At 45.1% G+C, this 115852-nt stretch overlaps 1 protein-coding gene across 1 annotated transcript; it reads right to left on the minus strand.

Annotated features, from left to right (window-relative positions):
• Positions 1–47439: 47439 nt before the first annotated feature.
• Positions 47440–110859, minus strand: Lpar3 (lysophosphatidic acid receptor 3). The gene is made up of 3 exons (XM_075981139.1): positions 110688–110859; positions 91012–91768; positions 47440–49134 (listed from the first exon to the last, which is right to left on the minus strand). The coding sequence occupies exons 2-3, from the start codon at positions 91745–91747 to the stop codon at positions 48827–48829; spliced, it is 1044 nt and encodes a 347-aa protein (XP_075837254.1). The 5' UTR covers positions 91748–91768; positions 110688–110859; the 3' UTR covers positions 47440–48826.
• Positions 110860–115852: the final 4993 nt, after the last annotated feature.

The following is a 115852-nucleotide window of genomic DNA, read 5'->3' on the forward strand; positions in this document are numbered from 1 at the left end:
ACTGGGGGTGGCTGCCAGCATCGTTTGGCAGTTGGTGTCACACAAGTGGAAGGAATAACACTAGGAGATGTTCTAACCAAATGCCCATCTCTCCTGGACACCACAGAGGTGGCCCTAGACTGCTCTCATTGAAGGGCAAAGCCGTCTGTTGAGAGTCTCATGCCCAGCTGAGTCCTCCTCTGAATTTCCAACACCAAACGGCAGCTCGGTCATGGGTGGGATGGGACCTCCATGCAGTGCTGGTGAAGCTTTGGGAGAAGCTGGGAGACCTTGCCCTGTGATGATGGTTCTCATCAGGTGTTGGCTGGGCGCCTCTTCTGATCACCCTCGGGATCAGGTGAACATGGTTATAAACACACATTCCCCAAGAGGAAGAGGAGGGGCCTCTTGTCTTTACAGTTTTCTCCTCTCCCCTATGGGCTTCGGGTGGAAGAGCTCATTCCCAGGAAAGAGAACTAAATAGACTATGGGAGTCACAAGGATCATTACAACTAAGCCAGTCCATTCCACTGCCTCTACTCCCTAAGGGAGACTTAAACCCTCGCCTGGAGAATTATGATGCATACATCATTTCCTACAGCCATGACAAACAGCTGCTAGAAGATCGTCATCATTTAGGATGTGAGGTTGAATTCCAGAGTATATTTCTAAGCTATTTCTTCATGACCTAGGCAAAGAAGCTAAGACGCAAGGACTTTATGTGGTGTCACTAGATCAACAGTCTTAAATAACTTCTTAGGAAATAAGACAAAAAGACAAGCTATCACACAGAGCAAATTAGTGACTTAATGACATACTTCCCACCAAACAACCTTGTCACTCAAGACAAAGAAGACAAAGTGGCCAGCTACCCTGCTCATGGTGCTTTGGTTTAAAGTTGGATAAACTCCCTTTCCCCCTGTAGTTGTTATTCTAACTCTCAGGCTGTTCCATTATAGGCCAGTGGGGACAGGTTTGAAATTGGCTCCCATTCTTCCCAGCAAACCCTACAGTCTTTGGTGTTTTCCTTGTCATCTAGAATGAGGAGATGTTCCCTACCTATCCAGTCCAAGGCTTCAGTCAGTTTTATCATTTCTTTGGTTAGTTTTTAAGAATGAGAACTCCAGGTAATTTCGAATCTGACAAGATTGCTATTTCCCTGAACTCGTACATACAAAACAAGATTTCACATTACTGCCCAGGTTAGCCTGGTCTACAAATACAAAGTGAGTTCCAGGACAGCCAGAGCTGTAACACAGAGAAACCCTGTCTTGAAACACACACACACACACATACATATCTTGGAAAATTTGCATTATTATCCTCACTTTACAACCCAAAAGCCTGCGGTGCAGAGATATTATTTGCTTCAGACTCGCTTGCTAGCAGTTGGCTATCAGGAGGAAAATTTGAACACCTATCTATACCCACATTTGTGTCTACATAGCGGAATGATTCCAATAGCTCTGAAAAATCCCTATTACAGGCCTGGAATACAGCTCTGTGGAACAGCACTTACATAGTATGTGAGAAGCCCTGGGTCCCAGGCCCCACATGACAAAATCCAACCAAACGAAAGCATAAAGAAACCTACAGAAGACCAGCATACAGGAAGTCACGTGATGACTAGACTTTAATAACTCTCTAGGTGATTCTACTTTGTAGCCATCACTACGAACCAGGCAACTGGCTGAAACAAGAAATAATTGGGTCCCTTATGGAATAAACCTCTGTAGTGTGGCTCAGTTAAGAGCACTTGTCTTGTGTGCAAGGCCCTTTGTTCCAGCTCCAGCGCCAGGAGAGATAGAGTGGGAGAGAGACAGAGAGACAGAGACAGAGAGAGGGTGGGGGTGGAGAGAGATAGAGACAGAGAGAGGGTGGGAGTGGAGAGAGATAGAGACAGAGAGAGGGTGGGGAGAGAGAGAGAGAGAGAGAGAGAGAGAGAGAGAGAGAGAGAGAGAGAAAGAGAGAGAGAGAAAGAGAACCAGCTAATTGGGAATGGTATTGGCCGGAGAGCTGTTCCTGCCTCTTACCAACTGCAGCTGGAGAGAGCCTTGCACCTTGCCTGGGCAACACAGTAGAGTTGGCCCTGATGGAGGGGACGAAAATAAGAGAACTGGCCATGCCCCTTGCTCCTTCCTGCTTAGGGTGAGCACAGGGGCAGTGCTGGAGAACTTACCTGGGTATTGAGGATGGGGAGGGCTGGTGGGCTGACCAAGCCTTCAACCTTGAGGCCCAGAACCAGGGTTATGAGTTGGTCCACCCCAATGTCCATCCCATCTATGAACTGCTGGAGCACATGAAGGGGCAGGTCCTACAGATCTAAAGCTGCAGGATCTCCATGACACAGGACAACAGGATATCCAAGAGAAGACCCAGTGAGGGCCCAGTATAGGTAGCGTAGTGGAAACCAGAGATCTCGAACCAGACCAATGACTCTGCAATGAGCACTTACAAGCAAAGATGTATGGTTAAAAGGGCTTACTTCATGACTCACTGTGCCACACTGCAGCTTCCACAGGGAGATTTTTCTTTTCTTCTTTTTATTTTATTATAAATAAATTTTGTATTATTTTATGTTGAAGGGTGGGTTGCCAGGGCAGAGGACAGACATGAAGGGTTGGGGAGATGAATGTGATTGTGATGGGAAAGTCACAAAGTTAAAAAAAGAGTGATAAATATTTGTAAGTTGATTACAAGTTGTGGCCAAAGCTACTGCCACGTAGGCCATCTCCTCTTAGTCATATTGGTTTTATTCTTAGAATATTTATACGGGAAACCTAGTCATTAAAGGAGAAACAGACATGCCCCACACATGAGAAGAAGATCCAGACAGTCTCATTCCCAACATTCCCAGACAGCAAACTGTTGGCTGGGTTCAAAATGGTGGTGTGTTCACCTTTTGACATGGTAACTGTTCATTCTTAAGAATCATAGAACTGAGAAAAAAAACAGCAAAAAAAAATAACAAAAAAATTAACAGCATTCACCCAATACTTGTAATGTTTTAAGTTGCCTTCTGACTCTGTGTTGGACTGTATTCACAGCTCTTCAGGGCTTCGTGTGACTCCATGGGTTGGAAACATCCTATGGGAAAAAGCCAGGTTGCTGCATGGGCTGAGACTAACTCTGACACCCACAGGTCTGGACTGACGCAGACAGAGGCAGGCGGGGACAGCACAGCGTGGGTCACCTCAAGGGCAGCTGCTTTCCGGCAGTCTGGGATGGTGAGCTATGAACTGCAGGACCTCTATATCTTATGACCGCACTCAGAGACATAAGATCCAGCATCTGAACCAAACCATTCTTTGGGCCCTCTTACAGAAAGAGTTAAGAACCTCAGAAAAGCTGCATCGTAGGCTAGTGGTGGACGGCAGGATTTAAGATGGGCCAGCTTGGTCTCTGTGGTGATCAGTATTAACTACTAGCTTGACAAAAGTCTATAGCCTCTGAGAAATGGGTGTCTGGGCATGTGCTGATTCCTTAAGCGATGTGGGAAGACCCATTTTAGTTGTGAGTGGCACTGGGTTGTGTAAGTGGAGAGAGTAAGCAGAACTCATGAGTGAGTTCATTACTCTCCTGTGACTGGATGGGCTGTGACCAGGTTCCTTAGTCTCCTGAAGCTGGAACTTGCCTGTCATGATGGAGCGTAACCTGGACAGGTGACCTAACAAATCCTCCCCACGTTAGGTTGCCTTTGTCAGGGTGTTTTTATCATAACAAGGAAGTCACTGGTATTTAGTGACTTCTCTAGACTGCAGCCCTGGCTGTGTCCCATAGGGAAGCCCTGCTCCTTCTGTGGGTCACAGCACCCACGTCCCCAGAGCTCACAGCTTTTGAAAATCTGTGCTTCCTTCTGTTGTTGGAGGCTGTGGCCAACCAGCATGCTCTAACCAGGGAGAACTGCCTCTGGGTTTGTCTGAGTGCTGCTGTAGGCTTAGAGCCCCAAACAGCAGGAGCGAGGTAGGCGGGGCTTGCTGGTTGGGCTGCCCAGACCAGCCCATGCGACTGTTAAGTATTTGGAATAATCTCACTTACTTAGCCAAGGTGGATCCACCAGTCTGGACCATCCTTACTTAGGAGGCAGATGTTTTTTATGTCTCCTGGGGATAATCACTCCAACCCCCTACAGGCACACCATAAACCCACATCAAGCAAATCAGGACTTCTGTAGATCTGAGTTGAATCTGGGAGTGACAGAAGCCCACAATTTAGAGACTCCTAATGGTGTGGACTAGCCTGGAAGTACTTCAAAGGGCCCTGCAGCTCTGAAGGGCTCTGGGTGCTTCCTGACCCAAATGCTTGGTGGCCCTTTCTTTGCCTTGTATTTCTTGTCTCGTGGACGCGCTCTGCAGAGCTACCCTAGAGCCCCTTTGGCCAGGGAAGGGAAGACCTGTGCACACTTGCCCTGGAGGAAGAAGTGGCACTATTTTAATGCTAACCAAGCAAAATATCTATTTGAGAAGTAAGTTTCTGCTTAGAACTGGAATGTACTTCATCAGCTGTGTCACTGATTTACACATTCTTGCGCTTGAGAGAAAATCTAAATTTAACAGAGATCTCAATTCTATGAAAGTTCAGAATTGCCATGGAAGTGCCTATTAAGGAACCGTGTCCTCGGAGCCAGAGAAGGGTCACCTAGCAGGGCTGCCACTCTCGCCACCTGCACATAAGATACACACACACACACACACACACACACACACACACACACACACACACACATCTTTAGTATACAATGCACTCAACAGCTTCCACTCTGTTCTCCTGCTTTAGAAACGCTGCTTGTGTCCACTGTATGGACTTCTGACCCACTAATGGACTGTAGAAGGAGAAATACTCTGGCAAGAGTGGCTGTAAACTGAAGACTGACTGGAAGCCCTGAAGGCTGCTGGGAAGGTTTGAGGATGCGGTCAGAGACATACCCAGGATATACTGATCCACGGAGGCCTGCAGTCCTGGTATGAGAAGCTGGGCTGTCCGAATGAAGAGGGTGGTGATGCCCTGGACATCTAAAAAAGGCTTGGCTGTGTTTCTTCTCTTTTGGTAACACCATCCTGCACCCAGTGGAAGCATCTCTGTGTCCTGGAGGGAATCTCCCATTCTGGAGGTGAAACTCCAATGTCATCTTTGTGAGACCCTTTCATCTCTCAATCTTGATGATACTCAATCCACGTCTCCATTTACATACAAAATGCTTCCTAAAATTCGGGTCTGTCGCCTTTGGGGTTTATTTATTTTACCGACGGTAAACATTGTTACACTATAAGGTTTTATTCACCTTTGCATTCCTGTGTCTGTGGCAGGGACTTGGACACAGTAGGTACTTCACTGGTATTTGACGCGCACAAGGAAGGAGGCTGCAAAACTGCTTAGCCTTATCTCTAAATGTTGAGAACAGGTCACCAAAATTCTTCCACGCCTTGTTCTTTCTACCTGTCAGTCCATTCAGCGAACCCTCCTTCTCTCCGGCCCTGCCCCCGTCCTGCACTCTCTGTACTGCTGCACCAGTAGGTGTTATTACTAAGATGGGCGAGGCATCCTCTGCCTCTCGAGCTGAGAGACCGCTCTTGGTAGCAGTCATGGAAAGAAGGACCCACAACAGAAACGGAAACGCTACGGAGAAGGCTGCTCCCCAAGTCTCCCCTCTAACACCACAGTCTATATTCTGCTCACCCAAAAGCTTCCCTTCCCTCAAACTTCTAAACTTCTGTGCCACCCACGATGGCTGTGCTAGACCTGATGGCCTATATCTGTGTTGTAACAACAGCCATATTAAAGTATTAAATTGTTATAATATTGAAGAGGTTTTTCAATATTACACACATCAAAAGTAGCAAACAGTTAGCACAGGAAGGGGACCTGCTCTACAGTGTGAAGTGCAAACTGTGCAAATTGAATAGATCACTCCAGTGCTTAGACTGTCCCACGCTACTGTCTGGCTAATTTAAAGCACTCTGGCCTCGGAGCTCAAGGTTCCTCTCCCCTGCACCCAGTCACGTGGCCCTGTACTGCCCCTCCGCTTGGTGCTCAGCCTTAAGGGAAGGGGAAGGAGCGCACTGCTCAGTCGTGGGTCTCCGCCTAATAATTAATAATCAAGATCTTCCCGCAGCCACCTCGGTCTCCATCACCGGGGCTGCCCTTTTCATCCACACTAACCCCAATGCTTAAGGATACCGTTTGCTTACTTAACTCTCTCCCTAGACTGTGAACGTCACCGGCTGCTGTGCGCCACTCTATCCCAAGAGGGTCACAAAGTCTCAGGCACAGAGTAGACATAAAAAAGGTTTAAAGACTCAGGGCGGCTCAAAGGAGGAGCAGGGGAGAGCAAGATCGAGGCGGAGGCAGCGGTGGAACAACAGCGCTCCCACGTGGTCAATTGTCATTTCCCAGACCGCTCTCCTCTCCAGACTTCACAGGCCTTGGAGGATCCTTGTTGGCATTCTAGCATGGCTCTTAACACACTACGCTTGATTCTTTATTCTTTTCCTTAATTAAAAAAAAAATCAAATTCTGCCCTCGAACATCTCCCCACAGAGAAAGACATTTGGAAACGTGGTGGCTCAGACTGGCGTTGTTATGATAACCCACCCCCCACCCCCCAGTCCCCTCTAGCTAACCGTTTGGAAATCTTACATTTTCAGATTTATGTGCTTTAAAAAGTTCTGTTTAGGTCTACTTCCCTTTTCATAAGCTTTAATTCCTTCGCTTTATTGTATTATATTTGTTTCATCTTTTAAATTGTTAAATGACATGTTATTCAAATTCCTCGTTTTGATGAGCCTGATACCCGAATTCCCATTCTTAGGGACCCCAGGGTAGAAGAGGGCTGCCTTCAGTAGTTGCCTGGTCCCTACACCAGGTCTCTACACTCATGCAAATGAGTAAGGATAATAAAAAAAAATTAAAATCCCCCAGGTAACCAGCGGGAGAACACTCAGGAAGAATCTATGCCTCACACCTAAACGTTGACAAGAATTTGGAAGCCACGTCACTATCGGCCAGGGGTCCTTCTGGTCTGGAAAATGGATCAATTATTCTTGATGTTGTGTGATGTAGGACAATATGGCAAGTGAAAGTATCTCTATGGAAATAATGAAGAGAGAAAGGCCGCAGAAATATTCTGAGGTTTACAGACCTATGAGACCCAACCCAGGAGGCAGGCTACGGTGAAATATCTACCCGGTAAACAGGCTATATTGTCCCTTCTAGCAGTTTCTTCCACCAAGGCCCAAAGCCCTGATTTCTCTTTTGCTAGTGGTATATGTTTATTACTCCACCCGCTTCAGATTTTATTTTTTAAAATAATAAATAAGTGATAGTTGTTTCTTTGGAATGCATGTCTGTTATAAAAGAAAATTCATGCACGGGACTTACGTGATGAAAGTCGTTCTCTCGTCTCAGACCCACCTTCCCAGAGACTGCCTCGGGGCAGTTTGGTGGATAATTGCATATACGTGTGCACAAATATCCGTACATAGTGTTCAGCTGTTCACTTATGTACAATCAGGTATATACGTCAACCTAATGATAGTTTCAGAGTGTGGTTTGTGATGTTACTTTGAATTTGAGTTTGGGTCTGAGGCCCAGTTTCCGGATTCTGACTCGCGTCTGCCCTCTACTGGCGCCTGGCCTCCTTACACTCCACCCCGTTCCGGCCACTTCGGATACCTGCATCACCAATGCACAGTCTGGACTCAGTCTGTGACTCCCTCTTGCTCTCCCACTCCCCTCCTTTTTAAGGGTGGGTAATGGACAGAAGTCATGGAGGCGGATTCTTAGTTCCAATTCTGTCATGGAATTTTCACTTTTGGTGTCGAACAAGCACATAAAAGTACCCCCTACTAGACACTGTGAGGGATATGAAAAGGGCATGGGGCCAACTCTTTTAAGAAGGTGTTAATTGGATTTTTCCCATATAAAACCCCCTATAGCATTTTATTTCCTGGCTCCGCTTCTCACAGTCAACTTCATTTGCCCACTTAATGCAATTTGCTTCTCATGATAAGATTCTATTAAGTGATTATTAAGACATTCTGAGTTACTTCAGCCAAGCCCGCCTACAATCATTCCCTGCCTCCTGGGGGTGATGTGAGGTATAATTAGTTAAAGCTCACAGCCCCTCCCAGCATCCAGCGCTCTGAACAGAGACATCCCACACAGAAAACCCCAGCCCCTGAACTCAGTCAAGCACAGCCGGGTGCAGCCTGGGCACATTTGCATAAGTCCCATAGATCCATGCTGGATGAGAGTCAAGGCTGAGTGGATTATGTGAAATAGCATCCTGGAAATTGCCTGTCTTTATTTATATCAAATTGTATCCCTAAGGGTTGATTTCTTTTAGTTTCTTAACCATATTATTTAATAGTCCTAATCTTAGTGTTAATTAAAGAAACACACATGAAACTTCCACTGGTGATTGAAATATGCTGAACCAAGCCGTCCTAGCATTGCCCTCAAGCTCTTCATTCTTACGCTCTCCCAAGTTCCTAGTGTTTGTGAAACCCCGAGCCGGGACCCAAAGCTATGTAATGTAGGGAAACAGAGTCACGGGCCTTGGCAGGGAGCAAAAACCAGTGAACTACAAAATGGTAAGGGGTGACTTCTCCCATTCACTCCAAAACCTACCTAGGAACTAAGATACAGAAATAATGAGAGGTGGAGATGGAGACACAGAGACTGGCCTAGAGAGAGAGAGAGAGAGAGAGAGAGAGAGAGAGAGAGAGACAGAGAGAGAGAGGCACAGAGAGACAGAGAGAAACATACAGAGACAGACAGAGAGAGAGAGGGAGACAGAGAGAGAGACAGACAAGACAGACAGGCACAGAAAGACAGAGAGAAACAGATATACACAGAGACAGAGACAGAGAGATTCTCCGAGTGGCTTAAATGCTCTGCTAATGAAACTGTTCAAGTCAAACACCCCGCGCTCCAGGCCCCTGGTGTGTGCGCTCTCATGGTGAGCTGGTTTAAAATCAGGGGGAAGATGAGAGACATTTAATTAGGAAAGGGAAGTGAACTGTTTCGGTAGACACACAGACAACAGTGAGAAAGGACATGGATGACATCCTGATAATAAGGGATCAGGCCGAGAAACTGAGAAAAGAAGTGAGAATTCATGGAGCATTGCAGTGTGGGAACATTTAGGAAGCAGGCAAATGGCTCTACAAACCCCAGTGGCTCTCGAGGGCTTCTCTGCATTACAGCAGGATACAATGATTTGTTTTCATAATGGCTCTTCCACGTCAAGAAATGTTTACAACATGACCGTGAGCAGGGGATAGGTCAGAGAGGACCGTGCCCATCAAAAATCATTTCTAGAAATTTAAGCAACCCTGAAAGTAATTCCTTGGTGATAAAATGAAATAGGCAAACTCCAGACCAACACAAAAATGGTTTCTAGCAATTCAAGGTGTGCTTAGATGGAGTTGGTGACTTTGGAAGATGGTGGGTTTCCCATCACTTGGAGGTATGTACGCAAAGTGCTAATGGCAGTCCGGGTGAACGCAGTGAGGAGACTGTGGATGTCTGCCTGCGGGCTCAAACGCAGCCGCGCATTTCAGACTGCCGGAGAGCTGGAAACCGCTTTTCCCTTCTAAATGCAAATTGTCAAATGAGAAAAAAAATAAAGCTTTTCATCGGCTCAGTTTTGCCTCAGCCCACAAAGCCTAAGATGGCCGGGCCCTTGGCAGATGAACGTTGCCGTCTGTGCCTCTGCTTTGCTTGTCCCCAACTCTGAGGTACTTGGAGTACACCTCATTTTCCCAAGAGGCCCTTATTGAGATGAGTACAAGAGGAACCTGCCTCACAGTGGCCAGGGTCTATGGTGCCCCGGGAGTCTGCTCACTTCCGGAAATGAACCCCACTGCAGATCCGGCTGCACATTTTGGAGACACTTCATATCAGATTCCCTCGTTTTCTTTCCCCTTCATGACTGTGTTTTAAACAATCAGATTTCATTCACTGCCTGGGAGGAGGACGACTCTATGATCTTTACCAGATAAACCGTAGGAACAGGAAATGAATATTCGAGTCACATCCTCGTCGCTAGGCCCTTCCCAAGGCTGTATTGGTTACTTCTCTACTTGCTGTGTGACAAGCTACTGACACAGTCTGACGAAGGAAATTATGATTAACCTTTCCAGTTTGATGGGTCGTAGATTCGCCTCGGAAACTGTTCTGTAGTGAGTCCGTGAGTCACTGTCTAGGTTTGGTGAGCTGACCTGGGATGAAAAGTCCCTTCTGGCAGTCATTTATGTTAGGTACCCTTTCTCAGCAATGAGACAAGGCCCTAACACAGAAGGCCTATGTGGCTCACAGTTTGAGGGGCCAGTCCATCACAGCAGCTGTGTGATTCAGCTTGTCGCACTGCATCTACATTCAGAGAGCAGAGACCAAGGGATGCTGTTACTCAATCTGGGATCCCATCCCATGGAACGGGATTTGTGGTGAGTCTCCCCGTCCTAACTACCGTACCCTAATCCAGAAGCTCTCTCTCAGACATACTCAGAGTCTAGCGTCCTGTCAATTTGGCAATCATCCTGAGACAAGAGGTGAGTGACGGACACAAGCGTTACTCTTAGCATGGGGGACACTGTCCGCTGCTTGGAACTCAGGAGTTCAATGATCTTCAGAAGGCTCATGACCTCTAAAGACAAGTACATGTTTCAAGTGTCTTCTTGTACATGCCACATGCTTTTAGGAGCTCCAGTACCATCCAGGACTACTAGCTCTAAAGCTCAGACACTTGTAATACACTCCTTAAATTATGCTATGATTAAGCCATGAGCAAAAGGACGAAATTTATATAATAAAGTCAGCAAAAGGTTGTGAAAGACAGCTTGCAGTGCTTACTACTGAGGCTGTAAATTAACATACTTCACAATGTGATCCTGAATACACATTCAATCCAAATAATTCATGTTAGAATTTAAACAATATAGCTTGAACTTGAAGTCAACAACAGTAAACAACCTTATAATAAGATTTTTTTAAAAAATATGTCTATGTGAGTGATTTATATTTTCTGGTATAGTGGACCATTGACTTAGTGTCAACAGCATGCTGCATGTGACCTTAAACTTCACATATTTTAAGTATTTAAATTGCTTCAAGGAGTTGCACATGTGTGCACCCCCCCCCCCCACACACACACAGGAACACACACATGAGTGCAGTCTCCAGCTCAGCAATGTGGGATGCTCATCAGCGCCCCCTACCTTGCCATGCTTCAGACTACACAGGCACAAGGCAAAGCTCAATGCACAAAAAGGGCCACACCAATGCCACAATGGCCGAGTCGATCCTACACATCTTTCATTTCAGGACATCCAAGCAAAAGAGGGTGGAATTTCTGTCACAGTTTGCTAAGCATTCATTTTGCAAAGCAAATTACTCCCGAAAACACACTTTCCACATGACCCCATGGGTGCCCTCACCACCACAATTTCCATAAGCGTGTGAGGCGGTGGGGGCAGCTGTAAGTGATGAGCTATGATCAGGAAGCTACATGCGGGACTTCATTTTCCTCCCGGCCTCCCCGCCTCTCTCTTTCCCTTTCCTTCCCCCTCTGCCTTCACCCCCAGCTCTCCCCACAGTCTCACAGTTCTCCCAGAGAATAGACTTGAACTCAACATGTATGAGATGACCGTCAGGAAAGCCACATTTTCTCCCTCACAAAGCCACGCTTTGTCTCTCCGCTCTCCTCTCTCTCCCTCCACAGCCTGTTCCACAATTAGGATGCAGCTCAGAGAGGAATAACGGACACTCAGCAGATGGCTGCAGGCGGTCCCCTCATGCAACCTGGACACCCACTCCAGTCCTCAGCTGAGGGAGCGGGGAGTGACAGCCGTATGTTGGGATGCCACTGCAGCCAGCAGAAGATGGGCTTTGTTCTTTGAAAGGGGAACATAAATAATACACAGGCTACTCCTTCTCCTGCAGCGTTCGCAAAGCTTTGCTGGCAGAGCCTGTGGTGACTCCCAGAGCCTGGCTGTTCCCTCAACGTGCTGGGTGTGAGGACTGGACTCAGTCATCAGATAGACTAAGTGCAATTAAATAATAATAAATAATAAATCACCTTTACCTATTTAATCAGTAGAGAACATTTCAGTGGAACATTCGTGTTTCTCTGTAAAAATTAAAAGCTCTGTTTCACACATTCAAAAGGCTTCTTGCCAAGACGGCAAGGATGGGTGAGCCTCCCCATTGGCCGCTGTGTCTATCGGCATGGAGGGGAGAGGATGACAGAGATATGGTCAGATGGGGTAGGACCAGGGTCAGAATGTACTCACAGCCCTGGAGGAAAGAGTGTTCCACGAAGGAGCCTTCCGCTCTGCCCCACCATCAGAAGCTGACCCTGCTTCCTACAGCAATTCTACGTCCTCCAGAAAGGCGTCCATTTCCCAAGACTCCCAGGAAGAGCGTAGCTGTGCTGACCTCTGCTCGCTCCTAGTGGTGCTCGGGTGTTTTAGCATCTGAAGTTCTCTGCGACTTATGCTGGAGAGTGAGTGGCTCAGAGGAAAACTGTTCCTTGGGCTACATAAGTTCTTGGTAGTATAATGACATACTGTAAGAGTTTTGTACAGTGTTTTAAGGGTGTGTGTGTGTGTGTGTGTGTGTGTGTGTAAAGGATCAAAACTAACCTAGCCACAGAACTTACAGCACGGGAGTAAACCCTGGAGGCTGGAGAATGGTTCAGTCAGTAAAGGTCAGACCCTCCGTGTCTCTCTAAATTCTGGGCAGCTGGCTATGTTGGGATGGATGCACCTGTAAGCAGTGCGGGGGCTGAGCCAGGCAGACTCCAGGGACTCGCAGGCCAGCATAGCCGATTCAATGAGCTCCAGGTTCAGTGAGAGACCCTGTCTCAAAAATACGGCACACCATGATTGAGGAAGGCGTCTGTGCCAACCTCTGGACTCCGTGTGGACACACATGTGTACACATCTATCCATAGAAACGTTTGCATATACCACATACAGAGACATTCACACGCATACATACATACATACACACAGACAGACCCACACACGTGTATACACACACACACACACACACACACACACACACTTCCAGAAGCCAGATGTGGTGGTTTATAATCCAGCTGTCAGGATTTCAACCCTGCCTCCCAATACACACACACTCCAGGAAGATTGCCTTAAGTTGGAGGACAGCCTGGGCTACCGAATGAGACCCTGCCTGTAAAAGCCAAGCAAAATGAGTGAGCCAGAATGCAAACCATGGAAACTGGGTGCTAACAATGTCTCTGAACAGCTTCAGTGACTGTAACACATGCTCCACTCTGGGAGCGTGCACATCCAGGGGACGGGAGCCTTATGGAAGCTCTCCAGCCTTACCATTTAATCCTGTCAGGCGCTTAAACATCTTCCATGAGTAAAGAAGTAGGGGCTATCATTTTAGCAAAGGAAACCAAATGTGCAAACAGTGCTTATTTTTTCTATAGTCTCTCTGTGTGTGTCTCTATTTCTCTCTGTCTCCTTCTCTCTCTGCCTCAGCCCCATGGGTTGCTCTTAATATTAGGGAAAAGCTTTATTTAAGAAGAGAAGCAAAGCACAGCACTTGCCCAGGGATCTGCCGGCTAGAGTGCTGGCAGGAAGGAGCTCTAAGCAATGCACTACAAATCTCTGGCGTAGCGAGTGTAGTTGAACAGAAACCATGGGAACCACGTGGCAGGCACTGTTTGTAGCATTTTACATGCATTGGCTTACACAGTCATGACCGCTAGGCTAACGAGCAGCTATTACTAAATCTTTATGCAGAAAAGAAATTCATTAGTGAAATGCTTTAAGTTCTTAGTGAGCCTAATGCAAAGATATATAAATGGACACAAACACAATATTGCTATACTCTGGATATTAGTAACTGCCAAAGGCATGTATTTATGTAAAAGGACTGGTCATCAGGGCGGTGCTGACCAAAGTGCAACCCCTTCAGGAGAATGAACCTAATAGAAGATATTTAGGCGGCCCTCAAGGGACACTGTGATCCATCCACCCCTTCTTTTTCCTCTTCATTTCCTGCCTGTGGTTTGAGAGACTTTGTTCCGCCATACACTCCCGCCACAATGACCTCAGGCACTAAACAATGGGGCCCATGGGTCATGTACTGAACTCTGTAGAGTGCGGGCCAAACTAACCCTTTCGTGTAAGTTAATCATCTCAAGCATGTTGCTCTAGCTGACTGACAAAAACATGCAGTAACTATTCCAAAGCCATCTGCGGAACCTGCCTCTGGGCTCTAACACAGCAAGGTCCTTCTGAGCACAACACACACTTGAAGGAGCGTGAGTAGGGTAAGTGAGATGTGGAGGTCTGGGCAGTGTCCCTGCCTGGGGACAGAGTGAGTGACCGCTGTCCCTCTATACAGCTTATTCTGGGCTGACCAAGGGGTAAATGCATTTCAGGTCTCCCCCACAACCTGTGGAAATGAAGTAACAACAACAAAAGGACCAGTGTTGAGGCCCGAGTGTGGGCTGGCCCTGTGGCAGTTCATCTGCGGTTGCCTGCTCAGTTAGTGTTTCTCTCTCGCTTTGCTGGCCAGGTGGGAAGCCGGTTTGCGCCTCTGCCGAATCAGTGATACTGACTGGAACTTATGCCAACGCCAAGTCACTGCCCTCCCTAATCTTGTTCTCTCCTTTGAGTGCGGCTCTAGATATTGACATTTTCTTGAGGGGAGGAGAGGAAGGTTCTCATATAGCCCAGGTTAATACTCACTATGTAGCTGAGGGTGACCTTGAACTTCCTGATTCTCCTGCCTTTATCTCTCTGGGCTTACAAATATGCATCATCATACCTCATTTATTTGGGGGAGACCAAGCCCAGAGCACCATGTATGTTGGGTAAGCTCTCTACCAACTGATCCACATCCTCAACCTTCTTGACGATTTTTCAGTTTTCCACTGGACTCTATTTCTTCCTATCCATAGTGAACTAACTCAAATATTATCTTTCCTGCAGAGACTTTTTCCTTATCTCATAAATTCATTTATTTTAGCTCAATAAACTTTTTCCTCCCACGGTATTCCCTTGTTCCTGTCACCTGTCTGGCTCTCATCCCAGGCATGACAGCGAGCTAAATCCTTCCACTATGAAACAATTTAGGATGAGAGGCCTAAGAGGACGGTGTTAATTCGAGGCCCAGAGTTTTATCAAGCATGATAAACCCTGTAGGCACCATGCAGAACAGGGTGGTGATTCATGCGTGATGTCTGCTGAGGGCACAGAAAGCGAGGAACAGCAGCACGCATGCCATTTTTGACCATTTTTTCACAGCGTACTTCCAAAGAGCACACAACTTCATCATTGCTGGTACATGATCTTGGTTGTTTACAATATTTTGTGAAGGTAACGTGATCTCCACTAGCACGAGTCAGTTTCTGGGCTGCCTGTTGATTTTCTAATTGACATCATCCATCGCTGGCTCACCGGTTCTGGGAGGCTCCCACCGATTGAAAGTTCCCACCATCCACAGCTCTGACTCAATAACAGGGAAATCTTTTTAAACCCTAAGACGTAACCCCAGGATAGAGAGTATTTGCCGAGCATGCCCGAAGCCCTGTTTAGAGTCCTAGCATGAACAGGGCATGGTGGTGACTCCCAGCCCTTGGAGGTCAAGGAAGGAAGAGCCGAAGTTCAAGGTCCCCTTCAGTTATGTAGCAAGTTTGAGGCCTGTCTGAAATGCAAGTGTCCCTGTGTAAAACAAAACAGCATAACAACAAAAAGAGTTATATCTAATGCTTTCCGTATTTAGAATTATTAAGGTATTATCATATTTGGAACTTTCGTTTTCAATATTCTGAGCCTGAGATTGTATGTACTGAATCCTGCCTAACACCGTTTCTACATTCAGTTAATAATTTGTCCTTCAACCATGAAGCAGAATCTGATTCTTCAACCAGCTACTTGGAGACCAAATATATGTTCTGCCATCCTTGAATTTATTTATTTTTATTTCGATTGTGCCCATAGCAGGGTGTAGTTTGTGCCCAGAGCTCTAGCCAGGTCCCCGGTCTCTGTACACCAATGAGGTCTCAGATGGAAGTTGGGTGGCCCCCACCATGCTCTGTGATCAAAATCAGCTCAAGTAAAACAAGGAAGCCTCCGGAGCTGAGGATGAAAGCGTGTTTGGTTCACCCTGGGTATTCTTCAAATTCTCTTCACAATCAGAGAACAACCCCCATGGAGAAATGCCGTCTTGTAAAGCCCTAGGGCACACAGGCTTCCTTAACCAGAAACAAGCCCCCACAGTAGGAAGGCCAACTGGGAAGTCTCCGCTGCCAAGGGAGGCATGGGGACCCAGCACAGCAAGGGGGAATGTCAACGCTTGGCTGGAGGGCAGGCGGCTGCCATTTGAACTAATGCTTTTGAAAATCTCCCGCTGGGGAGAAACGGAGGAAGCCCTAATGGAAGTAATGAACCAAGCCTCCCAGGAAAGCCACAGAGAATTTCATCAGCCAGTCACTTAAAACTAGAGCAAGGAAAATAGTCAAGGGGACAGAGGAGAGCACCAGCCAGGCCTGAGGAGTGGCCAGGAGCCTGTATCTGAGACTCTGGACTTCAGCACCTTGGCCCCATGGGCCCCTAGCACAGGGCAGCAGAGCCGTGCGTGTGTGCGTGCGTGTGTGTGTGTGTGTGTGTGTGTGTGTGTGTGTGTGTGTGTTGGAGGGAGGTACTTTCAAGCAGGAGGCTTTTGTGTTACTGGAAGCTTCTGAGGGACTGTCTATAACATAAAGTACAGACCTGGCTCACAGGGCAACTGGGCTGTGTTCTCATAGGGAGCCCTATCCCCATGCGTCTAGCTGGCCACCTCACCCTTGCCCATGTGGATCTACTTTTACTTTAGCACCCAGAACTCACTTCCTAATTAGTGCCACAAGTCACCACGCACCCCTGGGTGGTCAAACGTCAGAAGTTCAGTAGAGCCTGGCAGAGCTAACTGGTTGCTTGCCTCACCCTCTCCCACCAGAGAAGCAACCCTTAAGGTCATCTGAGTCCTGGTGTATCTTACTGCAGCTTCCAATGGGAGTAGGAAGTCCATCATCCGCCAGCTCCGCCTGAAAGACAGCTTTCCAGCTCCTGTGCCCAATTTGCCATTTCCTTGCATGCAGGCTCTACCCCCTGATGTTATTCTCTGTTTAAATGGCTGCTTTTTACTATTTCCCTGGAGCATCACTGCCCTCACTATGCTATAGAAACACTGTGTATGCCCCTTCGCCTAATGGGAACTCAGAAAGATTTACAACATGGGGAAGGGCAAGAAAGTACAGCTGAGGGGGAGAGAGAGAGAGAGAGAGAGAGAGAGAGAGAGAGAGAGAGAGAGACTTATAGAGAAGGTGAAATGAGTATCTATCTGGTGGGGATTAACTCAGGACTCAGAACACCACTTTCTTGAGTTTATGTCTTAGTCTGCCATTTTACCTATGAGACACAGGTCAGGGTAAATATCCTGTCCCAGGACCCCACTTCCCATCCTACAAAGAGAGATAGGAATGGTGTGTCGAGCATTTTCCTTGTTGCTCTGTCCAAATACCTGACAGAAGTAATGTAAGGTAGCAAGGGTTTATTCTGGCTCCCAGTTCAAGAGAAGACAGTCCATCATGGGGTCATGGTGGCAGAAGCCTGAGGAAGCTGATCACCTCGAATCCACGGCCAGGATGCAGAGAGCAGACAGCAAGTAGGGCAGGGCTGTCAACCTTGAGGCTGATCACCCTCCCATAGCTGACTTGCTTTCTGCTGTGAGGCTCAGCCTCCTAAAGGGGTCACAGCAGTGTCACCAGCTGGGAGCAAGCATTCAAATCCATTAGCTGAAGGAGACGCTTGACATTCAAACTACAACAGATGGGACCCAGTGGGAACCAAATGATGGCCTGCCCAGTGCTCAGTTCCATTCTACACGTGCTCCTTTCTGTTCTTCCTGACACTAGGGGATGGTCATGCTATTTGGCTCCAGCTAGCAGGTCAGAGAGGGAAATCTGAGGAAATGCTTCCTGGATAAAAGGAGTAGAAGGCCCTCCTCTTTACCCACCTCCCTGTCTTCCTGCTTTGTGTGATTTCACGTGCAAATGTAAGAGCTGGGTCTATCATAACCATGTCACCATGAAGATATATCACCAACATAGAGATGTTCCAGTGTCTAATTTCTGCCACCGTAACGGAGTGCCACAAGTTGGCCAACCCAAGGAAGGTTTTAACTTTAAGATAGTAAAATTGCACATACAAAACAGTTATCAAAAAACATGCAACCCACGAAGAACATTCAAATCTTTTCTTACAAACTGGAGCCTGAAAATCCAAGATCAAGGGCCACCCCCCGTGAGGACCTTCTTGCCATGCTGTATGTGGTTGGGAGGTATCACATGACCAGAGAGAAGCCATGGCACAGAGAGGACCAGAGAGGTTGAGCTGTCTACTCCTGCAAGAACGACACTAATCCCTCTGTGAAGGCTGTGACTTTGAGTGAGTAATCTCTCGAAGGTCACCTCTGGCAACGCTGCAGCAGTAACAAGTTAATTTCAGCCATGAGTTTCAGAGGTGACATTCAAACATAGAAGATGCTAATCTATCCCGAGCTGCCCGCTTCTCTGCTGTGAGAAGATTCAGTGACTGAGTAGTCACACCCTGGCTTCTTGTGACTTAAAGTATTTAATGAATACTAATGGGGGCGTTGCAAAGGTTAACATATCAATACCCGGGGAAAATAAATATTTACTATGGTTTGCTTTTTATCTTCCGACTTTTCCATAGTGTTAGTTCATCTGTTTGGTCCCTCTCTCCCCCTTGGGGTGGGAAACTAGGTGAAATCTGTATTTAATGAGGAGAATATCTTCATGTAAGTCTTTTTGCAGCTAAAGTTTGTCTGGACCTGACACATAGAACTCCTTCAGTCCATGCTGCTGATGGACGGCTGGGTAGATAGATAGATGTGAATTAACCCCACAAATTATCCACCATCATATCTGGTACTCCTGTTCTCTGCATTTAAAAATGAGAAGCAGATGAATATTGTCTCCATTTGGGTTTTTTATTGCTTTGAAGAGACTCCAAGAACATTTCAACTCTTATAAAGAAAGCATTTAATTAGGGGTGGCTCACCTTGCTTACAGTTTCAGAGATGTAGTCTGTTATTATCCTGATGGGAGCATGGTGGCATGCAGGCAGATGTGGTGCTAGAGCTGAGAGTCCTACATCTTACAGGCAACAGGAAGTCAACTGTGACACTGGGTGATATCTTGAGCATAGCAAACCTCAAAGCCCACCCCCACAATGACACGCTTCCTTCAACAAGGCCATATCCACTCAAACAAAGTCACATCTCCTATTGGTGCCACTCCCTCTAAGATTATGGGGGCCATTACTTTCAAACTACAATAACTATTTTTACAGGGATTTTGTACTTCCAACCTTATAATTTTAACCAGTGGCAACCTATAGCCTGCTTAGAGAGGTTTCTGCTGAGCTAAAAATATCAACCGAGTGTTTCCCCAGCCCAGAATGATCTGGCTGTTTATTGCTTTGACAGAATGTCTGAATATGTTGTAGACTTTTGTACAATGTGGCTCTTCCCCACAAATGACTTGCACATAAGAGATTTTAAGAAAGCTGTTTACTGCAGAGAAAAGGAATGATGTTTTCATTTTTCTACCAGGGAAAGATGTTTCCAATAAGCCACTTCTCTTACAGCTTCACTCAAGAAGACAACTGATTTCTGCAAGGGACTGGTTGTCTTTCATTGGAAGGGAGGATCTGATAGTATAAAAGGGAACTTCCCAGACATGAATAATGGCACAGAAGCTATATTAATTACAACATTGTTTGGCCAATGGCTTAGGTGTATTTCTAGCTAGATCTTACATCTTAAATTAACCCATTTCTATTAATCTGTGTATCACCACAAGGCTGTGGCTTACCAGTAAGGTTCTGGCATCTTTCTCCTTCAGTAGCTACATGGCATCTTTCTGATGCCTTCTTTCTCCCTGTATTCAGCTCAGATTCCCACCTAGTAGTGTGGGAAGTTCTTCTGTTTATGTGTTGCTTTTATTGGTTAATGAATAAATCTGTCTCAGCCAGTGGCTTAGCAGAATAGAGCAAGGCAGGAATTCCAAGTAGATAGAGGAGGAAAGAAGGCAGAGTCAGGGAGAAGCCATGTAGCCGCCTGCAGGAGACAAATGCACCAGAACCTTGCTAGCAAGCCACAGCCACATGCTGATGCACAGATTAATAGAAATGGGTTAATTTAAGATATAAGAGTTAGCCAGAAATATGTTAAGATACTGATTAAACAGTATTGCAATTAATACAAATTTTTGTGTGATTATTTCAGGAGTCTGAGCAGCCGGAAAATGAACAAGCAGCCTCTGCCAACAATCTAGCTATATTCTGTACTGCCATAGGCCAAAGCGGCTTCTTTATTAGCCAATGGTAATAAAACATATTCACAGCATACAGAAGGGAATCCCACATCATTCCCCATTTTCAGTCAAATTAAAAGGAAGGTTTTAACTTTAAGATAGTAAAATTACATATACAAAACAGTTATCAAGCAAGAATCATAGTTACAATATTTAGTCCATTTACATTTGGCAAATTAAGGAAAATGCTTTATCGTCTATCCTAACTTTGTGAGTCTGAAGTTTTATATGTAATTTATCTTTATCACAGCTAAGGAAAACTTATAATTATCTGTCTTCAACTCCATCAAAGACCCCAGTAGGATATAATATTACATAAGGAAAAGGAAGTGCATTGTAAGCAACTTCCAAAGTTCTAGAACATCTCACTGCCTGGACAATCATCCTAAGTTCTTTTGCAATATTGGGGTATCCATCTTCAACCTATAGGCCCATAATGTCTGGCATACTTTTCAGTCAAGCAGGAAATTTGAAGATCTGTTCTGCCTATATTGGCAGTTTGTCAGTCACTTTCTTCTTGTCTGGTAGTTTCTTTCTTTCTTTTTTTTCAAGACAGGGTTTCTCTGTAGTTTTTGGTGCCTGTCCTGGAACTAGCTCTTGTAGACCAGGCTGGCCTTGAACTCACAGAGATCCGCCTGCCTCTGCCTCCCGAGTGCTGGGATTAAAGGCGTGTGCCACCACCGCCCCGGCTTGTCTGGTAGTTTCTTTGGTGGAGCAGAAACCCTGGAGTACTACTGTCTTATCTTCCTTTGGCAAGTTCAGCAGTCATTTTTCTGTAGGTCCTGAATGTCCAGTTTATACAGCATACCGTCAAGCAGTCCAGGCAAGATCAGTATCTCGCCCAAATGGCTAGCCTTGTCACATTGAAGGCAAATTCCATAATGAGTTACTTCAATGACATCGAGCTCTCTGAAGTAATTGGTACTGCCAGAAGCAGACACGTTTCACTGTCAAGAAAGTCTAAATTTTTAAAAATATTTTATTTATTATGTATACAATATTCTGTCTATGTATGCCTGCAGGCCAGAAGAGGGCACCAGACCCCATTACAGATGGCTGTGAGCCACCATTTGGTTGCTGGGAATTGAACTCAGGACCTTTGGAAGAGCAGGCAGTGCTCTTAACCTCTGAGCCATCTCTCCAGCCCAGTCTAAAATTTTTTAAATGTTCTAAATGCCATATTTTGTAGGTGTTTGAAAGTTTTGGAGAATACCTATCCATCTGAAATATATCTGTACAGAAAACCTATCTAACATGACTATAAGTTTGACTCTTATAGATAACTATTAATCCATAATTTTAATTATATATTACATTTTAAAATGAGCTATATAAACATAATACCTTAAATAAGAGTAGAAGTATGCATATAACAAAACTGACCTTAAATTTGTATCAATAAACTAAAGTCCATACCAATGTAAAGTATTCATTTCTATATCATATCTCCCTTTAAATGAAACCAAATATTTATAAATAATAGTTCTGGGAATTTGGGCAATGTTTTCTCCAAACTGCTTCCTGCTGTTTGTTGGGTGAAGTATTTTTAGGGCTCACAGAAACCTTTTAGGTAGTCTTATTCCATCAAACCACATTAGCCTGGAAGGAATCCATAGGTTCTCATCTTCTGTGGAAACAAAATCAGAACCTCTTTTCCAAAGTAACATGTCCAACAAACTTAAAATTTGATGTCAAGATACCTTTAAAATATAATTTTTTGGTTTAGCTTAGTAGCATGTACAATGAAATGTCTCTTTATAATCAGCTCATTTACAGTCAAATAATTTAAAGAAAACAATAATATACATAATCCAGACTCTTTGCATATTTCCCATCTTTATGTGACTTTTTTTTTTAAAAAAACCTCTATATTTTCTTTTTGTCTTTATAATTTTTGGTGTCTTGAGACAGTGTTTCTCTATGTAGCCCTGGCTGTTCTAGATTCTACCTTGTAGAACAGGCTGGCCTTGAACTCACAGAGATCCACCTGCCTCCCATGTGCTGGGATTAAAGGCCTGTGCCAGCACATGTAACTACTCTATTTCTTTCTCTATTCTTCTTTTCTTTCCCAAGCCTATGTATGATTTTAAACACACTGCACCATTTAGAGGTTTGGTCGTCTGAATCTGTCTATACTGTATATCTCTCTTTTTCCGATCATGTGAGTCTTTAATTTGCTAAGTGCTAGGATTAAAGCTGCAGCTTTGGAGGCTGGGTCGGCCCCATTCCTTGATTTCCTGAGAGTCTAGCTTCATGGTGGAGGTACTAGTGGGAGCCACATTTTTTTACCACAACTCTGGAGTTTCTAGATCCATGCCACCACCAAGATTGCTTAAGTGTTTGATGGCAGGACCTCTGAAAAGAGCTGCACAGCTTTTGCTGCTAAGGTTGAGTCAGGAAGCCTCTGTTAAAAGAGCTGCACCTCTGCTTGCCTCTAGCAGACAGAACTCACTTGAGACAATGCTGCTACCAAGAAGTTGTGCTTGACTCTGTTCTTTTGTCTGTCTAGAATCAAAACAACAACAACAACAACAAAACCCTTTCTCGGGCTTTAGGTGGAAATTCTTGGTCCCGTGCACGTTGGTGTCATTTGTAAAAGGGAACTGTGCATTGATTTCCCAGTCACCTAAATACGAATAATGACACAGAAGTTATATTAATTACAACGCTGTTTGCTCAGTGGTTTACCTGTATTCCTAGCTAGCGCTTATATCTTAAATTAACCCCTATCTATTAATCTGTGTATCACCACAAGGCTGTGGCTTACCAGTAAGGTTCTGGCATCATTTTTTTGGCAGCTACATGGCATCTGCCTGACTCTGCCTTCTTTCTCCCTGCATTCAGCTTAGTTTTCCCACCTAGCTATATTCTGCACTGCCATAGGCCAAAGAAGCTTCTTTATTAACCAATGGTAATAAGACATATTCACAGCACACAGAGGGGAATCCCATATCATGGCAGACTTGGAAACAGACTGCACTTGGAGGTCCCTTGACAGTTGGCTCAGGTAACATCACATGTTATTCTGTGTGGCCCAATATCCCTCAGCTATGTAATTGAAACTCAGTGTGTGTGTGTATGTATGTGTGTGTGTGTACATATGTGTGCAAGTGTGTTTGTGTGTGTGAGTGTGTGTGTTTCAGTCCATTCCTGCCTCCACAACTTCTTTCTTATGCACAAATATTATATAGCTCAAGACAGAGATTTGTGTTTCTCACCATTTATTCCAGCTCACAGATTTCCGAATTCCTGTAGTGTCTGTTCAGCATTTCTATTGGCTGCTGATTACTGACCTGGAGCAATTAGAAATGCCAAGTCCACCCCCCTATAGATTTTGGCAGAGAATCCAAGACAAACATACCTAAAGAGGGGAAAACTTAGTGGTTTGTTGAATAAGATTGTTCTAGAAGTTGGAGCCCTGGTTTGTAGTCTTGGCAAGGATGCTAGAAGTTGCTCACATCAGGCAAGATCCTTCATTCCTCAGAAATTTCCTTTTCTCACATAGCGTGATAGGTTTGGAGTGGCATCTCAGGCCTTGTTCTGTTCTGAAATCACGGGATACCTCAAACTCCTGTGTAGGATTTGTGAGAGTGCCTTGGGCCAGTAGCGATTTCTTCAGTAGAGCTCTTTCTCCACCTAGTGGCCAAATTCGAAGCCTTCCCCTTACCATGCCTTCTGCCTCCAGGTTCCTCCTTGATCATAAGAACAAAACCATTTCTGCCTTTCCTCCGCAAGAACACCGCACACGGCCAGAGCTGGGAGGAACCCATGTTTAATTCAAATCCTTGGAATCTCTGCTGGGTGAACAAACACAGTGCCACTTCCTATGGCAGAGGCCTTGGTGCAGCGGGCATGTGGTTACAAAGCCGCTTCCGAGAGGGAGAGCACCCAGCAGGGGCCCTGATAAACGTAACCCCAAGGAGATGTGTTTGTGTTTCTCCCGGCGAGCTAATCTGTTACACGCTGGTCCTTAATACTTCCAGCTGCTCCCAGTTAATACTCATTAAGCGTTTTTGCCGTGTTTGCCCTCCTCCAGACATCTGAAGTAGGGAGGAGTGGCAAGGGCCCCTTAGGCTCTGCTACTGGTCTGGGTCAATCTCTTTTCATCCTGCAGTGGCCCCCAAAGCGTTGTGCCTTTCTCTGGCATTTCCATTAGAATAGGAAACACTCATAGAGCTGGCTCATTCGAGCCTCAAATTTTCATCCATCTGAGCGGTGGGGTATGTGTTTCATGCATCCCGGTGTTCGTCTAACGTTACTATGGTTCTGGGAATGGCAACTCACTTCTACTTATCAGGTAGATCTTGGTGATAGCTGTCCCCTGGGATGGTAAGATCCACGCTCATTGCTTCTGGCTGTTCTTCTATCCAGAAAGGCCAGTGCGGACAGTTGCTCTATCCAGGGAGGTCAGCACACACAGTCTTATCGACGTCCATTGTACAGGCAAAGAAACCAAGGTTTAAAACTAGTCTAGGAGCCGGGCGGTGGTGGCGCACGCCTTTAATCTCAGCACTCGGGAGGCAGAGGCAGGCGGATCTCTGTGAGTTCGAGGCCAGCCTGGTCTACAAGAGCTAGTTCCAGGACAAGCTCCAAAGCTACAGAGAAACCCTGTCTCGAAAAACCAAACAACAACAACAACAAAAAAAAAAAACTAGGCTAGGAGACTCCTCAAGGGTCCCGGTGGGGAGTGGTGGAGTTATTATAAACAAAGATGATCCCGACTCCTTGTTCCTCACCCAGTGTCTGCGGGAAGGGATTTGCTTTCATAGTCTCAATGAGGGGTCATTGCTTCATTAAGTTTTACCACAAGCATTATTGAAAACCATTAATTGCCTGCGATTTAAATAGTAATGTGAGATTTCCTTTTTCTTCCTTGCCAAGCAGAATAGTGGAGTCAGCAAGTGGAGGAAGCAGTGGCCTGGGACTCAGAAGGCCTGACCTCTCGTTTGACAAAACCTACACGAAGCTACTGTGCCAGGGAATCCTACAGCTGCATAGACACTCCCCTAGAGGGGATTCCCATCCTCTTAGAGAGTGAACGTGTACCACGTGTGTGGGGGTGTCTCAGGCACCAGATCTCTGGAGCTGGAGTTGCAAGCTGCCCACACGGTCGCTGGGAATTGAACTCTGGTTCTCTGGACGAGCTGTGTGTGCTCTTAACTGCTTAGCCATCTTCTCGGCCCCGTTGGGGTTGTTTCGGTGTCTCTCACCTTGAGTCTATCCAGACAGAAATCATGAAGTGAGGATACTTTTGCTTAATAAGTAGGTGTCATTAACAGTCTTGCCAGATGGGATTATTGTATGAATGTTTTAATTTAAATAATATTTATTCTTTGACAACTTCACACACATATATATAATGTATTTTGAACATATTCTCCTGCCCCCATTCCACTCTCTTCTTTCCTCTTAGTCCCTCTGGGACTCATTTCTCAACATATCTTCCCCTACTTCATGTCCTTAAATAAAACCCACCGACATAAATCAGGGTTGCTTGCATGTACATGAGTGTGGGGTTATTTACCGGATCATGGGCAACTCACTAGCAATTATTCCTCTGAAGAAACACGTCCCCGCCCACAGCATCTATGAACTGCCTTTAGCTCCCAGGATAAGGGTGGGGCCTCGCAGGCTCTTTCCCCATCCATGCTGGAATGTTGGGGAAAGAATGTTCAGCCTGTGCAGTAACCACAGCGACTGTGAGGTCATGAACACAATGGCCCTACCATGTCCCAAAGACAGCGGCTCACAGTCTCCTCCCATCCTCCAGCTCTTCCGTTCTTCCTGCCTCCCTCTTTGGCAGTGCTTCCTGAGCTGTGACAGGGTTAATACAGATGTCCTATTTAGGGATGAGCACTTAGCAGGCATTTATTCTCAGCGTGAACTACTGTTTGCTGCAATGGGAAGCTTCTTTTGACTAAGGTAGCCAGCAGAGTTTATGTGTGGGTAGACATGTAAGGATTTAGCGAGAAGTTTGGCACCATGTTCATGTAGTGAAGCAATAGCTGTAGGTTCTCCGCTTTGGCCTATGAACTCCCCAGTTTTTGGACCATGGCACCAAGCACAAATTCCCTCCTGCGAAGCAGGTCTCAAATCCAATCAGAAAGTGGTTTGTTATTTCCACAGCACTTGTGACGTCATTGCACTGGTGGGCACATCTTACCTGGAAGGTCAGCATTGCAGCCTGCAAGGCCCCTACTGGGTAAGACCACTGATGGCTCCTCTCCCCTGTGGCGAGCATAGTACCTTCTAGAACAATGAAATCTTGTTAGCTGGGAGGAAGTTCTACCTTGATTTCTCAAGTTCTGCAACCAACGAGTATCATATCTTCAGTCATACGGTCTCACCATTTACTTATGGTGGGCAACCAAGAGCAATAGCGACAGCCTGTATTATTTCGGGGTTCTCTGGGTCCTCCCTGACCAACAATTCATATGGAGACATTCCGTGCATGCCACTGGGGTTTTCATTGAATAATCCATGGCTGCTGGAAGCAGCATTATCCCTCCATGCAAAATGTCTCCACTCAAATTCCACCTTAAAAACCATATTTTAAATTAGCTTGCACAGTAAAGGATTTCCATAAGGCCTTCATACACCCTTAGATTTGGAGTATGTCCTCCCAGCCCCGCCTTTCCCCTTCTCCCCACTTTATTCCTGCTTAACACGTCCTGCCCCTATATTTCTCCCTCATTTTCACATCGCATGCGTTCTGCTGTCCCTTTCTCCTGAAGGTCTCTCCCCTCCCACTGCTCAGGCCCATTCTAGCTTCCTGACATCTGGAGACACTCCAAATCAAACACACAAGCCTATAGAATTGAAGCTGAATACGCACGTGAAAGAGAACATGTATTATTTGTCTTTCTGGGCTTGGGTTATTAATAATTTTTTCTTAAGACACAGTCTTACTATGTAGCCTAGGTTAGCCTCAGGCTCACAGCAATCCTCCTGCCTTAGCTTTCCAAGTACTGCTATTGTAAGCATGTGCTATCATATTTGGAAGCTTTTTAAAATAAAGAGGTCTATCTTATTTTATGTGTGTGAATGTTTTGATGCATGCATATGCAATACACACATGTAGGGCGTGTGCAGGTCAGAAGAGGACAGAGGATCTCCTTGGAATTGGATTTATAGGTGGCTGTGGGGTGCTATGTGGGTGCTGGGAATCAAATCTGGGTCCTTCATAAAAAACAGCAAGTGCTCCTACCCTCTGAGTACTCTCTCTAGCCCCACCTGGCTAACTTAAAAATGCCTGTCTGTCTGTCTGTCTGTCTATCTATCTATCTATCTATCTATCTATCTATCTATCTATCTAGTTTTTGAGGGGGCTGGCCTATTCTGAATTTCATTCCATTCTCAGGTGATGTACTGCTTTAGGGTAGTGAGGAAAATCAGTGTCACCTTGAGTCACCTTCAAATCATTGACCAGTCATCATTGGGAGCTCTGTACTAAGGCTGATGAGGCCATGTCTAAGGTTATACAGGACAGCAATTGATTAGTCATGCCTGCCACGAACAGGGGCTGGGAAGCACACAGAGCAAGAACCACATATTTGTTCGCAGTAAACAATGAGATTGAGCAGAGGGTACTGCTACAACTGCAAAGGCTTAGAGCTACTCAAAGTGGCAGCAGGGACCAGAATCTAGCCCTACTCTTTACAGGTTTAGCTGTCTCCTACCCAAGCCTACTAAGTGACTTTTATCCACTGTGACCATGTCATTTGTTTCTGAGAAAGGTATGACTGAATGTCTGCCACAGCTGACGGGTGGGAGCAGGAAGGGAGGCGGATGCTGGTACAGGTGGGAGGATGGAGGGAAGAAGGCAGCAGAACAATAAGGTCAGCCTTCCCAGGCTCGTGGGAATACATGAATGAACAATGATGGCTTAAGGCCTTTGAAATGGCAGAGACGCATTGGCAGAGAGGCCGGCTGTCAGACTCCCTGTATGGATGGATGTACTGTATTGTGAAGAAGCTGCCTCACTCCCTGACTGGTACCAGCACCCAGCCCACCAGCCTCCCTTGACTGCACAGCAAGAGCCCTGACGGCTTCTTCACGGGGCTCCCTGGGGCTTCTGCCCTGAGCGGTTGCTGGACTGATGTTCCCACAGAGTCTCCTTTCTAAGGGAGAGGTGCCCATCCTTATTTCCCTCTGGAAGGCTGCTCTGCCCAGAGTGCACACATGGCGCTTTCTCATCTGTCAGCCAGCAGACCGTGGAGGCTGCTGCATAACAGCCAAGTCTGCATCCTGAATGCTCCTTTTATTTGCAAGGAAGAAAGTGTCCCCTTAAATAAAAGCAAATATGCATGTGTGTATGCTGTGGAGCAAGTGTGCAGGTCAGAGGACAACCTACTGGAGCTGTGCATAGGGATCAAACTCGATCGCTAGACTTGCACGCAGGTGTATTTAATCCCTAAGTTATCTTGCTGGCCTAAAACCAACTTCTACCAAAAACCATCCATAGTGTTTAGTTCCCTAGAAGATGGGGGCACAATTGCTGTGCTGTGGGGCAGGAATTCCTCAAACTTCAGACACTGTGCAGTGAAGGCTCGCATCTGTCTGGCAGGTGTTGATGGATTCCTTCCCAGGAAGGCAGCTGGGAGAAGGGATGAGGAGTGACCAGACCCATTTCAGGGTAGCTACAGAAAGCTTCTGGCTTTTGAGTGTGTTTTCCTGGAGCAATTCCAGAGCGAGTTGGGGGCTATCCACAGACCACACCCCATCGGAGGGGACTATCTGGAGGTTTGTTGAAAAAAACTAGGCAATTAATTAAGATTAAGGTGGCTTGTAACCTCAGCATTTGGGAGCCGGAGTAGCAGGATTTCCATGAGTTCAAGGCCAGGCAGGGCTATAGAGTGAGACCCTGTCTCAAAACAACTGACCAGCCAATCAACAGAATTGAGTCATCTACCCACAATCCCAGAACTTCACCCATCAGTCTGAACACCCGTAAGATTAAACCTCTCCCCAGTTAGCTCCTGAAAAGATAAACTTGGGAGAATAGCTATCCGTTTTCTCAGTCAGATGACTTTTCAAATAATGATAGATTCATTTTAATAACATATTATTGTCTCCTATATATTATATATATTTATAACTGTATTGTATATATGAGGTAAAGCTTATATATACATAATATATATAATACAGTGTCCGTGGTTGCAATCGTTCCTAATAAACCAAGCAACATGAAAAGGCTGACTATTCGCATAAAGGAAAGGCCAATAAATGCATATATTTCATATGTATTAGTAAGAAGAAAGAAATATATGAGACACCCTAGAATCTTGAAGTGAAAACTGCATACTTTAGACTAAAAACAAACACTACAGGCCATGGGAAGGCTCAGTCTCTTAATTATTCAGGGCTGACTCTTCCTCTAGGAAAAGAAATCCAAAGCATACCCTGGAAAAACTGTCACCTTGGCTGAGGACGCACAGGGCGGCTCTTGGCTGGGTGCTGATCAAAGCACAGCTCCAGGGCTCCAAGTCCACAGAGAGCAGCAGGGACGGCAAGAGCAGGCGACATTGCCGTTAATTAATTTCTCAAGGCTGTAGCAATCGGGAGGCTCGGTAGTGTGCGTAAGCCTGCCTTTCATTTAGAGACTTTGCTGTAAGTGTGTGCGCAGTGCACTTAGGGATCCAAAACTCCTTCAGTGCTTTAGCAGGGAGAGAGAATGCATGGCCTGTCTCTGAGGATGAGGAAAAACCCACACGGGTTCATCAATCACAACGAAGAATCCAGCAGCAGCGTGGGCTCCCCGCCAAGTCTCAAAATATTATCATTTGAACCTGGCCTCTCCCCCTGTACAATATTTAAAGATGCCACACTCCATCCATATTTATAATGCTCTCAGCAGGGAGCCTAATTCTGAAGGACAAATTGAAGCGCCTTCCAGAAGGAGCCTGCCCTGAGGTCCTGAGACATACGCAGAAGAGAGCAGGAGGAACTGGTGTATCCCTTACTGGAGACCCAGTACGGTGGTGAGACGGGAGCGGAGGACCAGCTAGATGTGTTTGAGATTCTTCAACACCAATCTTAGGATTACATGTGTCGTCTTTCGTTCTAGTCTTGACCTGGCTGGAGTTTCAGGCCCTGACTTAATTCCTTTTTCTGTGTAGTCAGCATGTTTCAGACTCCAAGATGTTGGAGATGCCAGAGGCACGAGACGACTACCAAGAGCTGCACATAGGGACTGGAACCAGCCTAAGAGAGAGATGTATGCTGCAAGCACTTAGGTTGGAGGGATGGAGTCATCTAAGTCCTTTGGTATTAAAGTCTTAGACACCAGACATTGAACTTACAGGATCTGGAGACTGCCCTGCTGGATTTCAGTCTTGCTTTGCTTCAATAGTTCCCCACTGTGCCTCAGTTCCTCCTTTTTGTAATGATAGTGGATATTCTGTGCCATTGTATATTGGCAGTATGTAATTTGTTTTTTATTTCATGAGGGTAATGTTATAAGATTGCCCAGAATTGCTCAGAAGAGACTCTGGGTTTTGAACATTTCAACAGGGTTGAGACTAAGAAAGACTGTGGGGACTTTGCATTCTGCATCTTGAAGCGGCCACAAGCTTATGGGTGGCAGGATGTGGGGTTCGGAATGGGGTTCTGAATGAGAAATGGCCTCTGTAGGTGAATGTGTGCACACGTATTCTTCAGTTGCTCTTTCTGTCTGGGAGATTGTGTAACTTCAGGATGTGGGTCCTTCCTGGAAGAAGCAGGCTTTGAAAGGTCGTAGCCTCCCTTGAAGTTCACTCTGCTTTCTGCCCATACATAACGTGATCTCCCAGCTTCTCGCTCCTGCCACCTGTTGCCAGGCCTCCTGCACTATTATGAACCCCCTGTTTGGAACTGTAAACCAAAGCAAACTCTTCCTTCCATAAGTTGCTTTTGGTCATGATGTTTTGTCACAGCAGCAAAAGCAATTAATTTGGGTCTGATCCCAGCACCTTTAAAAGCTGGTTGTAATGATACACGCCTCTAGTCCTAGCATTCTGGGTATGACCTTTGACTTCCAGACTCAGGGGCCTAGATGCAGCATCTGTTCTGAAGGTTATTTTTGGTAACAAAGTCCAAAGGACTCTCTTGAAAGTCAGGAGAAGAATTAGAAAAGAGACCCTTCTTAGATAACACCTCCAACGAGTCAGGGCAGATGAAGTTGGCTCTCTCTTCCTTCTGAAATAATGAACCATGAATGAAGAGGAATGAGTCAGCAAGCCCGGGGCCCTTGCAGTGGGACAGACAGCTGCCAGCTGGACTGCTTGTTTTAAATAAAAAATTACCATGAGTGTGGCGAGTTGATTTGAGCAAACCCAGGTGCCTCTCACTGGACTGGTATGCGTTCCTGCATGGAAGATGAAGTTGGTCTACCTTCAATGGCATCGGTCCATCCATCCCAAAGAATAAACTTGACTTCTCTCAAAACCTGGCATTATTTCGACTTTATTGATTTAAAAACAAACATGTAAGACCGTGAAGTCTCCTACAGGAATTGGATCCACTTGGAATGAAAGGCATATTGCCATATTTTTTCTAAGCACATCAGCAAGTTGGTCTTATGAACAAGACAAAATCCTTCTACCAGGTTAAGACAATCAATTTTAATTATCCGTTGCATTGGATGCAGCAGGTAATGAGGACTAGGGATGCTAAAGCCAGGACCCTGACTCGCCCAGCGCTTATGTTTCTCTTTTTTGTTCCAGCTATGGTAGTGAGAAAAACAGCATAAATTCAGCTTTGGCACGACAGGGGCTTTCTCTTCCAAGTGGAATGAATCACAATTCATCCTTCACTGTGAAGAGGGACCATATTCAGAAGATGACATGAAGGAGAGATGGCCACAATGTTCCATCCAGTACTCCCCGGGTTAGAAAGAGGCGTTGGTGGAAAATGGAGGACTGTGAGGTTGGATGTCAGTGAATGGAGCAATCACATAAAGATGCTTGTAGTTCATGAAAATGCTTGTAGTTCCAATGCGCAAGTCTATGGATCTAGAGGATTTTATTCAGTATCTTCTTTGCCCATTGTGTGTGTGTGTGTGTGTGTGTGTGTGAATGCATAAAAAGACCACGTGGATGCCTTCCTCTATCCCTTTCGTAATATTATTATTTTTTAATTATGTGTATATACGTGTCTGTGTGTTGCCATGTATAATTGAGTGCTGGGGTCTACAGAGACCAGAGGAGGCTGTTGGTTTCCCTGGAGCTAGTTACAAGCAGCTGTGGACCATGGGACCTGGATACTGGAAACCAGAGTCAAGTCCTTCCCAAGAGCAGCACCCACTCTTAACTATGGAGCCATCTCGTCAAATACATTTTACTTTGAGACAAGGTTTGTTACTAGAACCGGAGCTTGGCATTTCTGCTCAACCGGCTGGCTGGTCAGTGAGTGCCTGCGATCCCCCTGGCCTCCTTCCTGCTCTCTGGGCTGGGGTCAAAGGTTCCAGGAAGTGTGTGATAGCACATCTGTTAGCTCCCCCTTTTGATTTTACACCCACATGTTTCTGAAATGGTGGAAAAGAAAAAAGGGTGGCACAAGAGAGAAAAGCCAGCCCCCCTTGTTCTGGAAAGACATCTATTAAACCGGGCTAATGTGGCAGAAGAGACGGAGAAGCTGAGAGTCTTTCCACACCTCGGCGTGTCCAAGGCCTCTGCTTTGATTAGTGTCTCTCTGTGTTATCTGAAAAGTCTTTCACAAACGCAGAAACTGGCAGTGCTTCAAGGAGCAATTGATGAATCTGTGACCAGAGTGTGTGATTTATCATCTTTCATAGTAATTGATAGATCAAACAGCTAAAAAGCCCCAGTGATGTTATAAAGACTTTGATAAATATGATTTAAAAGCCTGATATGAAACTCTTACATGGAACACTGCACTCAACCATCAGAGAACATATGTTCTTTTCAAATTTCCATGCCACATTTATGAGTGCTTCCAGCAATTCAGGACATAAAGCAAGTATAAAATTAAGTTCCAAAGAATCGCTATTATAAGATCACACAGCAATTAAGCTGGAAACCAGTTAGAAACATAAATTAAGGTTTTGGGGTGATGGCACAGTAGGTAAAAGTGCTTGTGCAAGTGGGAGACCCGGGAACCCATGTCAATCTGGAAGTGATAACGTGTGTCTGTAATCTCAAGGAGTCTGCGATAAAATGGGGGTTAAGAATCCCGGAAGCTTGAGTGCTACCTAGCCTAGTGCACACAGTGGTGACAATAGAAGACCCTGGTTCCCGTGAGATGGAAGGCAAGGATCAACACCACAGGCACACCTCCACAAGTGTACTGCCATGTGCATGTGCCCACATTATCACACATAAGCACACACATACATCATACACACACACAGATCCTACATATGCACAACTAAAGGCCCTCATATATTAAGATAATTTGAAATGTATCAATCACTTCCGAATCTGTAGAGACAGAAAGCGACTTGGTGTTGCTTTGGGGGCTCAGGGAGAGGAGCGATCCTTTGAGATGTGTAGGCACTAGAGGGAGGAGATGGCTGAGCATCACTGGGGAGGTACTAAATGCCACAGGATTATACACAGTAATATGGTTTGATTTATATGGATTGTATTTCTACTGAATTAAAAAAATACTCAAACCCCCGTGCTTCCTAATGTGTGGACACATTATGAGACATACTGTTCTATGTTATGTGTGTTTATATTTCTATATTATGTTAGGAAAGAAGTCTGAAGGACAGGTATGATGATGCATACCTGTAATTCTAGCATTTGGGAGGTAGAAGTAGGAAAACCAGGAGTTCAAGACCAGTCTACATAGCAAGTTCAAGGTTAGCTTGATCTATCTGAAAGCCTGTCTCAAAACACTATGAAAGAGAAAGACAACATAAAATTCCAAAAAGATGGGAACCTATGGAAACCTTTACATTAATACGTTTATAAATGGACACAAAAGTGAACTGTTTTGAAAATATAGCTTACAAACCCCCACCAAAACATTAAAACAGCAAAACATTATTGAGTAATAAACAACAAAAGGGTTAAAACAAGTCCTGAGTCAAGAGAGTGGTATTTGTGAGTTTTACGGGATATTTCAATAATGGCCTCAGTTTAGAACCAGTCTGATAAGCAAGCAAGAGTGTGGGGTGTAATCAATAAAGCTATTCCAGTGTTATATCTGATATTTAATCGCCCCTTTAAGTCTTTCATGCACTGGATGAAAACAGAGTCAAGATTCTTGACTTGATGATATTTATTACAGTTTTGGGGTTATTATTTGGTGTGGGAAGTCCTTCAGTATATGTGTTGCTTTTATGGGTTAATGAATAAAGAAGCTTGCTTGGCCTTTGATAGGGCAGACTTGGTAACAAATGGAGATTTTTGGTCCAGATGCTAAATGTAAGGAAATCAGTGAGCAGGAACTAAAGTTCTAAAAAGAGACACAATGATCCCTTCAAGAATGTGTCCAGTGGTTTCCTCTGTGGGGACAGGGTTTGTTTATAAAACCAAGCAAAAGAAGTAGACACTCAGGTGCTTTCCTGAGTGTGGCATTCGCCCCTGAGTTAGGGAGGAGAGACGAAGATGACAGGATGAAAGTCAAGTTTGATGAAACGCCTATTATCTACCTGATCACTGAGGGCCATTGGACTTGAAGCTTCCCCGTGGCAAAGGACACATTGCCTCAGAACAAAGGCTCTCAACAGTCTTCCGCTACAGCGTGGAGGACCTCCGTGATCCACGTCTGCTGACTGCTTCCCCTCGCCTTGTCTCAGTGTGTTTTCTGTATCTTTCAAGGTCATTTGGGGTCAATTGGGTTTTTCAGGATATTTCAAGATCATTAACATCATTACACCATAAAGATCTTCCCCCGTCCCAAATAAAGTAAAATTCAGTTTTCAGGGACTTAGATATTGACAATCTTCTTGGGGGCCACCATTCAGATCCTATCCTCATGAAAAGTTGCCCCTCCAATGAGTCATGGAGAGTCCAGATCTGCTATGGGGACACTGACTGCTGTCCTGGGAGCCACATTTCTGAGACACGCTTGATTCTGTTTGAAGCGGCAACATCAGTGATGTTCAGATGCAGCTGTATTGCGGCTCATGACCCTGAGCTATGTTCTGTAGACAGGTGGTGGTCCTAGATCACGTCACTGGTGTCTCATCAGCAAGGTAGGAAGCCATTTTTAGGCTTGGATCTTAAAAGGGTCACTCTGGCTGTAAGAAAGAAAGGGTAAAGCTGAGGGCCTAACCAGAGGACGTGTAAGAATCCAGGGAAATTCAAAGATGAGGGAAGCTCAGAGCAGGAAGCAGCCTGGGAAGTGGTAAAAATTGTCGTTTTTTCCACAGCAAAAATAAGGAAATAGATTTGTAGATATTTTGGACACAGGACATAAGAAAAAGAAAACTTAAGGCATACACTACAATGTTTGATGTGAGTACCGTGGAGGCTTGTGTGGTCCCCAACTGAAGCAGGCAGAGCAGGTTTTGGGTGAGAGGAAATGTTCTCTAGACATTAGAGTGCAATATTCCCTATGGGTTAGAGTGAAAGAGAGAGGATTTGGCTCTAAATATATATTTAGGAGCTGTCAATATGTAGACGATACTTCAAGTCTGGTTGAGATGACTTCAGAGTGTGAGTAGACAGAAGAACGGACCAGTGGAAAAAATCCCACCAGCATCCAGAAGTCAGGGAGAGGAGAAAAGCCAGTAAAAAAGACTTGGAAACAGAAGCGAGAGAGCACAGTGCCCTGGGACCTACGGTCAGTGTCCTTGTGGCTCTAGGGTCTGTATCTAGCACTGTGGAATGCCCTCTCGTAGTGACCGAACACTCCTTAACAGCACTGGTAACAGCTGCCATTGTCCTCCTAGCAAGGCCAGTTCATCCAACATAGCTAATATCTTTATGCTTTCTATAGAAGTATCAAGTGAATTTAAATAACTAACAAACAATAGATTAAAAAGATCAAGGAGTATGCCTTGGGATAGCAATAATTTTTGAAGTATAATGCAACTTATTTACATAATCTACATATCACCACATCACACGCAAATACCCTTGGAGCTATTGATTCTTCGCCACTTCAATAACAGTAATAAATTTACTGCCAGGCGTTGCAGCCCATGCAGAGGCAATTCTCACGGCACTTTTTGATTGATAGTCACAAATACGATGAGAGACTTGGTCCTGTGGTTTGGGCAGTATGGTCAAGCAGTCATCTTTCCTGGGAACACCTACTGGTACAATGCCTACTGGTACAATTGTAGGTTTTTTCTTGAGTCTGAGTTTTTCTTTCCTTTTCTTCAGACCTGAACAGCACCTGGCCCATGGTCAGTGTTCTAGAAGGTTTGCTTAATGATAACTGGACAAGGTATGGTGCACCTGTGAGGTACTTCAGCTGCTTTCTCGGATGGACACTGAAGCTCAGACAAACACAACAACTATACTGAGAAGTTTCCATTTATATACCTGTCTTGGGGTTTCTATTGCTGTGAAGAGACACCATGCCCACAGTAACTCTTTTAAAGGAAAGCATTCAACTGGGGCTAGGTTATAGCTTCAGAGGTTCAGTCCATTGTCATCATCATGGCAAGCATGGCAGGAAGTGAACTGGCTTGAGCTTCTGAAACCTCAAAGCCCACTGTGCAGTGAATACTTCCTGCAACAAAGCCACACCTACTCTAAAAAAGCCACACCTCCTAATTGTGCCAACCCCTCTGGACCAAGAATTCAAACACACCAGTCTGGGGAGGCCATTCCTATTCAAACCATCACAATAGTTAATTGGTTGCATACTCTAAAAAGATTTAATTTATTTTTATTTCTGTGGCTGTGTGTACAGAAGTACATACGTATGACTTCCCTCAGAGGACAGAAGAGGGGATGGAGCCCTGAGAGCTGCATTTGCAGGCACTGATGAGGATACCTGTCAGCTCTCAGCCTCGCTCGGAGCCATATCTCCTTTAACGCTTTCTGACATTTTATTTATTTTTATTTTATGTATGTAGCTGCCTGCCTGAGTATCTGTGCACTGTGTGTGCAGTGCCTGAAGAGGCCAGAAGAGGGCATTGGATACCCAGGGACTGAAGCTACCAAAGGTCGTTAACCATCACCAGCTGGGAATTGATCCCTGGTTCTTAGGTGGTGTAGCCAGTGCTCTTAACTGATGAGCCATAGCTCTAGAGCCCTAAATAAAATCATCTGTACATTTGTGTAACATAAAAAGTCAAAAGTGTTGGGCTGGAGAGATGGCTCAGTGGTTAAGAGCATTGCCTGCTCTTCCAAAGGTCATGAGTTCAATTCCCAACAACCACATGGTGGCTCACAACCATCTGTAATGTGGTCTGGTGCCCTCTTCTGGCCAGCAGGCATACACACAGACAGAATATTGTATACATAATAAATAAATAAACAAATAAATAAATAAATAAATAAGTCAAAAGTGAGCCGAATGGTGGTGGTGCATGCTTTTAGTCCCAGCACTTGGGAGACAGAGTCAGGTAGGATCTCTGTGAGTTCAAGGCCAGCCTGGTCTACAAGAGCTAGTTCCAGGACAGGCTCCAAAAGCTACAGAGAAACCGTCTTGAAAAACCAACAACAACAATACAAAAAGCACTCAAAAGTGAACAATTTCCACCCAATGATATATTTTTTCCTTTTCTTTAGTCCACAAATATTTCAGAAGAAAATACTAGGTAGAGAGGAAGGGAGGGGAGGGAAGGAGAGGACAGGAACAGAAGGGAGAAAAGGGGAGGGAGGAGAGAGGAGGAGAAGAGAGAAAAGGGGAGGGGAACAGAGGGGAGGGGAGAAGAGGAGAAAAGAGGAGGGGAGGAGAGGAGAGGAGCGGAGAGGGGAGGGGAGGGGAGGAGAGGAGAGGAGAGGGGAGGGGAGGGGAGGAGAGTTCTACTGAACAGTACCGCAGGAGAAAGGCTAGTTTGCTCTCTATCACCCTCTTTTGCTACTTTTTCAGGACACACCAAAGTAGAAGACCAACTCTGAGTCTCTGCGAGGAGGCAAACGAGGTAATTTGAGTGGGGATGTCCCCAAAGACGCAGGTATTCGAACTCTTGGTGCTCAGTTGGTGGTGGTGTTTGGGGAATTTTAAGTGGTTCAGCCTTGCCGGAGAAAGTACATCATCAGGGCCTGGCTATGAGATTAAAAAACGAACTTCACCTCCACTTTTCTCTCTCTGTTTCAGGTTTGTGGTTCAGACTGCGGGGCATCATTGTTCTGTCCCTGTCACCAACCCAATGGGTTGCTGCCAGGCTTCCCTGCCACGCTGGACTTTTACTCCTCTGAACCATAAGCCCAAATAAACTTGTCCTTCTGCTAGTTGCTCTGGTCATGGTGTCTTACCATAGGGACAGAGGCGTAACTAACACAGGAGGTAAACAAGCCACCGGGTACATCACAGGGGCGCGTGTAAGAGGCCGAGCCATCTGCCAAGAAAGCAGAGCGACTGCAAGCTGAGCAAAGGACGTATGCATGGGACCGCACCACGCGCATGCTCCGTGCTCTATTGTGGGCCTCTTTTCTCTGAGGAAGTGGGAGGAATAAAGATTTATTTTGTCAGCCTGTTCCAGTTTTTCATAAGACTCTCAGCTGTCTTTAGAAGTTTTTTCTCCCAGGCTCTCAGACAGACAGCTGTAAAATTGATTGGCTTGAAAGCCAAATAATGCGAAAGACAGTAGGCCACTCTATCATTTAATACGAGCTATTTATTACGAGCAGTGCCGTGTTGGGATATCGACCCTGGGATTAAGGCTGGAGAAATATAGATCTGGAGATTCCACGGACACATAAAGCTCCCCAGCCGTGGTGGCAGACGATAATGAACTTATGCTTAGAGGCCATCTTTTATTTCTATGGAGCCCAACAGCTGTCATTTTTTAAAAATAATGAATTGTACAAACAATGAAGGGAATATTCGCTTAGCAGTTTTGCAACACAGCTTCCTTGTGCCAAAGTACATTGTCAGCTGCTGAATAGTCAGAGGACTGAGAATACCCTGTCTGGATTCATTCCTTGTTGGCTGGTGTTTGGGCACTGTTTCTTCATTTACTTTAGCCCCTCTGGCTATGGCAAGCTTTCTCCTTACCAGTTCCTTACACCCATTGTTTCTCTCTCTCTCTCTCTCTCTCTCTCTCTCTCTCTCTCTCTCTCTCTCTCTCTCTCTCTCTCTCTCTCTGTAGATCGGAGGACAATATTTTTATTTTAATTTTTTTAAAATTTCATTTTACACCCCAACCACAATTCTCTCACCTCTTCCCCCCTCCCAGCCCACCCCCTCCACTCCTTTCCATGGGGTAAGGAGTCAACAAAGCCTGGAAATCTTGAGATATCCTTCCACCTGCTGTTTAAGAGAAAACCTTGCCAGTGAACTATGGGGATTTGCGTATTTTTGATTTCCATCTGGCCACTGCTTGGATCATAAACACTTCCCACTATGCTGGGCTTATTATGTGGCTTATGGATGAACAAACTCCAGTCCTTATGCTTGCAAGGCAAGCACTTTATTGACCAAGCCATTTCTTCAGCATTTATAATGTCTCTTACTAAGTCTGTGTTTTTTATCTCCATCTGAGAAGCCTTTTTATGTGTTCAGAATCAAAAACCTGTTCTTGTAACACACAGTTCAATGGACAAATCTACAGAATACTGAACAAAATGTTAGGATTACATGGCTCTGGATCCAAATTCTGACGTTAGTGCTCACAAGTTGGGGCGCTGTTAGCCTCTTCCAGTGCCTTTCTGAGTCTCAGCTTCTTCACACCAAAGGTTGCTATCCTTAATCAAGAATATTTCAAGTCTAAGCATGCAAAATGCCGGGCACACTTCCCTACTCACAGTGGGTACTAAACAGGTCTTAGCTCCCTGCCGCCACTCGGCTCCTGCCCACTGGATTATAATAGTACATCTATTGCCACACTTATGTAATTCAATGTACGCTGAATTTTTCAGCTGGATCTCCTGGGTCTCAGGCTTCTCAGTGCCCATTGTATGACTTTTCCTAGGACTATGTAAGAAAGCATCTAGTCACCCCAGGTCAGGTGCCAGCAGACCAAAGGAGTGATTTCAACGCGAGTCCAGCTTGCCAAACTAACCAGTGGGCTTACTTACAGGAGTTAGATGAGGACTGTTTGGAGGAACTTGGGTAATTTAACTGTATTAAAACTCAAAATATGTCTTTCAAGGACCTCTTGGTTTTTGAAGTTTCGATTGACAAGTCAGCTGCTGTTCTGATGGGCCTGACTTTGTATGTGACCTGGTGTTTCTCTCTTATCACTTTCAGTATACTGCCTTTGTTCAGTATACTTATTATTTTAATTATAATATGACCAGGGGAGGATCTTTCCAGGTCTTATATGTTTGCTGTCCTAAACATCTCTTGAATATATAGATTGTTATCCTTTCCCAACTCCAGGAAATTTTGAGTTATGAATTTTTTGAAAATGTTTTTATGCTTTTAGAATGAGATTCCTCCCTTCTATGTTAACTGTCTATAGATATAACATGAATATCTTGAAATCACCACCAGTGACTTCTCATTACTCATCTTTGTTCTTATTGACTTCTCTATTAGCTCCTTCACCACGTCTACAAGCTCAGATATTCTGTTCTCCTTGGTTCATAGTATTGCTAAGACTTTCCAAAGATGTCTGTCTGTCTGTTTGTTTGTTTATTTATACTTTCCAGCATTTTAGATTTGGTTTTATTCAGTAGCTTTATCCCTGTTGAATTTCTCTTTCTCATACTCTATTATATTTTCTTATTTTATTCTACTGGTTGTCTGGTTGTGTCTTTGAACATGCTTACAATGTTATTTTGACCTCTTCGTTGGGGATGTATTCTAACTTATTCTCATTTAATAGCATTACTGGGGGGTTATTAATTTTGGAGAAATTATGTTGTTTTAGGTATGTGTTTCTTAGGTTACTATGCTAAGATTTACACGTGGATTTCTTTCTGTGTGAGATTTACTTATTTTATCAGCTATTCCCTTCAAGTCAGAGTACTTGAAATGCTTTGTGGGATATGGCTATGGTAGAGTTGAATAAATAATTCAGAAAAGCAATTCCTTAGTTCAGAATCTCAGGTGCCTTGTATAAGCTTTATATTATTCCACAAGAGCAGTATTAACTGGGAGCAACAACAGCAGTTTGATATTACTATTATGTAAATATCATAGTAGCCAGTTAATAGTGGTCGTCCCTTTGACTTCTGCAACTGTTGGAGGATAAACACCCAAAGATGAGATGGAGCATACTCAGACTGTAGTAGATAAAGGAGCTGGGAAGGGAGAATTAGGATACCATTAGCATCCGTAACTGTAGATACTGTTAAAGCTGTGGAAGATTATTATTAAGAAGTAAAAAGAGAAGGGATAAAGATGAGGGAAAGAGAAATAAGAGGGAAAGTTTGAGGTGTGGCTGAGGAGTGTCTTACAGCAAGCTGGGCGGAGAAACATGAACAATATTCCCAAGACTCTGCCGAACAACACACAAAAGCAAAAGCATCATGAGAGCTGTGTGCCAGAGTGGAACTTTAGTAATGGAAAATCGGAACTTAAAAGGTACTTAGTGAATTTCTGGCTTAACTGCCCTGAGATGAAGCCCGATGTTCCCAGACCCCTCAGGCTCTAGAAGGTTCCAGCTGGTGCTGGGTTTTGGCGAGTGTGAGTTGGTGCTCTCTGCAGCCTTGGTGTTCCTGGGGTTCTGTGTGTGGAGGAGGGAGAGTATAATGCCTTTCATGATAGTTCCCCTCAGACCTTACACTTCACCCATGGTGGCCTTTCCTGGCCCTGTAGGTGGAACGTGGTGAGGGGCAGGGCTTCCTCGCAGTTTCTACTGCTCTTTCCTGCGCAGCCTTCTTTGGCAGGCTGGCATGGTGCCCACTGGAGCTGTGCTTCCAGCCAGGCTCGGATTCTTGGCTTCCCTACCTGCTTCCTTGTAGAGACCTCTCTGGCTTCGTGAGTTTATTATAGAGGCCATTTCTTAAAGGATTAGAGCGTGCTGTGTTGTGTCTTCACTGTTTCCACCCATGGAGCCTGGACTACGACTTCTTTACCCTTTTCTCCACCTCTGCCTCATCCTGACTTAGTGTTATTCTCTGCTCACAGCCTGACATTTACCTATAATGCAGGAGGAAACAAATCCACCCCTTCCTCGCTGTGCCTCCCTGCTTGTTGCAGGCACACCTCATCTTCCCTCCTCCTGCTGTGAGTGGGGTGTCCCTGTGTGACCAGACCCATCATTGTCACTGCTGTCCTTAGTTGTCTCCCATTCCCTCCAGCATCTGATCCCTTACTGACCTCACATGGCCCTCCAGCCGCTACTCTGTTCCCGTAGTCCCATTTCAGGAAAAAAACAAAACAAAACAAGAACTGCCTCAAAAATAGCCCGTCCTCCTGGCTTCCAAACCTCTCTTCCCATTTTCCTTTGAACCTATTTCAAGCTGGCTCTTACCCCACCGCTCCGCTGAAACTACTTTGTCGGTGCCCTCATAGCTTCGAAGGCCAAATTAACAGTGAGACCTCAAGCCTGGACTTGGAAGCTCGACATAGCTGTTCACTCCATGGTCGCCATGGAGTTCTGGATCCTTTCCTTCGCCAAGGCATTGCCTTCTGTCTTGACTGATTTCTTGTATCTCTTGTCTTTCAGACACTGAGAGTCAATCAGAAGCAGAGTCTCCAACCTGTTATTATGTCTGTTTCCACTCACTAGCTGAGTGAATTCTGAGCTCAGGGTTTTAATGTCACTCATACCCGAGTGTCTCTGAGTTTGAAATCTCCGATCTAGATTTATTTCCCTGGCTGCCTTGTTGGCATCCCCATCTGGTTCTGTCTCAACAACATCAATGCCACACCTAATCACCCCACATAAGGTGTTTCTGGTGTCCTGCTTCTGCAAAATTAATTCTGCTTTCGTAGTAGCTCTGACTCAAGCTCTTAAAGTCGTTCTTAAGACATATTTCTTTATACGATATTCAGTCCATCAGAAACGTCTATAATACACATGTTTTGGTTATTAGATTATTCATGCCTGCAATTTTAAATTGCTAAGTAGCATTCCATCAATAACTATGCATGCTTAGTGCCCAGCACTATTCTAAGTGTTTTATCTATGATCCCCTTAAGTTCCCATAAAACCCTATAAGATATAATTATCATCTTTCTTTAAAGATGGATAAATTAAGGCACAGAGTAACTTCCCAGTGCCCCTGGCTGATATATGAAAGTGCCACAAGGATAGCCTGGACTGTAGTGTGTTACATTATACTTTTGTGTTATTTACATAGTTTCTAAGTTCCAAGCTGTCGTAAATCACACTGTGTTAACCACCTTGGTGTACAAAGCCCTTTCCCAGTTTGGAATCATTTCTCTAGCATATATTCTCAAAAACAAAAGCACTTTAATAATAAAGGCCTTCTTCATTAGGGTAGTATTATTATTAAATATAGGCCCTTCAGAATCTGAAGTTATACAAAGTTATTAAGAAAAAACTGTCTAGGTGGCTAGTGTGTAATTTCTGCACAGGACTCTCTTTAGTAAACACAGCACTGTATACGTCAGGAATCTTGCTCCAATAAAGGAAGGTAAAGATTTTTTCTTTGGAAAAAAAAAAGAAACAAACACTTTGAATAGCGATCTCAGGGGGAACGTAAAGTCCACTCTTGATGTAGTCACATTTTACTGTGAACACCCATCCAAATTTGTGCTTTTTAGTTTCCACATGTGCTATATCAAGAGAGTCTCATGACAATTTCCTCACAGGTGCATTAATCATGACCCTCTTCCTATCAAATGAAGAACCTTTAGTGCTCCCCTCCCTCATCAAAACCCATTCTTCTCCTCAGATCAAATATTGCTCCTTCCTATAACTAGTTTGACCCGTTCCCTCTTTTATGATCACAGAGATAATAAGTCTTACTTTTAATGACTTTGCATGCCTGAATTTTATGGCTACCTTTCTTATTCATTATTGTGTCAAGATCCTAGAGACATGAGGGATAGATAATGTCAAGATATATTGTCCATAGTTGTATATCAACTATGACCACAAGGAATATCATTTAAATTTTGATGGAGCATTATATCAACTCTGTAGACTCTTTTTTGCTAATATAGCCATGTTCACATATCAAATCGGCCAATCCAGGAGCATGGAAGGTCTTTTTATTTAGTATCTTCGTAATTTATTATTTTAGTCTCTTGACATTTTCATTATAGAGGTCTTTCATTTCCTTGATTAAGCTTATTCATAGGTACCTTTTTGTGCTATTGCGAGTAGGATATTTTTCCTAATTTCTTTCTAAGCAAATCCATTATTAATGTATGTGGAAGACACTTGTTTTGTATGTTGATTTCATAACCTGAAATGCTGCTGAACAATAATATCCGTGTTAGGGAGAGACCCTGTCTCAAAAACCAAGGTGGGCAGTGTCCTGATGAGTGACACCTGTTATTGTCCTCTGGTCTTCTCATGCGTGTATATACAGATGCATGCACACCTGCAACCATGAACATGTCACACATGAGCAAATGTGCACACACATAAAAAATGTTGAGGTGACTTCAGGAAGTAGCAGACCTTTCTTTTCTTAACGTACGCAAAGACTCAGCATGGGCTATGGTACACAACCCTCCCCTTTTTATTCAGTGTATCTTATTGTATAATGCACAAGCTCTCATCTAAGCAGCAAATAAAGCGCAGGTGAATTTTATGGAAGTTGGATTGTACAAATTTGAAGTTGCTGATACAGAAAAACATGATGTGTGGCTGCATAAAATTGAAACTTTGTAAAAACAGCCATGCCCTGCAAGATCGAAAACTGGTTGGAGCAGCGATCTGCGAGCCTTGACCACTGTGCTACATAGGGTACATAGTATGGTGGGACCCACACTGTTATTTATGTGCTCTGAAACTTCTACACACAAGCCAATGTTCCATGTGTTACTGTTTGCACAACAAACCTTATCCCAGATGTTAGAGATGATAGAACACTTCAAACTGTAGCAACTGTAATCTATAATCTGCCATCTGATAATTTAAGAAAGAGCACACCCTAAGATACAATGTCAAACTATAGCAGCAGAGCTAAAACCAAAACCCAAACCCAGCAACAGCGTGCCTACATACTCACATTTTTGTGCAAACTGGTATTAAATTATGAGCAAATTGTGCGACATGTCTGGGAGAGCATCCATCACACAACGCACTTTCTCTGACTTTAAAAATTCTCATCTTTAGGCCTCTAGCCTCTAGGCCTGAAAAAAGATATAAAGCTGGCAGGAGCTGTGGGGATTTCCAATTTAACAGCATGTTTAGTGATCCACAAAAGGAATGAGATTCTATGGTAAGCTTCCCAGGAGCCAGATCTGCCGTGTGTATTATTAATTCTCTTTAGGACACAGTGAGAGGCGTCGTGTTGTAGGGTGATGTTGAAGCTGTTTTTATTCCAGGTTCTCATGGGTTTTGAACTGTCATTGAGTCACCTTCATGGTGCCTTCACAGGGCTCCACCAATGAGAAAAGAGGACCAGATCTTCTTACCACCCTTACCATGACTGGAGGACTAAGGAGCTAAACTATAGGCTCATCTACAAACACAGGACTTAGAAGACCCTGTGGCTTGCATAAGGCTATAGCTGCAGGTGAACAGAGTAATATATGCTGCCCACATTGATGTGGGATTCCCCTCTGTATGCGTGAATATCATTGGCTAATAAAGGAACTGCTTTGGGCCTATAGCAAGTTATAGAGGAACAGAGCTAGGTGGGGAAAACTAAACAGAATACTGGGAGAGAGAAGAACCGAGTCAGGAGAAGCCATGTAGCCCTGCTGGAGACAGATGCTGGAAACTTTACCCAGTAAACTACAGCCACGTGGTGATACACAGATTAATAGAAATAGGTTAAATTAATATGTAAAAATTAGCCAATAAGAATCTAGTGCTAATGGGCCAAGCTGTGTTTTAATTAATATGGTTTCTGTGTGATTATTTCGGGTCTAAGCAGCCAGGAACAAACAAACAGCTTCCTACAACAACATATGCTGGGACCTTGGTCCCGGGTTGTCTTAATATAAGCTGGGCATGTGCTCAGAGTGTCAAGGAAACCAGGGAACCATCTTTGACTTTTAGCATTTGTAAAAAGCATCAAAGGAATTCTCAAAGCTGGAAGTATACGTGGATGTGGGGAGCTAGCAGTGGCCTTATTTGGAAGTGCACAGATGCAATCAGGATAGTTTGGGCACTGTATTCAAACTCAGGGCTTCTAAATGGCACAAATGGCCCCCACAGTTACTACTCATGCAACAAAATTGTATTTCACCAAGAAATTTCAAAAGATTGTTTTCAAAAAAAATATTTCTTTTCAAGCCAACAGTCTCCATACCGGACTTCTCTCAACAACACAGGTTGATCAGAACACCGCAGACAAGGCTACAAAATGGAAGCCTGTAGAGATGAGATCTTGTTTGAGCCAGTCTGGATAAGATATTCAGTATGGCCACTGCAATGAATGCGGATAAGAAGTGCAGACTCAGGGTCTTAGAATTGCCAGGGGAAGCGTTCTTTCTTTCTTTGCATTTATTCCCTCACACACCAAAGGCTGGATTTTCTCAGTGGTCTCAGTGAACTCTGTAACCTCTCCAATCACCATTTCCAAATATACATGAATTCCCTATTCCTGTGCCATTCTCGAGATGTGTGTGAGCATAAACACAGAAGCTATCTATTTCCGCACCGTGCTTCCACAGCTTGGATCCCCTCCAGACACCATTCTGAATATGATGATCGGATGCAGGGCACTAAAAATGGTTCCTGCCGCCGCACAGAACCTTTAAAGATCCCTTAGTAGCTATCTGGAGACTGGAATTCAATTTCAGTTCTCCACCCTCTGGCCAGCTGTGGATTCCGAATGCTTACAGAAAACACCGACAGCACGTACTTCACGGCAAATTCCATTTTTCTTCTGCAGTAGAAATGCAAGGCACAGTCACCACAGCCGTATTTTTGCTTAGCGAATACAAAAGGCAATAATGGGCCTCGTCAAGGGGGAGCAGGTCCTTTTAAATTTTTATTTTATAGGTAGCTTTAACATAAGCTTTGGGTACATTCACCTACTGCAGCAAGCATAGAAACCTCTAAGCCTTCTAATTAAAATGCTTTATATTTTAGGCCATTATATGTCAAAGCATGACTTCTTAAATTCTTTTATTACAAGTAGTTTGTGCACATGAATGTCATATCACAATAGCAAAAAAAAAAGAAAGAGAAAGAAGGCATGTAAACTTGTACAAACTACATAAATACTATAGTACCTGCCTTGAAGCTATTCTTTCTTTAAGTCGGCATAGTCTCTAAACATCTTACACAGAAGATGTTGGTAGGTACCCTATGTGTGTGGAACACTATTTCTGTTTTTGACTGATCTGTCTTTCGTTGGTCTTTGAAGGAGAGAAATAAAACATCAAAATTCAGTTCATAAGGAAGATAAAGTATACTGGCAGATTTGGGCAGACTACTAGCTATGCAATTACCTTGCACACTGAGTCCAGCAAGCCTACCGGTGGTGTCCAGATAGCACAAATGGAGGCTCTAGTCATGCTCATACTCAATGTTATTTGGAAGAGGTCCAGCCTGCTTGTCAATACTATCATTCTCTCTGCAATACGGTTGCCCGTTTAGAAGTGAACACTTTTTCTCTTCTTGTTTAGAACACAAAGTTCTTTCTAAGGCCACTAGCTCGGACTGGAAAGTCTAGGAGGCTGTGAATTCAGCTCACCATCACTGACTTGACTCTTTACAAAGCAGCTGAATTGCACACCCACACACAGCACATGTACCTAGAGGACAAAAGACTCTTTACGCCCCAGAAGAACGTCAATATTTCCATATTTTCAGTGTTCTTTTTAATAAATGTTTTTCCTCAGAAAGTCTGTCTGGTTGTAAATCAAGTTTACTCCAGAGCCTATACTGGCTTTTCCCAGATTCCTACAGTACATCGAGCTTCTGGCCAAGGATTCTTTGGGGAAAACGAAGTCCACTGCTAAAGCATTTTCAGACATCTTAAATGCAAGCAGAAACAGCTACCTAGTGTCTAGCAGCTCCACAGGAGGCTCAAGTATGACCATTTATTATTTCTTTTGACCTAGACCCTTCATCGTCTTTGAAAACATGAAGGTAATGGTGGCAAGATGGCGGCAGAGCCCGGAGCTGGAGGATGACTTGAGATGTTCACAGACAGCAAGCAGGAGTCCACTGTTTCTGTCTCCCTTTCCTGTGAACTTTCACTAAACGCAGTATCTTATCTTCCTTGAAAACAAAAACTTTGTAACCCCAGCATGGAGACCTCAGACAACACTGTCTGCGCATGGGCTTTGTTAGACAGCCAAGTATCCTTAGCAGCTCTTTCCCCAAAGGAAGCGGGCAGAGACGTCCTTGGCTTAGGAGCCGTGGCCGACGCTGTCCTCCAGGTACTGGCTGCCGGTGTCGCTCCTGCTGTGGATGGTGGAGGGGATGCGGGAGGGGCGCCTCTCGGCGTTGCTGTCCTGCGGGGCGCAGCAGATCATCTTCCTCATGGTGCTGTACATGTCCTCGTCCTTGTACGAGTAGATGATGGGGTTCATGACCGAGTTGAGCAGCGCCAGCAGCAGGAACCAGCGCTTCACGTGCTGCACGTTGCATTGCTTGCAGTTCAGGCCGTCCAGCAGCAGCAGCACCAGCCCTGGGGTCCAGCACACCACGAAGGCACCTGCCGAGAGAAGTCAGGAAGAAGTGAGGGCTGCTCAGACCTGGGGATGCTGTTTCAGGGTTTCTGTCCCAGCCCTCGGTGTTTCCTCACCCGCTGGGAGAAATTACAGCCTTCAGAAGAGGGTTAGCATTGGATGGCTGGGACCCCCTCTGACCATCCCTTGGGTTCCACCTCACTGTCATCTGCTCACCCAGATTTATTTTTATATCTTTATTAACAAAAGCTAATCTTCAGAAAGTAATTATAAGGTGCTCTACGAATGTGAGCCCCAGAGGTTTTTCCAGAGCCCATCAGAAGGCTGCTGCAGCTGCTCATATTTGACAGAAGGGAAACTGAGGCTCCGCTCTTAGCGTCTGTGTGCAGGGATCCAGCACTCCTATTCCTACCCTTTCTGTTGTTTCGGACTTCAGATTTCCTAATCACTTTCTTGAAAACGGTAGGAATGACTAACACACCCCACACAGCTCCCCCACCCTCCCCACCCACACCAAGTCACACTGTACAATGGGCTTTGTGAGGGGCAGCCACGGCTCCTAGGGCATTATCTTTCAACTTTGATCAAGTCAAACGCTCCATCCATCACTCACACACACTGGAGCTTCCTAAGCCGTCTGTTCTCGGTGACATATTCGTAGGCTGTTTACTGAATCGTTTGCCGTGATCTCCACCGCCTTTTTAAGAAACCATTCTCTCGTGGTGCGATGGCTAAAAATGTGTTTCGTAGACCATGCTGGAACATGAGCACCATCTGTTAGTGCCTGGATCACCCTGACCTTCCCGCTCAGCTCAGTGATGTTGAAAGAAGTACAGTAGTTTACTGTTTAGTTAGCATAACCTCAGGCAACAGACAGCAGCTAATGTCTTATGCTTGTTATGAGCCAAACCTGGTGGGAGAAATGTTTTTCTTGATGAACTCATAGGGTCATGCTATGAGACTGGCTGCAGAGAGGTTATGTGTCTTGCCCATAATAAATTGCTCTTAGGAGACACCTGATTTCGAATGCATCCTCTCCTTCCACGGACGGCATCTTCACTGTGGTGTGACCCATCTCCTTATCATGGTATAGTTCTTTTCTCTGGGTACCCTTATAATGCATTGCCTACAAGTCAATAAATACTCACGTCAAGCTTACCATATGCTTGGGGCTGCACCAGACAGTGCTAGGGAGCAGAAAGTTAATGTGGAAAACAGAACAGGCAAGTCAACCAACTACTAGTGACTCCGATGGGTTAGAACACTCTCCGGGCAGATTTATCCCCGTTGTTCACGTAAGTCTGGCCACACGTGAGTGTCAGAGCTGATGAGAAATGGTCCCCAGTACTCCGTTAGAGCCTCTGAGCTGTGGCTTTGATGGAACCCAAATTGGATGTGTAAGAAATAACAGAAGAGGTCAGCTCTCTGTTTTATAACGATACATTACCAAACCAATTGTTTCCCCATCACACAAAGTGTTTTTTTTCTTATCTGACTAATGTGTGCAAAGAACTGGATGGGAGGTCAGAAAGAATAGCTAGGTCCTCGGGCACTTATTGTACAACTCCTGGAGATCCACATCATGGCAGAGAGGCTGGGCTTCCTTGGCTGTAAACCAGGGACTTTAGGGCACATCTGGATCTCCAAAATCTTTTGGTGGGTGTGCAATCAGTTTAGTGGATTTTGACCAATTTTAAAAAATAGGAGTAAAATAGAATGGAATAACTCGCAGTTACACAAACCAAGGGAATTATGGTTTTACTGAAATTTTATATGTTACACGTGGGTGCAATGCTGATGGAGCAGTGTAGCTATGCTTTTAAAAGAGATATACTTTTTATTACTTTTAGTGAGGTGCATTTACGTAGGTATGTGCACTTGAGTGCAGGGGCCCAAAGGCCAGAGGCATCAGATCTTCTGGAGCTGGAGTCAGGTGATTGAGAACTGCCTGACGTGGGTGCCGGGAACTGAACTCGTGTCCTCTCAAGAGCAGCATGGACTCTTCATACTGAGCCATCTCTCTACATCCCAGGGTGCTACTTCTCATTGCTGAGGTTGGTGGAATTTTTGAAAAGCACCAGTGTGAACCAGCTTTGAGGCCCTCTTTGGCTCCAGTGGTCTGGAGTTTCCACAGCAGCAAACCTCTCTTCCTGCTGGTGTTTCTGCAGCGGGCTGCAGGGTTGCCAAGGCACCAGAGCTGAACCAAGCCGGGCACCAAATGCAGAGACTCCTGGCTCTGATACGAAGAGTCTTTTCTGTATGAGATCGCCTAATTGCAAAGAAACCCCAGTGGAAATGTTCCAAGGTTCTCAGGAAGAAAGGAAAAGCAGTGTCTGATTTAGACTTCGTTAAGCACACAGCAAAATTTGTAAACATGTAGCTTCCAGACCAATGAGAGGGAGTGATGGAACTGAAGGAGGGGAAAAGCTCTCAGTATGAAAACAGGGAGTTTTCAGTGTGTATGTGTGTATGCGTGTGTGTTTAAATCTTAAAAGCTTTATTCCCCACTCAGCACATTGATTTATATTGGTCAACAGGTGACTAAACACTACAAATAAACCTTTAAGTTGGTGTCTCTAACGTGGTAGTTCTCTCTCTCTCTCTCTCTCTCTCTCTCTCTCTCTCTCTCTCTCTCTGTCTCTTTTTCAAATAGTGTATTCAATAATAATGTGACACTTTTTTTGTACCCCAATTAGATGTCAGAAGCTGCTTTAATAACTGTAGATGAGTTAACTACTTAAGTTTCAGTTAATTTCTTAGAAATAAGCACTAACATACTTTTCATCTTAGCCCTGAGGCCCATTGCCAGCTGATATGCTCAGAGGCGTCCAGGTGGTAATGGCAAGGCCGGGATTTCAAGCCAGGAAACCTGTGCTAGGCTGGATGCCTGACCCTTCTAAAGGAAAGGAAGTGGAAGGGTCGCTCCTGAACTTCTAAGGTTCCCACGTTCAGTCTGTCACATCTGACTGGGGAACAGCTTCCAAGTCCATTTCTGAGGTGCATCAGGAAGGAAAGGGAGAAAAGAGACCAGAAGGCGAAGAGAGACGAGGCAGACAGGAGGAGAAGAGAAGCTGGCCACTCTGATCTTCTGTTGATGTGGTTTCTGGCGAGAAACCAGGCACATCTTCTTTGAAGGAACAGCCTAACCTTGGAGGCTGAGAGCCTAAGGAACAGGTGTTTCATGCTGAGGCCCACGTCCTAGGCAGGAACTGGGATAATGTAAGACTCCGCCCCCTGGAGGCCAGGTTCTCACAGGAATGTGTAACAGAATGCAGGTATAGCTGATCTAACAGCCCATTTCCTAGAGGTTTCTACCATATGCCAGCTGTCAGGTATGAAACCACTCTCTCGAAATATTTTAAATAATTTGTCAAGAATTGCTTGAGCCCTGGGGACCCATAATGTAGAAACCTCTTGAAGGATAAGGGAAATAGTGGATAGGTACAGGTAACTGTGTTAACCCTTAAAAATGGAAGGAAAGGGTTGAGATCCAGCCGGTAGAGTGCTTGTCTAGCATATATGACGCCCCAGGTTCTATCCACTGCCACCGAATACATCAAATGGCAGTGCACTCGGAGGGGTAGAAGATTAGAAGCTTAAGTTTATCCCTAGTTGCATAGCGACTTAAGGACAAAATGGGACACACAAGACTCTGAGTCAAGTGAGGTGGGGTGGAGCGTGGGGAGAGGAAAGATATCCTGGGAGGTTCAGACCAGTTACTCCCTCCCAGTCGTCTGTAAACTCTAGAAGAAAAGAAAACCTTAAAGGAATGTGCTTTGTGTTTCTTTGACTCGATGCACCGACAATTATTGCTAGGAACTAACTACCAGGGTTGAAATAAGCTCTGATAAGATCAAGTTTGCACCTAACAAAGGAATCACCATTAACCAACAGGCGTGGGTCCATTGCAGCCTCACTGGGGACAGGGGACGGGTGGAGGGGAATTAGGAGTGCTTTTCTTTTTTTTTTTTTGTTTTCTTTTTTTTTAATTTATTTATTTATTAAAGATTTCTGTCTCTTCCCCGCCACCGCCTCCCATTTCCCCCCCCCCCAATTAAGTCCCCCCCCCCCGCTTCCTCAGCCCGAAAAGCAATCAGGGTTCCCTGTCCTGTGGGAAGTCCAAGGAACCCCCACCAAGGGGTGCACCCACACACTGAGACAATGGGGATGTTCTACTGGGAACTCACCAAGGCCAGCTGGTCTGGGTCTGGAAAAGCCTGGGATAAAACCGGACTCTCTGAACATAGCGGACAATGAGGACTACTGAGAACTCAAGAACAATGGCAATGGGTTTCTGATCCTACTGCACGCACTGGCTTTGTGGGAGCCTAGGCAGGTTGGATGCTCAACTTACTAGACCTGGATGGAGGAGTGCTTTTCTTAGAGAAGAGCAGACAAGGGAAGACATGGGTCAGTTGTCTTCTCCAGCCTGCGTGTTGGTTATACAAGAGACAGGCGCGGGCTTGTCCCAAGCTGCTCCAGAAGGGCACGTAAAACAAATGGAGGCGTCCAAAGAGCTAAGATGTGGATGTGAGACCTGGAGTAGACCGAGGGATTTAAGAGAAGCCTGCTCTTCTGCAGGCCAAGTCCTGCTGGGACAAGGGTTTCCTTTGCATCCTTCTAAGACACATACAGAGGAGAGATTTTTAGGTTAAAATGAAAGGTATGCTGAGTTTCTGCTGAGCTTTATTTCGTGTAGGAAATTGCCAAATTCCATGTAATTATTAGATTCAACTCATTGTAAAATTCAGACAAATTTGACTTTCAGGACATATGCAAAGCCTTGGTTAAAAACTGATCAAGGTGATTTCTCTAAACTGGTGGTTCCCCAAGTTAGCTAGCCAGCTGAGTTACAAGGAAGTGCATGTGTGTATGTGTTCCTGTGTGCATGTATGTGTGTATGTGCAGGTACACGTGTGTGAGTGCACATTCACATCTGTGCAGAGGTTAGAAGACAAACTTGGAGTCTATGTCTTACATGCTTTCCACTTTATTTTTGAGATAGCCACCCATCAAATGATTCAGTCCTGCTGGCCAGAAAGTGGCAGAGAGGCGCCTGTCTCCATCCACCCTTCACGGAGATTACAATCATATATGGCTGCATTCAGGTTCTTTTTGACATAGGTTCTGATGCTCAAACTCAGGTTGTCATGCTAGCACAGAAGATACCTCACCCACTAAGCAATCTCTCCAGCCCAACAAGAGAATATTCTAATACTCTACCTTCTGATCCCCGTGGACCTAATATCAGCATCTCTGGGAGGATGTGGAAGTGTGAAGGATTCACTAATTGATTCCCTGGGTGAGTGTAAGATACAGCCCATTTTGTAAACTATCTCTAACTGACCCAAAATGATCCAAACAATCTGACCCTCATAACAAAATTAGACTTCATAAATATATTAAAAAATACGGAAAAGGGAAAAGACAGACATCCTTAAAATGAGAAAAAAACGTATCTCTAGTGTTTAATATATTCCCCCAAAATTTGAAAAAAAAATGTTCATGAACACGTGTATAAATCAATGTATAAACCCTAGCCTCAAAACTAGTCTGCAGGCAAGACACACACGTTCCTCCCTGAGCACCGTCAGCCTTCGGGTCTGTGTTGCCAGAAATGCCTCTCACAACCTAACCTGAGGTCTACTCTTCTTTCCAAACTTGGTTCACAAGCTTCTTGCTCCACTGGACTGCTCCCATCTCTCACCAAAGGGATCCGTCCTTCCTTTTGGCCCTTCCAGCACCTTCTACTGCAATACTGGCATGTCTCTAGGCCCCCGCCTGCTTCATCCCATGTTATCATACCCCCAGAGCCCTTGGCCAGGCAGAACATTCAGAGATTTAGATGTACTTGCCACTGAAACCACACCCATATAAGATTGCTACCTTAGTCTCTCAGGTGAAACTTTGACGTTTAGAACAGCTGAGACTGAAGCCAGGGTTTAAGGCCCCCTTTCCCTATGCTGGCTCCTTAGCATTGTGTATTATTCTCAGTGATTTTTAATGCTAAGGTCTTGTCTCCCAGGCCTTTCATAAGTCCTGTAAGCAAACAAGCTTTATCTTTATCTTAGACATGTTTCTAGTCCTTAGTATGAAGCCCCACATTCATCAACAAGGGAGATTAACTCAGATGACCCAGACTGGAGGCTACCAAGAGCTGTGTGGGCCAGGCACTGTGCTAGCTAGCTGAGCCATCCAACTGTCATTGTGGGCCGTGTACTACCCTACTTCTCAGAGCTTGGCAGGAGTGGAAACCAGGCCCAATGACCCCAGCAGCTTGCAGAGAAGAGCTCAGAGGAAGTAACATCCTGTTGAGCTGGGTACTGAGGGCCAAGAACGACTTTCAGAAGGGTCAGAAACAGCTCGAGGCACCTGGGGAATCCCAAACAGCCCAGGGTGGTTTTAAAGCAGGTGAGTGATTAAGGAAGTCAGATGGAACCTGAGAACTGAAATCTAGGCAAGCTCGCGCACACTGCTCAGGAGTTTGGGTTGGCGTAGCTCAGACTCAAGATGCCTTCTCCAATGACTCCAGAGAAGTAAGCTCGGATGCTCGTGGACGTCCACTCTAGGTGGTGAAATAACTTGTCTTCCAAGCATCCGACATGGTATGAGTTATGAAACTTTTTGAGAGAATTAAGAAAACATTTCTTTGTATGGCCCATAAAGGAACTCCAATAAGGAAGACTAGGTCAAAGGTTTCTCAGATTTTAGCTGTTCAATGGATCATAAAATCAATTTACTATTTCACAACTGGCATGGAGAAGAAAAAAAAACACACTGAACAAAAAGCATCATCATATATAAAGTGGAGTAAATGTGTATTTGTTTCATAAAGCGTGTGTCAGTCACATGCACGAGCATGTGTATGCTGGGCTGGGGTTTGGAAGCTATGCTGTCTCTTACTGCAGATCCCAACTGAAAATTAAACATAAACTCCACTTCTATGCATCAATGGTTTTCAAATCACTTTTTAAAAGTGGATGAAGATTTCTCTCAAAGGAACTTTCTCATCAGAAATTTTAGGCAGGTTTTTCTGACTAAAGAAAGCAGGGGAGAGAGGAGTGTTGGTTAAGCCCCATACAGCAAATCCACTTATATTTTTCCCCATGAGTCTTTCTTCCCCATCATATACTGCTGTGGTTTGAATTCACCCCCCTCCATAGCTTCATGTTTTTGAACACTTTTCCCCCCTACTGATGGAAGTGTCCTGCCAGGCTGGGGAAGCTCTGGGGATGAGGCCTCATTTGGAGGAAGTGGGTCACTTGGGAGATGGATGCTTGGAGTATGATACACCTGCCTCCTTCCTCTCCCACCCCTGCTTCTTATCGGCCCCATGCTCTCAACAACGCGGGCTAAGCAACTTCTGCTGTCCTACCCTCCCTACTGTGATGGACTTGAGCCTTCTCTATGGACCCCTTCATGTTGCTTCTGCCTGGTAGTTGGTCATACACACGTCAAGTCCTTGGCAGTCTCACTGGCTACATTCTGGAAACTACCACTATACAAGGTAGCTTGCTGATACTGTTGAATCTTACATCTATAAGTCTTAGATTTCAGAGCCAAGCTTTATCCAGACTCTCAGACGGACAGGAATAGGTGGAAAGGGAAGTCTGCTCCCATCTGCATCAGGATTGCCTTAGGGGAGGAGCTCACTTACTGTTCCAGTTACCAACTGAGAATGAGGTGTGCGCTAGATGTCTCCCTGTTTAACCCGTTCCCTTGGAAGTGCTCTTGCTTGGTTAACAATGAGAACCTGGCTTGGCCAAGGCCTCTGAAGACTGGCAGAAATCCACATGAAACACTGACCAGGATCTGAAAAGGCCGTGGTGTAAATGGGCAGAAGTAGATTGAGGGTGAGAAAGGAGGGCAGAACTTGAAGGCATCACATATTTGGATCATATTGGCAGTGAGGACAGAGAAAGAGCGGAGAATAGCTCGAAGCATGTGTCTGTGCTTACCAAGCAGAGGAGACAGAGGGGCCCTGTCTGGGAGGAGGAGGCAGTTGTATAGGACTGGACATAGACTACCTGCGGCTTTTCTACGGTAGAGAGCAGCTGGCAACAAGGCTATGAGTCTGAGAGCGATGGGTAGAGGTGCTGATTTGGGAGCCATCAGCTGTAGGCTGCAACTAAAGCCATATGCCCTTCGGTTAGTAAATATTTACTGAGTAAGTGCCTAGCATGCCAGATATTGTCTTCGTGATGATGTCATCTGAAAGAGAAGTCTAGTTCCCTTCATTTCCAAGTGACAGGTCAGTTGTAATAGTCACACACGTTGTTTCTTTTTTTTTAATTAAAAAAATTATTTATTTGTTTGTTTATTTATTTATTATGTATACAGTGTTCTGCCTGTATATATACCTGCATGCCAGAAGAGGGCACCAAATCTCATTATAGAAGGTTGTGAGGCACCATGTGGTTGCTGGGAATTGGACTCAGGACCTCTGGAAGAACAGCTAGTGCTGTTAACCTCTGAGCCATCTCTCCAGCCCCACTATTATTTCTTCTTTCTTTCTTTCTTTCTTTCTTTCTTTCTTTCTTTCTTTCTTCCTTCCTTCCTTCCTTCCTTCCTTCCTTCCTTCCTTCCTTTCTTTTCTTTCTTTATTATTTCTTTCTTTCTTTTTCTCTCTACTACTTCTTCTTCTTCTTCTTCTTCTTCTCCTCCTCCTCCTCCTCCTCCTCTTCCTCCTCCTCCTCCTCCTCCTCCTCCTTCTCCTCCTCCTTCTTCTTTAGGTTTTTAGGTTTTTTGAGACAGGGTTTCTCTGTGTGGAACTAGCTCTGTAGACCATAATAGCCTTGAACTCACAGAGATCCGCCTGCCTCTGTCTCCCAAGTGTTGGGATTAAAGGCGTGCACCACCACCACCTCTTAATGGTGTTTTCTGTTCTTTTGGTAACGGTTTTAGAAACTCACTAACAGTATAATTAGACTATAAATGAACTTTCTTCTCATAATCAAATAAACTAGTTTGAGTGCCATACTTGGAATAAAAAACATGAGCTGTCAGTTAGTTTTTGAAGTCTAGTGGATTGGGTATTAGAATATTCGAGTCTAGCACCGAGCTGACAATGTGGCGACAGCAGTTTAAGGTTATTGGAAGCATTCAATTAAAATATCTCACATGCACATTAAAGGTCATGACAGGGATGGTGATGCTCCAGAGGGCCAATATACTCTCAACCATGTGTTTAAGATGGTTTAGCACTTCTTTTTTTTAATTTATTTATTTATTAAAGATTTCTGCCTCTTCCCCGCCACCGCCTCCCATTTCCCTCTCCCTCGTCAGCCCAAAGAGCAATCAGGGTTCCCTGCCCTGTGGGAAGTCCAAGGAACCCCCACCTCCATCCAGGTCTAGTAAGGTGAGCATCCAAACTGCCTAAGCTCCCACAAAGCCAGTACGTGCAGTAGGATCAGAAACCCATTGCCATTGTTCTTGAGTTCTCAGTAGTCCTCATTGTCCGCTATGTTCAGCGAGTCCGGTTTTATCCCAGGCTTTTTTAGACCCAGGCCAGCTGGCCTTGGTGAGTTCCCAATAGAACATCCCCATTGTCTCAGTGTGTGGGTGCACCCCTCGCGGTCCTGAGTTCCTTGCTTGTGCTCTCTCTCCTTCTGCTCCTGATTTGGACCTTGAGATTTCTGTCCGGTGCTCCATTGTGGGTCTCTGTCTGGTTTAGCACTTGTGGGGGTGAGGTGACTCTCAAGTTAGCTTCAACTGTCAGCTTGACACAAACCTGGAGTCGTGTAGGAAGAGGGAACCACCCAGATGAGAAAGGCCTATGTCTTTGTGACATTCTCTACATTGATAATTGATGTAGAAGAGTCAAGGCCACTGTGGACAGTGTGATCTTGGGGCAGGTGTCCTGCGTTATATGAGAAGGTAGCTGAGGGAGCAAGCCATGGGGAGCAAGCCAGTCAGCAGTGTCTCCAGTCTTTGCCTCAGTTCCTGCTCTTAGTGTCCCTTGCTGGTGGGCTACAACCTGTAAGATGTGTATGCACATTTTTATCAAAAATTCACACATGCAACCAGAAAGAAACTTTGACACGAGAGTAGCTCACAAAACACCCATAACGACAAAAGCAGCCACCCAGACTGGTCTCGCTCTGGCACATGGACTACTAATTTCATCAAACAGGAGGATATATTTTAAATCTGTTCACTCTGTCATTCTTTGTTTTTAGACCAGGAGAAAGCCACAGAGCACAAGCAATAATACTAACCTAGGATCCGCAGGGCTGTCTGATTTACCAAAATAGAAAATTACAGCCCCACAGAAAAGTCAGGAGGTGGACAGAATTCTGGTGAAGCAGTCTTCATGTTTGAAAAAAATCAAAGAAAATCAAAGCAAAAATGCAAAAATAAATAGGTGTTTGGGGTCGAAGCTTTATAATATATATGTCATATATTAACATAATATTTAGGGGGAAATGTTCTTACAACATTAAATAATTCGTTCCATGATTTAAAAATAATGCTTCCAGATATAGTTCATATTCTAATTCATATTTATTTGCTCATGGGGTTTTAAAAGTTGCGTGTCTAAAAGGAGTGAAAATATATAGTTTAGTAAATCTAAACAGTTTGAAATAGACACTGCACAGTGAAACTGCCCACAAATATTCATCCAATGCTGTTGTTCCTGCTGTCAGAATGCCTGACTCGAACAAATAGTTTTCAGACACTTGTTTAAAATTTGTAGCCAGCTTCAGAAAGTTGGAATTTTTCCTGCCAGGCAGCTCTAAAACACAGTCTGCAGCAAAGGCATGCCAGCTGCAGCCACAGCCCAGACGTAATTCTAGTCTTTAACTTGGGACAAGAGCTGGAAACCGTAAACCCAGCAAGCGGCCGCTGCTCCTACCTCTAGATCCCAGTTCAAGCAGCTTGCGTGTGGACCCTCACTGTGTTGGTCTTACCAACTGTTCTCTCAAGGTTCTCCCTCTGAGGAAGGGAGGAAGGTCAGTGGCAGCATGATCAAAGAGGGAGCTGTTTGGTATAATATAAATGCTGACAGACACCAATTAGTCACCCAAGGATCTAAAGCTCCTCCCACTGGTCCTCTACCCAGAATGCTATCTTTTCAACTGTAGACATGAAGCATTTTATGACATCTCTGAGCACAGAATGGGGTCCTGGGGGAGATAGAAAAAGTCTATCTTTGCTGGTTTGACATTTTCAAATGGCATAGAAAGTTGGCCCAGGAAGGTACCACTGAGAGCCCGGAGGAAGCAACAGGAAGTAGTAGGTACTGGGGAAAGGATGGAAACCACACTTCCTTACAGAGGCTAGAAACTGGAGAGAGAAGTAAGCCTGTATCACAGAGGCACCAGCACTGGGGCTAATCAAGCATGTTAATTGCCTAGGAGGCCGGATATGTAGCAGAGTGTTACTAGCAGTTGTAGCAATCAAATGGAATTTGTTCTTGAGAAAAACACTGTTTCCATTCTCATGATAGGAAAACAAAAGCTTGAAATCCAACAGGCTCTGAGTTGAAATCCTGTCTATGATCAAGGGCAAATCAGCCAAGATTCCCCAGCCAATTCGCTAGAGAATGAGCAGATTATATGATGCAATGGGGGTTTCTTGAGAATTTAATATGATAATATGTGGACAGTGTGTGACACAGAAAACACTTTGAACATGTTAGCTCTGACTGTCCAGATAAAACTGGTCCTTCTCCTGCTGTGCTGCTTAGATAACCTGTAAGACCTGACAGTGTGCTTTGCCTGCTATAACATGCTCACATGTGCACGCACACACACACACACACACACACACACACACACACACACACACTCACCACTTTCTGCCACTATAACAGAGTGCCACACAGCAGGTAAATTATAAACAACAGAAGTTTAGTTAGTTTATATGCTAGGGAAACTAAACATAGTGCCTGTATCTGGTGACCGCTTCATGCTATGTCATACATAACATGGCAGAGGAACAAGTGAGCATCCATGAAACTGGGGCAAGAGAGTGTGAAGTTGTCACAAACCTCCTGTTGACATAATTAACCCACTCCGGGGATATTGGCATTCATTCTGCCCTCATGGTCCAACAACCTCTTAAATGTCCTGCTTCATAATACTGCTATCATAATGACTAAATCTCAGCATGAATTTAGAGGAGATGGCCAACTGTGAGTGAGCATACACGCTCGAGTGTGCAGTTTCTCACATCCCACCCTGTTCCTGCACTATCTGGGAGCCGTGTTAGATAGACAACTCAGGAGAGATCATTTAATGAATTAATCCATTCACTTAAGCATAATATATTCATACTATGAATAAAGTTTTATGGTTCATTTTTATTTAAAAAGTAATAAATTATAGGCATGTGTCATATCCATATTAATATGGCTCTTGACAGTTTATGTCACTGTTTGGATAAATCATTTATTTGGTAAATCTTCACTGGTGTTATGTTATACATTTTATTTAATTTTATTTTTAAAAATATTATTAATTTGTTCTTTGATAATTTCATAATCCATCAATGTACCTTGATCATATTCAACCCAAATCCAACCTCTCATTATGACCCATTTTTTAGACATTGATTTAGGTCAGGGTGCTTATTATAAAGTTCTTTGATTTTCAAGGGTTTTTTATTTTAAATTTAAAAAAAAAGTTTTTTAAAATTATTCTATACAAACCTCAATCAGGAAAGAAAAAGAAGCCTGGAAACTTAAGATGCTCACAGAATGTTTTTGGCCTCAAGAGTAACTTACCTTCTAAGTGAAATTCCCTAAGAAATGTTTTATTGGAAATAACACATCTTAGCTTGATAGATGAGGTAATAGATACTCGTGGGGAGTCTATGAATTCATACCTATGGATTTTGTTATAGACATTGGGAAGTACTCAGTTATGTATATATTTTACATACATATTAGTATATAGGTATATATATATATAAAATATTTGTATGCAAAATGTTCATTAAGCTATTGAGGAGGAACATGCTAGCACAAGGCCCTCCTATTGTACAGCTCCAGAGGTCACCACTCTAATAAAACATTTCTGAGAGCATCATTTACTTGGGTAATGTGATACCCATATGATAAGTATACACAGGGCTTCATGCAGATACTCATCACATGGGCATCACATCACCTAAACGTAGTCTTTCCAGGAATGCACTGTATTATTTAAGGAAATGCCATGAGCCAGTAAGAATACGGAACTTTTAGGATGTGGAGCTTTGCTAAAGGAACTACATCTTTGGGACAGACTTTGGGCATAAATAGCATCCCTCAGCTTCCTGATCGCTCTCTCTGATTTTCCGAAGTAGTTGAAGAGTCGGTCTTTCATCTTTCTGCTCTGTCCATGTTCTGGCAGACCTCTCCTGCCATGGTGGATTCTCCCACTGAAACTGCAAGCCCAAATAAACTCTTTTCCCCTTAGTTGTCTTTGGTCATGGTGTTTCATTACAGCAACAAATTAACTAATATAAGAGCCGCGAGGAAATGGTTAATCCAACGATGCACTGAAGAATGATGCAGGAATAAGCCACATTGAAAGACTTTAGGTAATCATTTTCTGTTTCCAGGCCATTTTCCACCATAGGCACAGCCATTGGTTGTGACAGACACTAAGGAGACAAGTCATTGCTATATGGCCAGCATAAGGAGTTAGGGCTAATGTGTATTTAAAGACTCACAAGAAAGATGGGAAAAAGAATTCATTGTCATTATTACTACTTAAAATCAAAACAAAGCAAAACCAACTCTCCTTCTTAGCTCAGCTCCAGAATTTGTCCTGAGTTCTAGACACTGGCTCTAAGACAGAGGAAAAGCATAGTCACCCTCTTCTCTATGACAAGTCACTTGGTCAAAGTAGGCTCGAGAGCCCCTGGACACACAGACACAGGCACAGGGTCATCTGCTAAATCTTAAATCACCAGTGTCCCCAATAACTAATCCTGCTGTTTCTGTGTTTTAATGTTTTTGTTGCTAAGAGTCCAAATGACAAACATTTATGGTTTTTATTTGGCAAGGGCAACATTCAAAGGACCATTCAATTTGTATTGAATACCTTCCTCTATTACTTTCGATCATATCTGAATTTCCCCAAAGCCAATTAGAATCAGTATTTACCAGAATTTGCTTCAAGGAAGTGTAATGCGACACCGTCTTTCCCTTTTAAAGATTTTTATTTAACGTTTACTTTGCAATCAACACAGCAATGAGAGTAAGAGCAGCCGGTTCCACCCTAAGAATGCAGCAGCAGTGACTGGCTGGTGTTGGAACTGAGGCACTAGAGGCACAAATGTGGGCTCATTATCTTAATCTCCTCGTCCCTCCCTTCCTCACAGGTTCTATTGCCTCTGTAGTCCTTACTTCTCATGCGCATTTAGCTATCAATTTTATTTATTCTCTCATTAAGAATTCTGATTATTTTCTATTTGGGAGAGCATGTCAGTTAACTAAGTAACTTGCAAATTACAAAACAATTGCTTGGGCTGGAGGTCTAGCATGTGATGGTAGAGTTGAGGTCTTGGGTCCATTTCTCAGCCCTTGCCCCGCCCCCCGCAATTCCATTATTCAGGTTCAGTCCTTGGAAAAACATTGCTGTCTGAGGGCTTAGGTGTCATTTAATCAATATTTATCGAGCCCTTATTGAACCCTTATCAAACCCTTATAAGGAACCAACATTAGTGTTAATTGCTCAGGATTCGAGTAAACAAGAAAAGAAAGACACGAGCATTTTCTCTCTCCCTCTCCCTTCCTCCTCCCCTCCCTCTCTTCCCAATCAGTTCTTTACTCAATACAGCTTTTCCCAGTTTAATCCCAAAGTCACCTCCATTGCAGAGGCCTCCTTTGTTCCATAGAAAGCAGCGGCCAACCTGGTCAGTCCCTTCAATATTATTCTGACCGGGTTCCTTCTGTTGCTCTCTGCAATTATTTTTTATGGGTTGGCTGATTAACTGATTAATAGCCATTACTCAGCTTGGAAAGTAAACATGAAAGTAGGGACTTTGCCTCTTTAACTCACCAACAGGCACCAGCTGTGCGGTGACAATTCGATGAGTCAGGAATGAGGCCAAGAGTCAAGGGATCTGACAAACATTCAAGGGCTCCCCGTGTGAAGGGTGTACCTTCCACTAACCAGGATCTTTATTCTCAGCTGCCAACCCGAATTCTAGCGACCACCTCAGCCTCCATGAAACAGGGAACATGTCTTCTGAGTAGCCATTCTATGGGAAAGAAGGGAGCCTTCAACTCTGGCCTTGAGGTTTGTATGAAATGCAATTGGCTGCTAATGAGCAGCATGGGTCCACAGGAACCTGGGAAAACATGATGAGTTCGGCTCATGTTCAGGCTAAAGGGAATTAAGAAGATGACTCAGCGGGTAAAGAAGTTACTGCACAAACATGGGGACCCAAGTTCAATTTCCAAAACCTACTTTAAAGAGAGTGCATCGTGCAATCCCAGTGCCAGGGAGACAGAGGAGGCAACTCTGGGACTGGCTGGCCAGTGGCTCTAGCCCACCTGATCAGTTCCAGGTTGTTAGGAGTCCCAGTCTTAAAAAAGCAAGGTTTTATTTTATTTTTATTTTTTTTATTTTTTATTTTATTTTTAATTTATTTATTTATTAAGGATTTCTGCCTCCTCCCCGCCACCGCCTCCCATTTCCCTCCCCCTCCCCCGATCAAGTCACCCTACCTCATCTGCTCGAAGAGCAATCAGGGTTCCCTGACCTGTGGGAAGCCCAAAAAGCAAGGTTTTAAACGGTGCCTTATGAACTGTGCCTGCGGTTGTCGTCTGGCCTTCATAGTCATGCACAGATGTATGCATACCTGCACACACACACACATGCGTACATACACGCATGCACACATACATACACACATGCACACACATGCACACATACATACACACGCACACACATACACACATGCACACATACATACACACATGCACACACTTACACACACATACACACACACGCACACACTTACACATACATACACACACATGCACACACACATACACACACATACACACATGCACACATACATACACACACGCACACACATACACACACGCACGCGTGCGCACACACACATACACACACATGCATGCGCACATACATACATACACACGTGCGTGCGCACACACATACACACACGCACGCACATACACACACACGCACACACATGCACACATACATACACACGCATACACATACACACACATGCACACATACACACACACACGCACGTGCGCACACACACATACACACACATGCATGCGCACATACATACACACACGCGCGCACACACACAAGAAAAGGAGGGCCAAAGGGAAGAGCAAGGCTGAGCTTTGACCCCATTCCTCTTTCCCACGCATCCCTCTGCACTGTTGCTATCTGCCGAACCCCTCTTGTTGTTTCTGCTTGCTTCGTTTTATTTTTGAGACAGAGTCTCATTCTGTAGCCAGAGCCGGACTGGAATTCACAGTGACCCTTATACCTTGGCATCGCAGCTGTGAGTCACCACTCCTGACTATCCTCCAAGTCCTTTTCAGCTTTTTTTTTCCCCAGTATTTTTCGCCATAGCTTTTCCTATTCTGTCCTGGGTTGAGTCAAGTGTTCCCCATTCCAACATCTGTACATACTTATCGAGTTGAACACCAATGGATCTTCTCCCACGTGATTGGCTAGATTGAGGCAGCGTCAAGAGTAGAAACATGGCCACAGGCACTGTGATACCTAACTTGGCACGGAGTTCCATAGAGACGCCATTCCTACTAAAAACTGGGCTGCGCTGGGCTAAGCTCCTATTCCTCTGTTCTGGAAAGCAGAGCACAAGCTTCAATATGAAGAGCACTGCACTTTACGGGACTGTCGAGCCTTTATGGCATCTAATGGAACATTCTAGTCTTTGTAGCCAACCACAGACCCTTCCTGACCTAGGAACAGACACAAGAAAGCAAGCTGTGTGCTTCCCCCTCTTGTCTCTTCCCACAACCGCCAACATGATTCCTGAGTCTCTACAGTGTCAGGAGGTCAAGGTGATCTGAACAGGACCTGGCCTCCAAGGGTTTGTCTCTAGCTGGGAATAAAAATAACTGTTGCAAGGTAACAAAGGGCAAACATCAAGTGAACAGAATGGGCAGCAAGACCGGAACTCAGAGTAGTAATGGCAGAAGGAAAATGGAGGGGAAGATAATACTTGGGGGCTTGTGAAGAGAACAAAAAGAATGAGATTGCTGGAAAGGAGGAATATTCATAATTTGTTCCTATGCTGTTGATCAAACTTATACCATCGAAACACAGCAAACGCCTTCAATCAGGACAATGTATAGTATACTATACTATAGCATGTATAGTAATGACAAGCTGAGACAGGGGTCACAGCAAAAGGAACCTCGACACCTGTTATCTCAGGAACCTGATACACCAAGGCTCCCCCTCTCATGGTAAAGGGTTGTTATCATATGAAACGTGAGAACCAGAGGCTCTTATTACAGCCCTGTTTCCCCACATTTGGGCAGTCAAACATGTTGGTTCTTTGCTTGTTTTTTGGTTTTTTGAGAGGAGGTCTTGTTATACTGCCCAGACTGACCTTGAACTTCTGGTCTCTGGCCTTAAATGATGCTCATGTTTTGACCCCTGGAGCAAGCACTAGGACTGTACTGCACCCCCACATTCAGCTGTGAATAGAGAAAACACACTTATGCTATGCTACACCCTGATTAAGGAATTCTCCTTCTAAGGGTTACTTTTATTAGTAACTGACTTGCTGGCTTTTGATTGCTAGTAATAAATAAGATTAGCAAGATAGAACATACAAACAGCTGTAAAATTTTTGTAAGTTGTTAATTAAGGAAGCAAAACTTCCAAATCATGTAAGTACAGATTCAAAGGCAGATAGGCCCAGGTTTAAAGGAATCTCTGATTGAGCCGGTGCTCACCAGGCTACTGGGGTGGCTTGTAAGCTAACGGTGCTTGTGGCCAAGTCCAACAACCTGAGCTTGATCCCAGGGATCCACATGATGGGAAAAGATCATTGACTCCCACAAGCTGACCTCTGACCTCCACACAAATCATACCAAGTGCTCTCCCCGAAATAAACAAGTAAGTGTAATGCGTTAGAGGTTGCCCACCTTGGTCCGGAATACAGAAAACACATCCACTCTGTCGTTATAAAGGGGGTGTGGGGTGGGATCTCATCTACACTGTGGAGTGAGGACATCTTGACCAGATCGTCCTCTTGCTCTGTAGGTGCCTTTCCCTCAGCAGCTGAGCACTACAATTTCCTCTTTAAACACACGCTTCTTTGATTGCTTAAACACCTGTGTTTACTATCGTGCACAATGACTAATTTATTTTACTGATACAGACATTTTTGCTGGTTAGGCAAACGCCAGTAAGACTTGCCAAGCCTGCTTCCTCATTTGTGTAACAGAAGATAAATTCCTCTCTGGGGCTGGCGGACACATGGGGGAGGATGGAGAGAGAGAGAGAGAGAGAGAGAGAGAGAGAGAGAGAGAGGGAGGGAGAGGGAGAGGGAGAGGGAGAGGGAGAGGGAGAGGGAGAGGGAGAGGGAGAGGGAGAGGGAGAGGGAGAGGGAGAGGGAGAGGGAGAGGGAGAGGGAGAGGGAGGGAGGGAGAGAGAGAGAGAGAGAGAGAGAGAGAGAGAGAGAGATGCCATTACCCGGCCTGAAGGATAGTGTATTCTTTTTTTTTAAAATATTTATTTATTTATTATGTATACAATATTCTGTCTGTGTGTATGTCTGCAGGCCAGATGAGGACACCAGACCTCATTACAGATGGTTGTGAGCCACCATGTGGTTGCCGGGAATTGAACTCAGGACCTTTGGAAGAGCAGGCAGTGCTCTTAACCACTGAGCCATCTCTCCAGCCCAGGATAGTGTATTCTTAAAGATAAATTTAGCCACTTAAAGCTAGGTGAATGGAACAGAATCAGAGATCTATGAAGCAGAAGGACCCTGCTGAAACATATCAATTTGAAACCTTTTGTATTGACTCCAAAATACCGTAAGTATTTGGTTTTATCGTTGTTACTTCTGTCCTTTTTCATGTCTATTTTCTCAACTAGATCAGGTATATATCAAGAAGTGAGGCCATATAGAGAAAATTTACATTCATATCCCCAGGTTTTTTCTTTGCACAGTGTTGTTACAGAGTGGGAACTGGATCAATATCTATTCATGAGTCAATGATCAAATTACTGAATAAATAAATGGGCTTGCTGATACTTGTAGACACTTGCCCAAGTGTAAGATGACCTCCAAATACTAAGAGACCATCAGTTTACAACCCGCGGAGAGAAGCGCCAGGCAGGAGCCCTTGGCAGCTGAGAGTCTAGAGACGCAGAGAGCCATTCCTCTGACCTGGGGCCTCAGTCTTTTTTCCTGAACAGCAGTTGCATTATGAATCATCCTGTCTGCTCAGCAGTTCTAATTACTCTTGCCAGAACAAAGGTATTTCATGGGCCTTTTGCAAGAGTGTTTTGCTTTTGGCAGATGATGCGCTTTTAGGCAATTAAAGTGCTTAACGCTATGCCTGCATCTCAGATGAGATGGAGTCCTTCGTGTCCCTGAGAGAGAGCTCCGAGACATTAAATGGTCAAGAGACAGGCGGTGGGAAGTCTGGAAGAGCTCGTGCAGATCATTAGCTAGCTTTACTTTCCTTTGTATCACCTGTTATCTGGGCCACTGTAAAAATCAAATGGGATATGATTCTTACCTTTGCATATAAACTTATGTTCTTGTTTGGAAAAGAATGGAATTTGGATCTGGAATTAAATGATGCTGACTGCTCTTACAGAAGACCCGGTCACTACTCTCTGTAAGTCCAGTTCCAGGGCATCAGCATGGTCTTCTGCCCTCCATGGGCACCAGATACAAAAGTAGTGCACAGACATATGTGCAGACAAAACACCCATGCACATAATAAAACAAAATAATTTTAAATTATTTGGTTAGGGAATGTTTAGAACATGCATATATAATTCAGTTCTATGACATCTACTTGTAAAATATCCTCCTTGATATAATCAAGGCATGTTATATGCACATGTGAAAATCTCATAATGACAGCCATTATTATGTGTAATTATCTGTATTAATAAAAACATTCAAAAATGCAAATACACATATGCAAATAAACAGCTTCCTTGGTTGGCTGGACCACACCTACTGATACAATGCAGTTTGATCTGAAAAGCTAACTGGGAAAATGGAATTTTGGAAAATAAGGTCCGAGTTTGGATTTGGGGCAGAAAGAGTATTGGACCTACAGCCTGGGAACTAGCCAGGCCCTGGGGAGTAGGGGACAAGCAGAGGAATGTCAACAGCCCAGTGCCAACAGTCTTGTGACTGTGATTAACATCTCAAATGAACCCTAATAAAGCTGTCTTGGCTGGGACTGACACCTGGGTCCATGATGGATGACTTCACAGCTCAACCTCTTGCCCTGAGCCGTCCACCACCTGTGTTCTCACGCTCCTGTGCTCAGGTGGGGTGAAATGTCCTGAGCTATAGTAAACAACCCTCCCATCTGCCCAGATGTCCAGACATCTAGGTGTCATCCTTTATATAGAACTCCACTTTATATGAGAAAAATCACCAGGTACCAATGGTCCTGCATCCTTAATTTCTCCCTAATCTATCTATCTCTCTGAGGGTGGTTATATCAGACCCCATCAATTCTATATATTAACCTGAGAGTCTCTCAAATGACCTCCGGCCTCAGTGTTACCCACTTCAATGCATTCCCCTATATGGTCAGCCATTTTTAAATAATGCAAGTCTAACCAGCTATCTTGTAGCTTAAAAGTCCTCTGGATACAATCCAAAGTCCACCGCCAGAAGTGCAGGCAGGTTTCATGGCCTCACCCAACTGACCAGCCAGCTTCCTCTCTGCTCTGAGTAAGTCCTCTTCAGGTGACTGCCTCCTGCCTTCCGTCTTCCACTTTGGGGACTTGGTCCCTGAGGATCCTTCTGCGTTCAATGTACTTCACAGAGTCCCAAGCCAGGGCCTCTTCCAACTGCACAACTCACAGCACTCAGGTTCATAAAAACGACCCTTTACACTGTGTGCCAGCATTTAATGCTCACATGTATCCTTTATGGCCATTTTCCCCTTTTGTAGAATAAGGAAGCTGCCTCAGAAAAACCGAGAAAACATCATCTGGTCTAGAAAGCTTGCAGATGCTCCCAAGATCCCATGCTGGTACAGAATTTATAGTAATTTGCCTTCTCAATTGTTGGTACCATAGGCTAGGTCTCATATAGGATGCTTAATACAGATTTGTGGATTCAATAAATAACAACAACCTCATGGTACACGTAGTTCAAATCTCAGCTCTTCCCATGACTGACCATGTGACCTTGAGCATGTGACCTTCTCTGCCTAGAGTGGGGATGACGACAACCCACACCTGAGAGAAGAACAAAATTAACAAATTGTAGAGTGCTTCAAAGGGCACCTGGCACCCAGTGAGGATCGCGAGTGTTTGCTTTGAGGCTAGCAGCATTTAACAGCAAAGAAGAATGGAATGCATGTCACTCACAGGGTTCTACAAGAAAGAGCAACAGCAGAGACAACACGACAATCCCTAAACACATTCTGGACCTAGAACCAAATAGCGTCACTCCAAGACTTGCTATACATCACTCTGGTAAGGATTCCTGTCGAGCTGCACTCTAAAAGGGGCAGCCAGAAGTTCTGCTGAGCAAGCACACCGCTAGATTGCACGAAGGATGCATTCCTATACATTCCTACACAACAAGGAGCAGCTCACACGAAAACTGAAAGAAGAGGTCTCCTTACACCTGTGAGAGTGCTCGGGATGGAAGACCTTCCCTCGACAAGCATTTTTTTCTGAACAGTTTACTAAGGATGGGAAGAATTGCACCCTCAGTCAGGGAAGTGGGCTTAGCTGTGTATAGTCTTCAGAGCAGGGGAGGTGTCTCATTAAAACAATAACGTGGCTAAAAAAAAAACACACAACCAAGGAGTTGGCAGTGTGGCTAGAGTTTGTGCAGTGGTTAAACATCGCATCCCTGGCTGGGAGCAGCATCTCTTGTGCAAAGGTTATTGGAAGAGAGACCCTGCTTCCAGAAAACACTGGATGGTTTCCACCTAGAACTTTAGTCAGAGCCGACCCTCTGCAGACCTTTATCCTCATAACTGTGACATATCTAAGTCATCACCAGAGTTTTTAGATGAACGGGGTCCAGGCCCTCAGTTATAAGCAACTATAATTCCTTTGTCAGTGCTTGGTCTTTAAAATGGCAGCATTTTCATTTGGCTCCATATTTTTCTTCTCTAGATCATAGGCCATAACTGATTTCCTGAAGCCTCTTATCCCATTTTCGTGTACTATATTTTAAATGCCACTTAAAACACAAGCATGACCATAAAAATATTTATCTAAGAGATCTGCAAAGATAACCAGTAATTTCTTATGACACATAGTGTTTGATTTGCTCATTAACTTAATCAAAACATTTAAAAACAACAATAGCTCATTACAACAAAAATTATCATCTATAATGTCAACATTGGTGAGATGGAAGCAAGAAGATAGTGAGGTCGGTCTGGCTGCCCAGGTAGGAAGGACCCTTCCAAACAGACAAAACAAAAAAGACATGAAAAAAAGGAAAGGAAAGGAAAGGAAAGAAAAAGAAAAGAAACAAAAGAAAAAATTAACAACAAAAAGACACAAAGAAAAGGAAAGGAAAGGAAAGAAAAGAAAACATTAACAACAAAAAGTCCCATCTGGGGTGTTTTTCCATTGAGGGGGAAATTTCCTTTAGAAAGGAAACCATAGATAATGGTTCCGAATGGAAGTCTACAAAATTTCACTGGCTCCTCTGCTAGTCTAGACACTTCCTGCTCTGCAGTTTCGAGCCACTTCATGTTTTCAGTTTCACGTTCTAAGACTAAAAAGGACAGACACAAATCAAAGATTACACTCTATAGCGAAGTTATAACCACTGCTTTGTGCATATTCCTCTCTTAGTCTCTCTCTCTCTCTCTCTCTCTCTCTCTCTCTCTCTCTCTCTCTCCTCCCACCCACACACACACACACGCACGCACACACAGCCCTCCTCAGTCAAGCATCTTCACATGGTTGCAAAGATGATGTCCATGGCAAACATGATTCCCCTGTTGATCAAAATTAGTTTCTTTCAAGTACCCAACCTTGACTATGCTGGACCAACTAGAATCCCTTTCCTAGATCCCAGCTTCCAGACAGACAGAATAGTCATAGGTATCAAGGGATGGGGGTCAGAACTCTAGCTCCGGGTTGGATAAGCTGAGTTACTTAAAGGGAATATGTAAGAGGGGGGCATTGTGATACAAGCACCCAGCTGCAGGCGTCCATGTTTCACACAAACAGGACCAGGCAGACATGAATGAGCATCAGGAGAGAAGCTCAGATGAGAAGCATTCCCAGTCTTACCCCTGGCTGCCCTAGGGCATGATGTCCACACCCTGGCATCATCTAAGACTGCTCCTCTCTTTTCACTTAAGTAAATGTGAGTCTGTCCCTGTTTCTACAAGCAGGAGGACAGCTAGTGTGTACAATGGGATGCTGCATTTACACAGAGCTTCCAAAGCAGAAATCGGTCCTCTACTAGGTGCTACACTTTCAGGGTCTCAAGCCAAAAACCAACCAACCAAACGCACACCTTGATGCACTCGCCAAAGCCCAAAAGTTCCCAGAAAGTGAGAAAGCCCTCACGTGGTACAGCGATGCCAGAGGCTCTGCCGATTCAAATGGACTCGCAAACGTCATGTTGTTGACACTTTTCACTTCCTGAAGTAGAGCTCTGAAGACATGCTCTAAGTGAAACTCACTTAAGGAGATTCAGTTTTCCTCTGATAAAAATGAGTGTTATTAGAGCAAATGACAAACCTCCCCAGCGCCTGCTCGTCACGCTCTCGGAACTGTCCTCTTTAAAAAGGTCTCCTCTGGGAAAGTACTCGTGAGCAAGCAAATTCTCTTCCTCTATGCAGGTGGATGAGGGTAGAACTGGACAGTCTCTTTAGGAAGAGAAGATAATACTAATAGTCCTGTGTTTGAATTCCAGGCTTAAGATCACACTTGGCATGGATTTCAAAGTCTTCCAGGGTGCTGTTTTGTTCACAAGGAGGTTTTTCTTGTTTGAGCCTTCTTGCATAAGACTCTTGGAAGAGAGCAATAAAAAAGGTTTCCTTACATGTTGAGACACAGCAGAGTCTATGTAGAGAGAAAAAAAACCACCCAGTAAGCAACGCCTCAGTCTCCCTGAGCTTTCTCCCAGGCAGTTTCATTCTCTCCGTAAGACAGGGTAGGATAGTGATGACATCCAAGTGCTATAGAGACACGACAGTTGATGACTTGGTCTTCACATGTAAAAGCCGAGGTGGGGGTGGCAGGGTTGAGACCCATGCATGTCGAGAGCTGCGAAAGCTCTGGTCCGAGGTGAACCCTGCACCCCCATGTGGAAACTCCTCTTTTGCTTTCTCACCTCCTCCTCTTTACCCTACACAGCCCCTCAGGCTGACTTCAGCCGGGGCCAGAATCTCTAGGCAGGGATGGGGCTGTCCTTAGACACAGCTAGCAAGCGGAAGTTTTTCTCTGGGTCCTCCTTCCAAGTGTGATGTACTATCTTGAGTAGCGTTCAAACATATCAATCCATGGGGTTTGTACAAGGCAATGGGGCAGGAGGAAGAAGTCTGATGCCACAGACATTTCTATAGTGGCGAGGCAATGAGCCTGTTTCATCCCTATTTAAATGTCACAATCCACAGTCTTTTGCTAGGGACAGAAGTTGTACAAACTGTGGGACATTGCAGGATTCCCTGGCAGGCGTAAACAGTAACAACCCTGCTCTTCCAACAGCCTTTTCTAGAGACTTGAACAGTTGGCAAGGTCCTTCCAAACACAAAGGATGTTGCCCAATTTTTCTTTTCTGGCAAATCAAGTCAGGGTAACAGTAGAGCTATTTCTGGAACTTTCCCAACTAGCTCCCTTCTCAAGCTTCTGCACTTGCTGGTGCCAGCTCTGCCTGGACATTGCTCTCTATCCCAGGTAATCAGTAGACTCAGCCTTTGTGAGGTTAGGCTTCTATTCAAGCAGAGGTGAAGCCTTCCAGGGCCTCCTCCCCACCAGCCCTACCAACCCATCAACCCCATTCTGTGTTTTCTTTGTCTTCACAAAGCGTGAAGTTATGTTCTATTGTGTTCGTTTATGGATCACCCACACTGGAATCCATGAAAGCAGGGACTGGTTCTCGGTTCTAAATAGGCAAGCAATAGCCATTCTCAGAAAATATCATCTGAATGAATGGATGGATGGGAAGGGACATTGAATCTCAGTTCCTTGAATAGTATGTGCCCTTTCAAATATCTTGTACCAAAGCAGAACTGTTACCTTCAAAGGTCTATGCGTTACAACAGCCTGGCGTTGATGAAGAGTTATTATATTGTTTGTGGAAGTGCATTCGGACACAACCCATTGGATGGCAATTTAGAAGCATCTAACAAAATTTTAGAACATATATTTCTCAATCTACAAATTTTCAAATCATGTAGCTGATCAAAGCTAGCTTGAAAGTGTGCAGCATTAGAAGGAGGACCACTACCTCACTTTCATGATGAAAAATTAGAAAAAGCTCATGAACTATCAAAGACTCGGTGTAGAACGGAAATGTAATCTTGGAGCCATTGACAAGACTAGTTATATAGACATCTATAAGGACATAGGAGACCTCACCACCAGTATACACAGTTAAACAATGAAAGCAAGGTGGGAAAGAATTCTGAACAGTCTACATTGCCATGACAGAATGTGATTCCTCTGTGGGTATCAGATACACAGGCGGTATTAAAATGCTGTATCAGCATCTGCAGAGATTCCAAGGTCAGAGAGGTGGAAAAGACTTCTACTTTCTAACCCATAGTCTTTGTAAACTGAACATTTTTAGCAGCAAGCACACTGCAATCATAAGAACAAAACTTATAATGCTGTTAAAGTTTAAATCCCGGAGCCAAAGCAATTCAACATTTATGAAACTAAGGTCTGGGCTCATATATTTACGTTAACTAATTCTGTTGGTTCTATGGGTTTTATTTACAAATTTCTTAGAACTTGTCCCATCTATGGCTCACAGTTACGGAGTGGCTAAAACAAATTGATGGAAAACATTTTGAAATCACCAAATGACAAGAGGCCATTGTGTGTTTTGTTTAAACTTCTTATTGGCATTGTCTTCCATTTACTCCCAAGAACACATTCTGTGTGGTACGACTTTCACAGATGAGGAAAACGCTGTGAAAACTCAAACTCCTTCCTGGGACCCAGAACTTTCTACGTTGGTCCCATCTCCTCACTCCCACAGCTTGAACGGGAATGGTCTGCCTTAGGCTCACGCTTTTGAGCGCTTGGTCCCCAGCTGGTGGCATTGTTTTGGAAGGTGTGGAAGTTCAGGAGCTGGAGCCCTGCCAGAGGAAGTGGGTCAGTTGGGAGCAGACCCTGAGGTTTGATAGCTTTACCCCACTGCTGTTATCTGAATTCAGAAACATTGTGGCCAGTGGCCTCAGGCTCCTGCCCTAGGCAGTCCACACCATGAGGGCCTGTATCCTTTCAAACTACAAATCAAAATAGATCCTTCCTTCACTGAGTTGCTTCTTATCCGGAGTCACAACATGGCAGGTTAACACTGCACACACGATCCAGAGAGCAAATGAAAACACCTCCAAGGTACAAATCTGCCAACGACAAAAGGCATGAGGATGACAGAGTCAGGGGAAGTAAAACCCACCCTTTGAACTGTAAAATAACACAACCACAATGAAAATTCATGTCTCTCATGTTGCAGAAGCTGTTGGTCTATTCGTACCAAGAACTAAGATCATTCATTTAAATTAAATGCTGATGATATGCTAGTAGGCACTGAAATAGCACATTTTATTGAGAAAAAAAAGTGAGACTTAGAAAAAAACGCAGGAGCATGGAGTTCACCCATCTGTAGAAAGGATGCTGGTAGCCCGGGGAGAGTCTAAAGGTGTGCTTGCTACACAATGCCATGGCTGCATACTTAGAATGTATATAAACAGACACGGGAAAACACGCTCTGCCAGTCTCACTTGCCACAGCCCTGAAGAGTCGCTCCTGCTAAGGCTTCACACGGGGGAGCTCATTTCTACATGGCAGGGGGAGCTTCCGCTTGGGGAAGGCAGCTTCCTATACTCCAGTTTACCCAGAGGATCAGTGGGGCGTAGGCAATGAGGACAATGATGGAGCTGAATGTAGTCAAAATACATTGTGTGTGTGTGTGTGTGTGTGTGTGTGTGTGTGTGTGTGTGTTTGTGTGTGTGTGTGTGTGTGTGTGTGTGTGTGTGTGTGTGTGTGTGTGAGAGAGAGAGAGAGAGAGAGAAATGTCATAATGGAACCTGTTACTATGTGCCACTAATAAATGCTAATTTAACAGAAATCCAAGAAAAATGTTTATAAATTGCTAAGAAGACTACCCAGAGTTTCCTAAGAATTAACAGAGGTATCTTAAAAGCCGTTCCTGCTCTATATCATGCCAATAGAGACCCTGCCACACTGTGCTAGTCAAGGTCAGAAATGCCCAGCCTCCATTTGCATCCACTCAGACATTCCAGTCCCCACCAACAGTCACAGCAGACATAATGGCAGAACCTGACATCATTTTCTTTTTTAAATTTTTATTATGTTGCATTGGTAGCTCCTTTGCCCAATTCAAATATCGTGGTGACCATTTAAAACTAGTAAATCCTGCCACCGGATTAATTTTAGAAGACCCTTCTCACCTCTCATTTACAGGGAACCTCTCTGCTTTTCTTTATGATTTCCCACATTCCCTAAAATGTTTAGAGGCTGCTCTCCGTGTTTCCTCAGGAGTGCAGTAACAGGGGCAGCACAGTCTGCAGGCCACTGGGCGAGGTCAGTGAGGAGAGTCCCCTGGTGTCAATGGCTATAGTGATGGTGCTTCCTTCTTTAGACCACGCCATTAAATTGCTTTCAGTGCCCACGAAGCAGTTGTTTGTGCTATGTAGATGAGACTGGATACAAGCAAACTTAACAAAACATTCCTCATAACTAAAAGAGTAAGACAATGACAAGACACTGTAAAGTTTTAAATGATATACAGACAGAACAAATGAATTTTAAGATGGAAGCCGCTAGATCAAAGTGGAGTCACTTTGGGGGCTTATTGTAGTTTACTCTCCTAGAGATGAGGGCTGAAGGGTATTTCCTGGGGTTTTGCAAGACGGTATATCAGTATATCATGTTCTATACAAAGGTAGGGGATTTCACTGAGGGACACTATTTTTTTTTAATTGGACTTCCTCTGTTTCTAAACCACTATTTTGTTGTTTTGTTTTTCCACCAGCCAAACTGAATTCTTCTGCCACTCCCCCACCACCTCTATCATCGTCTCCTGGGGTGCCTGGTGTTTTCATGTCTTTTTCCTGCTCACACAAATGCTGCACCTCTTGCCTGTGAGAATGCACCCCCTTTTCCCCGGGTGATGTGCGATGTCCATCTGTATATGTGTGGCTTTTATTGGTTAGTGAATAAAGCTGTTTTGGTCTATAGCAAGGCAGACTATAGCCAGGTGGAAGAGATAGAGAGAGAGTAAGCGGATCCAAGGAGATGCTATGTGGCTGCTGAAGGAGACAGATGCCAGAACCTTACCGATAGGCCACAGCCTCATGGTGATACATAGACTACTAGAAATGGGTTAATTTAAAATGTAAGAATCAGTTAATAAGAAGCCTGGGCTAATAGGCGAAGCAGTGATGTAATTAATACAGTTTCTGTGTGATTGTTGGGGGCTGGGTGGCCAGGAAATGAACTAGCAGTCTCTGCTTACACCAAGTTAAGAGTATCCAGAATGCCTCAGCTATTTCTCCAAAATCCATGTTGGGGCTAGATCATTGAATTAGAAACACACACACACGTGTGTGTGTGTGTGTGTGTGTGTGTGTGTGTGTGTGTGTGTGTGTGCGCGTGCGTGCGCAAGCATGTGCCGCATGCACAGGAGGGAACAGAGAATTTATGTACAAGCGGAAAATGCCTCTTGACACAAGGGTCATAGCACCTCCTTAGACCACATGTCTATAGGAATTGTGTAGTTTGAAGAGCCCTCTAAACAGCTGTCAGGGAAACCGAATTCTGTTGCACAACATCTGTGTGAAGATGGGTCACTGTGATTGACTTAAAATCTGGATGGGCAATAGCTAGGCAGAACTCCCAGGGAGAGAGAGGAAGAAGAGGAGAAATTTAGGTGTACAAACTATGCCAAGAAGATGCCAGGAGATGCTGAATAAGTCAGAAGTACAGAAATGGAGAAGAGGTTTTAAAAAGCCACATAGTAGAATATAGATTAATAGGAAAAGATTGATTTAAGTTATAAGAGCTAGTTAGGGGTAAACCTAAGCTAAAGGCCAAGCGTTCATAATTCATAAGAAGTCTCCCTGTCATCATTTGGGAGCTGGCTGTGGGACAGAAAAAGGCTCATTACAAATTTCCCCTCTATCTCTAGGTGTCTATGTGCCTGTCCTGAGAAAGTGAAGAGGGAAGTCTTCAGGAAACTCAGTCGAGCCCAGAGATGCTGATGAACCTATTGATGGTGAGGAATATCTCGTGCCACTGTGATCTTAGCATCTTACTTCATGAAAGGGTGCCCACTGATTTATTCAGGACATCTAGCATGTTCAGTGTGTCCTCAAGGGGCCACATAAGAATGAAGCCTCTCTCTTGTAGAACCCAAACTGCAGCCACCCCCCCTCGTATTGTTACCACCGCATTGTCAGACCCCAGACTCTCAAGTCTCTGACTGACACTCATTCAATCATGTAAGACGCTGGTAAGTTTTTCCTTAAAAGTTATTTCTTTTCTTTTTTGAAATTATAAGATAATTATATCACTTCTCCCTTTCCTTCCTCCAAACTTTCTGACTCAGTCAGAAAAGTGCTTTCTGTGCAAGCATGAGGACCTGGGTCCAGTCTCTGGAATCCACATGAAAAGCCAACGACAGGGGCATGCACTTGCGATCCAAGTGCTGGGCAGAGGGAGACAGAGGAGCCCTGGGGCTTGCTGGCCCATCAGCCTCGCCTCATCAGGGAATTCCTGGGAAAAGTCAGGGGCTTACTCAAAACACGAACGAAAACAAAATCCCCCCCCCCCAGATGAATGGCCTCCATACACCTGTATACAACATGCACACACACGACCACACAAACACGAATGCACACATGTGCACCAAGGAAGGAAGGAAGGCAGGCAGATAGATACTAGTTTGCTATGTATGTCTGGAGTCACAGGGGGAAATCCAAGAAGTCAAATCAATCCCAGGACTACAGCAAAACAAACAAACACAGTACAGGGACTCTGGAGCTCAGAGCGTTTGTGAGGACACCAGGCCCAACTGTAGGAAGCCCCAGGAACAAGGAGCTTGGGACATTTCCTGGGGAGGAAGGCACCAAACCTCCGAGGGTCAAGCTGTACACAGAGTTCTGAACTTTGGTCGCAGGCTCACCTGTGGGGTTCTTGGGGTGACCTCAGTCCTGAGGGGTGCTGTTCTGGACATGATAAGCATTCATCGGCCTTGTCTTGGGCCTATAAATAGGCAGGTTGAAAACATGACAGGGATGCTCTGTCCCTGACTCCTGGGTGAGTCCAGTTTGGAGATGCTAGGAATCTGGAAACACTGAGGGAGCCCCTGGGGCTCCCTAGCTGCCAAGATAACAGGCAGGAGTTCTCAGCAACACTGAGGCACTGTCCTGCTGTCGGTGTTTCGGCTTGATAAGGAAAAGATACAAGCGTGAGAGAAGAAAAGACTTCAAAATCAAGGAGATTAAACACCAACCAACACATACAGCGAGTCCTGATCCTGGGAGAGCATTTAATGAGCTCTAAGTCTCCTGGCTCCTGGTAGGGTTAGCCCTGTCTATCTAAGGTTAAGAGGTCAATCTTGTGACCAAGCCATTGTGAGCTGGTCACAGAGGGCTTTACATGAAGGGAACACATTTGCTTTAAAATGCTGCTGTAGCATCTTAAATATCTTCATTACTTTTATCTCAACTTGCTCTGCATAAGGGAACAATGGAGCATGAAGGAGATCTGGGGAAACAGGAAGAGAAAAGAAACAGCTCTGTGTTTTTTAGAGCCTTCACTCTACTGTTGCCATTTGAGACTCCCACACTGTGGCCCTGATACAACCCCACTCCACATGACCAGCTGCCCTGAGGAGGAAATTGCATGAGACAGCATTCAGGGTCCTGGAGATCTTTCAACCTCTAGGCCCAACTCTCCCAAAGAAATCTCATTCCATGCCTTATGGTCAGTGAGAAAGGTCAGATCCTCTTCTAGATTAAGCAAGCTCTTCCTCAAAGACAGAGACAGATCTTACTGAGAAGCGAGCATTTCCCACAAGGGGCTGGATGTTATTGGTGGGAACCAAAAAGGAAGCAATCAGGTCACAGCATAGCATGACAGGTCTCTAGTGACACAAACCAGACTCCACATCATTGGGACTGAGGCTGAGGAAGCTGCTTCTGCAGAAGAGACCAAAGCGGGGGACCACCTGGTAGTCAGGCACACCCCAGGCAGGGTAGGTAGCCACTGCTGGTGCCCTCTGAGGGCTCACAGATTGGGTGGAGGGATGAAGTTTAAACGAAGTCTTCTTTGCCTTTTTGTCTTGTGACCTGGGCAGGTTTCCACCTTTTTCAGACTATGTCTTCATGCTGAAAAATGGAGACAGCAAGGCTTTCCCTGCAGCTTTGCACAAGGGTTAGACAGAACAATGTGGTACTTGTTTAAATAAATTCTGGTGTTTTTTTTTCTGCATGGCGTTGATATTAGAAATGAAACAATCAGGGCTGGGAAGGTGGCTCAGTGAGTAACGTGTTTGCTGGACCTGAGTTCAGAGGCTGGGAAACCATGTAAAGCCACACACAGCTCCTGCGGCGAGATGGGGGCGTTGCGTGTCATTACATAAGACACGGTCTGCGCAGACAGCCACAGGAGAGGCACTCTGTACAGCATCACACCCACCTCAGGCCCAGCTCACGCTTTCACACCTGCCTGGTCTCTGCGGCACACGGGACAACAGTATACCGTCTAAGGATACAAGCCCTGTGCTCTGGCCACAGCATGCCTTACAAGCAGGGCGTCATCGCCAATTAAAACTTTATTCCATAAGCAGTCTGCCCTGCTCCCTCCCTTCCCACACGTATCCCTGCAATGGCTTCCTGGCCATAGGAAATCTGGCTTATATGCTACCTCCAAGGGAAGCCTTCAGGGACCATCTAAATCCACAGTGCTCCCCTGCTTGGTTCTTTGGCTAATTTCCTTTAGTTACATTTTCTGGGTAGGCGTCTCGTTTCCTCAGATAAACCCATCGTTCAGGTTCCTGTGAGTCATACATGGGGCAGCCACACAGAACAGCTTTGACTTAACATGATTTCCACATGACACATTGCTGACTCATAAGCCTTGGTCATCTCCTGACAACCATAAAACACTAGAGCCAGGCACATGTGGCGTGTCTTTGGAGTAGAGGCCAGGTCATAGCAGGCAGTAGAGAAAGGTTTAGGATTAGAAGATACAAAAAGCAGAACTCTCTATTCATTGAGAAAACATGAAGAGTAAGATAGGCCCACGATTGTATAGTAAGCCCTCGGATTAGACCACAGTAGATGATTCCTGCGCATTGCTGCTGCTAGGCACACTAGACAGGTAACCCGCTACGGGGTATGAGATCAGCACCTGCTAGAACAAGAAAGAACCAGGAAGTTCTGAGCTCAGCCACAGCACTAGCAATGATTTACAAGATAAATTTAGTCAGCACTTTCAAATGACAGTACTCCTTTAAGGCCATCTTTTCTGACAGACTACAGGGCTCCCAGGGACAGGAAGCATGGAGAAGGGGTTTCACTTGGGGTGTCTCCAACTAGGACATCTTATTTCGGACACCTCGTTGGTCCCTCAGTCTGTAATTCCAGAAATCATCCTTTTCCTTGACTCCCATCCAATATACCTGCCTTGACTTCCTGTTGAACACAGCAGTCTCCTGTTGAAATTTCCAGCAGGTACAATGCGGAGGTGAATTTGATAAAATTCTACCACGGGCCAGCACACATGCATTTTAATACTCTAGCTGCTAAGTTATATTGGGGGGTTAGCAGAAATCAAAGCCCCAGAGATGGCATTACAGGATTGTGCAACTCTGCATTCCCAGGAGGCTTGATGCAGGATCTTTCACCAGAACCCCCTCCTCAGAAGATCAAATGTAAAAAGTGCTTCTGTCCTTCCCTCTCAGAAAATAAACAATGATTATTCAATCCAGCTGAAGCCTCCTTGGGTTTTGAAAAACAAGATAAGCCAGAAGGAAATCCAGGGAAGGGAGTGAGAACAGGGATTTCCAATGCTGGCTTCATTTAATACAATAGTGCTCATGGGGAGCTGTGGGAGCAAACAGGAATTGGCCAGCTGTGATGGGCCTAGGAAGAAGGGTGCTGGTTTGGACAAATGAGAGTTGAGCTGACTGCAAAAAGAGGCACCTGGAACAGTGAGATGGGAAACAGCAGAAAGGAATGAGATGGCAAATGGCTAGGTGTGGAGAAGCAGAAGACAGACAAGGCTGTGGAGAGGTATCAAGGAGAGGGGACAAAGAGCTAGACCAATAGACATGGTGGCCTTCAGTCCCCATGCATTCCCCAAGAAGAGGGAGTGGGTGATTCATTTGCATTGCCATCTTGATTATATTAAGAAACCCCAGTGGCATCAATGAGGCTCACCTTTGGGTCTGTGAGGGCATTTCCAAAGAGGATCAGCAGAGGGGAAAGGGGTTCCTGAAGGATAAGACCAATACTAAACCTGTCGGCACCAACCCATGACCCAGGGACCCTGACTGAATCAAAACAGAAAAAGGAGAAAGATGGTTGAGTGCCAGCATCTCCCTTTCTCTCCTCTGATCCTCTGAGATGTGAATGAGCAATTTTATTTACACTCCTGCCACCATGGTTTGTCGCGCCATGGAACTGCCTGCTGTCCCACCATGGAGTCGTCCCACCTTGAAGCTACCTGCTACAACATCTTCCCCACAATGATGGACTCTCTCCTCTCAAAGGTCAGAATAAATCCTTCCTCTTAATTATCTTTCGTCAGGTGTTTGGTCCACACTCATAAGAAAACGAACAAATACAGGAGGGAGCAAGCCCAGCAACATAATTGGGGCAGATGCTAAGGGGCACCTGGATCTTGGCACTCATTCATTCCCAGCCTGCCTGAGGACAACAATCTCCCTCAGCCCACAGAGTCCCATTGCACATCATGAAGCATACAGATCACCTGTTCTTAGAGACTTCAAGACTCAGTCTAAACACCCCTAAACTCTGTACTAAGCGTTGGTGCCTTAATGGCTCCACTCTGAACAGGTTTAGTCATATGCCATCTGATACGATTCCCTGCACACCGATAAGAGAGAAAAGGCCCCGAAAGGCAGCAATCTGCTCATTCCACAAGGCAATGCTGTAGCATGTTTTCATTTGGGGTATTACAATGTTTTATTCACGAATTTCACAATGAAATGAAGTATTAATGCAAACGTCCTCTGTTAGAGGTAGGAGTCATGGCAGAATCTGGTCTAGGGGACGAAAGTAATCACAGAAATCAATAAAGTAAGAGCAGAGATTTTCAGTTTGTGGTGACCACAGCAGACGCTCCATCTCCAGAGACAGAGATGGTGCCACTTGCCAGCTGCCAGGCACCCTCTGCAAAGGAGCCCAGGTCAGCCTCCTTGTCACTGCCTGTCCACACGGTGGAATCTCACAGACCACTAGCCCCTGTCTCTAGGGTGGCATTTCTCGAGGTAAGAGAGCATCCTGCTTGAATATGGGATGAAATCTTCCTGAGTTAAACTAAGGTCTAGGAAGCAGAGCTAACGTTTCCTTGGTCCTTACTATGTGTCCAGCCTTAACCTAGAGGAGTGATAAGCAGCATCTCTTTAACCTTTAAACCCTCACCATATCAAAGGCGCTATCTCTGTCCTAGAGATCTGAACTCCAAGTTACAGAGAGATTAGGTAAACTGCCCAGGGCCACACAGCTTGAAAGACACAAAGCCAGGATTTAAGTCTGATTTCCCCCCTACAGGCTCCTAAATCCTTCCTTACCATCTGCTCTGATAAGTTGGAAAACTATGGATCAGTTAGATCCCAGAAGGGGGTCAGAGCCATTCCTGTGACACTTGTTCCAAGTCTGGCTGGAGCATCTACACTGAGTTTTGAAGAGTAAATGAATTAGCATCTTAAGAGCTTAGAGCACACGGATCCCATTGGGGGAGACCATCAATCACTGCTCTTTTCTCTCCTTCCTGGGATGCAACCCTCCCTCACTAGGTTTGCCTTCGGCCCCTTCATCCTGTTGGAATTAACTGTGAAATGGCCTCCACAGGCTCAGATGTTTAAACATCTGTGCTTCAGTGGGTGGCACAAACTCAGGAGGTTTGGTGCTCTAGGGAAGTGGAGCCTTGCTTCAGGAAGTGGCTGTCTAGGAGGGGCGCAGGCTTTGAGGCCTACAGCCTGCCTGCTGTCTTCAGTCTGTGCCCTTGCTCCTCAGAGCAAGCAGCCTGGCACTTCTGCCACCACGTCTCCCTCGCCATAGCAGACTGCACCCCACCCCAAACCACGAATCCTTCCTCATGCCACTCCTTCTCAGGCATGTGGTTGCACCCACAAGAAAACTGAGACTGCTCCCCTCTTGCCTGCTGCCCACTTTGAGGTTCATCTTGGCCACAGCCACTGGAGGCCAAGCTGGATCTGAGCAAACCTGGACGTTTCTTTGAGGTCCGGGTTTTCAAAAGCCACTCAACTTCCCCAAAGCTAGATTTCCCCATTTGTTCATTCTGTCAAAATCTAAACTAGTGTCTCCCCAGAAACAAAGAAGGGTCTAGCACCAATCTATGTAAGGTGGTTGGAAGAAAGAAGAAAATGTATAGCTCCATGTTGTAATTACCACAGGCCTTTGCAATTATTTATATAAATTATATATATATATGTGTGTGTATATATATACATATATATTATATCAATGCTTGTTGGCAGAGAGAGACAGAAGGAGAAGAAGTGGGGGGAGAGAAAGTGAGAAAAACAATCTCTTTGATCTTAAGACCTTGGCTTTTGAAATATTCCTGACCATAACCCAAGGAATGGATGCATATTAGGTAAGACTCCAGCACACGTAATACACACAAAATAAAGATTAGCACATGACACTTAAACCTGTTCAGTACAACAGGTGTGTGATGATGTTTCTTTTTATTGGACATTGGTTTTTTTTTTTAATGTATTGATTTGAGCTTTCACCACAGTATCTCCCTCTTCCTTTAGTGTCTGATAACCAATCATCTGTGGTCTGGAAATAAGAAAAAGAACACTACAGCAGAATTCGTAAACTTGGTTTGCACTCTGCTCTGCTTAGCGTGATGAAGTTTCACCCCTGTCACACACGGGACACAGATGTCCGGCAGACTCACACTGCGTACGTCTACCGTCCAGGAGTTACTTGGCAGGGAGCTTGAGAATCACTCCAGCTGTCCTGGTGTCACCACAGTCCTAGCTGAGTCATCCTTATATTGCTCAGCAATGACTCCAAAGGGCAAGGGTGCTTTCTCTGCAAGTTTGGATATGACAAAGAGAAGCCATAAAAATGTTATTTTAAGGAAAAAAGGGAAAAAGAAAATCCAATATGTTGAAGTTGCTGAGTTTTGATTGGTTGCCACTGTCAATCTAATTTACGAATTTGGTACTATTAAGTTTGGTATATACTGACTTGGAATACCCTCATGGGTAACTGGAAAGTACATTAATGGATTACAACCCACAGTTTAATCACTCCACAGAACAGGAAGCCTCGCAGAGGACTTTAAAAATCATAGTTCACAAATCCCCTTCGCCTTTGTTTTGTAAGACATTGCAAAATAGAAGAAATTCAGCTGGCTTCTGATCCCTGTGTCCACAGATCACATGATACATTGTCGGACAATAAACATGGTTTTGTGTGTACATTCAGTGACAGCAGCAGATTAGGTTTATTGAGAAGTAGGATTTCAAAATTGCATCTTAGGCAGGGTGTGGTGCTCTTTGGAAGGAGAGATCATATGTCTCCCATGTCTTTTTAGTGACTACCCACAAGCGACTTCCGCCACAGACATGTTCTTTGCCACAGGGCCGCTGAGATGTGAACAGGATGCTGCATGCCTCTCCAATCATGAGGATTCAGAGCTCCCAGCACCACCACCCTCGAAAGCGGTCTACCCTCGATCCTGCTCCATGTGCTTTTCATGGCCAACTGAGGGGACAGCCGACTTTTCTGGCTCAGCGTGGAACTCTTTCTATGATAGGAAAGCAAGCATCTGTGGTGCTGGGCCTTCCTTGTGTGCTAGGTTTTGGGTGTTTCTAGCATCACTTAAAAAATTATTTTTTTAGATCTATTTACTTATTTTTATGTGCATTGAATGCTTCACCTGCATGCATTTATGAGCACTATGCTGGCACCTGGTGACTTTGGCACTCAGAAGAGGGCATCTGATCCCTGAACTGGAGTTGTGGACGGTTGTGAGCCACCATGTGGGTAATGGGAATCAAGCCTTGGTCCTCTGTAAGAACAAGGGTGCTCATCCTCAGCACCCTCGACCATCACTTTTGATTGTGCTGTTTCTCACCCCTAGGACGTCTTCTTCCACCCACACGAATTCTTCCTTCCCTTCTAGACTATATCCCAGGCTTTCTAAGACCCTCCTCCTCCGAGCTTTCCTCCCTGGAAGTGAGACAAAGTTCACTGAATTCGTTCAGCCACTTGCCTCCTTGAAACTGTTAATGAATATTTATGGACTTTCTAACATTTCTAAGAAACTTTGGAGTTTAATCCCACATAGTTAATATTCCCTCTTTAAGAAGGTTGAGCATTTTTTTATTGCAATACCCAAATCACATAGCTACTTGTCTGATCTTCTGAGAACCAGTGGTTGCAATGACAGCAGGCCCCAGAAGTGCTGATTCTCCTAATAGTCCAACATTTGAGAGGTATTTGTTTTGGACAACGGAATTCGTACATGAGGAGAGCACCTGATGCTTCCTCTCTAAGATACTGGGAGATGCTCTTATGGGAAAAAGTCTGCATTTTGACACAGTTAATCTACAGAAGTCTGTGTTGGCTACTGCCCTACAGGGGTCTCATTCATTTATTGTTCCAACACACACACACACACACACACACACACACACACACACACACACACACACCTTGCTTTCCCTTTTCTTTGGCTACTTAGATCTTGGAAAGAATTTAAAGACAATCTATTCAATACCGGATGGGGAGATTTTACTTCCCCAAAAGATGAACCAGTATGCTTCAGATCACTCTACAGAAAACTTTCAAAACACTTGGGGTCAAACCCCAAATCTCTGTCACTACAGACATTGGAAGGCAAACATCTTATAACATCACCTTCACCACCTACCTCTTCAGTTTCATTTCCCCTTCTCAGACTTCCTGTCTTCCACCAAATCCCTCTGTCTCACCGCCAGAGAATTTCCCCAGATCCTCAGCACCAAAATCTCTCCTGGTCCCTAACCAGTTCCCCAGTGCTGCTGCCTCTGAATCCCACGACTTCTCTTATCTTTCTGGGCGATTTCACTGCTTATTCTGGTTTTTCCTTAGCCCACACCACACCTGTCAAACCCACACACACCTTTATTTTAAACTCTCCCGTAATTGTAGCAAACGCACGCAGGAGAGTGAAGCTTGTGGTGGTAACTAATGCAAAGACCTGCTTTTTTCCACCTGGGGGAACAGGAGCCCTTTCTACCTCTTGCTGTGTGCTACAGAGGATGTGCTGAGGGAGAAGGTATTGGTTCCTGCCGATGAGTAATTCCTCAAGACACATGGCCAAGCAGATAATTATCGCTACAAACTGAGCAGGAGGAGCAGCCCAGCTCATTAGGCACCTTCAGTCTTTACTGGAAGGATCAAGAACCCATATAGGTCCAGGGGGAGATAACCATGGATGCAGGCTTGTCCTTGTAGCCTGCTAAGGGGACAGTGAGGTGGTCAAGGAGAAGGCTGGATAAACACACACACGTAGAGCTTGGGAGTTTGTTTTGTAGGTAAATGCTTGCCTTGCACGATTGAAGACCTGAGTTTGAGCCACAGAATTTATGTTAAAAGTAGGACATGGTGAAATACATTTGTAACCCTAGTGCTCATGAGACAGAAATAGTTGGATTCCTAAGGCTTGTTGGTCAGTCACTTAACCTAACTGGTGAGCACCAGGCCAGTGAAAGATTGTCACACAAAACAAAATCAGCATTATTTGTCATAGCCAGAACCTGGAAACAACCTAAATGCCCCTTGATTGAAGAATGGATGGAGAAAATGTGGTACATTTACACAATGGAGTATTATACAGTACAAATTTTGCAGACAAATGAATGGATCTAGATAACATTATATTGAGTAAGGCAGCCCAGACCCAGAAAGACAAATACAATATATACTTACTCATAAGTGACTTTTAGACATAAAGCAAAGAAAAGCCAACCTACAATTCACAACCCCAGAGAACCTAGACAACAATGAGGACCCTAAGAGAAACACACATGGATCTAATTTACATGGGAAGTAGAAAAAGACAAGATCTCCTGAGTAAATTGGAAGTGTGGGGATCATGGGAGAGGGTAGAAAGGGGGTGTGGAGGAAGGGATGAGAGTGGAGAAAAATATATAGCTCAATAGGAACAATAAAAATAAATAGATAAATAAATAAATATCTAAAAAAACCCAGAAAGCATCTAAGGAATATCACCTGAGGTTAGCCTCTGACTACACACACACACACACACACACACACACACATTCACACACACACATACACACATACACACACACACATACACACACACATACACACATACACACACACACACATACATACACACACACATACACACAAACACACACACACATACACACACACATACACACAAACACACACACACACATACACACACACACACACACACACACACAATCTTTCTTTCTCTCTAAACAAATCAAAACTAATTCTCATAGACCCTAACAACAAGTATGTACATTCTCAAGACTTGGTTTGCCACCAACAAATAAATGATCTAGGGCACATTGCTCAAACCCTACACTTGGTTTCTCTGCCTTGTCATGGAAGGAAATTGAAGCATCAGATAATCCTCATTTAAAAAAAAACTAGGGCAATATTTGGTGTATATTGGGCACTATACAAATTTTATTTTTTTTTTATTTTTTAGTTTTTTGAGACAGGGTTTCTCTGTGGCTTTGCAGCCTGTCCTGGAACTAGTTCTTGTAGACCAGACTGGCCTTAAACTCACAGAGGTCCGCCTGCCTCTGCCTCCCGAGTTCTGTAAAGACGAGTGCCGCCACCACCTGGCTATAAACATTTGTTAAATAGGCTCTTGGTTTGAACCATCTTGCTTGGTGTCTGCTGACCCCCAAGTCCTAGAGACAAGATGGTGGCGTGGCTTCCATACACACCGCATACACTCTGTTTCCCAACGCAGATGTTCCAAAATCTGAAATAATTTTCTTTTTCAGTGTAAACCACAGGGTTTGAAACCCTTCTGTTCCTACGTGTTTTGGATTAAGGAACCTCCATCCCTTTCCTTGGCTGTCTTCTCTTGCCCTCCAGGATGCCTGGATTGCTCAGGTCCTTTCTGGGACCCCTCCTGGCCATTCCTTACGGAGGTGCCTCCCCTAATCCTCTTCTCCACCACATCACATCCACTTTCATGGTGGAGTGGTCAGGTGGCTTTAGGACCATTTTTTTCCTGTAGAGGTTCTCAACTGTCTACAAGACCAGAACAAAAGCTCTAATCCCTGATGCCGGCATTGTCCTGTGAGTGCAGGACCTCCGCTCTACTGATATCTGCAAGGATCTTAAACTGAGCTTGTCCGACTCCGCCCTCCTGACGCTCCCCATAGCACCTCCTCTTTGGTCTTCCTTGTCTCCACCCTCTCCCTGCTCCTCTCATCAACATCAACACAAATTTTATCATTTCCTCTTACACGGCTCCTTTTCAAGAAAGGGCATCACTCTCTGCTCAGGCTGGGACTGAACTCAATGTTATCCTCCTGCCTCAGTCACCCAAGCAGTAGGTTTCTAGTTCCAAGCCTTGAAAGTCCCCTCAACTCTATCTTTAAGGCGGATTGAGGATCTGGCCATCACTTCCAACTGTACTCTGGCTCCTGTGGACACTCCCAAGTCCCAGAACACCCCCCTACACTGCTACTTCCTCTTCTCTCATCCCACGCCAGCATCCTCCTGCAGCAGAGGGGCAGAAGCATCAGTATCTGGTCCAGACCCTTCTAGTCGCACATCACCTCACTCAGAAACACCGACGTCCTTACATTTGAATGGCCCTCCATAACCTGAGTGGGCCGCCTCGTGTGCTGGCTATCTGACCTCATGTCCTCCCACCGCCCCTCTTCATTGTCTGTCTGGTGACATGTCTCAGATATCCAGGCTGTCCCTTCCTTACCTTCACAACTCAGCTCCAAAGCACATGATCCCTCACATGCCTTTTAAAACTACAAGTTATACCTGTGTGCCATCTATTCTGCTTCCTTGCTACATTTTTTAGTGAAAACCTGGTCTTCTAGGTCCTGCTGGTGCTGTTTGCCCTATCAGAACATGCACTTTCTCACTGTATTTAAGCTCTGTGAGTGGGAATTTACATCTTAACTCTGCTGCCTTCTGGTTACACAGGGAGTACCTTGCACACAGGGGCACTCAGCAGCCCTTTGCGGCTTGAATGGGAGGGAACACTAGCTCATGTGGCTCCTCTTACCTAAGACAGTCATCACCGTCTTCATGAGCTTCATGGGAGCCCTTCGGCGGCTCATGGAGCCACTCATGTGTGGAGACAACACGTTGGTTTTCCTCTTGACGTACATGTAAATGCGCACATATACCACCACCATGATGAAGAAGGCCAGGAGGTTTGACACGGCCCAGAAAATGAGGTAACTCCTGCTGTAAATGGGGGCCAGAGAAGAGCAGGCAGAGATGTTGCAGAGGCAATTCCAGCCCAAGGTGGGGACCGCCCCCATGAAGATGGCAATGGCCCACACCAGCAGGATGAGCAGGGTCACCCTCTTTTTGGTCAAGTTGCTGTGCACCCGCATCCTCATGATTGACATGTGCCTTTCCACCGCTATCACCAGCAGATTGGCCAGAGAGGCAGTCAGGCTGGCGTCCAGGAGCCCCTGGCGGAGAAACCAGCGGTTGACAGTCAGGGTTTTTGACACTGGGCCCGTGTTGAACATCAGGAACACATAGGCGATGCCCGCGAAGAAGTCCGCAGCAGCTAAGTTAGCCAGCAGGTAGTAGAAGGGAAAGTGGAACTTCCTGTTCGTGATCACGGCTGCAATGACCAGGGAGTTAGAGAAAAATATGAAGAGGCAGAAAAATGTCCCGACACACAAGACGATGAGAAGCTTTGTCCCCGTCCACTCATCCACAGTGTCCGTGTTGCTCCTGTTATAGAAGAACTCCATCCGTTTGTCATAGTGACACTCATTCATGGTGGAGAGGAGCTGCACATCCTAGAAGGAACGAAAAGAAGTCAAGCATCACTCTCGGTGAAATCTCTTGCTAAGCCACCAGCTGACACCATGGCATCCCTCCTCCTCCGGGTGCCCCTGTATCGGTCCAGTCACTCCTGGCCTCCCACCACAGGGCACTGCTTGCATGCAAATTACTTCCCAGGATCAGCCAAAAGTTCAGGGAGGGAGTGCCTTTTGTTCTCTTTTATTCCCACCCGCATCCAGAGGCTCTGCCTGCTCACAACAGGTAACTAATGGCTGGCTCATAAGTGAATGGGCAAGGGCATCAATACATCAAATGTGCTGTCATACAGTTTCCACTCTGTACTAGTGACAACAGCAACACAGCACAAATCATCAATGAATGTTTCCTGCTGGTAGTGTCCAGGCCATTTCTTATTTATGAGTTCTGTTCAGTAATCAAAAGCAGGCTTATAGTGCCAGGCATACTCTTGGCAAGGTAGTAGTATTGAATTACTTGGTCAGGCCCAGATGCTTTCTCCAAGAGATCGATTTCCACACCTCCAACTCCTCCAGCCTTGATCGAACAGCATCATTTAGTTCCGGGCTACAGTTACCATCACTTATTAAGCATATGGTGTAGGGAGGAAGACTTTGGCCTGAACACTCCCCCTCCTCCTCTCGTTCACTTCCTCCTCCTAGTCACCCATTCTGATGGCACCTATGTAATTATGTTTGCTGGGTTTTCCATCCCAACCCCTTCAAGTCAGTCTCTTTCCCAGGAGACTCTCCAACCCACAGGTGATCGAGGATAAGGCCTTTACAGGCCATTGTCCTCCAGTGTCTGTGTGCAGAAATTCAGCCCGATGCTAAGTGAAGGCAAGTCCTGAGGATTTGTGTGAAAGGGGACTCCAAACTGTGGCACCAGGCTTGCGGGGATGACACTGGTCCCTCTCAATAGAAGACTGAGAAAAAAACTCAAAAAGAGTGGAGTTGAAGCCAAGATTCTAACTTCTGGCTGGAAGGCCCGTCCGATTCCTCATAGAAAACAAGGCTGGGATTTCTTTTCATTGGAGCACAGGCTAATAGACGTAAGAGTCCAGCTGCCCACCTTTTGGGAAGAAGTCTGTGTTACAGGGAAAGATAGAGAAGGAATCCCAAGCTTTAATACTTCCTGTGGACGCTGAATCTGATACCACACCAGAGTAGAGTGATTTTTAAGTAGTATAAAGCACTTATTCTTACTTATCTTAGTCTGCTTCTCAATTTATATTTCAATTGTAGAAAGATATCTTAAAGTGGATTAAATAGTGTTCTGTCATTGTTGAGATAGAATGTTCATTTGATGCACTGAAACCAATCTTATAATTTTAACAGCTTTTTAACATCCTGTTATATGTCCTACTTTTAACTAGTTCCTAGATTTGGACACTGAGGTTCTTTACAGGGTTTGACTTTTATAAGCATTAATCTTTATATACACAGCCCGCTATAGGAATAATTCGTGGTTTTCAGAATAAGGTAGAGGATACCAATGTGTCAGGTTTCTGACGGATCCTGTCAAACTCCTTGAAAGTGACTGTATGTCTAAGTCTACCATCGCCACAGGAAGGCTTAATAGAAAATATTAATTAGTGGAATTCACTTCAATACCCAAGGAGAAAATTAAGTGTTCAACGATGCTAAAATTATGTAAAGATTCAAGACAACCATGGTCTGCTTGGGTCATTCCAAACCAGTCTGGACCCTCACTGTGGAGGCAGTATTACTCTGCCCTCACCACCAGACCTCCACCCCGGGAAAGATCATCTTGGGTTCTCCTTAGTCACTCTACCATGTGAGGAGACCACAGCGGAGCTCCATGTTTAAAGCAGGGATTCAGCCATCCCCAGACGCTGAATCTGATGGGGCCTCAATCTCGGGTCTTGGACTTGCCAACTCCAGAACTACAAGAGATGAACCCTGTGAATACACACGTAGTTCAAGTTCCTTTGGCCATAGCCACAGGAATTGGCCCAAATGCCATATGAGAAGTTTTAATGATACAATTAAACTGTTTCCTTTCACTAATTAAAAACGATTTGCATATTTTGTTTGGCTATATACTCTAGATAGTTAAGAAAGACATTTTTCTAATTGAAATGTAATATTACTCCTGAGTGATTTATTAGAAATATTATGTAGAATGTTAGAGTTCAGATGTTTTTAAAGTTTGTTTCTTATTCTTTAAAGAGATGTTAAGATTTTACATTTGGTCTACTCTGAGGTTCTGTGAGGCCTTCATGATTGGTACTGCAAAATCTTAAAATTCTATTTTCCTTCCATAAAAACTAAGTTGTATATTCCTGATGTGTTTTTTTTTAAAAAAATCATTATGAGAGCAGAAGTTGTTTTGTTTTGAAAATGCTGAGCTGTCGAGGGAAAACTATGATTAGCAGAACTTAGATTATGTAGTCCTCTTTGCCCCTGCACAAGATTCTACAACTGTGAGAAACAGAACGAGAGGAACACAGTTCCTTCCGGGAATTAGTTTAAAGCAAGCAAGCAAGCAAACAAACAACAACAACAAAACACGAGATGGACTATCAAGCAGTAAGTGCAAATCATGCCATGAAGTTGTGCAGCCCTGGCTGTCCTGGAACTCACGCTGTAGACCAGGCTGACCTCAGACTCAGATCTGCCTGCCTCTGCCTCCCAAGTGCTATGATTAAAGTGTGCCCCACCACTGCCCAGAATTTAAAGACAACACAAGTTCACAAATTCTGTCTCCATTCTGCTTTCCATTGTACATCCATCGCTCTGAAAAATCAGCTTAAGGCTCAAAGGTAAAGCCTGGGAGACCTGCGTGTGCTCAGCTGACGCTCGCCAGCTCAGCTCACTTGAGAGTTTTCCACAGAGGACAAAGATTAGGTGATTTTTTCTTTTATCTTATTGTTTTTATTGAGCTATATATTTTTCTCTCTTTTCTCCCTTCCTCTCCTCTCCCCTTCTGCCCTCTCCCGTGGTCCCCATGCTCCCAATTTCCTCAGGAGATCTTGTCTTTTTTTTCCACTTCCCATGTAGATTACATCCATGTATGTCTCTCTTGGGGTCCTTTTTGTTGTCTTAGTTTTCTGAGATTGTGAATTGTATGTTGGTTTTCTTTGTTTTATGTCTAAAAGCCACTACTTATAAGTGAGTACATAAGATATTTGACTTTCTAGATCTGGGTTACCTTGCTCAATGTGATGTTTGCCTAAAAACTTTATCATCCCCCTAAGACTTTCCACACTGACAGCTGATGCAGCTGGACGCAACCTTCATTAATTTGCCCATGAGACTTCCTGCCACCTCACCCTGTCTTCTGAATTTGCTGCCAAGCATACTGATGGTTCCCAGGGCAGACTGACCATATGTTATTGTACTTTCTAAGCTGGAAATCACCAAAAATCCTAGCCAGTTTATAACTAACGACAAAGGCTGCATTTCTTGATCTCTCTCAGCCCTTACCACAATAATTCTCTGATTTCAAAAAAAAATATTAAATCATTTCACACCTAGCCTAAAGTGTTCTCTGCAAGATAGCACTGACCAGTTTAACTTGCCCTCACTTTGTTTCTGCACTTACACAGATACCCTGTAGCCCAGTCAATGCCTGGCTTCTCTTCCATGTTGATGCAGAAACCCTGGCCTCCAACAGAGCAGGGACCTGTCTCTCATCCTCATCCCAAGAGTGGTGGATCTGGTAAATGAACGAGTGATCTTTGGTGACCTTTGTCCTCTGCCATGCCCCGCTCCCCTCAAATGAAAAGTCCGGAGTTAAGCAGCTTTGCTGGCTCACACAACAGACACTGGGTTTCATCACTTATTAACCATGTCCTCAGAGAGTTAATATCTCCTCTCTAGTCTGATTTAATTACTAATATTAAGTGTGCACCCCGGGCCAAGTGCCTGACTAAGCATTTTACATGGATCGCTTCATTTCGTCTTCCCAGCCATGATGAGCAGCCATTTTGCAGAAGAGGAAACGCAAGTGCCTGGGACTGTCACAAGGTAGAGAAGCAGTTGACTCAATGCGCAGGGCTGTGCCATAGACTCAGTTTACACTGTTCTTCCTTAGGCAAAGGCAACACCAGGCAGACCTGTGGATTCTCGTTATATGCTTGGTGATAGCCACATTACTAGAAAAGAGCTGATTTCATCAAATCACATTCAAAGACTGTCCCCAGAGAATAAAACACAGATGGACACTCTAAACAGCCTTCTTTTGAAATGGCCTGAGGTGGGGTAAAAAGGATCTTTTCTTTTCCTGAAAATACATGTTTGGGTTTTACAGCACATGGGGCGCAATGCAGTCACACTGACGATGCTGGCTGCCTCTTGTTTCTGCCACATCTCAGCTGATGTTTGTTTTTCTACTGAAGGTTTTAGTGGGTTTAGCAGTTCTGACCCAGACACGGGAGACACTAAACTTTGGAGGGATGACCGCAACTTCGAACTCCAGTAATGTCAGACTTCAGAAAATGGTGGTTTGGAAATTCTATATGTGGAATCCAAATGAAAACTTCAGGAGCGAGGCTCTCATTTAGATCCTCCCCAGCCTGCTTCTCTGAAGAGAGAAAGACAATCAGGCAACTTGGAATGTGGAAACAATTATGAAAATGAAGCCATCAGAAAACCACTCACACAGCTTTTATTTCGAGCAATGTCTTTGGAGACAAGTTGTTGCCCGGCTGTGCAGTAATGTGCCCCCTTCCAGAAGGAAACCATGCAGAGAAGAGGGGTGAGGTGGTGCTGTCTGTGTTTTCTCTTCCTATGGTCCACAAACAGAACAACTCTCTGCCAGATAGAATCTTACTAGGTGGGAGCTGAGTCGCAGTTAAGTTACTGACCTAGGAAGGCCTGCATAGGTCAGCATGTTTGGTCACTAAATTCAATAATTCATGTTAATGGCAAATCGGGACAGCAAGAACGATTTAAACACAGCTATACTTCCTGGAATTCTCTTTAGCCAGTGCCATCTAAGCCTCCGCACCTCCTATCCCATCTCTACAACCACCTCTTCCCCTCTACACTCCCAGGGGTTATTCCTCTACCCCATTCCTGTGCAGACATCTCTTCATCATGCCCCTCTTCCTCATGGCTCTCTAAGGTGAAACAGCCAAAGTGCTGCACTCAGACCACTTAGCCTGCGCTGTGGTTAGCAGCCTTTCTCGCCATCTGACCATCTAGTTCAGGGTCTGGGTGCTCTCTCCAGCGAGAAGGCGCATTTAGGAAGGCACACATTTCACGGTGCTATGACACACCCCTGGGCCCTGGAAGAATGCCAAACACATGGTCTCCGTAGACGCTTATTAAATACAGACCCGAGTGAAGAACCCGAAGACACCCGTGCCTCATGGCTCTAACCTAACCACACTGACCCTTCCTACTTTTGTCCCCCGTATCTGTGCTCTCTAATTTGAGTTTCACAACTCATTCATTTCCCTGCCGTAACTTGGCACCACATCCTGCTGGCAGAGGTGTGGGGATAGTGTCTGCTGCCCTTGACTGGGGTTTCGCCAGAGCAGACAGTCCGGGTGGTCTAAGGGGCAATCCCACCACAGAGGTGCCCTGTGAGGGCAGACCTCAGAAAGGAGGGTCCTCTTGGAATGTAACTTCAAAAGAGAAAGAGCCAGTGGTCAAAGCTGGACCAATCCAAGTCACAACACAAAGTCAGGTGGAATTACAGTCCAACATACTCCATGCATACTTGGTCGGGGCTGGGTCCTGAATAAAAGTCAGTTGTAACAAAGAGAAGGATCTCCCCAGCAGACAAATTCCTAAGAAATCACACAGAGAGTCCACTGTTAGGAAGGGAAGCTCGACTTCCAGTCCTTGAGGTGCTACCTGGTGACCTCCTTTCAAAGGCTTCCCGTCCAAATGCAGACACAGACATGGAGAAAGCCATGACTCTTCAGCTGATATTACTTCAATCAGATGACCAAATTCAATGTCAGCAGGCTGAAGCCCTGTTGATTGTCTAACTCCTGAAACCATGTGTTAGAAATAACAATTTACTCTGTGATCTCCTGAAGCAACCCCACATTCTGCTAACCATGTTAAAAACACACACACACACACACACACACGCAACAACAACAACAATAATCTAAAAAAATCAACGGAAAAATCCCAACCAGAGAAAACACTGTACCACAGTCACGGGTAAGAAGCTTAGCTACTGGATAGAATGTACATCCTAAGGGCTGAGGAGAGCTGGCGGAAACAAGCATTTCAGTAGTAACAATATATCCGTGTCAGTTCACTAACTATAACAAGTAGACTGCGTAGATTTAGGATCTAACAAGGGCAGCTACAGTGTAGCGGGACATGAAGGAGGAAGTTTACTGTGCTCTCCACTTTTCTGCAAACCTAAAGTTGTGCTATACTTAAGCATCTTTTAAATTAGAAACGAGGGGTAGATTACCAACCCCATTGCATTTACAATAACTTCAAAATAAACTGAAAGCATCTGCTTTATCCTCGCCAGGGTAAAATAAACAGGGAAGAAGCGATTTGCTACAGGTTCCACATAAGCTGATCTTGTTGGGAATGGGACAGTTGATGCCAGGGATAATCAGAGATAGAGCTGGTGTGTGTTTACTTCCGGGATGTTGGCCTCGTTATAGACATTCCATCTTTCCTCTCCAGAAAGCTGAACCCTCACCTCTGTTATTAAGAATGAATCTTCAACTGGGATGCCTAGAATGATTCTGAAGCAGAGCCTGTGTTCCTCACCAGCAGTTACCCACCCCCACCTCCACCCCCACCGTCTTCTACACAGGCAGTAAGGTTCCCAGGGAGGCGCCACGCAGAGGACCAGCAAATGCTCACTTGGTGTGACTGGGAAAATCCCCAATAAAATGAGAAACTGGAGCTAAGGGGAATGACTCAGTAGGGAACTTGCAAACATAGAGCTTGATTCCCAGAACTCATGTATTAATAAAAATGTCAGGTGTAGTGGTCCGTGCTTGTAATCCCAGTGCCGGGGAGGAGGAGCAAAAGGTCCCTGGTACTCACTGGCCACCCAGCCTGGCTTCATGGGTTAGCGCCAGGCTAACAAAAGACCCTGTCTCCCCAAAGAGGTAGAGAACATTCCTAAGGATGAAGCTGGAATTTATCCTGTGGTCTTTGCATGTGTTCCCCAACTCCTGCCCTCCCCCAGAAATTGACCTTGCCACTCCTCGCTAACTTGGAGATGGTGGCATTCAGGACAAACTGCTTGCCAAGCTTAGCAGAATAAACATTTAGGCTATGTGACAGAGCAGATTGCAGAGAGAGCCTTTGAGGCAAGGAGGGCAGCATGAGACATGCAGCCAGGTCACCTCCCGCCATCGCTCCCTGCGGAGTGGGTGGACTTCCAGCGTGTGGTCTATACCACAGCTTCTACCCTCAGACTTGTTTAATAAACAGCTGTAATCAAAGTATTGTTTCCCGGATGTTCCTGATGGCTGGGGACTGTCTTAAGCCCCTTGATTAAACAGGAAGGCAGCAGTGGAAACACAGTAGAAAGAGAATAACACACAGATTTTATGTGATCAACAGATTCCCTGACTTCGTTTATGCAGATGTAAAGTAAATCTTTAATTGTGTTTACTTCGTTATAGAACTGTAATCCAGGCCCAATTCATCAAGGTCACAGAGGGAGATATGTTTTGACCTTTGACCCTCATTAAACATGCTAGTCAGATGTTTAAAATTAGTGTTATTTATGTGTAACTCCTATGGTAATCTTTAAATCACCATGTGATCACATTTCAGTAGCTTCACTGTTCAAAGGAACCAGAATACAAAAATGAAAAGTGTAGGTAGTCATATGAAAGAAAATACATTTATTGACCAAAATTTTGTCTATAAAGATTTCTGAAAAGTTTCACGTTGTTGCCTTAAACACTTAAACACTTGAGGGGACAATTATATTTCTTCGTCGTGTAAAATCTGCAACAGGAAAGTTTGTGGCCCAAACTTTTTTGTTGTGGTCTATCTGTGTATCACGTGCCCTCCTGTGGCCTGTCTCTAGTCCCCAGAAGGGCTGTCTAGAGTCCCTTACTCCACAGGGCTTGTCCTAAGCCATTTCCCACGGTGCCCAGCGTCAGGTCCCTGGTCGTCGGCCGTAATTCCCCCTTATATCTGCAGCTCTTGTTCACCTGAGTTCAACCTCAGTCTCTGCACAGGAAGGAACATGCCAGACCCATGCCCTGCAGTGGGGAACGTTTCTGACTGATCCCAGAGATGGGCCAGGAAGGGAACTCATCCCTGATGGGGAAGCCCCTGTCCCACATCCTGCTTGCCTCTTGTCCCCAAGTAGTTCTGGTCTGGCAATAAGGCACTGTCTGGACAGTAGGAGATAGGAGGGAGGAGGCCATGATGATTTCCTGATACCCTCTTCCCAGGTTGATGTGGGGGTGCTGGTTCGGCTGCTATCGGTAGCCCTCTCATGGGACAGCCTTGTCTTCTCTTTCCTCTTGGCTGATGCCTGGGTTGGGAGTGTTAACACCCCCTTGCTGTTTCTGAGTCAGAAGTCTCCTATCACTTCTTGCGAATTCCTATGACTCAATTTCCTGCCAATTGTTCCTTTGAATGTTATTATCACTTTGCTGTGTACACACACACACACACGTGGAGGCCAATGAGCAACCTCAAGAGTCATCCTCAGAAACACCATCTACCTCCCTTAAGGGAAGCTCTCTTATAGGTCTGGAGCTTACCAATAAAGCTGGGAAGGAAGGCAGCCAATGAGTCCCAAGGGTCCCCGGCGTCTGTCTCCCTGGTGCTGAGCCAGCTCTGGGATCTCAAAGGCATGCCCCTATGTACAACACTTTCCTGTGGAGTCTTGAGGCAGAACGCACATCCTCACACTTGCAAGGTGAGCTCCTTTGCCGAGTGCACCATCTCTGCAGCCCCAAGTGCTGATTCTCCTAACGTGGCTTTTAGTTTCGAGATTCAGACCCCCTCTTATTCCCTTATGTTCTCCCTCACCAGGGCCCACACTGAACACAGAAACAAGAAAAATGTCCTGGGGCAGCCATGAATACAGCCATGGGCTAGCATCCATTAGAGAGGAAATACATACAGAAGTTAAGAATAAATACTTTAAAATGGTTACAGCAATTTGACATTGCCAACATAAAACTGCAGGAAGAGCGGAACAGTCTCAGAAAGTACACCAGTCTTCAGCAGAAAAGCTTTCTCTCCTTTACTTTTTTTAATTTATTTATTTGGTGCCTGAACCCAGTGCCTTGGAAATGCCAGGCAAGTATGTTACTTCCTTTTGGCAAGCAGATTTGAAATGTCTCAAATGCAATGTCCCAGGGAATGGCACATAAACAAGGAGAAAGGCCGCCTTGAGTCCAAACGCACAGTGCACAGCGGTTCTGAATGGCCTTGAACAAGACAGAAAGATGAACCTCTGTTTTATTGAAATCACTGCACTTGAGACATCCTTGCCTGTGGCTCCAGATGAGAGTTAGAAAGAACCAGAGCTTGAGGGAGTACTGACTTCTTGTGGCTTTTAGTAACACACTGATAGAGGAAGACCATCTCAGGGGAGAAGTGTCTGCTTGTGAGCAAAAGCAGAAAGGAATAGAAACTGTCTAGAAACCGAGGGCCTCAGAGCATCAGAACAGCTTCTTCCCACCTCAAGGAGCCAGATTCTCATGAAGTACTCATGGTCTATCCCCAAGGCCTATTAGGTGCTCCAGCGGGATGAAAGTTGGGGTGCATCCTCCCAACCATGTCTACATCTCAGAAAACCTCAAGGTTCATACTGATGGAAGGATGGGAGAGAAGGGGTAAGCACTAGAGCCAGAAAATAGAAACGCTTGAGAACTTGATCCGGAATGAAATTCTCGTGTGGTAACTAGCATATGGAATCCACCAGAAGCAAAAGGAACACAAGGAATTGCATGGGCAAGGTAGCCATGGCTTGACCTGAAAAGGCTCATGTCTGTCCTTTGTCATGGGCACCATGTTTCCCAACACTCACTGTAGAGGGCCTATCAGAGCATCACGGTTCCACTCTGGAAGGCTAGCTTCACAGTTTCACAGTTCACTGGGAGATCTTATAATTCCTACTCAGTATGTACAGACCCATCACTGCTACCTTTCCCTGAGCGTTCTAAGTTATAATTGAGTTTCTCTCATTTCTTCTCCTCCATGGTATGGCAGTTCATCAGCCAAAACATGAAAGGGAAGATAGCATTTTAACATATTAGAAACAGATTAGAAATGGGGTAGCCAGTGGTACATCCTACACAACGCGTCAGGGTAGGATGGTGAAGGCTACCTACTGAACCTTCATCAGAGGTGGCATCCTCCCTCCAGAAATGGCTCTGTCCAACCAACACCTACTGGTAGGCCACTGTCCCTTCCTTCTTCTCTAAATTTGACATCATCTTTAAAACCATGCAGGGTTACTAGCAGGACTGAATCAAATCAATGCTTACAGCACGCAGCACAAAAATACACCCCCAAGAAGATCAGGGCTTGCAAACCTCCTGAAACTTCAATGCAATACAGAACTACAATTCTGGGATTTTAATGATCTGTGATCTAATGCTTCTATTTAAGGAGGAATTATGAGAAAGTCATCCTGTAACTATGCTAAAAAGGCCATAATCCAGTGCAGGCTTAGGGCCACAGAGTTTGGGCTCCACTCTTCCACGGCCCCAACACAGCAGGAAGGAAGAGAGGAACAAGGCACAAAGGATACGGGACTCACATCCAGGGTCTGAAGCCGGCTGATGAGACCTATGCTGACTTGTGATGAGAGGGCACCACACTTTGTGGGAGGAACTAAAACCTCTTCTCTGGATCAGAACACACTGTGCTGCCTCAGCACCTCTGTTCAGAACCCCAGAGCAATCAGGCAAGACAAAGCCACGGAAGCATCGAGATCGGAAAGGAGAAAGTAAAACTGCCTTTGTTCACAGACGATATCCTCTTTTGTGTGGAGAACACTCCTGATTCAAAGAGTCTCAGCACAAATAAAGTAATTCTGTCAGGTTGCAAAATAGAAGTCAAACACACAAAGCCAATTCTATGTCTGTGCACTCACAATGAGCAATCCACAATAGAAATTAAGAAAGCAACTACGTTTATAATATCATCAAAACAGAGCAAAACACTAACCATGTCATAGGCTCAACCAAGGACACAAAAGACTTGTATACAGAAGACTACAGAACACTGATAACAGAGATTAAAGAAAACATTAAATTGGGGGGGGGGGGAACCTCACATTTATGGATCAGAGACTTAAAATTGCTAGAACATTCCAGACTACTCAAAGTGATCTACAGATCCAATGCAAGGAAAAAAAAAACCTGGAACTCATGAAATTGTTAAATGTCTAAGAAATCTTTCTGATTTCAAACCATACTACAAAGCTACAGTAACTAAAATGATATGGTACTGCCAAAATACAACTGTATAGACCAATGGACCAGAAAAGGGAGTCTAGAAATAAGCGCATGTATAAACAGTTGATTTTGAGAGTGTGATGAGAATATAAAGTGGGGAAAGGTCGTCTCTTTGACACAGGAACTATCCACATTGCCAATGAGTATGACCTGTGGAACTATTCAGCCTCTTATCAATTAGAAAATCACCCAGTTTCTTCGTGCCTTAATCAACCCATCTGAAAAATGGAGATGGTACGAAAACCGTCCTCCTAAGATTACTGGGAGAGTGGATGTGTTTAGAGCATTTCAAACACTGCTGCTTTGATTACTGCTGTCATCAGCAGGACCTGTGCAAGGCTGCAGAACCTCTTGATGCTCAGTTTCTTTGGTTACTAGAGGGAGACAAATGGAGCAGAGGCTGTGGGGACAAAGTGAAGCCACAGTATGCAAAGTCCTGGTTCCCTTCTAAGTCTAGAAAACTCAGAGAGTGGAGTGGTCATCAGGCTGGCTGTAGGGGTGAGGGGTGGGTCCAAGAGGGAGGGGAAAAAAAGGAATCAGCTTCCTGATGGGCCCGCCATCGGAGCAACCACTAAGCCCAGGTCTTCTCTCCTCTCCACTTCCTTCAGAGGCCAGTTAGTTGATACTTTCTCCCTAACACAGAGTTCTAGGTGGCTCCTAGAGAGGGAACTCTGTAACCAGCAGCCTGAAACTCTGAGGTTTAGCCTTTTGTCTGCAGACAAACTTACAGGGAGCCAATTTAGGATTTACTTTTGTTTTATGATGATGCCCCTTCCATAGAAAATATTTCAAATTCTGAATTTTGAATTTTTTTTCCCTTAGACTATGTAGTGTGATGGCCTCTCCCAATGCCAGGCAGTTCCCACGGCTTCCATTTATCTTTAAAATCTAGTGTACCATGTGTCATGGTGAGATGGTGCATGGTGGGTGGGGCATATCAAAGGCCTTTCAACCTGTGACACTTTCCAGGTACTTCTGCGTTATCGAGACACAGAAGCCAAGCGTTTGCTGACTCATTCTGTCACAGCATTGGAGTATCAGAACATATTGCCCAGTTCTCAGTGACTTCCCATTTCTTCACATCTGGTCACCTGGGGAGATGGCAATGCAGAGTGAACTGACTACAAGTGGGGTGCTAATTTACCCTGACCAGATCCCCACTTTCTGGCCCAAGGCTCTTTTCACTCTGCTAACCCTCAAAGTCTCTTCTTTTAGCCAATTTTCTGCTCAGATGAGAAAAGTAATACACAGACTTGATCTCTATAATCAGGATATTGCCTTCCACAGGCTTTTACTGATTTCCCTAAGAAATATGATCTGGCTGTGATTAAAAATACTAATGACATATAAATGCATCTCTCCTTCAAATTGTTGGCTAAGGTTGATTGGGATAAAAAGCTCCAGTGACAAAGCGGAAATGTCAAAGTCAAATAGAACACGTTGTAGAAAACAACAGTAACTTGCTTCCCTGCTTTCTAGCGCACTCAGAAGAGAAGCAGTTCAGTCTGCATCTGTCCTGTTGAACAAATGATTAACTTTTCCGAAGCTGGAGACTTCCATTATCTGAGGAGGCTAAACCAAGGCAGACGTGAATGGGGACAGAACTGGGGACAACCTGGGGACCGATCTGTGGACAGCCGGTGGGAATGTAACTTTCTGGTTTCTTTAACTTTCCTCCTGGTTAGTCCTGGGATCTGCACTTGTAGATCTGTGTGTAGGTGGTGTGCAGATTCCACTGGACTCCAAGAGACCACCCACTCACCAATTCTCCCCCCTGCCCCGTTCAAGCTTCCCACTGTCCAGGATGAACAGGAAAGTGGGAGAGAGGGAGTGAGAAAGAAATCCAAAGTCACTCATAAGGCTATACAATTGCCTTAGAAAGCTTGTGATACAGAGCGGCAGGGTCCAGCAAGGGATGATTCATTCCTCCTCCCAGAGAAACGTGGAGGAATTTAGAGACATTGGCAGTGAAGGGGGATGCAGCATGATAACGCCCACAGGCCATGGAGCGATGAACTGGATGCAAGAATCTGAAGCTGGTGCAGAGATTCAGAATTTGTAGGAACAGGAAAGGGGACGAACAGAGCAAAAAGAAGAAATACTTGTGATAGGAGAAATTGATTCTCCAGTTTCCAGAGAAGCTTTGCACCCCATACACAGAGGGAAGAGAAAAGAATCTCCCTGGGTGCAGCATTAGAACTGTCATTTTATAGTGCAAGGTCTAACACTGAGAAGTGTGCGTGCGTGTGTGTGTGTGTGTGTTTACTCCCCATGGAGAAGTATGAAAACAACACATGTCCCCTGGCAACCTTCACAGACATGGGTGACTCCTGCAGAAGTCATCAGTGCACGTCAGCTCTCACGGTGGAGGTTCAGTGAGGAACAGCCCATCATCATAGTCCAGAATCCTTCCCCACAAACAAAACCAAACTCAAAAATAAAAATACGGCGATTTGCCGGGCGGTGGTGGCGCACGCCTTTAATCCCAGCACTCGGGAGGCAGAGGCAGGCGGATCTCTGGGAGTTTGAGGCCAGTCTGGTCTACAAGAGCTAGTTCCAGGACAGGCTCCAAAGCTACAGAGAAACCCTGTCTCGAAAAACCAAAAAAAAAAAAAAAAAAAAAAACGGCGATTTAAGGTGGGGCAGCCTGGCAGATACTAGAACAACAAGGTGATCAAGGTTTCTAGCCCAGAGACAGGATGGGATGTCTGCATGCACCCTTGCTGTGAGAAACTGAGAATGGAGTTTTATTCTGCAATATTTTGGCTGGAAGTCAAGACTTGAGTTTCAAAAGGAGGACAAGGGATTGCCTTAAAGTTTCATTCATAAAACGTGATCAATGCTTCTACTAAGACTGCATATTTTTCCTTGAGAAGTTTTTGGGCAAATCTGCATGCTTATTCAGGGCTGTTTGACCTCTGACCCAGCCCTGCCACTGGCCAAGCCATCCCTTTATAACCGTGCAAGTCAGCACATTGCTGAGTCAAAGCCAAGACTGGAAGACCCTCCCTCCCCCTCAGCCTAGTGTCCCAGGAACAACACAAACACACGATGAGCAATAGGGGACCTGATTAGCAATCTTAGGAGGGATGAGGCTGATGGCTGTCCTGGTGGGAAACACAGCCTGTCACATCTGATGAAAGGAGCCCGGGGTTTATGAGAATAAGATGACATCAGGGGTCATGGGAAGAAGTGGAGTTGAAAGCTCAAAGCAAACAGGACAAGTTAAGGGGTAAGGGTTACACAGCTAAACCAGGAGGGGATGGGGGAATAAGGGCATCGAGGCCTGGAGGACCAAGATGAGGAGGTGGCTACAACCCAGGACCTTGGGACCTTTCGCTCAGGTGCAGCTACTCTTTTGGCTTCTGCTTAGGGGGTGAGTAACGGAGGTCTTTCTCACTGAAAGACGCAAACTGCCAAGGGGTCATGTTATCATGCTGCCACTTTGCAGAGTGAGCCTTAAAAACTCAGGTCATAGGACACCATAGTGCAGGGCGGATGGTGTAGGGTCCAGGGCCATGTCTAGCATGACAGCTGCTGTCCCTGCTCTCTTCCTGGCTTTAAGAGGGTAGTTAGCTCTCGGGTTTTATGCACCAAGAACTGAGGTGAGAGACGAGTTTTAACTTGAAAGCTTGGAACTTTGCTCTGTGCCTTGCATGCTGTTCAGTAATCTTGGTTCAGAGATTAACTTCCTATTCCTCAAAGAGCAGCTTCTTAAGCCCTGCTTACAATTTCCTCCCTGGAGTCTAGTACAACCTCAAATAACAGGAGAGAGGGCGATGATGTCCACTTGGTCCTCAAGATACCCACGTGGAAATCCTGACACTCCTGTAACCAGTGATGAGTGAATCTGCGCGGGATGGTGCACATCTGGATGCCCAGGATGTCCACATCTGGATGCCCTGCCTTTTCAGCTCCTACTGTTAGAACACCACCCCCCCCCCAGCCCCAAGTACAATGCTCATAATAGAACTTCACGGGACCTATTGCTAACCCATGCAGGTAGGTGGGAAAGGAATTACATCCCCACCATATAAATTATCAAGCTAAATAAACATGGCAAGGAACATATGCAGGGCTGCAGATCCCAGAGATGGGGCTGTGGTAAGAACCTGAACTCTCATACTCGGAATGCCTCTAGCCCATTACTTACAAAGCACAAACTCTAGACCCGTGGTTCTCAAGCCTCCCTGTGACCCCTTAATACAGTTCAGTTCTCATGTTGCGGTGACCCCAACCATAAGATTATTTTCATTGCTACTTCATAATCATAATTTTGACACTTTTATAAACCATAATGTAAATATCTATATTTTCTGGTGGTCTTAGGCAACCCTTGTGAAGGGGTCATTCGACCCCTAGGTTGAGAACCACTGCTTTAAGCGATTATGGAGACAATCCCCTGTCTTCACCACCTCCTCTCACACCCATGACAGAACCAAACATTTTCACCTACACACAAAATCCAGGATGAGGATGACTCATCTTCAGGACCAGAGAGGAAAAGGACCACAAATCATGAGGACCAGAGAGGAGAAGGCCCACACATCTTCAGGACCAGAGAGGAGAAGGCCCACACAGCATCAGGACCAGAGAGGAGAAGGCCCACACATCTTCAGGACCAGAGAGGAGAAGGCCCACACAGCATCAGGACCAGAGAGGAGAAGGCCCACACAGCATCAGGACCAGAGAAGAGAAGGCCCGCACAGCATCAGGACCAGAGAGGAGAAGGCCCACACAGCATCAGGACCAGAGAATAGAAGGCCCACACAGCATCAGGACCAGAGAAGAGAAGGCCCGCACAGCATCAGGACCAGAGAGGAGAAGGCCCACACAGCATCAGGACCAGAGAGGAGAAGGCCCACACAGCATCAGGACCAGAGAGGAGAAGGATCCCTGCCTGTAAAGATTGCTAGACAGATAGCGGCAAGGCCTGTTGTGGATGTGACAAGTTACCCACAGGTACTGGTTTTGGGGGTTGCTGTGCGGAGGCCTAGCTTGAGGAAGAATGTGTCTGAGGGAGGGCCCTTGAGGTTAATAGGCATGTTTCCTGTTCCCTCTCTGTGTCCTGATTCTGGCAGATGTGAACAAGCAGCCCCTGCTCCAGATCTTACCACCATATCCAGCTGTGCCTTCAAATCCTGAAACAATGTAACTCTTTCCTCCTTTAAGTAGCTTTGTGTCAAGACTTGGTCACAGCAGTTAAAACAGAAACAAGCCCAAGGTCCATGTCCAGGAATGGGGTAGCAGGAGAGTAGTGTGCCCTAAGTCACCTGGGGTTGGAATCTCTGTACACTCTCCCTGGGACAATGGACCGCTGTGGCCAGGTTTACATGAATGTCAAGACTTATGTTTAGCAGAGGAAGGCCAAGCACCACTTTGGTACTTCCTGTATTCCAGGGACCCTCCTGTCTTCTCTTTTAATCTTGGGAGTTGAATGTAATCTTCAGTTTTACAGATGAGCAAATTAAGGCCCAGGGAAGTAAGACAATGTGCCCACGGTCACAAAGCCGGCTAGAACAAAGGCTGGGCTGACTGGGAAGTCTGGTCCTCCCTTTATGCCACATTAATAATGCCCTGAGCCTGGCCTGGGCATTTAGTAGCTTACAATCAGTCTTAACCACTTTGTTGGGTATAATCACAAGCCAGAAAGCATTTGAACTAATGGCTAAGGAGAGTGGCCAATGGGTCATTTGAGTTAAGAGCAATCCATACTTGAGTTATAGTGATTTCCCTTTGCCCCAGCCCAAAGAAATAAGAGACTGGCTTAAGTTAAGTCATAGTAGGCTGCTAATCCTCAGGAGGAAGCTGGGAAGCTTAGGGAAGAAGGAGCCCACCCTTAGGCGTGAATACTCAACTTTCAGAGAATTAGCTTTATTTGCTACCTGGCTCTTGTACTATGTGTGCATACCTCTGTGCTGTGTGTTTTAAGAGAGACAGAGAGAGAGAGAGAGAGAGAGAGAGAGAGAGAGAGAGAGAGAGAGAGAACACTGTAGCATCTCAAGTTCAGATGAAGTTACATTAAAAAAATCATTTCATATTTTAATGTTTTCATTCATGAGAACATGTACAAATCGGTTCTATTAAACAACTTATAAAACAGCCAGACCCAAATAGACCTGACCTGATATAAAGACTTGCAATTGTTGAATGCATTTGGTAAAAATTTAGAAGAGTATTATTTGTCGCCAGATCAAAGAAAGCATCAAGGTTTGGAATGCCAAAGAAGAAAAAAAGAAATATCAATAGGAAAAAGTTTTCCTAAACAATCTGCTTCACTGATTATATGGTAGCACGCAGGACTGTCCCCATGGTCACAGGGTCTGCCTGCATAAGACCCACCTAACTGGCCGCATTTGCTGGCTGGATGTATTAGAAAGGCCCCGTTTGCTTAAGCAAGCAGTGTTAACTGAGCCAAGCCTGATCCGACTGCATCATTCCTGGTGGTGGGGGGGGGGGGCAGGGAGAGGAGCTCTAGTCCCTGGTTCCCTCGCTCACTGAAACCATCCCACTGGTTCGAACCCAAACCTCTGTGAGCAGGATCGACAACTATTGGTAGAGAGTAATCCCAAGAACTCTGTTTAGCAGTTCAGGTGCTCTACATTAAGGGGAGGCTGGGAGGTACCTAACGTTCACCTGCTTGCAAAGACAAGTTTGGCTAGGGCCGACATTTACTTTATTCTCAGTCTTAGAAACTGCATTCTCAGTCTTAGAAACTGCAAGGAGGAAGCCTGAAAAGTTGAGTCTTTGACTGCTGATGTGACATTCGGAGACTAAGATTTAGGCAGGGCAAAACCGATTCAGTGACAGGAGCAAATTATGAGGGGGGAATTTTGGAAAAAATCATTCCATTTACAAACTGACCTCTAAGCGCTTTGGAGGGCCGATTCCACGACTATGTTAATAAGACTCAACTGTTTGGAATATTCACTCAGTCCTCAAATCACAAGCCTGAGAACATTCTAAGCGATTTCTGATAGCAACTTGCGCAGAGAAGGCAATGAAGAAACTGCTACAAAAACAAAGCACTTTTGTCCCCCGTGGTGAGGGGGATCCCAGAGTCCTTAGGCTCATCCCTCACAACTGATCAGAGCTGGTCAGAGCAACTATTTTCCAAACCTTCAGAAGATACCCCTCGGCTTTTACCAACAGTCAGAGCACCACACCAATGAAAATGCAAGGTGGAAATGTCACCTCCCAGGACTCCCGGGGAGAACTCGTTTCCCATCACCAGACTCTACGGAGTTTGGAAAGAAGCGCCCCTGCACAGCGCAGCGTGATGGAGCTGGGAGTCCCTGCACCCTGCCCACCAGCCCAGCAGCCACGACCGATGCAACCGGGCTTTTGCATCAGCATTGATTTTTGCTCTTGGTGGGCAAGGGCAAGGGCAAGGGCAAGGTACGCCACACATAGGGGAGGAAAGTTCCGTCCCGGGAGTTTGGAGAGGACAAGAGACCAGAGAAGCTCGAAAAAGTCCCTGCCGGGAACTCCCATCCCTCTCCGCTCACCGCACTCACCGCTCTCGATCGCCCGCGCCGCCGAGCCCGGGAGCCGAGTGTTCGGCGGCTGCCGCATGCCCTCTGGGGACCTCGGAGCGACGGGGCGACCGGGCTCCGGCCAGTCAGCGGCGGAGGACGCAGGGCAGGCGGAGACGAGCGCCTGCTCTCCAGCGTCCGCAGCGACGCTCCTGGAGTCCCGGGCAACTTTGCCAGTCCAGGGGGTGGAGGTGGCGGGGCGGCCCGGTCCCGCCCGACTCGGTGCCTCTGCAAGTTCCCACGGGAGAGCGCCCCCGCCGGCCAGGCTCGGATCTGCGCCGCAGAGAGCTCGGGCGGCCCCGGGAGGCATCTGCAGAAGTTGGCTAGGGACCTAGCGCCCATGGGCGCGGCCCGCTTGGAGAAGCCATCTAAGGCTTCCTAAAGGGCCAGTAGCAACTAGGAGCCCTCCAAAGAGAGCCTTACCTCAGAGCGATCCCCGGAACTGAAACACTCTCTCATCTCTGAGTAAAGATACCTACCTGTTTGAGGTGGCTGCTGGGAAGCATAACACAAGGCCACCACCCGTGGGAGGCAGGCTCTCTGCCAGGATCAGACCTGATACCCTAAAGCCTGAACCCCAAAGTCACCCTAGAGTTCAGTCAATGCCAGAGGCGAAGAACATTTGCCTTTGTGTTACAACAGGAAACAATGCCTATCTGAGCTTCTCGTGGGAGTCTTTATGGCCTCCTGCAGTGAATAGCACTGGATAAGCTGTTTCAAAACTGACCCACCTTTGGCAAAGACTTTGCAAAGGAAAGCAGAGTCTAAAGGCTTAGCTCTCTCTGCGCTGGAAAACAAAGTCTGGGTCACAGCTTGCTAGAAGTTGGATCTTCCTGGTAACCTTTCAAGAAAATACTGAGTAGTCCTTCCTACTCAGCCTCAGATGCTCGGGAAATGTCTAGAGTGTGGTGGGTTCGGGTTTTGCCATTGCTTCAGTCACGCACATTCAGTGGGGCCCTTCTGTGCCCATTGATGCCTCAGCTGGGAAAGTGCACGAGACAGTCTGCGTTTGATCCTCAGCCCCTATGTAAAGAGCCATCTGTGCTGCATCCACCTCCAAGCCCCATGTTGGAAAGATGAAGACAGGAGGACTGGATCCACCCCTGGGGCTTGCTGGCTAGCCAACCTGGCCCGCTGGTGAGCTCCCGGTTCAGTGGGAGACCCTGCCTCCAAACACAAGGCGGAGAGCAATTGAGGAAGACACTGAAGGTCAAGCTCTGGCCTCTACACCCACATACACACACGCGCACGCACACATACACGCGCGCACACAAAATGAATGAATGAATGAATGAATGAATGAATGAAACCACCTTCTAGGAGACAGCCTGTCAGAATCTCTGTGACCATGAGGGGGAATGGGACTGACAGGATAGTCTTACTTTTCCAGCGGTCCTGACTTCTGTTCCCAGCTCCTGTGTCACGTGGCTCAAAATCTTTTGTATTTCCAGCTCCTGGGTATCCAACTCCCTTCTTCCAACAGACATATACACACAAATCTTTTTTTAAAACAAAACAAAACAAAACATATTTTTGATCTCTGAAGACAGTGTTTTAATAACACTTTATTCACCCATTGTATCTCACCTCTTAAACAGTGAGAGTCTCATGGGCCTCGGTCACAGGAGTATGGCTAGATTTTTATCAGCATTGCGATCTATTATTATTTCATCTGTAATTCAGCAAAGCACTACAGTATCTTGCATGTGATAGAGGGACACTCATTACTAGAGTCAGAAGGAAGCTTGCACACGGAGCATAAGAATCAAGTAGGAAGAGTAAGCAGGGCCACTCACACACCAAGACGCCCAAGGGCAAGGTGAAAGCCTCAAACAGCAATGCTCAGTGGTCCTTTACTCTGTAAATGTCACAGATATCAAGCTGGTAAGCTAAGATGAAGTAAGAGTAACTCCATTCGCAGCCTCCCTCTGCATGGAAAACCCAAGCCACAATCCACCTAGAGAACCTAGATCCTGTGGAGTCAGGTGTGGCTAGTGTTAGTAAGGAATCCTTCAGATGAGAGCAAACAAAAAGGCGTGTTGACCGGTATCAAAGGAGAATGCCATTCTAGCTGGCCCCAATTTCTAACAAATGGGGTCAGGTGTGAGGTGAAGGCACAGGGAGACATAGCCAGACAAGAGCAGTGGTCGTGACCTAGTCAGGGATAGGACAGAATGGAAAGACAAAGCAAAGATGGTGCACCCTCCCCAACAACAAAACAAAACAAAATCCACTGGCCCTTAGGTTCAAGGATTGGCCACTAGAACCTGAGGCCCTTGTTGGATTAGGAATGTATCACTTCTTTTCCAAATGTTTTTACTAGTGAAAAACAAAATAAAATTAGTACCACTTAGCAAAAACAAATTAAAACTAATACCACAAATGGCAAGCCCTGTGATGGCTACTGCTTGGAAAGTCATTCAAAACCTTTTAAACAAACACTCACTAAGCTTCCTTGTGTTCTTAAATCCTGGGAAAGCAAAGAGTTATAGCATTGCTTCATAGAGGAAAGGGGGGGGTTGGACTGCAGCCTTGAAGGAGCTGTGCCCCCTCCATCCCACGCATCTTCATGCTGTAATGTAAGCGTTACACGATAAGTTAATTGTTAACGGTTAATAAACAACAATAGCAACCCCTTGCCACGGGGAGAGGCAGATGGGATCCGAGGATGACTTTCCGGCCTGGTTTATGGAAAAAGGCCTGTGTTCCTCCATCCACTCTTGGACCTGCAATCGTATGGGCAAGAAGTCACACGCCCTTCGCTCCGGGAACAATCTGAACTGAGGCTGTGTCGAAATTCCCTGCCCTGAACTAATTAGCAAAGAGTCTGCCTCCAGCCGCAGGCAGACTGTGAGAAAGCGGAATAAAGGGAAAGATGTAAGTGGTACCTGGAAGCATGGTTAGTGGAAGGTTCTGATGTCGTGATGTAGGCAGAGCAGGTGGACCCCTGCAGAAGGTCTCAGCCACATGCTAACAAGCTCAAGGAAAATCACAGGGGTGACCATAAATTCCATAAACCCAAAAGTCAAAACAAACACATGCCTGTTTATTTTGAGAAAACAACATACCATATGAAGTAGAACTCTATTTACATATGGAGTAAAACTTCATCCATGGTTATCTGAATATCACTTGATATATATAGTTTCGTTCCCAAAAGTGACCAAGATGAACAATAAGTAATGGGGAGAAATTTTTGCTATCAGATATGAAAATACATTTAAAGTGATCCTACACGGGATGGCCTAGTACCAGTTTGCCCAGGACAATCCAGGTCCAAGCATAATTCATTTGCAAAAGTATATATTTGTTTGCTAAATTACATAATCATATTAATCGATTGTTAAAAACAATATGATGCAGGATCAAGAAGAGGAGACAAAGCCTTGGACCAGAATAGCTGTCCCATTGGAACTCATCAGAGAGGCTTCTATGTGCAGGAGCTGGTATAGAGCACAGAGACGTGAAGAGACTGGGAAACTGCTGGATTCTCAACCCTCAATGAGCCTTCCCGCCAAGGGTCAGAGATCATTGCAGGAGATGGGGAACACAGGCAGAGAGAGGCAGAGTTCATGGATGACTGCAGGGAAACAGCATCTTCTGGATACAGCAGAACAGTTGCTTGTGTGAACTCGCAGCAGTTGAGACCGTAGGCATAAGACCTGTGAAAGCTCCAGCCTGATGGAATCCCAGCACACAGAGGGGAGGTGGGCATGAAGCTCCGCCCCTTGCTGAGGACATAGGAGCTTTGGGAGGTGATGGGAGGGAGAGGGAGACAGTTGACTTGAAGACTGTGGCCCATGGCAGTCATCCATGCCCAGTGTAAGGCCACACATCCGAAAACATACGGGGGGTACAAGTTAGACATGATGGGTATAAAAAGAACAGCAAACATAGAGGACACTAAGCTGGGTGGGTGGGAAGGGAGAGTGGAAGGAGTCGGGGGAAGGGTTACTATGCTCATAATATACTGATATACTATACAAGATTCTCAAATTAATAATTTTGAATAAAACAATAGCTAGTCTAGTTACAGATCCTGTTGAAAATAAAGGTATTTGTATTTGAAGAAGCTGCCTCCTTGAATCAATGAAAGTAAGACCATCCTGATGTTGATACAAGTCATTGATGGTGTAGATCTTTACCATGGGAAGATTCACATACATAAAGAATGAGTCTTGCAGGGCCCAGAGATGTGTGGCAGCTGGGAGCACTTGCTGCTCTTCCAGAGGCCTGGAGTTGGGCTCCCAGCACTAATGTAAAATGGTTTACACCCACCTGTAACTCCGACTCCAGATGATCCAATTCCCTCTTCCTACCTGGGCACCTGCGTGCAAATGACATAAATGCATGCAGACACATACACATAAGTAAAAATAAATACAAGTCTTCACAAAATAATTGGTCCAAACAGCCACAAAATAATTAGAAAATATTAATACTTATTTTAAGTTTAGAGAGACCTTCTTAAAAATAACCAAGTAAAACAACACAGGAAATAGTCATTGATTTTGCTGCACACCAAGAGATATATATGCATGTGACAAAATAATTCTATTTTTGTCGGTAGAACTATTCCTAGTGCTATTCTGATATACTTGTTGACAGGAGCCTAGCATAACCATCACCAGAGAGTCCATCCAGCAACTGATAAGAGCAGATGCAGGACCCACAGCCAAACTTTAGGCGGAGCTCAGGGAATCCTGTGGAAGAGAGGAGAGACAGTGATGTTGGAGTCAACTAGCCTGAGCTTAGCGGGACTCATAGGGGCTCACAGAAACTGAACCAACAACCAGGGAGCCTGCATGGGTCTGACCTAGGCACTCTGCATGTGTGTTGTTTGTAACTTGGTCTTCTTGTGGGTCTCCTAACAGTGAAAGCAGGGGCTGTCTCTGACTCCTTTGCTGCTTTTGGGACCCTTTTCCTCTCACAGGGTCGCCTCATCCAGCCTCACTAGGAGGGGAGGTGCTTAGTCTCACTGCAACTTTATATGCCACATTTGATTAATATCCGTGGGGAGGCTGCCCTTTTCTGAAGTGATATCCAGGAGGAGTGTATGGGCCAGGGTGGGGGTGGGGAGGGGCGAGGGAGGGGAAACTGTGGTCAGGATGTAACGTCATATATGAGAGAAAAATAAAATTTAAAAA

The sequence above is a fragment of the Microtus pennsylvanicus genome, chromosome 7 (genome assembly GCF_037038515.1).
Source record: "Microtus pennsylvanicus isolate mMicPen1 chromosome 7, mMicPen1.hap1, whole genome shotgun sequence".
Taxonomy (NCBI): domain Eukaryota; kingdom Metazoa; phylum Chordata; class Mammalia; order Rodentia; family Cricetidae; genus Microtus; species Microtus pennsylvanicus.

Excerpts from the sequence above, each read along its gene's own strand:
- Lpar3 (XM_075981139.1), bottom strand. The coding sequence starts at position 91,747 with ATGAATGAGTGTCACTATGACAAACGGATGGAGTTCTTCTATAACAGG. Across the intron at positions 49,135-91,011 it reads GACGGTGATGACTGTCTTAG|GTGCCTTCGTGGTGTGCTGG; the intron begins GTAAGAGGAGCC and ends TTCTCTCGGCAG.